Source organism: Manihot esculenta, chromosome 13 (assembly GCF_001659605.2).
Source record: "Manihot esculenta cultivar AM560-2 chromosome 13, M.esculenta_v8, whole genome shotgun sequence".
Lineage (NCBI taxonomy): Eukaryota > Viridiplantae > Streptophyta > Magnoliopsida > Malpighiales > Euphorbiaceae > Manihot > Manihot esculenta.
Genome location: NC_035173.2, coordinates 8,837,217 through 8,981,395, shown reverse-complemented (window position 1 = coordinate 8,981,395; position 144,179 = coordinate 8,837,217). Strand labels below are relative to the sequence as shown.

The 144,179-nt window shown below is 36.2% G+C and overlaps 8 protein-coding genes, 1 long non-coding RNA gene and 2 other non-coding genes across 27 annotated transcripts; 5 read left to right on the top strand and 6 right to left on the bottom strand.

Annotated features, from left to right (window-relative positions):
• Nucleotides 1-26,550: 26,550 nt before the first annotated feature.
• LOC110629040 (cellulose synthase-like protein H1) lies at nt 26,551-31,246 on the top strand. Of its 4 annotated transcripts, none has more exons than XM_043949198.1 (9): nt 26,551-26,873; nt 27,335-27,665; nt 27,761-27,889; nt 27,967-28,083; nt 28,184-28,396; nt 29,620-29,755; nt 29,880-30,058; nt 30,214-30,564; nt 30,633-31,246. In XM_043949198.1, the coding sequence occupies exons 1-9, from the start codon at nt 26,614-26,616 to the stop codon at nt 31,161-31,163; spliced, it is 2,247 nt and encodes a 748-aa protein (XP_043805133.1). In that variant the 5' UTR covers nt 26,551-26,613; the 3' UTR covers nt 31,164-31,246. The 4 variants fall into 4 exon arrangements, with proteins under 4 accessions (XP_043805133.1, XP_043805132.1, XP_043805135.1 ...); XM_043949197.1 differs by having other exon boundaries at nt 27,326-27,665; XM_043949200.1 differs by having other exon boundaries at nt 26,634-26,873; nt 27,312-27,665.
• A 1,820-nt stretch (nt 31,247-33,066) lies between these two features.
• Nucleotides 33,067-36,771, bottom strand: LOC110629910 (coiled-coil domain-containing protein 115). 5 transcript variants are annotated; one of them, XM_021777119.2, is made up of 8 exons: nt 36,634-36,771; nt 35,373-35,587; nt 35,089-35,206; nt 34,820-34,978; nt 34,584-34,624; nt 34,194-34,281; nt 33,971-34,113; nt 33,067-33,541 (listed from the first exon to the last, which is right to left on the bottom strand). In XM_021777119.2, the coding sequence occupies exons 2-7, from the start codon at nt 35,565-35,567 to the stop codon at nt 34,013-34,015; spliced, it is 702 nt and encodes a 233-aa protein (XP_021632811.2). In that variant the 5' UTR covers nt 35,568-35,587; nt 36,634-36,771; the 3' UTR covers nt 33,067-33,541; nt 33,971-34,012. The 5 variants fall into 5 exon arrangements, with proteins under 5 accessions (XP_021632811.2, XP_021632812.2, XP_021632809.2 ...); XM_021777120.2 differs by lacking the exon at nt 33,067-33,541 and adding an exon at nt 33,607-33,792; XM_021777117.2 differs by lacking the exon at nt 33,067-33,541 and having other exon boundaries at nt 33,808-34,113.
• Nucleotides 36,772-36,918: 147 nt separating this feature from the next.
• Nucleotides 36,919-43,336, top strand: LOC110629911 (uncharacterized protein At5g43822). Of its 2 annotated transcripts, none has more exons than XM_021777121.2 (8): nt 36,919-37,047; nt 40,616-40,869; nt 40,988-41,106; nt 41,174-41,353; nt 41,533-41,589; nt 41,793-41,857; nt 42,619-42,960; nt 43,060-43,336. In XM_021777121.2, the coding sequence occupies exons 2-7, from the start codon at nt 40,738-40,740 to the stop codon at nt 42,660-42,662; spliced, it is 597 nt and encodes a 198-aa protein (XP_021632813.1). In that variant the 5' UTR covers nt 36,919-37,047; nt 40,616-40,737; the 3' UTR covers nt 42,663-42,960; nt 43,060-43,336. The 2 variants fall into 2 exon arrangements, with proteins under 2 accessions (XP_021632813.1, XP_021632814.1); XM_021777122.2 differs by having other exon boundaries at nt 43,042-43,336.
• Nucleotides 43,337-49,648: 6,312 nt separating this feature from the next.
• Nucleotides 49,649-53,225, top strand: LOC110629375 (protein canopy-1). Its single transcript, XM_043949879.1, has 9 exons — nt 49,649-49,875; nt 50,107-50,133; nt 50,222-50,301; nt 50,822-50,894; nt 51,615-51,672; nt 52,102-52,153; nt 52,292-52,316; nt 52,420-52,511; nt 52,935-53,225. Exons 1-9 carry the CDS (start codon nt 49,771-49,773, stop codon nt 52,981-52,983), a joined length of 561 nt encoding a protein of 186 aa, XP_043805814.1. The 5' UTR covers nt 49,649-49,770; the 3' UTR covers nt 52,984-53,225.
• A 1,845-nt stretch (nt 53,226-55,070) lies between these two features.
• LOC110630491 (probable protein phosphatase 2C 27) lies at nt 55,071-58,181 on the bottom strand. Of its 4 annotated transcripts, none has more exons than XM_021778009.2 (5): nt 58,036-58,181; nt 57,376-57,734; nt 56,997-57,191; nt 56,569-56,774; nt 55,071-55,966 (listed from the first exon to the last, which is right to left on the bottom strand). In XM_021778009.2, exons 2-5 carry the CDS (start codon nt 57,574-57,576, stop codon nt 55,408-55,410), a joined length of 1,161 nt encoding a protein of 386 aa, XP_021633701.1. In that variant the 5' UTR covers nt 57,577-57,734; nt 58,036-58,181; the 3' UTR covers nt 55,071-55,407. The 4 variants fall into 4 exon arrangements, with proteins under 4 accessions (XP_021633701.1, XP_021633700.1, XP_021633703.1 ...); XM_021778008.2 differs by having other exon boundaries at nt 57,376-57,659; XM_021778011.2 differs by having other exon boundaries at nt 57,376-57,616.
• Nucleotides 58,182-60,912: 2,731 nt separating this feature from the next.
• On the bottom strand, nt 60,913-60,994 carry TRNAS-UGA. The gene has a single exon. It is a non-coding gene; the product is annotated as a tRNA-Ser (tRNA).
• A 6,528-nt stretch (nt 60,995-67,522) lies between these two features.
• Nucleotides 67,523-67,604, bottom strand: TRNAS-UGA. The gene has a single exon. It is a non-coding gene; the product is annotated as a tRNA-Ser (tRNA).
• A 6,641-nt stretch (nt 67,605-74,245) lies between these two features.
• Nucleotides 74,246-76,177, top strand: LOC110629486. Its single transcript, XM_043949268.1, has 2 exons — nt 74,246-74,714; nt 75,270-76,177. The coding sequence occupies exons 1-2, from the start codon at nt 74,394-74,396 to the stop codon at nt 75,657-75,659; spliced, it is 711 nt and encodes a 236-aa protein (XP_043805203.1). The 5' UTR covers nt 74,246-74,393; the 3' UTR covers nt 75,660-76,177.
• A 3,519-nt stretch (nt 76,178-79,696) lies between these two features.
• Nucleotides 79,697-84,427, top strand: LOC122721457 (CCR4-NOT transcription complex subunit 9-like). Of its 6 annotated transcripts, XM_043949212.1 has the most exons (6): nt 80,714-81,154; nt 81,249-82,870; nt 83,158-83,253; nt 83,387-83,591; nt 83,681-83,750; nt 84,160-84,427. In XM_043949212.1, exons 2-5 carry the CDS (start codon nt 82,814-82,816, stop codon nt 83,719-83,721), a joined length of 399 nt encoding a protein of 132 aa, XP_043805147.1. In that variant the 5' UTR covers nt 80,714-81,154; nt 81,249-82,813; the 3' UTR covers nt 83,722-83,750; nt 84,160-84,427. The 6 variants fall into 6 exon arrangements, 5 of the variants coding, with proteins under 5 accessions (XP_043805146.1, XP_043805144.1, XP_043805145.1 ...); XM_043949211.1 differs by lacking the exons at nt 80,714-81,154; nt 84,160-84,427 and adding an exon at nt 79,697-80,044 and having other exon boundaries at nt 81,249-81,326; nt 82,764-82,870; nt 83,387-84,003; XR_006348136.1 differs by lacking the exon at nt 84,160-84,427 and having other exon boundaries at nt 80,703-81,154; nt 81,249-82,370; nt 82,764-82,870; nt 83,387-84,003.
• Nucleotides 84,428-85,841: 1,414 nt separating this feature from the next.
• LOC122721456 (CCR4-NOT transcription complex subunit 9-like) lies at nt 85,842-89,757 on the bottom strand. The gene is made up of 6 exons (XM_043949207.1): nt 89,688-89,757; nt 88,653-88,695; nt 86,996-87,102; nt 86,611-86,706; nt 86,272-86,477; nt 85,842-86,182 (listed from the first exon to the last, which is right to left on the bottom strand). The coding sequence occupies exons 3-6, from the start codon at nt 87,050-87,052 to the stop codon at nt 86,074-86,076; spliced, it is 468 nt and encodes a 155-aa protein (XP_043805142.1). The 5' UTR covers nt 87,053-87,102; nt 88,653-88,695; nt 89,688-89,757; the 3' UTR covers nt 85,842-86,073.
• Nucleotides 89,758-97,347: 7,590 nt separating this feature from the next.
• LOC110630505 lies at nt 97,348-98,257 on the bottom strand. The gene is made up of 2 exons (XR_002490393.1): nt 98,198-98,257; nt 97,348-97,606 (listed from the first exon to the last, which is right to left on the bottom strand). It is a non-coding gene; the product is annotated as an uncharacterized LOC110630505 (long non-coding RNA).
• Between the last annotated feature and the right edge of the window lie 45,922 nt (nt 98,258-144,179).

Below are 144,179 nucleotides of genomic sequence, written 5' to 3'. Positions count from 1 at the left end.
TTATGCTAGACCCATACCTGGATTGCCTTATGGCCTTGTTATGAGAGACCCATGCCTAGATGGCCCTGTGGCCTTATTATGCGAGACTGAAGTCTGAATGGCCTTGTGGCCTTATTATGCGAGATTCATGCCCGGATGGCCTTGTGGCCTTATTATGCGGGACCCATGTCCGGATGGCCTTATGGCCTTGTTATGCAGAACCGACACCCGGATGGTTCGTGTGGCCTTATTATGCAGAACCATTGCCCAGACGCCTTGTGGCCTTGTTATGCGGGACCCATGCCCGGATGGTCTTGTGGCTTTGTTATGCGAGATTGATGCCTGGATGGCCAGGTGGATTCCTGTCTTGTGGCCTTTATTTTTACCTTCACACTTTTATCCATCCAACGTTTTTTACTTTCTTGTCAAAAAAGAAGTTTGAAGAATGCATCCTAACATTTCCATAATTCACAAACATTTTTGTAAAATAAAAGATTCGGTCGTCTGACTTTACCTATTTCAAAACTCGGAGTTTGACCCAAGAGTTGAACATTTGTGACATTCTCTTTATTGCCACCCTATTAACACTTGGTCCTCCTGCAATTGCATGAATAACCCCCCCACAGGTTCACTGTTAGGGATGATTTTGAGAATTATTACCTCAAGCTCGACCTTGAAAAGATCATAACTAGAAGCAAGATGGTGGCATTTTAACAAAGAAGAGGTGCGGAGAAGCCGACCTAAGCAGACTTGTGCGGAGAGGCAGACCTAAGCAGACCAGTGCGGAGAGGTCGACCTAAGTAGACCTGTGTGGAGAGGTCAACCTAAGTAGACATGTGTAGAGTGGTAGACCTAAGTTGACCTGTGTGGAAAGGCCAACCTAAGTAAACTTTGCGTAGAGGCCGACCCCCTCTTTTTTTTTTGTATATTATCATTTCTTATTTCTCTACTAGCTGGCACCAAATTAGTTGGCCTTTTTTTTCTATTATTCATTCTTAAATGATCCATTAACCTTTTCTACTCATTCTGATGAACTTTCAAAGGGTATTGTTCCCTATTAACCTCTCAATCTCGTCTTTCAATTGTCAACACTCTTTCATTATATGTTCTTCCCTTTAGACTGCATTTGGATTGCCTCTGTCCGAGTCCCTAAGGTATCTACGGAGACTTTCTCCCATCTCCTAGGACCCATGAGTGACGCCTCTTCCCGAATTTTGTATTGCTTGAAAATAACCTGTAACCTTCTGACGTACTGGAGTATTTGCTCAATACACAGATTGTTGAAATCTACTTCATTGACCATTGAGTTTGTCCACTACCGGGGCATAGAAGAAATGATGGCACCCTCATTGATAGCAACCTTAACAACAAATTTTGAACTACTGGCCATTTTGAAAGAGAAAGGAGAGATAGATTTCTTTCTAAAATAAAGGAATGAGAGACCAGGCTTTAATCTAAATGATGGCCATTTTGAAAGAGAGAGGAGAGATAGATTTCTTTCTAAAATAAAGGAATGAGAGACCAGACTTTAATCCAAATGAATAGAAAGAATTCAATGGATTTTCCGACAATGAAACCAAATAATGCTGCTAAAACCAAAATAATGATGTGGCCGGAATGAAGCTGTGCTGTGATTGGCTAATCCTGCAAGATAGAAAAAGTGAGGTGGTGGATGCTCACGGCAACCACTCTAACGCTCGAATGAGCATATTGGAGAAAATAGTGAATGAAGAATTTGAGAGTATTTATGCAAGAAAGTTGTATACTTTTACCTCTGTGATCATTCCCATTTATACTGTAAGAAGTCGGGATAAATATAATATTTGCTGATAATCCGAAAATGATGTGATCGGCTTGTTGGTAAGGGATATTTACAGGATAATTGGTCGAAAATTCTGTGATTGCAAGCGTAAAGGAAATATGCTAGATTGCAGCTGTTAACGGTAATTTTCTTATAGAGCCTCACTTTAAAGTTGACAGGGCGAGTTTGTCCAACCTGAGATCGACCTATACTGAGACTCTATTTTCTTTTCTTTCAGTTCTGGACACCATGGTCGTCCAGACCTTCCTTTCAATAGGTGAGATCACATATTAATTTATCATATCTTTATTATATAATCCTGTTTTATAGTTACAACTCCTAATCATATAATCTTATTTTATGTAACTGCTTTTTATTTACTTTAGACGATTGTTGTGTAACATTAGTATTTATGATTTTTTTTACTAATATCAATAAAAAAATTACTTATTGAAATGTACAAATTAAATTAGTTAGCATATGTATAACAAATTCTTTTTTCCAAACGAATACCCATTATTCAAAATGACTAATTTTAAGAGAATTTAAATTAATTTATTATTTTTTTAATTTTATGTTTAGCAAAATTAAAAATAAAAAATTAATTCTTTTCAATTTATATTATAATTGATTTTGAATTAAAAGCAAATTATATTAAAAGTATTGAAATTTTATAAAAAAAAATTTCTAGACTATTTGTATTAAAATTAATTAATTTTTGAGAATTCTATTTTTTTATCCTTTATTTTTATTATTTATTTTACCTTCAAATTTTTTTTATAATTTCACAATTAATAACAGTTTTTTATAATTTAATATAATATTAAGTATTAATATTTACTGTATTTATAATTGATATTAAAAAAATTATTTTATTATTTTGTTAATTTTTGTAAAATAGAGTCCATATTAATTTATATTTTTTGATGGTAAATAAATTATGTAAATTTTAAATTTTAAATATTGTGAAAATATTAATAAACATGTTCAAAAGTATTTTTTCAATGTGATAAAAAATTATTGTTATTTATAAAAATAAATATATAATTTAGTTCAAAATAACAAGAATAATGAAGAAAATAAATTTATTTAAAATAAAATGAATTTTGAATTATTTTAAATAATAATTTTTTTTATAAATTGAAATGAATTGCATTATATTATTAATATAATTTTTTTTTCCTTTCAAAGAATGCATCCGCAAGGGATAATATCCAATGAATGGGAGAGAAATTTTAATAAGGGGATAATATTTAATGAATGGGAGAGAAATTTTAATTTTATTTTTAAATATTGTTTTTAAAAAATTTATATAAAAGTACATAATATAAAAATATAAATATTTTAATAAATAAAATGTCTATTAATCCAAATAATTCAAATATTTTAATAATTTTAGTTAAATTATGTTTATATATCCTAAATTTTTAATTTTAAATAATTAAATTAAACTTTTAAAATTTATAATGATTTTATCCATAAGTCTAAAATAATTTTGATAAGAGTTTAAAAATATCATATCATCTAAGTTGAATATTTATCTTATCAAGATCTTAAAATTAATAATCAACTATGAGTTTTGTTTTATTAGAAGTCTAAAAGTTTACCTGAATTGGATCGAATCTTTTGTGTTAGGCTATTATTCTCTTATCCCCTAAAAGTCATGAAATAAGACATTGACTTCACAGTGAGTCTTTTTGATTACGTGATGGGCTCTTTTAAAAAAAAATTTAGCGCGTTGTAAATATTTTTGAAATAATTATGGATAAAAATAATTATAAATAAAATTAAAAATATATTAATAAATATTTAATCCAAATTAAGTCGAAACGGAGTTTTTATTAGGGGTGAGCAGTATTTGGTTCAAATCGAAAAAATTGATCGAATCAAATTGATTTGAAAATTTAGTTCGATTTTTTATACATTTCGGTTCGGTTTGATTTTTAATTTCAGAAATTTCAGTTATTTCAGTTCGATTCGGTTTTAATCAGAAAAAATCAAAAAAACCGAACCGAATCGATTAGTGATAATAATATATTTTTTCAATAATAATATTAAAATATTTTAATTAAATTTTAAAATATTAAAAATAAAGTGTAAAAAATAAAAAAATTATTAAAAATCAAAACCGATCAAACCAAACCGAATTGAATTGAATCAAACCAGTTCGATTCGATTCGGTTTTTGATCAAAATCGGTTCGGTTTAATTTTTATAAACACTAAAATTTCAATTTTCAGTTTATTCGATTCGATTCGATTTTAAATCAAACCGACCGAATGATCACCTCTAGTTCTCGTCCATATATTTGTAACTTTTATAGTGATTGACTAAGAAAAATAAAAGAAAACTCATTTCATCAATTTAGATCAAAATAAAATTTTAATTTAAATGATTTTTTAAATTGTTTTAATTAATTATATTTTTAGTTTTTTGAATAAAATAATCTAAATTTTTTTTATAATTTTATATTTATATTCTAATATTTTTATTTATTGAATAAAATAAATTAAATATTTTCCACATTCTCTGTCTCATAATTTTTATTCATAATATTTTTTACACATATTAAAAATATTATTTTTTTAAATAATTTTTTATTATATTTATTTTAAATAAATTAAATTTTATTTAATATCGAGAGAGATATTTTAAATTTCTTTTTAAAAATAAAATAAAATAAAATTATAATAATGATAATATATTATTATAATATAAAAAAATACCATTAATCAATAAAGAAAAAAGTGGACAAAAATTCACCAAAACTAATAAATAGATCAACAAACATAAAGCAATTCAAACAAAAATATAAAGCAAAATAAATAAAGGGAAATCCAACTATACAACAGATAATGGAAGATGGAAAATTCAGAAACAAATTAATATAAATATAATAAAATTCACACTTTAATTATATAATATCAATTTAATTTATTATTTTACAATTTTACCCTTCAACATCTTACAGAATGCTAATCGAATTATTACGTCTACTTTGTAACAGCCAATAGGCAGTGGAAAAATTAGTCTTCACATCAGATTGATTAGTAAACTATGTATAATTAGTTTTAAACTATTAAATAATTTAAATTAATTATTTTAAATTTCAAATTTTGAATTATATTTCTAAATAACATTATTTATCTGTAATAAAATTTCTTTTTCATAGAAAAATATTATAAATAAAACATGATTCAAAATTTTAAATATCTTTTAACTCCAAATTTTAAAACTAAAAAAATTAATTCTTAATATTTAATATGATAATTGAGCTTACTTACTCCAATAGTTATGCTCCATCATTAAGCAAAAATTTTACTATGCCAATAGGCTTATAATTTCATATAAATATGATTTATTCTATTATTCAATTGTATTTTTATGTATTATAATTTTAGTTTATATAAGTAAAATAAAAATTTATATATTTTCTTTAAATAATAATAATAATATTATTTTATTTTTTATTTACAAATTATTGAATTACATGACTTTATTGAATACAGAACTGTTTAAAATAGTAATAATAATGTGTACTGTATAAAAATTTTAACACTACTCTTTTTGAGTTATTTTTAGAATGAGTTAGATCTGATTTAAATTTAATATAGAATAAGATTTTATTGAACAAATAAGATAGAATAATAAAATCTGAATCGTTTAATATACTGTCTTTAAGAATTTATTTTATAATCTCCTAAAATTTAAAAGATTATTCTAAAATTTTAATATATTATGCTCAATATAGTTCTGAACTAATTAAATGTAACAGATGTTTCAAAATCTAATATAAATAAAATTGTGTGGCACTCCGAGATTTAGTCTGGTGGAAAATACATCTTGTAGCCTTGAGAGTCTAAGATTCGACTCCCTCAACCCCTATTTTAAAAAAAAGAAAAAAATTGTGTGAACTGGAAACAGAGTCTGCAAGTGAAATCAAATTTTAATTATTTATTTCTCCTTAAAATTTGTGTAGTTGCACGATAAAAGTTGGACTTGTTTGTCATTTCCTTTTGGCCTAACCCTTTTATTCCCATATGTGCGGTCAATTAAAGGATCCTTTTGCATTTCTTATTGGCCTATTTATTTTATATAAAAAAAAATTGGATAAATTTGTAATTTCATCTCTAAATTCTTTGTCATATAGCCACTGCGATAATTTTTTTTACATTTATTGTTAAAAAGATTTCAAAAATATAAATTATAAAAGACAAACACATATATTAATATGGTAAATTTTTCAGTAAATTATAAAAGTAATTATTTTTACTTTTACTAAATAATTTTTTACATTTAAAATTATAAAAAAATAATATTTTATTATATAAAAAGTTAAATCTAAATGGGAAATTGAATATTTAATTTGGCAAAAAAACAAATTAAACTTATCTAAAATTTAATGACAAGTTCAAGAATTGATTTGGAGTATCATGCATCCGGTTAAATTCTTTCATATAAATCCAATGAATATTTTTATATTTATTGAATTAGTTTAATAGTAAGTATATATGAATAAATTTAAGATATTTTAAATTTTATTTATTTAATTTTTAATTTTTATTTTTAAAAAATTGAAAAAAATATTTAATGAATATTTTATAAAAATTAATTAGTAAATTTTTTAAAATTAAATAATTAATTAATAAATTTTTAAATACTAAAATGTTGGAAAATATTATTAAAAATTTCTAAGAACTTCTTATTCGGACGTAACGGGAGGGTATATTTCTAATAATGGATAACAGCATATGAGAACAAAAGGCATGTTATAAAAAGAAAGTGTTTAGAAAACAATCTGCATGTCTCCATAACTTGCTGATAGGCCGTCGAGACGCATAGAGATGTATAGCTAGGGGACTATTTAATTGATTCGATTTAAAATTAAATAAATAAATTAAAAATTAAAATTTTAGTATTTATGAAAATTAAACTGAATTGATATTGTTTAAAAATCGAATCAAATTAATTTGATTCAGTTTAATTTAATTCAGTTTGATTGATTTTAATTTTTAATAATTTTTTATTTTTTATACTTTATTTTTAATATTTTAAAATTTAATTAAAATATTTTAATATAATCTAATTTTTTTATATTTTTTAAAATAATAAATTATTATCCCTAATCGATTCGGTTTAATTTTTTTATTAAAATTGAATCGAATTGAAATAATAAAAAATTTAAAAATTAAAAATCAAACTAAAATAAATAAAAAATTAAATTAAAATTTTAAATTAATTCAATTCGATAAATTTTTTTAATTTGAACCGAATGCTCTGACCCTAAGTCCCAAACCCTAAGTATAGCTATTTAGCTTCATTCAACTGATAAGCCACAGCGGCCATTTTAAAGTTAATTTCCTCAGCTATTTTACAGTGTTTAGATAATTACTATTAAAAAAAATTTTAAAAAAATTTATTTTATATTTAATAAAATTATAATTGTAATTATATTTTTTATTTATTGTAATTAAAAAAAATCAAACTATTTAAAATTTAACGATAAATTTAGGGATTGATTTGGACTATCATCCAATTAATTGTTTCTTATAAATCCCAATAAATGGAAGACAACAAGATTAGGGTTATTTTAATTGCTGGAAACGTATCTTACTTGCTTTAGTTTATTTTCAGTTCCTTTCGAACTCTCTTACGAGGGATCTTTTAGATTCTATTGGAACCAGAGGACCAAATACGGTGAGGTCATTCACATCATAAATGGATTAACTTAAAAGAAAAATTTACTATTTACTCATATAAAAATTTATTAATTTAAAAAATAATTATGTGTAATTTTTTAAAAAATAATAAATTAAGGTAAAAAAGGCCTTTTTATTATAAATATGAAAATCAATAAAAAAAAAAGGAAACTAATTGAATTACATGATTCTAAAATTTTTTTAGGGTGAATTGTCACTTTGTTGGTAAGTTTTTCTAAAATTAACATGTTTGATTCTCATTTTAAAATAATTTAATTAAAATATCTTTGTATTTTATAAAATTTAATTTTTTTATTAAAAATCTATTAATTACTTTAAATATTTATGTCATTTAATTTGTATAATTAAAATTAAAATAAGTTAAATTAATAATTTTTAAAAAAATTAAAGAGTTTGATTTTATAAATAAATATACGTTTTGATTTAATAATTTTAAATAAAAATAAATTAATTAATTTTCAAGAAACTCAGAAATTTAATATTAATTCTTTCGATTTCTTATTCCAACAAGTAATTAGTGGATTATAGAACTAAAACACATAGGAGTTGCGCAAAAGAATTCCAAAAAGGAATCATATTGAAAAAGGAAAAATTAAAGATAAATTATATTTTAATTTTTGAATTTTATTATAATTAATGGATTAATTTTTTTAAATCAAATATTTAAATTTATATATATTTAATTTATCTAAAAAAGAGTATTTCTATTTATTAATTATCATTATATAAGTTGAAATATTTTTTTATCTCATTTTTATATTTGAGATGATAATCTAATTATAATTTTTATGAAAATTTCAATAAATATAAACACTTTACTTAATATTTAAATTTCATAATATTAAACAATGTTTTAAATATATAATTTTAAAATTATAAAAATTATATATTAATTATATTAAAATTTAAATATTAAAATATAATTTACGGCTAATACTAACAAACAGAAACCTTGAATCTTGTATAGAGAGTTGCGTATTTGATTGTGGCTAGGATTTTAGGTTTCTAGAAGACGTGACTAGATATCACCGCAAAACATTCAGAAGACAATGACTGAAAGGACGTAGAAATTGTCCCTATCCAGACATAATTGCATTATATGATTCATCCGTCCCAAGCAAATCCAATATTGCAGTTTGCAGAAGATGCTTTCTGAGATTGTAAAACATCATCCCTTATGTCATCATCATTTTCCCCATTTCTCCCAATAATTATCCAAGTTTTATTATTTTATTATTCAATAAATTTCGTTTCTAGTCTTTACAATCTGTTGTTATTATAATTTCTTTTATAAAAATTATAATAAATTACTTTTATAAAAAAATTATAAATTTTTTTATTAAGTATGATAATTTTTTTAATTTTTTAATTTTTACACAAAGTACTTTAATTCCTTAAATTTTTATTCCCTCGTTTCAAAATTATTAGGGTAAACTGCAATTTAATCTCTCTGATTTAGTGAAATGTAACCTTTCGTCCTCTGTTTTAAAAAACTTTCAATTTAATCACTGTAATTTTTAAAAACTATGCCATTAGTTCCTCCCGTTAGATTTTCAATTAAATCACAATTAGTTTTAATTAAAAAGACTAAAATACTCATTCTCTCTCATTCCTCTTCTTCTTCTTCTCCTTCCCGATCTCCTCCTCCTTCTTCTTCTTCTTTTTCTTCTTCTTCTTCTTCTTTTTTTCGATCTCCTTCTCCTTCTTCTTCTCTTTTCCGATCTCCTTCTTATTCTTCTTCTTTTTCTTCCCGATCTTCTTCTTTCCGACCTCCTCCTCCTCCTCCTCCTTCTTTTGTGTTTGATTTCATGCAAGCAGCTGTGCAAATAAGCTAATGAAAGCAACAACCTCAAGAGCAGTATTAGCATCCCAGATGGCAGCATTGGGTTTCTTCATTTTGATGCAAAACAGTAGCTGTAAAATATCATGTACACCCAAAACTAAATAATTAAAACAAGCAAGCACACACCAATCCCAAGCTAAGAAAACTATCATCATCTCCTCTTCTTCCTCTTCAGGCTCTGCTTGTGGACCTTCCTTATCCTCAATTTCCTCGTCGCTCTCCTCCACGACATAGCTCTTATGCAATACCCCAAAGTACACTGGATATTGACACGTGGAGAATTAAAAACATAAGCAGAAAACAATCGATTGGAAGAAGAGAATTTCGCAATGGGGTTCGCTTGGTGGTGGACCTGAATGCCGAAGTGGCCATTTGGGAGGAAGCAGGTGAGATCATGAGTGAAGAAGCTGTTATGGATATTTTAGTCTTTTAATTAAAATTAACGGTTATTTAACTGAAAATCTAACGGGAGAGACCAATGGCATAATTTTAAAAAATCACAGTGACTAAATTGAAGATTTTTTAAAACAGATGGACGAAAGGTTGCATTTCACTAAATCAGAGGGACTAAATTGCAGTTTACCCAAATTATTATCCATATTTCTTTTTAATATTTTAATAATATATAAATTAATTATTATAATTCTATTTAATTTTATTTATTTTTAAATTTTTTAATATTTAATAAAATTTAATGTTTTTAAAATAATATAATAAAAAAATTAATAAAAAATAAAAAAATAAAAATTATAAGACAGACAAAATATAATTTATGTAATTTTTTCGCTAACAATAAAAATTGAGAACTCAAATTTGCAATTTTAAACACGATGACCATAATTTCAACAAGAGCTTATGGGTTATTTATGGAATTTCGGTGTTGAATTTTCTACACTATGGATGCGTCTAGTCTTTAAGTTTCTTATCATCATCGTGATCACAATCATTGCCATCATCAAAAATCACTATTGAATTATTCCAGAATGTTATAATCACTAATTGAATCTAATTTAAAATTTATTTAATTAAAATATAATTATATTTTGTAAAATTAAATAATTTAACATTTTTATTAAAAAATTATTAATCAATTTATTTTAATATTTATTAAAAAATTAAATAATATAACACATATAACTAAAATTATTAGAGCTAAAAATATAAATAAATTAGTTAATTTCTTAAAAACTTAAAAATTTTACTATTATTATTATTATTATTATTATTAGTTGAGGAAAGAAAAAGACCACAGAATGCGACCTTTTGTTCTCTTTTTGCTTTGCACTTACAAATTTTGGGCCAGGGAATTATGTCGGGACAAGGGACAATTGGTAGATTCAATTTTAGACCAAAGAAATTTAATTCAGATTGAAACTAAATGGAAGTAAAAAATAATTAATCGAATTTAATTAAATTAAATTTTATTAATTAATTTTATAAAAATTTAAAAATTTAATAATAATTTATATAAATAAATTTATATTTAAAATTGAATATTTATATTTTATCTCATATTAAAATCACTCTATCTAAATAGCTAAGATATTTTTTGAATATTGTCTAGAATAAAAATCGAATTTCCCAAGTTGCCTTTCTAAAAATCTTAAAAAATGCTGTGAACATCGTCAAAAAAGACCCCATCTCATTTACCTTTAATATATATATTTAAAAAAAAAAGAAAATAGAAAAGGACTAGGAGGTAACATGCAAGGATTGAGGGACTAATTAACAAAGTCCAAAAAGCAATTCTCAATTTAATTAAAAAAATTGAGGGACTAAGTACAATTTAATTAAAAAAATTTATTTATTAAAATATAATAAATAAAATTTACACTCTCAAAAATTCAGTATGGTGATAAGTACATTTATATAAATTTGGAATGTCTCAGATTTTATTTTTTTAAATTTTAATTTTTATTTAAAAAAATAAAAAATAAAATTTTATTTAAAAAAAATTATTACTACATTTTAAACGTGCAGTAATAATTAATCAAGGGCTGTAAAATTGCACTTTTAAAAGTATAGTATTTTTTTATTGGACTTTAAACGTGCAGAGTATTTTTTAATTTTTCTAAAATTAATTCTATTATTTTTATATTTTAAAATTATTTAATTTATTTTACAAATAATTATTATTTTATTATTTTATTTTAATTTTAAATATAAATATAAAATTTAATATTAATATATAATAATTATATTATTATTTGCAATGTAGTATAGATATTTTATATTTAAAATTATATTTTATTAAAATATTTTAATAATATAAAATTAAATATTAAAATAAATTTATAAATAAAATTTAAAAATATAAAATAATATAAATATTTATAAAGTGTGAAAAGTAAGAAAATAAGATAATACATTTATAAATAATAAAATTAAAATATATTATTAAAATGAGAAACTTTTTCTGGAAGTCTCTTTTTCTTTTATGCAAACATCGAGTTTTATATAATCGGTAATTACTGATTATACCATCATTTTCAGTCACAAAATTTAGTTGAGATTATGAAAACGTTAAAGTGAGAAATCATCGATTTTGAGTGTTGTAATTTAGTATACTGTGATGATAAAAAAATATTAATTAAATTATTTAAATAAATCACCATCAGATGCAATATTAAAATAGTGCTATTTTGATATATATCATACAAAATGTCCAAAAAATTATTGTACGTCTAGAGTGGGGAAATATCTATAGAATATTATCAGCGCCACTATATCAGCATATACTATACAAAATTTAATAAAATTTTGTTAAATTTTATCACATTTTTAATAAAATTTAAAAATTTATTACTATTTAAAAAATAAATTTACAATCCTAATTATATTTAATATAATTATAAATTACAAAAATTAATAATATCTTCTATTTTTTAAATAAAGATAACTAAAAAATTTATATAAAAATAAATATTTATGTTTTTAATTTATCACTATACAAATTTTTTCAACAACATATTTAAAAATTTAATTTATCTATTTATGAATTTTTATATTTTTTATCAAATTTTTAATAAAATTTAAAAATTTATTACTATTGGTAAAATTTTTACAATCCTAATTATAATTTAACATAATTATAAATAATAAAAATAAATTATAAAAATTAATAATATCTTCTATTTTTCAAATAAAGATAATAAAAAAATTCATAATATTTAATTTTTTAGTTTATCACTATGTAAATTTTTTTCACAACATATCTAAAAATTTAATTTATCTATTTGTAAATTTTTGTATTATTTATCACATTTTTAATAAAATTTAAAAATGTATTACTATTGACAAAAATTTTATAATCCAAATTATATTTGAACATAATTATAAATAATAAAATAAATTACGAAAATTAATAATATCTTCTATTTTTAAATAAAGATAAAAAAATCATATTAAAATAAATATCTAACTATTTTTTTTATTTATCACTATAAATTTTTTTCAACAATATATCTAAAAATTTAATTATATCTACTGAGTTACATACAAATTACATTTTGTATGTAAGCATAAATTTACTAACTAATTACAAATAACAAAATAATATAATATAAATTTATAATTAATTTTTAATGACAGACTTGTATGAAAGACCGTAACTTTAAACGTTCACTAACATATTTTTCTATCTATTTAAATAGATAAAAACTACAAAATAAAAATATTTATTTTTATTAATATATTTTCATTTATATCAATTTGATTAAACTTAAAATTTATAAAATTACGTAGCTTTCTTGATGAAAAATACTATTTTACTAATAGATGATTGAATTTGAAAGAAATGTAAGAGATAAAAGAAATATGAGAGTTAAAAGTTAGATGTGGAAGAAAGATAAGAGTTAGAAAGTTAAATAAGAAGAGAGTAGAAAATAAAATAGATGGAGTGGGAAGGGGAGAAAGAGGAAAGGGGGAGTGGTGTTTGCAGGGAGAAAAAAAGAAGGCAGAAAAGAGGGGACTAATGGCTCTCTAAAGACAGAACGTTTGGTCAACACGATATTTATACCACGATTTAAACGTACAGTATAAGTGTTTTAGTAGGAGACTTGCACACCTCCCGCTAAGGTGATATAATGTTTATTGCACTGAGACTTGAAAGGTCTAAGATTCGATTTCTCCAACCCCTATTTCAAAAAAAAAAAAATATTTATTGCATTTTAGAAGCATTTATGTCTCGTCATTAGAAAATAGACGGTCTCTTATTGACGTTATATAAATTTTAAAAACTCTATTAAGTACAGTAGACGTTATGTTTTGTCAGTAGAAAATAATTAGGCATTTCACGGAACATAAATTTTAGAGATTCTATTGCACCATATGTTATTAATTATTTTAAAAATATGATAATAATTAATTTTTTTTATAAACTGTCTACTGATTTAAATATTATAGAAATTGCCCACAACTAATTAACCGGTACTTTTTTTAAATTTATAAATCTAAACTCCGACCTCCATATCTTGAATAAGATCAAGGACAATATCAATTGGACAAGCTGAATTTATTTACCTTTATTTTTCTACTTCAATAAAATGAATTTAATTTAATAAATTTTAAAATTATATGCTTAATTAAAAATACATTAAAGTAAATTAAAAATATGAAAAATTGAGAGACGTTTTAAGCCAAGAATTACTATTATAAAATAAAAATTTTAATAAGTTTCAATTCAACACCAAAAAGGTAAATAATTTTTTTCAAATCAGACCTTTAAATATAAAAATCTCTTATTCACAAAAATGGTGAAAAGAAGCCATGTGCTAATTACAATATAGAGCATGAGCGGGGGAGTGTTATTTTAACCCCAAAGGTATTTTAGTCCTCTGTTTTTTTTATTATTTTTTTTAATTTTTAAATTATTGACCATGTTTTGGCTTTATTCACAAAAAGATAAGACGACCATATACTAACAATATAGAACATTGGTGTGTGCGTGTTATTTCAACCTAAAACATGTTTTAGTCTTTCTTTAGTTCTCAAGATTTTTTTTTTTCATATTATATAATTAGGGATTTGAGCTAATTTGCAAAATGTAACAGCCCGAAAACCGAACTGCTACCGGCACTAGGATCCAGATCGACTTAAGGTCGCCGGGACCCGTAGTAAACCTGCTATACTGTCTGTGTACCTGTGAAATCCCACACATGATCATACATTTTCTGTACAAAACATAAAACTTTTCTTTTCTCCAGGGCTTAACCTGTGCATGCACTATATCTCTGCTATTTTATCCCCACTCAAGGCGGATATAACTCATCATATTAAGCCTGGTTTTCTCATCAATATGAACAAGAAAAGAAACATACATAAAGTGATCATGTGTCTACAACAAGGGATTACAACACGTCTAAGTCAAGCACAAGTCGATACAGTGTACATTATCTCTTTACATATACATGTCCACACTCGCTATTACAAACTATATACTCTTCCTGTACCCTGCTGACTTCCCTCTGAACTCGGAACCTGCACAACTGGAGTTAGGGGAGAGGGATGAGCTACTATAGCCCAGTGAGTAGAACAGTCATAAAGAACAGGTGATAAAACATGCTTTCATGAAAGGTATCACATCACAAGTAATCACATCATCTCAGTATGGACGAATCAACACTCCCTCTATCTGGGTACTGCATCACCTCTGGGGTACCGAAGTACCATGTGCCTGGTCCCCTTAGGGTTGTTCCAGGTTTTTGTGCTTGGTCCCCGTAGGGCTGTTCCAGGTCTTTCCTTCGAGGGCTATTGAATCCGTACTATGTCCATACAGGCATAGAAACAATGTACAAGGAGCACTGCCAAGTACAAGGATAAATGCAATGCAGCATATTCGTGTCCACTAATGCACTCACCCTATAGCATATTCATGATGCATGAAGCATGATAAAATATTCATTTCTCATAGTCAAACATTAAGTTCCGTTCCACTCACCTCGGGTTGACTCTGAACTGACTCTGCAGGTTCTGAAACTGGACTCACTGCTGACCTCCCTGATTCCTCTGGTCCGTACCTACACAGGTGGACTCAAATGAGGGACCAAACTAACTCAAGAACCTCTCTAAGAAACTCCCCAAAAACCCTCTACAAGATCCCCAATCAATCACATAAAACATGCAAAAGAAAGCTGGACAGGGCACTTTCGGCGGCAGGTTCGGCGGCCGAAACCCCTCTCCAGAGACGAAATTCATGCATGTTCGGCGGCACCTTCGGCGGCCGAAAGTCTCGTCCAGAGACGAAACTCATCCTTCAGCGGCACTTTCGGCGGCCGAACCTTGCCTTCAGAGATGAAAGTCCCAAGTTTTGGGGGCAAGCTTTGGCAACCGAAACTGCCTCCACAAGGGGTTCGGCGGCCGAACCTTCCTTCGGCGGCCGAACCTGGTTTTGCCCGTTGGGCAGAACCCTGCTCTGTTTCATGCAAACTTTGCCCAAAAACCTACAACATGCATATATCAACTACTCCCAACTAGCACATACACATATATATGCACAAAGGGGTCTCACACTATCCTAAAACCCCAAACAAACATAGCACATAACACTTAAACATGCTTGAACACCAAAAACCACCAAAAACCTCACCTAAACCTAATCATGCATACTACCCATCACCCTTTCCTAAAACCTTGAAAAATCACCAAAGAAGGTCAGGATCCACCCTTACCTCCTTAAGAACTTGAGGATGAGTGATCCTAACGTGGAGATATGAAGAAAACCTCTTCCACAGCTCCAAACTTCCAAACTTGCTAGTTTTGCTCAAAACCTTCAAAACACACCATAACTCTTAAAACCCTTGAAAGATTTGGTGAAAAACATGAAAAACATGAAAGTCAACTTGGGAGAGGCTAGAACTCACCTCTAGCTGCAAGTGGAGGAGAAATATCCTCCTTCCACCGACCTTTGGCCCTTAAATAGGTGGCTGGCCAGACTACCTTCGGCAGCCGAACGTGAATCCGAAACCATGCAATGTTCGGCGGCCGAAAGTGACCTTCGGCGGCCGAACCTTTGCATTTCTCCCTTATTGCTTTTCTTTCCAAACTCATTTCCTTTCACACTTAAAAACAGTCAAAACTCTTGAAAACACACCGGAAAACATATGTCTTACCCTTCTCGAGGGTTCCGACACCCGAGATTCCACCAGACGACAGGAATTCCGAGGCCGAACTCGAGCCGGGTATTACATTCTTCCCCCCTTAAGAACATTCGTCCCCGAATGTTCCTCAAACAACAAAACACCTAAACCCATATACACATAGTAATGGGGAATACCTAACCTTAAAACAGATATGGATATTGCTGGAGCATGGACTCCCGTGTCTCCCAGGTGCACTCTTCTAGATTATGGTGGTTCCACAGGACTTTCACCATTGATATCTCCTTATTTCTTAACTTTCGAATCTGGGTGTCAATGATCCGCACTGGCTGTTCGACATAGGTGAGATCGCTTAAGATTTCCACCTCAGGCTCACTAAGAATCTTCTCTGGATCTGACACAAACTTTCTCAACATAGAAACATGAAATACCGGGTGAACTCGTTCCATTGAGGCAGGTAAATCCAGCTTATACGACACAGGCCCGATCTTCTGCAAGATCTCAAAGGGACCTATGTACCGTGGAGCCAATTTACCCTTCTTTCCAAAGCGAACCACTCCTTTCATCGGAGACACCTTTAGCAACACCATATCCCCCTCCTGGAACTCTATCTGCTTTCTACGGATGTCTGCATAGCTTTTCTGTCTGCTCACAGCTGTTCTAATCCTCTCTCTAATGATAGGCACTAACTTGCTGGTAATCTCAACTAACTCTGGCCCTGCAAGAGCCTTCTCTCCTACCTCTTCCCAGCAAACAGGTGTTCTGCACTTCCTCCCATACAGAGCTTCATAAGGAGCCATCCCTATGCTAGCATGATGGCTGTTGTTGTAGGCAAACTCCACCAGAGGTAGATGCTGCCTCCAAGAACCGCCAAAGTCTAACACACACATTCTCAGCATATCTTCTATGGTCTGGATGGTCCTCTCTGCCTGACCGTCTGTCTGTGGATGGAAAGTAGTGCTGAAATCCAATCTTGTACCCATAGCAGCTTGTAGACTCCGCCAAAACCTGGAGGTGAACTGCGGTCCTCTATCTGATACTATCGACACTGGAACTCCATGCAGCTTGACTATCTCTTCTACATAGACCTGCGCTAACTTGTCCACAGAATAGTTACTCCTGACTGGAATGAAGTGGGCAGATTTAGTGAGTCTATCCACAATCACCCATATGGAGTCTAGCCTGTTGGACGTCGCCGGTAACCCCACTACAAAATCCATAGCGATGTTCTCCCATTTCCACTCTGGAATCGGCAGTGGGTTCAGCATTCCAGCCGGCTTCTGATGCTCTAGTTTCACCCTTTGACATGTCTCACAGGCTAACACGAACTGTGCCACTTCTTTCTTCATTGCTGGCCACCAATATACTCTTCTCAGGTCTTGATACATCTTGGTGGCTCCAGGGTGAACGCTATGCCTCGCATTATGAGCTTCCCTCATAATGTCTTCCTTTAAACTGCTATCATCTGGTACACATAATCTCTTACCGTGACGAGGAATCCCTTCACTGTCAAATCTGAACTCTGCACTGTTGCCAGACTGAACAGTCCTGGCAATTTTCACTAACTCAGGATCTTCGTGTTGTTTCAGAGCCACTTGCTCTAGAAACACTGGTGTAACTCTCATCTGTGCAATCAAAGCACCTGTACCAGATAACTGCAACTGTAGCCCTTCCTCCATGAGTCTGTAAAAGTCCTTCACCACCGGTCTTCTCTCTACTGCAATGTGGGATAAACTGCCAAGTGATTTCCGGCTTAAGGCATCAGCTACAACATTAGCCTTACCCGGATGATACTGGATCTTACAATCGTAATCACTGAGCAATTCTACCCACCGTCTCTGCCTCAAGTTTAACTCTCTCTGACTTAAGATGTGCTGCAGGCTCTTATGATCTGTATAGATCTCACATTTTACCCCATAGAGGTAATGCCTCTACATCTTAAGTGCAAAGATAACAGCGGCCATCTCCAGATCGTGTGTCGGGTAGTTCAGCTCGTGCTTCTTCAGCTGTCTAGAAGCATAAGCTATCACTTTGTCATTCTACATTAACACACAACCTAATCCCACTCGGGATGCATCACAGAACACTGTGAACTCATCATCACTGTTCGGCAGAGCTAACACCGGTGCTGAAGTTAACCGTCTCTTCAACTCGTCAAAACTCTCATCACAATTCTCTGACCATACGAACTTCTGATTCTTCCTAGTCAGTCTGGTCATAGGAGCAGCTATCTTCGAAAAGTCCTGAACGAATCTCCGATAGTAGCCTGCCAAACCCAGAAAACTCTTGATCTCTGTCACTGTCGTGGGTGTAGGCCAATTGGCTACTGCCTCTACCTTCTTGGGATCTACTGTTATTCCTTCTTCTGACACTACATGACCCAAAAAGGCAATGCTCCTTAGCCAGAACTCGCACTTGGAGAACTTGGCATACAAGCCATGCTCTCTCAAGGTTTGCAACACTATCCTCAGATGCTGGGCATGTTCCTCGGCATTCCTGGAGTACACCAAGATATCATCTATAAAGACGATCACAAAACGATCCAAGTACTCCCTGAAAACCCTGTTCATGAGATCCATGAATGCTGCAGGGGCATTAGTCAACCCGAACGGCATCACTAGGAACTCATAATGCCCATATCTGGTTCGAAAAGCAGTCTTAGATACATCTCCTTCCCTGATCTTCAACTGGTGGTATCCGGATCTCAGATCTATCTTAGAAAAACAACCTGCTCCTGCCAGTTGGTCGAATAGATCATCGATCCTGGGTAAAGGATACTTGTTTTTGATAGTGACTTTGTTCAACTGTCTGTAGTCGACACAAAGTCTAAGAGGTCCATCCTTCTTTCTGACAAATAATACTGGAGCACCCCAAGGGGAGGTACTCGGGCGGATGAAACCTTTTGCTACCAAATCCTGTAACTGTTCTTTCAACTCTCTCAACTCTGCTGGTGCCATCCTGTAGGGAGGAATAGAGATCGGTCTGGCACTGGGCATCAACTCTATCTCGAACTCTATTTCCCTATCAGGTGGTAGTCCGGGAAGCTCTTCAGAAAACACATCTGGGAAGTTTCTAACAACTGGTACTGCGGATGGTTCCCTAACCTGACTGTCTAGCTCTCTCACATAAGCTAGGAACCCCTGACACCCCTTCCTTAACATCCTACGAGCCTGGAGGGCTGATATCAAACCCCTAGGTGTCCCTCTCCTGTCTCCTCTGAAGACACACTCTGACCCATCCTGGTCTTTGAGACTCACTACCTTGTCCCTGCAGTGCAAGGTAGCACTATAGGTAGATAACCAATCCATCCCTAGAATGACATCAAACTCTGTCAACTCTAGAACCACAAGGTCAGCTGGAAGGCATCTATCCGCAATAAACACTGGACTGAACTGACAGACTGACTCTGCCAATGATGGGTCACATCTAGGTCCACTGACCCAGAGAGGACACGCTAACTCGGATACAATCAACCCCAATCTCTCTGCGGCTTTAGAAGAAATGAAAGAGTGAGAAGCACCGGGGTCCATTAAAGCATACATCTCTGAACACCCAATGATGAGAGTACCTGACACCACTGTGTTCGAAGTGTCTGCCTCCTGTTGCGTCATGGTGAAAATCCGTGCTGGAGCTGACGGACCTGCACCTCGGGAACCCATCCCTGATGAAGAGGCTGCCCCCCTTCCTCTACCTCTGCCACTGCTTGGTGGACGGACTGAAGCTGCTGACTGTACAACACTACCTGAGGTCATCTGCTGGGATGGTGCAACCAAAGTCGCCTGAGGACATTCCCGTGCATAATGTCCCTCCTGCCCACATCTATAGCAGGCTGTAGATCCCAACATACAAGCTCCTCTGTGCGGTCTCCCACACCTATTACAAACTGGAAGATCTGTGCCAGAGCTGGAGCCGCTACTCATGCCCAGACCCGTCTTAATCCTGCTCCAGAACTTGCCTCTCTTTCCTCTGAATTTATCCCATCTCTTCTTGCTCGCACTTGCCGTACCAGAAGCCTGTGCCTTCGCTTGCTTGACTACTCCCTGACTGATGGCACTGGCCTCCATCTTTCTAGCAGCATCCACAATGGAGTGGAAACTCTCCTTCTCCGCGTGAAGAATCAAAGAGAAATACCTGGGATGAAGCCTTGTGGCATATCTCTTTGCCTTCTTCTGATCCGTATCATACGCCTGACCCACGTATGGTAACAATTCCAGGAACTTATCTGTATACTCATCAACGCTCATCTCCTCCGTCTGTCTCAACTGCTCAAACTCCACAACCTTTAGCTCCCTAGAATTGTCAGGGAAAGCCCACCCAGCAAATTCATTGGCGAACTCTTCCCATGACATCCTGTCTATTCTAGGGTCCACATAGTTCTTGAACCATTCTCTGGCTTTCTTACATTTTAAAGTGAACCCTGCCATCTCAATGGCCCTGCTCTCATCTGCTCCCAACTCACTTGTTATCATTCTCACTGCACTGAGATACTCAAAGGGATCATCTCCCGTATTGAATTTAGGAGCATCCAACTTTAAGTACTCAGTCATCTTCACCTTACTTCCCCCTGAAGAACTGGGTTGTGCTTCAACAACCGGGGCTGTTGGTTCAGATGGTGGTGGTGGAGGTACTGGTTCTCTGGCTTCAGGCTGTACTGGACTTGGATGAAAAGGTGGGGGTGGATACATGTGATATGGTGGATAAAAGGAAGGATAGGGCATATATGGCATGTAGGGTGGATATGGGGTAAAGCTGGAGTAATCCGACGTGCCCCCCATCGGATCCCCTGGGCCCTGTGGAAAGGGTGGATAGCCAAACCCCGAGGCCTGTGCGCCTCCCTGGGACTCCCCCATACCTTCTTCTGACCTTCCTATACCCATACTTACATCTCTACTCTGAGCTTCCTCCACAACAACTCTCTCTTCTTCTGATCTTCCCCCTCTGCCTATTCCTCTTCTGCTTTCGTCAGAGGACCTTCGAGGGTCTCTTGACGTTCCCTCCCTGCTTGACTTGTGAGTCCTTGCCCTTGGCAATGCAAGAGGACGAGCAGCTGTACCCTCACTTTCAGGTGGGACTCCAGTCAATCTCGCGGATCGACGAGTTCCTCGCATCTTAACTCTCTCTGAAAACAACACATAACAGAGCACATAAGCAACACATAGAGGAAAACAACACATGCAGCATGGCATTGCACATCATCAGCAAATAGACAGGACTAACATCCTATCCTAGTGGACCTAGTTTTCCTATTGTGCTTGACCCACTAAACCTCTATGAGCCCAACTCTAGCTAGCTAGGTCCGACCATGTGAACCTAGGGCTCTGATACCAATCTGTAACAGTCCGAAAACCGAACTGCTACCGGCACTAGGATCCAGATCGACTTAAAGTCGCCGGGACCCGTAGTAAGCCTGCTATACTGTCTGTGTACCTGTGAAATCCCACACATGATCATACATTTTCTGTACAAAACATAAAACTTTTCTTTTCTCCAGGGCTTAACCTGTGCATGCACTATATCTCTGCTATTTTATCCCCACTCAAGGCGGATATAATTCATCATATTAAGCCTGGTTTTCTCATCAATATGAACAAGAAAAGAAACATACATAAAGTGATCATGTGTCTACAACAAGGGATTACAACACGTCTAAGTCAAGCACAAGTCGATACAGTGTACATTATCTCTTTACATATACATGTCCACACTCGCTATTACAAACTATATACTCTTCCTGTACCCTGCTGACTTCCCTCTGAACTCGGAACCTGCACAACTGGAGTTAGAGGAGAGGGATGAGCTACTATAGCCCAGTGAGTAGAACAGTCATAAAGAACAGGTGATAAAACATGCTTTCATGAAAGGTATCACATCACAAGTAATCACATCATCTCAGTATGGACGGATCAACACTCCCTCTATCTGGGTACTGCATCTCCTCTGGGGTACCGAAGTACCATGTGCCTGGTCCCCTTAGGGTTGTTCCAGGTCTTTGTGCCTGGTCCCCGTAGGGCTGTTCCAGGTCTTTCCTTCGAGGGCTATTGAATCCGTACTATGTCCAGACATGCATAGAAACAATGTACAAGGAGCACTGCCAAGTACAAGGATAAATGCAATGCAGCATATTCGTGTCCACTAATGCACTCACCCTATAGCATATTCATGATGCATGAAGCATGATAAAATATTCATTTCTCATAGTCAAACATTAAGTTCCGTTCCACTCACCTCGGGTTGACTCTGAACTGACTCTGCAGGTTCTAAAACTGGACTCACTGCTGACCTCCCTGATTCCTCTGGTCCGTACCTACACAGGTGGACTCAAATGAGGGACCAAACTAACTCAAGAACCTCTCTAAGAAACTCCCCAAAAACCCTCTACAAGATCCCCAATCAATCACATAAAACATGCAAAAGAAAGCTGGACAGGGCACTTTCGGCGGCAGGTTCGGCGGCCGAAACCCCTCTCCAAAGACGAAATTCAGGCATGTTCGGCGGCACCTTCGGCGGCCGAAAGTCTCTTCCAGAGACGAAACTCATCCTTCGGCGGCACTTTCGGCGGCCGAACCTTGCCTCCAGAGACGAAAGTCCCAAGTTTCGGGGGCAAGCTTTGGCAGCCGAAACTGCCTCCACAAGGGGTTCGGCGGCCGAACCTGGTTTTGCCCGTTGGGCAGAACCCTGCTCTGTTTCATGCAAACTTTGCCCAAAAACCTACAACATGCATATATCAACTACTCCCAACTAGCACATACACATATATATGCACAAAGGGGTCTCACACTATCCTAAAACCCCAAACAAACATAGCACATAACACTTAAACATGCTTGAACACCAAAAACCACCAAAAACCTCACCTAAACCTAATCATGCATACTACCCATCACCCTTTCCTAAAACCTTGAAAAATCACCAAAGAAGGTCAGGATCCACCCTTACCTCCTTAAGAACTTGAGGATGAGTGATCCTAACGTGGAGATATGAAGAAAACCTCTTCCACAGCTCCAAACTTCCAAACTTGCTAGTTTTGCTCAAAACCTTCAAAACACACCATAACTCTTAAAACCCTTGAAAGATTTGGTGAAAAACATGAAAAACATGAAAGTCAACTTGGGAGAGGCTAGAACTCACCTCTGGCTGCAAGTGGAGGAGAAATATCCTCCTTCCACCGACCTTTGGCCAGATCACCTTCGGCAGCTGGCCAGATCACCTTCGGCAGCCGAACGTGAATCCGAAACCATGCAATGTTCGGCGGCCGAAAGTGACCTTTGGCGGCCGAACCTTTGCATTTCTCCCTTATTGCTTTTCTTTCCAAACTCATTTCCTTTCACACTTAAAAACAGTCAAAACTCTTGAAAACACACCGGAAAACATATGTCTTACCCTTCTCGAGGGTTCCGACACCCGAGATTCCACCAGACGACAGGAATTCTGAGGCCGAACTCGAGCCGGGTATTACACAAAAAGTCTCCAATTAGGATCTCTTTTATTATATATACTAATTTTACAGTAAATATTAGTGCAAGGTCATAATACGATTTTTTTTCTATTTTTTTTACTTTTGGGTTTTTTAATTTTTTTTTAATTATATCTATTTTAAATAGAGTATTTGTGTTTTTATCTTCGAATGTTGATTCGAGTTGAAATTTACAAGATCAATAGCATAATAGTATAAATGAGTTTATAGTTTTTATTTGAGCGAATCAATTAAAGAAAAATTTGAGGTTATATAATAATTAATAGTGTGTTGTTGGGCAGTGCATTTTAAGTAAGAAATAAAATAATTACTTTGGTTGCATTGAACATTATAGTATCAGGTGTTGGGGCAAAGAAATCGCAACTAATCAAGATGAAGAGAAGGCATGAGATTACAAATTTTCGAATATATTTCTTTGTATGGTAGGAAGGATTTTGGAGCTTTGGAAATTTTGGTTGGGTTTATATTAACGAGGATGCTTTATCTGGTGGTCTTCTAATGGCCTGGAGCCAGGGGCGGAGGGAGGGTACGGCAAGGGGGCACATGCCGTACGGGCGACCGAAAAATGTTTTGAAGGGGGATGAAGGTACCGCAGCGGCGCAGCCAGTGGTACCGCAGCAGTGCAGTTGCAGCCGGTGGTGCTCTACCAAAGGGAAGCTCCTGGCTCCGCCACTGTTTATAGCAAACTTTTTAGACTAATTTATTGTAATTATATGAATTTTGTTGGTTGTGAAGTATAATATGAAAAAATTCACTAGCTAATTGTCCTTTTATTTTTAAAATAATATTAAAATATTTTTAATATTTTAAAAAATTTACTAATTAGTCTCTTAATTAATTTTAACTGTTATTTATTGTAAAAAAATTTAAAATATTTTTGATATAGAGAAATTAATTAGTAAATTTTTAAAACATGTGAGAAATTAACTAATAAATTTTTTTAAAATTATAGAAATTAAATAATAAATAGCTAAAATTAACGAAAATGCTAAATATAAAATTTTATAAAATATCAGAGATATTTTAATATATTTTTTAAAACTGAGAGATTATTAGTGAGTTTTTTTATATTATAAAAATTAAATATTAATTTTTTAATAATATTTAAAAGATTTTCAGAGTGTTTTGGTACTATATTAAAGGGATTAGAGTTGTTTTATGAGCTAATTTATGGGTTTTCTCTTTGTGTGCCTCTGCTTTTAGAACAGGTTTAAAGGGATATTTGTTTTGGCTATTTTGTAGGGGTTATTGTTATTTTTTTTTAATAAAAATTGTTTCTCATGAAAAAAAAAAATCAGCCAAATTAGGGGTGAGTAGGATTCGGTTCAAATCAAAAAAACCGATCGAATCGAATCGATTTAAAAATTTAGTTCGATTTTTTATACATTTTGGTTCGGTTTGATTTTTAATTTCAGAAATTTTGGTTATTTCGGTTCGGTTCGGTTTTGATAAAAAAAAACTGAAAAAACCGAACCGAACCGATTAGTGATAATAATATATTTTTTCAATAGAGAAATTAAATCATATTAAGATTAAAATATTTTAATTAAAATTTAAAATATTAAAAATAAAGTGTAAAAAATAAAAAAATTATTAAAAATCGAAATTGATCAAACCGAACCGAATCGAACCGAATCAGACCGATTCGGTTCGATTCGGTTTCTGACCAAAATGGGTTCGGTTCGATTTTCATAAACACTAAAATTTTGATTTTCGGTTTATTTGGTTCGGTTCGATTTTAAACCGAACCGATCGAATGCTCACCCTAGCCCAAGTTGTGGTTGCTTTCGCTGAACTAAATTAGAATGAAAAAATATTATGGAAATTTAGAAATATAAAAGAGTAAATTTAGAGAATTTGAATTGAATTGTAATAATTTTTAAAAATTTGGATTAAATGAAAAAAAAAATAATTTTTTTTAAAAAAAATAATCAATAAGCTTTATCTACTTGCCCTAGGACTATAATAAAATAAATCATGTGGTATTGCAGCATCAGCAATATAAACTTTTATAATTGTTTTTCTTATTGAATTCTTAATTATCATGAGTAGTTATTGAACTTTTGATCAACTTCAATTTTGCATAATGGTTTTTTAAGATGAACGGTGGATAATATTTTTTATTATCAATTTGAAACTTTTAAATTTATTCTAAAAATGAATCTTTGATAGAGTTAATCCATTGTGAAACTCATGCTATTTATTTGGATATAATTAGACCAAAATTAAAAATTTAGCGATTGATTAAAAAAAATTAAAAATTTAATCCACTATTGATTAATATTCCACTGTTTTCCCTCACTTGTATAGAAGATAGCGTAAGTGACAATTAATTAATTGATTCATGCACATACACTCAGATTAATAAATAAATTAAAATTTAAAATAAATTTTACATTTAATTATATTTTATTAACTAAGCGTAATATTATTAATATTTTAAAAATAATGAATTTTATATTAATTTGAAATACGATTAATATATATTTTATAAAGATTTTAAACATATTTTTTCTTGAATTAATTTTTGATAAATAATTTTTTTTTCCATTGAGATATATCTAAATAATTGTATACCACATTCATAACACAGCCAAAAGACAACTTCTAACCAAGACATCTATAAATAACTCTTGCTCGTGAGCTAACATTGGCAGGCCAATCACACAAATCTTTGCTTGCTTCTCCTTTTTGCTTTCAATGGCCAATACAGTCTCTCCTCCTCCTCCATATGAAAGAATACCTTGTAACAACCACATATTTAGAGTTCTGGATATTGCTGTCCTCTTCCTTCTAACTTCTCTCCTTGTTTATCGTCTTCTCACTCTCAAAGATCATGGTTTTGCTTGGCTGCTTGCCCTCCTATGCGAGTCCTGGTTCACCTTCGTTTGGCTTCTCACTGTCAACTTAAAGTGGAATCCACTGGTTCACAAAACCTACCCAGAACGCCTTCCTCAAAGGTGAGAACTTTTTTTTTTTTTCCAAAAAAATTTACTTTTTAGTCCTTATAATATGAAAAAATCTATTAATTGATCCTTCAATTTTAAAAAATATATTAAAATATTTTTAAAATTTTAAAAAATTTACTAATTAATTATTTTTTATTAAAAAACTCATTTAATTATCTTTTTAATTTTATAAAAATATATACTAATTAATCTTTCATATTGAATACATTTTAAATTTTTATACAATCTTTAAGTATTAAGATTAAAGGAGAAATTAATTAGTAAATTTTTTAAAATTGATTAAGATTAACAGAAACACTGATTGATAAATTTTTTAAAATTTTAATATAATTTTTAAAATTGAGTGACCGACGAAGTTTCTCCGTATTATTATTGATATTATATAGTAAATTTATTTTTTTTTTGATATAACAGAAGCTTTTTGAACAGAAAATGATTGAAAGTGAGTGCAGGGAAGAAGAGCTTGTTCCTGCTGTGGATATGTTTGTTACAACAGCAGACCCAGTGCTGGAACCTCCAATAATCACAATGAACACAGTGTTATCTTTGTTGGCAGTTGATTATCCAGCCCATAAGCTAGCTTGCTATGTATCAGATGATGGTTGTTCTCCTCTTACCTTTTATTCTCTGGTTGAAACTTCAAAGTTTGCTAAGCTTTGGGTTCCATTTTGCAACAAGTACAATGTTCAAGTAAGAGCACCCTTTATGTATTTTTCAAGTGATGAGTCAATGTTGCTAAGTGACAAATCACCAGAGTTCCACCCAGAATTCCAAGCTATGAAGGTAACCATTTTATAACACAACTAGTATTCTATTACAGTTTTTCTTTGTCTTTTGCCTTTGTATGAATTTGTTTTTGAAATGTGTGTACCGTGTAGGATGAGTATGAGGGACTTAGCCGCAAAATCCAAGAAGCAGCCAAAAAGGGCATTCCATCATGTGATCTGATCAGTGATCTAGACGTTTTCTCAAACATAGAACGCAGAAATCACCCCACCATAATTAAGGTGGGTCATTTTTTTCCTATTTGGTTATTACGTATTCAACCTAAATTTCTTAATTAATTTTCAAAATGGTACTCTAGATTATATGGGAAAACAAGGAATGTGACTCACATGGGATGCCTCACTTGATTTACGTATCAAGAGAGAAGAGATTAAAGCATCCACATCATTACAAAGCAGGAGCTATGAACATCCTAGTAAGTAATTATTATGAAAAAGAAAATTTATTATTATTATATAAAAATGGGAATTAATTAATTAATTAATTAATTAATAATATTAAATTGTTATTTGCAGACAAGGGTGTCTGGATTGATGACGAATGCTCCCTTCATGTTAAACGTAGACTGTGACATGTTTGCCAATAATCCAAAGATTGTTGGACATGCAATGTGTTTGTTGTTGGGTTCGAGGAAGGAAGTAGAAGCTGGATTTGTTCAGAGCCCTCAGATCTTTTATGACGGATTAAAAGATGATCCTTTTGGAAACCAATTAGTGGTTATGCAAAAAGTGCGTCTCAAACCTTCCTTTCCTTTCCTTTATTTTACTTCAAAAAAATTATTAATTAATTTTTTAATTTTAAAAAATATATTAAAATTTTTTAAAATTTTAAAAATTTATTCATTAATCACTCTATTAATTTTAATAATTAAGTGTTTACTCTTTAATTCTTTCAATATAAAAAACTCATGAGTAATTTTTTATTTATAAAAAAAATTTATTAATTAATTTTTTTTTATTTTTTAAACTTAAAAAATCAACTAATAAATTTTTTATATAGTAAAACTAAATAGTAACTCTTTCTTTAATTTTTATTAAGAGTAGAATTAACATTTTAAATACTTAACTAAAATTATAATATATTCAATATTAATTTTATAAAAATCATAGTAATTAAATATAAATTAATTATATTATCAATAATTTATTAAAAAAAATTTTTGATTATACATATTACTCATTATACTCAAAACTTTATTAATTGTACTATAAATTTTTCTAAACTGATAAAATTAGACTAATCTAATTTTATCATTTTATAAAAATTTAAAATTTAATCAATAAAATTTTAAATATAATTAGTAATAAATTAAATTATTTATTTATTTATTTTTATAAATAATTAATAATATAGTTATTTTATATTTAATTATTATAAATTTTATAAATTTAAGTGTTGAATAAATTATAACGTTACTTCAAGTATTTAGTGAGCTAGTATTGTAAAGTTTTCCTAATTAATATTTAATTATTAATCTTTATAAAAACATAATCCTTAAAAAATCATAGTTTTTAAAACTCAGATACATATAAAAATACACTGCATAAAACAATTCAAAATATAAATAAGTGGACTATTTCAAAAATATATATATATATATATATATACTCTAATCTAAAATTAAAAATACTTTTTTTATTTTTTACACTTTATTTTTATTTTTAATATCCTCTAATCTTTTTATATTATTAAAAATAATATATTATTATTACTAATAAATTCGATTTAATTTTTTTGATTTTTTTCTGATAAAATTGAATTTAATTTAAATTTTTAAAATTAAAAATTAAATCAAATCAAAATAAATAAAAAAACTAAATTAAATTTCTAAATTAATTTGATTCGAATAATTTTTTCGATTTGATAATATAAAAAGATTATTGGGCTTTTTCTGCTAATTAGAGGAGTAAACGATGGAGTGATGTGTATTTTGATTTGTTGGTTGTGTTAGTATATGGGACGTGGATTCGATGGGATTCAAGGACCGCTCTACGGTGGAACAGGATGTTTTCACAGGCGCAAAGTAATTTATGGTTTATGTCCTGATGAGTTAGCAGGCCAGGCAAAAACTCTCACTTCTGTTACTGGTAACTTCAATTTTGCTTTTTTTCGTTTTATTATTATTATTATTATTATTATTCTTTTTTTAAATTGGTTTATGTCCTGATTGTTGAATATGACTAAAATTATCACGTTTTGTTTGATGAGCAGCTAATTTAGGTGATAAAGAAATGCTAAAAATATTTGGCAACTCAACTGAGTTTATCAAATCAGCTGCTCAAGCATTGCAAGGAAACACCAATGCTCCAAAAACCATTTCTAATTTGGTTGCGGCAGCTTACCAGGTTGCCGGTTGTGGTTATGAGTACGGCACCAGCTGGGGCACAGAGGTTATTGCCGGGTTCTAGTGTTTTATTTACGTATTTTTTAATATGTCTTTCAATTTCAATGCCAAAACATTTAAATTTAATGTTTTTACTCCTGTACAGTTGAGAGACAAATTTAACCATTTTGCCCGGCTAATTGTGGAGAAGTTGGATTTCAGGTGGGATGGCAATATGGATCCACAACAGAAGATGTATTAACTGGTCTAACAATCCATTCAAGAGGTTGGAAATCAGTATATTGTAACCCAGAGCCTCCACCATTTCTTGGGTGTGCACCATCAGCTGGGCTAGCCACACTCACCCAGCAAAAGAGGTGGGCCACAGGTTTACTTGAAATCTTGATCAGCAGAAAGAGCCCAATAGTTGCCACCTTTACTGCCAAGCTCCAATTTAGGCAGTGTTTAGCTTATGTGATGATTCTTGTTTGGGCGTTGCGCTCCATTCCTGAGCTCTGTTATGTCCTGTTGCCTGCTTTCTGCATTATCACCAATTCTAATTTCCTCCCAAAGGTGAGCCCAATTCTCAATTGCTTGCTCTCATATTATCTACTTAAACTTATATAATTATGTGCATGCAGGTTGATGAACCAGCTACATATGGATATGTTGGTGTTTTCTTGATTTACAACATATACACCATATTAGAATACCTTGAAACTGGATTATCACTACGTGCATGGTGGAACAGACAAAGAATGTCAATAATAACCTCAACGAGTGCATGGCTATTTGCAACGTTGAGTGTAATATTGAAGATCCTCGGCATTTCAGAAACTGTGTTCGAAATTACTCAGAAAGATGAATCTTCTTCCATAGATGATTCTGATGCTGGAAGATTCACCTTTGATGGGTCACCCATTTTTGTGCCTGGTACGACCATTGTGCTGCTGCAAATTCTTGCACTGGTTATGGCTTTGTTGTCGGCCGGTGATAGACACTGTGAATCAAGATTTGGTGAGGTTTTGTGCAGCTTCTTGGTGGTGATGTATTTCTGGCCATTTCTTAAGGGATTGTTTGGTAGAGGAAAATATGGAATTCCTTTGTCGACTATTTGCAAGTCGGCTGTTTTGAGTTTTTCTTTTGTGGAACTGTGCAAACGAGCCTATTAAAACATTTAATTAAGGCTTTTGGGTATTTGATTGTAATTTTTGTTCATAGTAATTGATAAATAACATTCTCCCTTCTTTTACAATATATATTTTTTGCTTTTTAGAAATTATTTTGTCCAAAATTATCTATAATTTTTTGTAAAATTACAGGTGTTAATTATTTTTTCAATTTATTCTTATTTTTATTAGATAATAATAATTATTTTACGGAAAAAACTTACCTGAATCAGTCCACTGCAAAATATGCGAGTCCTATGAATTTTTTTTTATAGTAAAACCCACTTATCTATATTTTGGATCCATAGTATATTTGAGCAGGTAAGAATTTTTCTAGTTATCTTATCAGCCGCTTTCTCTCTCTTATTTATTTCACTTTTTTAATGAAAAGATAATTATCAAAATTAGAGTAATTATGTGAGATAAAAATATAATTTAATCAAATTAATGAGTATTTATTTAAAATTCTGGTAATTTAATTATTTTTTAATCATTATATAAAAATTTTAAACAACCGTAAAAGTGAATAAAATTAATAACAAATACTGAAAGAAGACCGATTATAATTAGCAAATGAATGTGTTACTTAAATAAAACTCAACTTATAGAATCAGGAAAAAAAAAAAAACTAAGGCATAAACGAATCAAGCTGAGTTTTAAAGAGTTGAAATTTAATCCGTTAAAATTTTTTTGAATTTAAATTCAATTTAAATTTTATTTATTTTAAATTTGAGCTGGATATTAATAAATTCAAGTTTGACTCATTTAGCAAATGAGTTTAGACCGGTCAACCTTTTATCAATTTTAATATTAAATAGTTCATAAATCGTTTAATTTTGTTTATATATATAATGAATTTTAATTTAAAATTAATAAATTTAAAATTAAATAATTTAATTAAATAAATATATATACAAATTCGTTCACAAACTTTATAAGTTTTTAAATCTTAACGATTCGAATATCCATAAACTTTAAAAGTATAGTTAAACCATGTAGAATTAAACTTTAAAAAAATTATATTTGGCTTATGAAAATATATATAAGATTTGAGTTTGGTTCTATTATGATATTAATCACAACATACTTCATAAATCTTTTCGCGAATCTGGTCATGAATTTGAGAATAAATCAAAATTATGAGTTTTAATGAGTCGAATACTATGAAATTCAAATTTAGCTCATTTACTAAACGAGCCTAAAAGTTAAGCTTGAATTTGGCTCGTTTAGAAATCGAATCAATCTCAATTGAATTTTTATCGAACCAAATCTCGAGTAATTCACGAACAATTTGATTTATTTACATTCCTAAAAATAACCGGCATTAATCTAGAATAAACTTCCCTGAACTATATACTTCAGAGTGTCACATGAGTAACAAATGAGTTATTAATACAAATACACTATTCTGAGCTGCCTAACCATATCTTTTACCGTAGGTTAAAGTGAGCAATATTTAAATCAATTTAAAATTTTAATTTAATTATTATTTTTATTCGATTCAATTTTAATTTTTAAAAGTTTTGATTATATTAATTCAGTTCAATTTTAATAAAAAATCAGCAAAACCAAATTGAGTCGCATAGTTATTTTTAAATTATTTTGTATAAATAAATATAAAAACTATGATTTTTTTTTAAATTGTATAGTTTTCAATTTATAGTTTATTAATTTTTTTCTTTATATTATTTAATAATTAGTTTTAAAACACCTTAATTTAATTTTAAAACATTATAAATAAAATCTAAAAGAAAAAAACTCAACTGATAAAATAAAATCTAAAAATAAAACAAAACAGTTCGATTCAAATAAACTTTCTTTTAATTTGATTTTCATAAATTTTTAAAATTTAATTTTTAATTTATATTGAACCGATTGAATGTTAAACTCTATTAGAGCTGCCTTCTATTATAGCTGCCATCCCAGCAATACGTTTTTCAAAATTTGAATTCTTTTTGGAAAGTATAGCAAGGCTTTCCACTACACCAATGACACTTTTTTTTTTTTGCACGGACATAATAACGCTGTTTTTTCTTTTCTTTTTTTTTTTTTTTGGCAGAATGCCAAATTGAAAAACGTATACATATTTCTTTTATGTAACAGATTCTGGAAGACCAATCAAAGTTCAAATGGAGTATTAGAGCATCCAAGCGTGATCAAGGGTGGTGCTGCTGCTTTGTTCTTTGCGCTTACTATTGCCACCAAGAGGCAGCATTATCAGCCAAGATGCGAGGATCTACGATCAATTGAATAAATTGTGGCCATAGATGTGAGCATTACCAGGCAATAATACTTCACCTAAAAACGTTTTTTTTCCTTGCGAGACTAGTATGAACCGAAGCAATATCACCATTAATTCGCTTTATTAGACCTGGCACATCCTGTAAACCAAGTCAAAATCTTGATTTGAGATTCAGGGAGATTAGAATGGTGATTTCGATTCAATGTCAGTAAAATCATAATCTTTAATTCCAAGTTTTATCCAGCTCTAATTTAATTTCGATTTCATCAGATCTAACAGTTGATTTTTGTTTGTTAATATAAATTTGGTCTAGAACTGAATAAGATTATTATGATATAATGCAAAGTTTGTTTAAACTCGATTATTGACCGATCTTGGAAATTACTTGACCTGAAGAAAAGAACAAGGAGAAAAAATTAAGCTTTCCTTCAAAGTGTATCGTATTCCAACAAAAGGAAGCTATATGATACCAAAGACCTCTGCTCTGCCTTGACTCTTGACTACAGTAACTTATAGACAGAAATCTCTGAATGTGTAAAAGCAATTAAACTGTATAGAAGACCATTACCATTTTAGAAGAGGGAGTTAAATAAGCCTGTAGAAACAGACTCTATCTGATCTCTTTGTCGATTTCTAATTCCTTTTGGACTCCATTGAATGCAGAGAGCATTTTCGAGCGCACGTTTGCGATTTCTACGAGCGTCTCTAGAGCTGCAAAGAAAATTATAAGTTTTAGGATATATCCCATCCTGTCATTGATATTTTCGCAAACATTTGTGTTTCATATGCACCTGTCTCAAATGATAGTTGGGCAGATCGTAGCTGAGGGGAAACCAAGGTACCAAACATAGATAGGGATCTTGATCGCTCCTTCTGAACCTACACCAGAAAATTAAAATAAAACTCATGCCATTCCTAAATTATTTTACATTTCTTAGTTAGAACTACCATAAAGTTTATTGATGTTAATAGCTGTATAATCCATGTGACAACCCTGGAGCTATTCGTTCACAATTTTTCATCATAGTCTGTTTCACACTAGTATATTCTGTTTTCTTTATTTTACAGCTGAACAGACATGAATGTCCATTATTCTGTTCCTACAAGAACATTTAGCGCATCAAACGGTGAACTCAACATAAATTGCAAAATATACGAAGTGAAATGTTTGGAATCCTTACTTGGTCATCAACCTTCAGAGTAGCTTGCTTTGGAGAGGTTTCTTCATATTCAATCAAATTGACAGAGAACCCAACAGAAAGAAGAAATCAGTCACACAGCAGAAAAGAATCTAGAAATCAACATATAGTTTTCCACAATTGCAGGGTGGTGAGACTAAGATATGTCGCAAATGTATAAAAATTGAATGTTTTGAACAAAGGCACAAAATTTTCCATGAAAAAGGAGAACAAATTACCAGCAAGCTGGGGATTTCCTCTATGTCGTGGCAGTGGACTGCCAGATTTGCTCCACAATTCATCCTCTTTGGAAGTTTGATCCTCATAACTGCATTTATCATTATACAAGGAGCCCCATTTACGCAAGATAAAGTGTGGTTGCTCTTCCATGGAATCAACTATAACAGATCATATATCAAAGCAAAAGTATATAATCCCATTCAATGATGTTTCTATCAGAATCTGAAAAGATAAAGGAAGGAAAAGAAAGATAGAGAAATAGAATTACCAGTATGTCGTGCTACTTGCAATGAGGTAGAAGCAGAGTGGACTTTAAAGTCCAATAAAGCACTATTGATGCGTGAAGCCCCCATGGAATGTCGAGCACTAGCCAATTCCAGCCATCCCTGATAAAAATTAACACAAATATCGAAAAATCAAAGAGGAAAAATAAACTGAAGTGAGTTGCTATTTCAAACATGAGAAAGAAAAACCCAAAAGCAGTTGCAACAATATCACATTAAATTTACTGGAGAAGATCCTTAAGTCACCAATTCCAGTAGTGTCCATTACCTGGCGAAGCATAGAAGATAAAGAATCGAAAAGAGTCAAATAGTTGTCTACTGAATCCAGAAATTGCAAAACATGTTCATCTCCTACTTTTTTTTGTTGTTGCTGTGGTCCTTCATCTTCTTCTTCTTCGACCTTTAGCTCTAGGTTTTCCTTCCTTTTAATTTCAAAGGCAATTTCTTTCATTTCCTCTTCCATGCCGGTGGGGCCTCAGCCTACTAGAATAAAAAGATTTTGGGATCTTAATGAACTTAATAATTATTTAGTCAACAAGCTTTTTATTTTAAAAATATAAATGAGCCAATCATTAACTAGCTCGGGTTTCGGCTAACCGATTTTGGTTTAATACATATATGGTATGGGGTTATTGTTCATTCTGTTTCCTACTCTAAACAAGTTGAAATGGTCATCATCTGTACTTTTATTTTCTAATTGGTTCTTTTAAGTATTTTCGCCTTGTTGTCTGAACCCGTGCTATGCTATTTTCCTTCTCTCTCTATTTCTTTCTATCTCTCTCCCCCCAACAGATGTAACCTTATCTAGGAATGGTATCACGCATAGCTGCATTTATACTGGAACTAGCTTTAACATAGGAACAAGATAATTATTATGTTTATTTATGCAGTTTCTTCCGTGAAAACAGATAATGTTAAAAGATTTAGTTAAGAGTTTTCAGTTTAAATTGTATAAGGAAAACATATGGTTAAACCAAATATTATCGTCAATGCTTGAAAATTTGTGTTTGTTGAGAAGCAGTAGTAGCATCTTTACAACTTCCTACAAATTCATTGCCATCTAATGTTGACATATCAACAAAAATAAATATCAACACATACAAAATATACAACATATGAAAATCACAAATTCACAGCAAAACCAGATGAAAAAAAAAATCACAGATTTTATCATTATTGAAACAGCATATTCAAAAGCCACTAAAACCGCAACCACGGATCAAATCAGCAATTTCAAAGCAATAGAAACCCATTAAACTCTCAGCCACAGTCACATATTCATTTTTATAGGGCAACATTCAAAGAGCAGCCCACAAATCACCCGCAAACCACCGCACCCAAGCTGACATTTCATATTTCAACAAGAACTTCCAAGAAATCACCCGTAAACACAAATCCATGGACAACCCATAAACATAAATATCAAGTTTTCAAATCTTAGTATCTCATCCGCACAAATGAAACAAACAAACAAATCTCATCCACAGAAAATCCATCGACCTGAACCCAAATGAGACCGTGATACGAACCTGCAAGGAGTCGATGTAGGAGTCGCAGCAGCGGCGATGGAGGAGGAGGAGCAGCAGCCGAGGGGGCCAGTGAGGCAAGGCAAGTAAGTGGACCGCAAGGTGGGGGCGGGGCGTGACGCTAGGCTTGGAGATTAAATCTTTGGAGCATTTAGTACGGCATTACCTTATGGAAAAATTACTGAGAGAAACTCATTACTTAGTCGTTATTTAGTCTTTAATGAGAAGTATATTAAAATATTAATAAAAATTTAAAAATTTTATTTATTAATTTTAATTATTTAACATTAAAAAATATAAATTTATAAAATAACAAGCCCCCTCGGCTGCTGTTGTTTCGCCGCCCCTGCTGCTCCTCCTCCATCGCCGCTGCTCCTGTCTCGCCGCTGCTGCGACTCCTACATCGACTCCTCGCAGGTTTGTATCATGGTCTTATTTGGGTTCAGGTCGATGGGTTTTCTGTGGATGAGATTTGTGTGGCTTGTTTTCATTTTCTTGTTTGTTTTATTTGTGCGGATGAGATACTAAGATTCGAAACCTTGATATTTATGTTTATGTGTTATCCATGGATTTGGTTTTACGGGTGATTTCTTGGAAGTTCTTGCTGAAATATGAAATGTCAGATTGGTTGCGGTGGTTGGCGGGTGATTTGTGGGCTGCTCTTTGAATGTTGCCCTATAACAATGAATATGTGACTGTGGCTGAGAGTTGAATGGGTTTCTATTGCTTTGAAATTGCTGATTTGATCCGTGGTTGCGGTTTTATTGGCTTTTGAATATGCTGTTTCAATAATGATAAAATCTGTGATTTTCTTTTTTTTTCATCTGGTTTGCTGTAAATTTGTGATTTTTATATGTTGTATATTTTGTATGTGTTGATATTTGTTTTTGCTGATATGTCAACATTAGATGGCAATGAATTTGTAGGAAGTTGTAAACTGCTGCTTCTCAACAACCACAAATTTTGAAGCTTTTACGATAATGATTTGGTTTAACCATATGTTTTCCTTATACAATTTAAACTGAAAATTCTTAAGTAAATCTTTTAACATTATCTGTTTTCACGGAAAAAACAGCATAAAGAAACATAATAATTATCTTGTTCCTATGTTAAAGCCAGTTCCAGTTTAAATGCAGCTGTGTGTATTATAATATTATATACAAGTATATTCAAACGTTTAATATATCAACTTTAGATGCTTAACAAGAGATTAATACCCTCCATCCATCAGAACAAGATAATTCAACTGGGATTTGCATAAAATTCACGCAGCAGCTTGGAAGGAAGAAATCTAACATATGATAATAGTAACAAAGGGCTGATGTCCACATTACTATGGGTCATCTTCTCTTAGGTGAAAGCTACATAATTAAGCAAAGTATTAGTTGAAACTTTCAATAGTAGTGTTTCTGTTCCACATTAAATATTGAGAGTAATATGCATCCCATATGACATAAATCTGACATGAGCTCATGATGCCTAAATGCAATAATAGGAAAGAACTCATTCCCAAATACAATCAAGTGTCCTGAGATGAGTTGAATAGAGCACCTTTAAAACAAGAGGATATTTGCACTAGATTCTTCTGCATCAACAAACATTCCTCAAACAGATAAGAAGTTGCAGGGTTAATTAGCTCATAACAACAATACCAAACAATCATCTTGATATAACTGAATATTACCATGCTTGAAATCGATTCTGCTCAACTGGAATTAAGGAAAATATCTGCCCTTATGACACAGGTAAATATTCTGTTCTGGTATATATGATTTCTGTCACTTTGCTAAGTGGGTAAAAGAGCTGGCAACACTGACATTTTCCAAAGTAGTGCACTCTCTACTGATCATAAAAATAAATATTCTACAAGTTGCTCAACATAATTCTTCCGTAGACATTATGCTGTTGACATAACCTCTACTATACCAATAATCACTGCTTCAACACTGCTATTAAAGCTTTTCAACAGCCACACAAGAATTTAACAGATCTCGTCCACAAAGACGATGTCAAAGATAAGTTGCACTGCAGTGAAAATTTTTGACACTAGTAGTGATGGTAGAAATTAGGAAAGTTAATGATATTAGTTGAGACTGAGTAATGCTACTTAATTGATGGAAATTAAGTTAAACTATTAGCAAGGCAAGACATTAAGATTACAACATCTAATATATTATCAGAATTTTATTACAATAAATTATTAATATAAAATAAAAATTAAATAAATATTATTAATGAAAGGAAAAATTCCCACATCATGTGTGAGAAGAGAGGGAGGGGTTCTCCTTTCCTATAAAAAGAAGGTATAAGAGGGAGAGGAAATAAAGAGAGGATAGATTGCTTGGGAACCCATTATAATTAGAATGACTTTTTTAAAATAAATTAAAGTATTTTTTTTGTAATAAATTAAAGTGGAGCGATAGATCAGAATTGAGCGACCACAAATAAAATTTATCCTAAAAATATAAATAAGTTAAAACTGAGACAAACAACATTAATATAATTCCAAATGAATCATAATCCATCCAAGTTAATGAACATAATTGATTGGTGTCATTGGCCCCTTAGAACAAGTATTACATAGTGTTCGATTCAATTCTATGAACTAGAATTATGTGGAATTCAATTGAATTCTAGATAGAATTCATTTGAAATGAATTCCACTGTTCGGTTTGATATAACTTAAAATGCAGAATTCAATTAAATTTCATATAATATTTATTTGTTTTAATTACAGAATTGAAATTCATTTGCTCTCAATTCCTAAACTGCCTTTAAGTGTGTGTGTGTATATATATATATATAATTTTCAATTATAGAAAAAATCTTATAATAATTAACAAATAATAATGATGATGATGATAATAATAATAATAATAATTAACAAAATTGTAAACCCACTTAATAATATATTAATGAAATCAAAATAATTAACATGAGAGTCGATTTTAGAATTTTTTTAACTCAACAAAGAATTGATTTCAGCATCTACTATCATGTAGAAGAGTTTCTATTTCACTCATCCAATCCAAAAGAATTTGAAGGTCTAAAATAGGTGGCTGGTTCTTTAGTACTATCTATTACTTTTATTTAATATTTATAAAATAATATAAAAATTAAAAAAATAATTATTTATTAAAATATTTCTAATTATTAATATTTTTAATTATTTTTTAATGTTTAGTTATTTATTTAACTAGTGTAATAAATAATAATTAAAAGGAAAAAGTTGTACATTTTAGTCCACAAAATATTGTCATGCAAGTCTTATAGAACTCATTTCAAATTCTATCAAAACTTGAAGGAATTTTAGTTATGTCTAATTCCATGGAATTTCAATTCCTAAAATTGAATTCTAAATTTTATTTAAACCAAACATAAAATATGAAATTCAATTGAATTCTACAAAATTTTAGGAATTGGGATTGAACCAAACATAGTGCAAGAGAGACCAAAGGTGGTCCCATTTGTCATTTCATCCCTAACTTTTTTAAATCTCTACTAGTTTTTTCACAATTGATTCCATAGCTAAAGGCATCTCCAATATCCTCCTTTTGCTCTTTCTGCACTTTTCTCACTCTGAAACCCTAGTAAAGCTGCTATTAGTAGTTGCAATGACATTGTTTCTTCAAATGATAAATTTGTAAATTACTCTATTGAAATTATTGAATTTATATTAAGATCTACCAAAATTCTTAAAATACACTAAAGGATTCATGTGGTGACCTATTTAATATATAACTGACATAAAATTTATTTATCTTTTATTTGACCTCTATTTTCTTTTGATTAACAAAAAGTTTCTGTCTAATTGGATGGACCATTTGATTAATGAAGTTAAGCTTTAGGTATTAACTAATTGCTTTTTTAAAAAAATAAGAGGACCTACTAGTTAATGTTGTCAAACCTTAGAGACTAAATAATGATTTACTCATCTTAATTTTGATACTTTTATTTGATTTAAATGTAAATTTGAAAACTTCAGGGGGTAATTTGTCATTTGAAGAAACAGTGCTTCTATAACCACTGGAAGGACTAGCAGAAGGGTTTTGGAGTGTGGAAACATAGTGCAGAAGCAGCAGAAGGTTTCTGGAGACTTTTTTGGCTATGGAATCAATTGTGAAAAAATATCAGCAGAAATTCAGAAAGGTCAGTGAAGAAATGAACAGATGGGACCATGTTCAATCTCGCTTGCTTTCGCAATTCAGAAACGCTTGTTCCATTATTGAGAGGTTAACGGTATTATTTTTCTCCTAATCTCATCAATTTTCATTAGCTTTTTCTTTTTCTTGCTGGATTTTCGCCTACAAAGATAAAACAAAAGATGCAAACTTTGTTCCGCAAACTTTGTTCTCAGGTGATTCATGATTCTAAAAATTATGGGACTTTGAATAGTGTGCATGGAATAGTAAATGCAGTGTTGAGAAAGCAAATGGAGTCCTTAGAAACCATTTTGCTTTCCATGAATAAGACATTGTAAGTTTCTTGTACCCTTTTCATTCAATTATTGAGTACATGTTTTAATTTAGAATGACAAAATCAGGGAAGAGTTTCGTGGAATTGTTTTGTTTCTTGAGAAGATGCATCGAGATGGTAGGCAATTAGTTAAAGGGGGTTCTAGTCAGCTGTCAGCAAAACAGTTGCAGCAACGAATTGGTACTAAGCCATGTCTCACTGATTGCTTGGATGGGCTTATGATTCTTCATGAAATGCACCGCTCAGAGTATGACCATTTATACCTTTTCATCTGTATTTCTTGGGAGATCCAAACACAAGATTGAATTAGTTCATGAGCATTTTGCATGTGAATGAAATATATATATGTATATGTTTATGTATGCTGAATAATTTTGGAGGAATCATATTACTTCGAATTTAATGGCAATTTTAATTTTCTTTTAGGTACCTCCTTAAATCATCTGTTGTATCAGCACTTCCACTTCTTATCTTGAAACCCAGGTACACTAAACTCCATTTCTTTAATTTAAAATGGAAAAAAAAAATCATGTTTTCCTTTCTTTTTGCAATGTAAGATCATTTATCTAATTAGGAAATTTTCCAATTGTTTATGGGGTGGCTTAAGTTGAGCAATTATGATTGCCATGGTCTCTGATTTTTTTTTTTTTTACCTAAGATTTAATGTATATTGAACAACATTGCAGTTCTGGTGATCTTGCTGCACTCCAGCAACTCATGGTTGATCAACCTAATATCCCTAAAGAGGAAGGTAGATAGTAGATGATGAAGCATCAGAAGTTTATTTTAGTGTTTATAGATGCATGCTCCGTATTTGCATATATGTGCATTTTTATGTGCTTATCTATTTCAAATTTACATCTCTCTTGCCTCTTTCTTTCTTGGCTAATCAATTATCATTCTAGCTAATGCCAGCTGAATTGAATAAGATTTATGTTTGAGAAGCAAATATGGAATAGGAAATGGAACTTAGTGGACAAAATTGATATTTTGATAATTGTTCAAGGGATATTTTGTCACTGATATCTCTTAGCCCCCCGAAAAAACTTTTCTTTGACATGGAGATCGCTTTACATTATTATGCTTGCATTTTTAATGTTTTTAAGTTCCTATTCTCTTGAAATATCTTACAGTTTTGCTTGAAAAAATATTTGAAGCAAAAGATCTAAAAAAACTTATTATCTGTCGTTATTTTCAATTTATTGGGAGTCTGGAAGATTGTTTAATCAGTTCAATATAGATAATATAATATGACAAATGGTTTTGCGTTACAAAACTTGATCATGTTGGTTTTCTATTTGAAAACCCTAGATGGAACTTAGTGAGATTTTCCACTTAAATGGTTTTATTTAGTTGATTAGATGTTGTAATCTTAATGTCTTGCCTTACTAATAGTTTAAGTTAACCTCTATCATTTATTTAGTATCACTCGGTCTCAACTATTATCATTAATTTTGCTAATTTCTACCATCACTTCTTCCTCTTAACTAGTGTCAAAATTTTTCAACGCAGTGCAACTTATCTTTGACATCATCTTTGCCGATGAGATCTGTTAAATTCTTTTGTGGATGTTGACAAGCTTTAATAGCAGTGTGGAAGCAGAGATCTCATTGGTACAGTAGAGTTTATGTTAACAGCATGATGTCTTTGTGGAAGAATTATGTTGAGCACCTTGAAGAATCATTTTTTTCCCTGATCAATAGAGAGTAAACTACTTTGGAAAATGTCAGTGTTGCCAGCTCTTTTTACCCACTTAACAGAGTGACAGAAATCATATAGAACAGAATATTTACGTGTCACAAGGGCGAATAATTTTCCCTAGTTCCATTTGAGCAGAATCGAATTTCAACCATGGTAATATTCAGTTATATCAAGATGATTGTTTTGCATCGTTGTTATAAGCTAATTAACCCTGCAACTTCTTATCTGTTTAAGGAATGTTTGTTGATGCAGAAGGATTGATAGGCCTAGAGAATTCTAAAGGAATTTGTAACAAAAAGAAAAAAAAAAGTGCTGAGCGCATGTGATGACAGCTGGAAAGATGGAAAAGAATGCTATAAATTGAGGGAGAGATGAGGGGGGCATGACTTTAAATTGTATTTTCTTCTAGCTATTTTTCTAGCTTGGGATTTGTTAGTTTACTGCTGGGCTGGAGTGTGAGCCAGAGATTTGTATCTTGAATCCATTTGTGTTCTTTGAGTTTATGAATCAGAATTTTTTTTTCTTCTTATTATCATCTTTTTCTTCTCTGTTTAATTAGTTATTACTGTTTGGATTTCTTACTCCATCAATTGGTCTGATTTGCTCACAAATTCGCCAAACACTAGAATGGAATCTCGACTTGAGAAGATAAAGAGGAATCTTGCTTTACTCGATAATGGGTTCATAAACTTACTATTAGATTGTATTCAAATTCATTCCAAGCTCTTTGCCATTGAAAATCTCTTGACTGCCATCTCTCATGGGAATACCCTTATCGAAAGAGGAAGGGATAATCTGATTTCACAGGCCTTATTTTGCCCAGGGGCAGTTGAGACTATTCTATAGTATTGATCTAGGGGGTTGGATGTATTTTGCCCAGGAGCAGTTGAGACTATTCTATAGTATTGATCTAGGGGGTTGGATTATTCATATGGAGAAATATTTTGAAATTTGTGGTATCCATTATGACATAAAGCTTTAAAAGTTTTGTTCAGTTTGGAGTGACCTCTTCTTCAATGGTTGCTAGCAGTTCATCAACGGATTCCCAAAATATCTTGGGCACTGCATAAGGATGAATTGTTGACATCTTATGATAAAGATTTTTTCACCAACAGTCAAGGGCACCTAATGGCAAACCATGTATAGCATACACAGAGGTAAAATCCATTACAACGATGATTCATCATTCAACAACCATTTCACTGTTCTCAGATTTTTATACTCAAGGCTATATTTTCATCAAATTAAAAGAAGAGTTCAGATTTTTATCACTCATAGTTCCAACAGGAAGCTGGTCAATAGGAGGCATACTAGTAGAAAACAACTTTCGTGTCATTTCTCAGGTGATATAGTGAAGAAGAAGATGATGCAGAGTGATGGCTTAGGCCAAAGGTCTGGATATTTTCTAATGAGAAAGATTGTTCTTCTTGAGCTGCAAATGCCCTGTAGACATATGGGCCCACAACACACCAACCCATATCAATTGCAAAGACCACCACCAAAACCCCCACATATAAGCCACATAATATTTTTGAAACCTAATTTCCAAGCACCAGCAATATTTTCATCATCTTCCTTGACAATAATTGAGTTTTCCTCGTCCCAAAAATAAAACTCTCGACAATGATTCCTGTTAACTATTGACAGGAAGTTGGAAGTCCTGACTAAATAGCAATTAACAGAGTTCATCTATGCTTATTTCAACCAAATGCATTTGCTATCTATGCTCATTTCAACCAAATGCATTTGCCATTATTTTATATTGACAGGATTTCTCGATCAACGACAATGTTATTGAGGGAATTTTTTCCAGTGAAACTAATTATAATGATAAGAGACAACTGGGAGAGCTATAATAGTGTATATTATAATAGTGTATAGACGCTGATTGTACCTTTCAACGACTTTCGCCATTTTTCTTAAAAGATAATCACTAGAATAACACGCTTGTTAGTTGCATTTGAAACACTTCTCATGGTTTGGTTTAGCATAGGGATTGACGGCCTTTAACGTCTCTTTCTTCTTTCCTTCATTCATGGGATGCATTTCAGTAGCTTTATCGTCTTGAACATATTCTTTGGGTTTTCGGTTGTAACCATATCCTTGATTGGATCCACCATAATCATTTGTTTTAGCTTTAGCATCGATATTTGTTGTTTTGTAAGGATCAAAGCTTCTTTTTTTTTCTGCATCATCTCGGCTTTTAAGACTATATTTATAGCCTCAGATAAGGTTCTCAATATTTAAATACCAATTCTATCTCTTAAAGCTAGTTTTAATTCATTCAAGTACTTTGTAACTTGGTGCCCTTAGGATTCATGGGGTTGTTCCTATCGGCCGACCTTAGAAATTCCGTTATATAGTCATGCATCATTTGCCCTCTTTGTTGGCATCTTTGATATTGTTGAACAAGAATATACTTATAATCTGGAGGCAAGAACTCTTGTTCTAATAAATGTTTTATTTGGTACCATATTCACACCGACCCTTTTCCTTTACGTTCCCTCCTAGACTACAACCTTTCCTACCAAATAGAGACTCCACCCTTCAATCGATAAACCACGATGTTTACTTTTCTTTCTAGAGTTATTTTCATATAGTCAAAGAAACTTTCTACATCAATAACCCAGTTCATAAATTCTTCAATGTTAAAATTCCTATTGAACTTAGAATTAAAAATTTTGAGGTGAAAATATTTGTTATTCTATTCATCATTTCTACGAACACCTTCTCTTCCATATTCTCTTAGGCGTAGGTACCTGGAAAAATCATATGGTTTGAAGTTTGAAAATCATATTCTGCTTATAAACGTAGTGCCTATATGCAGGAATTCATCGGTTAATATGAGATCCATCATTGCTCAAGATGTTGCTCCAATTGTTGGAACGTGTCATCCCTTTGTTGAAGGGTTTTAACTCCCTAATCACCATCTTGGGAACAATTGTCATCGCCGCTAGTTGTCATCCTTGCTTTAATACCACTTGACGCAGTGTAGCTAATTAACACTTACGATAGAAATAATACTCTATAATTTAGGAAGACAATTCTTTTCAAAATAGGAAGAAACTAATCCTAACTAATATATGATTTAGAAAATAGCTTCCTAAATAAAATAAAAAAAAAAGACTCTTAAAACTAAAATAGAAGTAGAAAAGTTTAAATAAGAATTCCAAAAAACATAGAAATCTCAAGTAATATAATAAAAAATAACATTGTCCTATTAAAATAGGAGATAACTACTCCCCATTCTCTATATCAAAAATTTAGTATAATATTTTGATGTGAACTTTTCGAAATAATGTAATTTTATTATGAAATCATGTAATTATTAAATTATAAATTCAAAATACCTATATTTATCATAATTATTTTTGTATAATTTTTTATCGATGAAGAATCTTGTAATTTGAAATTTTGTTTTCTTTTTTCATTTATTATATGTTTTAAGATAAATTACATTTTAGTCTCTATAACGTAATTAATAAATTAATCTTTATATTTTAAGATTTGAATAATTAAATTCTTGAATTTTATCTCCGTTCAATTTGATGGTCTTTCTTTTAAAATTATCGTTAGTAAAATAAAAAAATGACCATGATAGTCTTTATTAACTTAATAAATCTTCAAAAAAATCTCTGCCGCTTTCACACGGTAAGCATGCATTACCTAATAGGAAATATAGCATCTCTTATTTCGCTTCTCCTTCTCCCCGCTCATTAAATTCACCACCATTAGAATTCTCAATGCCACCGAATTGAATCCCCACAACCTCATTCGCGAACCAACCAACTAGTAGGGTAAGATAGATTGGTTGATGCGCGGCTCCAAGAATCTATACAAAATCAGGATTGTGCGCGTTGATGCAAGCCATAGCAGAAGTATTTGAAGTAATCTATACAAAATCAGCATCTCCAAAAATCTATATTACCTTTTTTTTTGGTTGATGCGCGGCTCCAAAAATCTATGCAAAATCAGGATGAGGAACATTGTTGGTAATGGAATGAATAGTAAGGAAAAGGGGAAGAAATTTTTCAATTTATGAAATAGAACATAGTGACAACCTCCTCACCAAGGATCTTAACAAGGATAATCTTAATACTAATAAGAATACCTAGAAACATAGTATCACCTCATCTGATGATGATTTCTGAACGAAACTACATGTGAAGCAGAGTTATCAAAGGATCAGTGGAATAAATTTGTGCCTTTACCGGTAAATAAGCAGTGATACCTGTGCTATTAATTAGCAGCAAACTCCAAAAATCGTACTTAAGAAAATTCAAGTTTGGCTAAAGGGAAGTTTAAACATTATCTTACATGAGCCAAAGCTTCAACTGAGGAAGATTTAAAGATACAGAGCCTTGAAAATCTTTTATTTAATTAAAAATTGAGAATACAAGGAGTGAAATTTTAGATTTTTAAAATAGAATTTGTAGAGGGAGAACAAAGTTAACTGGGAAACTAGTCGTGAAACGTGATTTTTATACTTTCTGCTTGTCTTTGTTTAGTTGCTTGTATTTCTCTGTTTGACTGTGGTGCCTTTGCTTGTTTAGCTGCTACTGGCTCGGTTAGATTTGTCTGCTAATTTGATTTGGGGGCTTTTTGCAAAATTAGGGGTGGGAGAAAACTTATTTGTGAATTTAGGGTTGGAGATAAATTATTTATGAATTTGGGGTTGGACTGCCACGTGGCAGTCAAAAAGAAAACTTGTCGCCTGTTTAACAGGCGCCAGGCATTATTTTTTTTTGTTTTTAAGAATGGCCTAGCGCCACTTGCCATTCTTTTCTTTTTTTTATTTTTTTTATAAAATTATAAAATAATATTATTATATAATTAAAAATTACTCATATTATTTAACAATAATATTATATATTATTTAAAATATTATAATTATATTAATTAATTAATATATGAGTGTATAAATATTTAAAATTATAAAAATTAAATTTATTTTTATTAGACTGCTATTATGCAGTCGTACAGAATAATATTAATATCCTAATATTTTAGAGAATTATGAAATATACGATTTTAAGTGGCGCCAGGCCATTATTTATTTTATTTATTTTTTATTTATTAAAATATTATAATTATATTAATTAATTAATATATGAGTGTATAAATATTTAAAATTATAAAAATTAAATTTATTTTTATTGAATTGCTATTATCCAGTCGTACATAATAATATTAATGTCCTAATATTTTAGAGAGTTATGAAATATATTATTATATAATTTGATAACTGCCGGACTTTTCTCACTCTAAGGGAAATTAAACCCGAAAAAGTGAAATAGGTCTAAGGTCTCAGAAACCCACTTTATTTAGCCGGTCCAGCATATTCGGTCCTGATCCAGACACGGGACAGATCGAGTTGCCTGCGAGTCTGGATCCAGCACGAGGAGTCCAGCCTTGTGATGTGACTTGAAGAATCGCAGCTCTGCTCGCATGCGCGCTGAAGAAATTAAATAACCGTCTGACGTGAAAAGAGTCTGGACATTTCCGTACTAACGATCTAAGTAGTTTCGGTTGTAATTAAATAATATTAGATATTTTTATAATAATAAATTTTTTTATAATTTTAATATATTAATATTGAATAAATTTTATTATTAATTTTTAAATAAAAAATTACTATAATTTATAATTTCATAATTATAAAATTAATATTATACTGCGATTCGATATATAAAAACAATTCAATTATAATTAAATATATAAAAATAATTTAATAATATTATATATATTTATTTAATGATAAATTTTTTTATTATTTTAATAAATTAATACAATAATATTATTATTAAATAATATCAGTAATTTTTTAATTATATAATAATATTATTTTATAATTTTATAAAAAAATAAAAAATAAATAAAAAAATAAAGAATGGTCTGGCGCCACTCTAAGTGGCGCCAGGCCATTCTTAAAAAAAAAATAATGCCTGGCGCCATTTAAAATGGCGCCAGGCCCTGACGCCTGTTAAATAAGCGGCAGGTTTTCTTTTTGGCTGCCACCGGGCAGTCCAACCCCAAATCCGCAAATAATTTATCTTCAACCCTAAATCTACAAATAAATTTTCTCCCGCCCCTAATTTTGCAAAAAGCCCTTGATTTGGTTTTGTCCTCAATTTGGTTTAGTTTTGTCTTGATCTTGTTGGGTTTTGCTTTTTAGTCCTAAGCTGTTGATAGTTATGTGTAGTCCTCTTCTGTAATTTTGCGCATTAGACCTTTGAAAATTTGATTTCATTGCATGATAAAAAAAGTTAATAATTATTAAATAAAATATTTAATAATTTCCAATATTTATTATCAGTTTTTTAAAATATATATTATGAATAGTTTTATATAAAAATATATATTGCTAAAAAGTTTGATATAAATTTTAATATAAATATTTTTTTTAACAAGTGTGTTGAAATATTATTTGAAATTTATTAATTGATTTTTATATTTTTAAAAATATATTAAAATATTTTTGATATTTTAAAAATTATTAATCAATTTTTACATTAATTTTAATTAATAAGTATTTAAAAAAATTAAAATATTTTTAATATGAAAGAATTTAGTAATTTTTTATAAATATAATGAACTGATTAATATTTTTTTTTAAATTATAAAAATTATATATTAAAATATAAAATTAATAAAAAATTAATTAGTAAAATTTTTAAAATATTAATAATATTTTAAAATAATATAAAATTAATAAAAAATAATCAAGTAAATTTTTTAAAATATTATAGAATATTTTTAAAATTAAACTACTGATTAATTAATGAGTTTCGTACAAGATTGACACTAAATAGTAATTTTCGCCTTCCTAGATCACCCATATAACAAACTTGCAATTCCTATACGGATACGTCGTAAGGGCTTGGAGTTGGGGCTTGGGTTCGGCGGAGTCTACAGTTGAGGAGAGGCGAGAGGAAGAAGAAGAAGAAGAAGAAAAAGAAGAAAATGGCGGAGTCAGTGGCGGTGTGGCTCATCACCATATTCGCCATCTTGACCTTCACAGTTGTTTCGGCCGTGGAAGACAAGTGCGCTGCATGTTATGCGGTTGCTGTATGTCTCATCCCCATCACTTCGGTCTCACATTTTTACTTAGAATTTACATTGCACCATTTACCTGATCTCAACTTCAGATCTCTCATTTCGATGATCTCGAATTTTTAGTTAATATCAAATGGAGCATCTGCGCCAGATAATTTGATCTTAATTGCAATATTAGTGCTTGCAATTTATTATTAGTTTAGTAATAAATGTCATCTGATTGTGATGGCAAATGAATTGCAGGATGAGTTGGAGCTAGGGCTTTCAAATGTAAGGGTTTTGTTGTTCTCTCTCTTTTATTTTTTATTTTTTGGCTTTTTTTCTGGGAATTTGTGATGATTTGGCAGTTTGCATAAAGGAAAAACCTAGGAATCATCTGGATATGAGAAATCGATTGAATTCTAAAGGTCAACGGGAAGGAAAGGTAATCGATTACAGGTATTGCTTCAATATCTCCCTTTCAGCTGCTGCAGGAGGAAAAAGAAAAATGAGTAAATTAGACCAATTTTGTGAGTAGAAATGTTTATTTCCAGTGGGTATCTGGAATATTTAGTGGAGATTTCAATGCTGGAAGGGGATGAAATGCATGGTATTGGATCAGGAACTAAGCTTTTGATTTAGAATGGGAGCTTAAAAACAGGGACTGGACTCGGTAACAACAATTAGATCAGCAAATGGCTTTAGACTGGCAAATTCTGTTCATTTGACATTTTCACTTGTATCGGAAAATAGAACTAGGGTTTGTGTTGATATGAACTAAATATACTCAGGAGTATACATTTTGCTTTCAATTTTAGATATTTATATATATGTGACCTTTAAAATTACTACTGTTTATTTAAACGTTATGGATGTTCTTTATATTATCTCTTGTTAAATAAATTATTTCCTACTTTGTATAATTTCTGTGAAAATATCTAATTTTGTAATTGTGCGAATGCTTCAAATTTTCAAATAGAGTCAGTGAGCTGAGAGTTGTCGAACTCATGGATGGACTTTGTGAGAAGATGCAAGATTACACTCTTCAAAAGGTATTTTTCAGTTTGGATTTGGTTTCTCACTTCATATTTGAGGCAGGGCATGTTTCAAAAATTTTTGCTTTGCCACTGTTTCTTTTGACAATCCTGATGACCTGTTTTGTGGGGTTTCTATGAATGAAGTGTTAAGAAAAATAAACATGGGAGGGGGAATGAGCAAAAAGTATTTGTGGGATAGGAGTTCTCACTGCCAATGTGGCAGTGAGAGAGTAACAGGCTACAACAATTTTTTTTCATTTTTTATTAAAAATAATAGTTTATTGCTGGTCAAATCAACTGCAGGCTACTCGTCTGATAGAGATTCTCTGCTAAACGAAATGGGCGCCTGCTTGTGGAGCAAGATGTCATCTGGTAGAGATTCTCTGTTAGACGAGACTGCCCATCATGGTAAAGATTCTTTGCCATGACGAGACTTCTCATCTAGCAGAGGATATTTGCCAGACAAGTAACCTACCGCTGACCAGCGGCAAGCTATTTTTTTTTTAATTAAAAATGAAAAAAAAAAAGTTGTTGCCACACTTCTGAAGTGTGGAGGTCACTCTCACTGTTGACATGGCAGTGAGAACCCCTATCCTACAAATACTTTTTGTGCACCACCCCCTCACAATTGTTTTTTCTTAACACTTAATTCATAAAAACCCTGATAAAAGTAGACATATTCTGTAGAAATTTTTGTGACATTGTTATCAATATGCAACTTATTTTTTTCTGCAGATGGATTCTACTAGAAGCTTGTGGGTGAAAGTGGATAATTGGGATAATCTTACAGCGAGTATGTACTTTCTTTTTGTTTTCTTTTTGACATGCAGTATGTACTTTCTTGTAATAGATGCACTTAACCTTCTTTTGCTTTAGTTTGTATGCTTTAAGCGGTGAAAAAATTTGTGCGAGCAGTCATTTTCTTCCTCTTATTGGTGTTGATATTTACTTTGAATAAATTATACTTTTCTGTTCGTTTTTCATGTACTCCCAAAACGGTAAACTGATGATGGGCTATTCACCTAGAGAATTTATTTGTTTCCATGTTAACGAGAGGTTTAATTCTGGATGTTTATTGCAGTATTTTTATTAAAACCATTTTGTTTTTTGTCAATAGACATTTTGTCTAATTTCCATGTTAATGACATGCTGCAATATGATTCTAGATGTTTATTGCAGCGATTAATTATCTTTGTTTTTATTTATATTTTTTTGTCAATAGATAAGCAAGAGGCTCGAGCATATTCAAATGAAATAACATCTTATTGTGGAAGGTGAGCTGTCAAATGGTTTCACTAATTCTCCTCCTTTAAGTTATTGTTTGATTTTTTAAATGGCTTCTGTTCCAAGGTTGTCAAAGCCAATGAGATCATAGTTTACTAAGTTTAACCCATGTGTTTAAAATGGGACAGGTTACTGGAGGAAACTGAAGATGAGGTGATTAGTCTAAATCCTGATTAGCCATTTCTAGATTCAAAGGCCTCTTTTGTTTGTGGAGAAGCTAACAATAGAGTGATACTGATGTTGAATGATATTGCAGTTGGCAGAATTGATAAAGAAAGGATCCGTGAAAGTAGGAGGTGTGAGTAAAGTTCTTTGTCAGGACTTGACCAAGCATTGCACCCATTCAAGGTAATATTGAATCTGAATTTTGAATTCATTTTCACTTAACAAATAGTAAATTGGTTGGCCAAATGTATACTTACACACTAGTATTTTATTATTTTTACCTATCAAACACTTTAACTTTAATTGTAACATAATAAACACTTTTAGAGAAGTTTGTTTTCTCTTGCCAAAAAAATCACGTATATGTGTGTGCACCAATTAGAAGCTATGAAATTCTAATTCATCCTTTTCATTTTATATTGTTTGTTTATAGATTTTTTTTTTTCACTAAGAACAGATGTTTATAGATTGTTATTTATAACAAAATTGTGGTTCTGTCATAAGCAACCGGGTTTAATAGTCTTGTCATATAAGAGTTATGGCTTATTGATCAAAACGTAAGATGAGTTTTTATTTATTTATGTATTTATATTTTTTTGGGTGCAGAAATGAGTCAAATGGGGATGATGATGAAGTACCAGATGGAGAACTCTGAGTCTGTGGTTTTATAGAGATTATTTAAGGCCATTAACTAGTAGTGGAAAATTTTCCAGATTAAAAATGGCACTTTTGGATTTTTTGAATTTTCAAGCTTCTAATTACAGAAGACAAATTATATGAAGTCCAATCTAGCAGTAACAGTTCTCTTAAGCATAGTTTTGTCTCAGTATTTATCCAAATATTAAACCTTCTTTACATGTACGACAAGAGAGTTGCTGGAAATGTGAGCCAACTGCTCTATAGTTACTCTAATTTCCCATGATAAGGCATGTCTAGGATCCTGAAGAGTATTATACAAAATTTGTGGATTTGTTTCACATGCTATGTGTGAGAGTCCATGGGATGTTGTCAACCTGAGTCCCTCTAAGAATGCTCTCACCTCTTGAAAGGATTGATAAACACTCACCTCTCTTTTAAGGATTGACAAACACTAAATATGCTTAGTAATAGCATGAATTAGATTTTTACAAAAATTAATAATGATTAAAGTAACAGTCGTAGGTGACAATCAATTCTTTTAACGCCGCATCACAATCAATCGCAAAAGAGTCTTGAGGCTATGAATGTCTTACATCACCCAATGTTTGGGGAAGAAAGAACAGAAACACCACTTAATGGTAACAGTAAAAAATTATAAAAAATCAAAAGAAATGTAGGATGAAGCAATTAAAGGATCAGGAGATATTTTATTAAAAATATATGATTTCATTTTTATCAAATATTCTATAAAATAAGCGTTTCAAAAGTTAAAACTACATAACTATATTAATTGTGCAATGAAAGAATACGTTTTAAAGTCTTAAATTTAGACTCCCAAATCGAACACATAGAATTTTATTAATAATCTCTTCTCACCCATAATGCATGAACGAGAAAAGAAAAAATAGTTTTAATATGACTTAAAGCAACCAAACACTTTTTTATATTTCTAAATGATATATGTAAGGTAGAAAAAGATAGTTGATCAAACAACGCTCGAGTTTGAGTGTTGTGCATAATAAATTTATAACCGGAATGCATATTATAATTATTGTTTTTCATCAAATTGACGTATCTGAAACACCTAAAAATATGATTAGGATAAATAAAATAGTAATAACTCTAATCAAGAGCATTATGATCAATCAAATTAAATAGCCTATTGAGATTAATCGATATTGTAGTGTTCGATTCAAAATAATATTTTCCAATTAAAATCTTTAATTACCATATCAAATATGAGTAATTCTATCATCACTAATGCTTATATGCACTCCCTAATGCAATATGTTCTGTCTTGCTAGCATACTCTATTAAATTCATGAATTATTCAGCTTATATTCAACCTCCCAAATTGAAGTTTGAGAAAAATATATATTTTTAACACGAGCCTATAAACTGGATAAATTATCAACAAGTCTGCAGCACTATTTCCAAACAAGTCAAATCGAAGAACAGTAAGTATTTAAACCCTAAACCACCTAGACTTTGAAACAAATTTTGTTTCAATACGTGACAACTTTGGTGTTGCCAACTCTGAGCAAATATCTGTATTTTCTTTTCTAATTGCTTTTGGTCAAGCATTTCGGCTTTGTTGACTGAACCGTCCAATGCTATTTTGCTTTCTTTCTCCACGGCAGGTGTAACCTTATCTGTCCCCGTGGGCATGTGCATCCCTCTGTCTCCAGCAGGTATAACCTAAAGCCTTTATATTTAATCTGGAACAATTGGGCTACTGTTACCTATGTTGACTGATGTCAACTGGTCTGAGAATCGAGAATTTTTTTAATTTTTAATTTTTTCCTAGTAACTCATTACGAGGAAAATGGAATAGTTAATGGAGAAAATTAGAAATATGATAGAATAGATCTTTAAAATTGTAGAAGATAATTATTATTTAAAAATAAAAAATGATAAAAACTCATTAATACTTTGTAGTTTAAAAATTAAATAATAATATATCAAATAAAAGGATGAAGAAACATATTTGACATTTGGTATGTCATTTTAATGACATTTGAGTGTGTTACACAATCACTAAGCAACTGTAATCAATCACTAAGCTGAAAATGAAATGAAAATTCACACTTACGCAAACAAACATAACATAAAAACTATTATTGCTGTAATCAATTTATTTCAATGAAAGACAAATAGCAAAGAACAACCAACTAATGAGCAATGGAAGAGCATACCCTCTCAGTTTTCTTTTCTTGAAATTATGTACAAAGGATAAACGAAAAATGAGAGATTTCTCATTGAAATGGTACAACATAAATGACCTCAGATGTACAGGGTTTTGAAACTAAAAAGAATCACATTCTATGCTATGTTTATTTCCTGAAAAAGGACATCAGCCTAGGAGAGAAGAAAAATTGTACATACCAATTCTAGACCAGGAACTACATTTGTACACACGTCTCTAGATCATCCCATCGTTTCATGAGTTGCTGTTCAGCATACCCTTGAGCAAATTCAGAGCTTCTGTTGATATGCTTCTTCGAACTCGAAATTGTGGGATCTCTATTCGAGGTGGTGGGTCTGGTGTGAAACAAATCACTATAACTGTTACATTATCACATGTGTTGCGCTTTAGAGCCTCCCTGACCAACTCTCTTGAGCATCTTTCAGCGTCATTATGGAGCATTAGTTCCTTCCTTGCAATTGTCACTGCACACTGGCTGCTCATCACATCCCATAGGCCATCACAACCCAGGATCAAAAACTCATCCTCCTCAGTTAGATTTGTCTCCTGCAATTCTGGCTCTGCACTTAAAGGGCATGCAGAACCCTTGGGCCCCTTCATGTGCCAGTCTCCCAGGGCACGCGCAACAGATAATTGGCCATTAAGGTAGCCATCATATATCACTCCACCAAGTTTCTCAATTCTCAGTCTTTCAGATGTGCAATTAGGTTTGTGGTCTTTGGACATCTCAATTGCTCTTCCTCGCCTCCCCAGTACTGCTCGACAATCTCCAGCATTGGCAATTATCAAGGTCCTGTAAAACATTTCAGAGACAAGCCAATCATGCAACAATAGATATCGAGTGAAAAGCAACCAAGGATGAAATCCCAAACAGCCAAAATATCTAGTTGTTTTATATGTCTAGGAACCAGGAAAAAGGTGTACACTTGTCATATTTCTGTGATTAATGTAATTTAAGAAAGATATACTAATGTTGGTTTTCCAGAAAAAGATGGTGCAACAGAACAAAATACCAAAACAGCCTGTTTTTATCTCCATGTTGAACTGGCCCCATTCTTGATCTAAACTCAACTCGCATACATAAATGGCAGTGTCTCCTACTGATCCTAGGCTTACTCTAATATAAATATTTCAGACAGAACTTTTATCAGATGCATCACTATCTCCATGCTACCATTCATTGTAATCTTCTGGTCTCACTTTTGTTCTCATTCTTTGTTTCTTAATCCTTCTTTATTAAGGTTGTAATCATACAGCTCCACCAATGTTCATTTGCTGGATGCTTGGACACTTACGATCTACCCCGTGAAAGGAATTTGGCAACAATATTCACCAGGACAATAATAAATTTCAAGTCAAGATTTAAAATTAAAACCAACTGAGAGGCAAACTTACCTTCCAAAGAAAAGGGCAGTTAGTGCAGTGGTGCCAGAGGAGATATCAAGTTCACTATCATCTGCAAATGCATAATCAGCTTTCACAAAAGCACTCGTGATTGCCTTTTCCATGCAAATTGGAAAATGAGAATCCTCAGTAATGAACCTGAGAATGTTATTTCTAACAAAAGATGCTGCATCAGTACCTCCATGCCCATCAAATACCTGTACACATGAATCAATAAGTACCATTAGTGAATGTAGCCAGCTAAGGCAACAAAACTTTCACTTCCCCAAAGTAACAACTTCATCAAATGCTGTATGAACTGTAATTTGTCCCGATTCGATTACTTTTGATCAAAGAAACCATCCATCTATATGTTCTCGTGATTAACTACGAAGCTTAGTAAATCCAGAAGTTGGATGGTAAGAAAATGACAAACTCACCCCATAGAAGGCCCCAGGAGTTGGGAGGTTGGATATTGCACCTAAATGTTCAATAAGATCATCTATGCAGACATGTTCATCCTCCATATACTGTTTAGGCCCTCCTTCAGCACAGCTCCCTGATCGGAACACTGGTAGAAAATTTGATTTTTCATCAGAAGGTGTCTTGTCGACAACAACACCCACATCCATTGCCTGAAGAATATCGAGGTAAATAGTTAATCAAAGGAATTGTCTCAAGATTAACTTTCTAAATATATGATCAGTAAAACATTCAGCATTTAAATCAAACGTTGAGGACTCGGACACAGACCCACTACTACAGTTCCACTTCCCAAGGAAAAAGAGCAGAAAAAGAGCAAAAACAAAACAAACATACCAGATCAGCGGCATCCATCATCCTCATAGTACTCATACTATGCTGCATAACGGAGAGGTTCAATGGAGGTTTCCCATTAGCAGTTTGCTTCAGATTATCTAAATTCTCGGAGTTCGGATTTCCCATAGATGATACATTGTCCTTACTATAACTCCCTTCTAATACAGTAAACGGAGATGAAAAATCCATACCAGCTGCCATATCCACTTCCAAGTCATAAATCAAGTGTTTCTGCGAATCCCTTTAAAGCAAACAACTTCAACTTTACACTCAAATCCTCTGACCTATTAAAATATGCTAAAACATAAGCTTCACAAGTGAGCCAAATGGCGAATTACGCACTTCAAGCTACGAATTCCCTAAGATATCAGACAACAATGCAAAGGATAATCAGGAAACAAACTCAAAGACCCAATTCGCAAATCTTCAACTAGTTGTAGATCACAGAATCATGCTCAATTCTTCAAAATTTCCAAGAAAATTTACTAAATTAAAATTCAGTGACACAACGCGATATCCATCGATTAACCCGAGATAGAATTTCGGAAATGCTACAAGAAATTAGCAAAAACACATGGAAAGAAACAAGGGGGCACAATATGCAAAGATTTGGAAAAACAAAGGAGCGTATAAACAAAGAAAAGCAAAGAGAATTCTCACAGAGGGAGATGATGTTGATTCCTTATTCCTCTTTCTATGTCAGATCATCGGAAAACCCTAAAGAGAGACCACTGAGAGAGGAGAGAGAGAGTCAAAAGTAGTTCAAAAGAAAGGAGAAAAATGGCAACTTGTTCGCTTCGGGTTGGCTACCGGCGATTCCAGGTAATCCGGTGGATCTTTTAGCTGTCGCGCTTAAGAGAGCCTACCGACACGTGGTATGATATGGTTGGTGGATGGTGCGGTTGACCGGATGGTACCCCAGTGAGTCCCAGCCGTTGGATTTCTTAACAGCTGCTGAAAGGACGGTGCAAGTGGCTTTCCTTTTATGGGAGGTTAGGTTCGGTTAACGGCCGTTGAAGCTTCGAAGGGAGAACACCCTTGGATTCACGCAGTACACGTGTCGTCGTTCTGTTGGTGGGAACTTGAAAATTCGGCTAAATGGTTATTGTTACAGGTTTAATAAGGAAATAATGCAATTTTTTACCATGCAAAAACCTTTTTAAATCTGTAAATTAACTAAATATTAACTTAAGCCCTTATCAATTTTTTATTTATTTATATTTTTTAAAATTTAAAAATGATAAAAATAAATTAAATAATTATTAAATATAGATCAAATTAGTATAAAATTAATCACGTGTATATCACATGATCAATAGAAGTTAAATTGATGCTTGTTTCTGTTAATATAAATGTGCTCAAAATCTTCAATCAGTACTCTAATGGTATTCGATGGTCTTTGACTGGTTGTTGTTATTTTTTTTTCTTCAATTATTTAATTGTTTCAATTAATTTTTTTAAATTTTGTATGGTAAAGCAACCAAATGATTGTTTAGAGTTTTTAATTTATTTATTTATTAGTTGTTGAATTTAAAATTATTATCAAAATTTATTGTACAATGAAGAATACTTCTTCATTTTTTGCCTAATTGAATATTTTTTGAAATATTTGTTTTTTAATTATAAAATGGATATTATTAAATTTGAATGGTTTAGATGAACATAAAATTTGGGACGAATTTTGCTTGTAGAAATTGTTCCGTATCAAGTTGAGGTTGGTTTAAGGAAAGAGAAAATGTATTTGTTTGTTTCATCCATTAATATATATTAATGAGTTAAGTCGTGGTTGAACTCGAGAAAAATTTAATTGGTTTTTACTCAATTTTTCAATGAGTTAAATTTAAAATTAATTTTTAAATTTTTTTAATAAATGAGTTAAATTTATTCGAATTCATGAACAAACTCGTGGACATACTTGTAAATAGACTCGTAAATATATTTATAAATAAATTTGTCTACAGTCTCGTTAAGCAAGTTTATATTAATATTATAAAGAAAATATATTTTCTAAAATTTAGTTTTACATAGTTTAGTTACACTCTTAAAACTTGTAAATATTCATATTATTAAGACTTAAGGGTTCGTGATCTAATTTGTATATATATTTATTTAACTAAAGTTATTTAATTTTAAACTAAAAAATATTATACATATAAATAAATTGAACTTTTGTAAACTATTTGAAACTAAACTTTATAAAAATTTGATTCATCTAAATTTGATAAAAGTTTAATTCATCTAAATTTATTTGCTAAATGAGTCCGTTTGAACTTATTAATACTCGACTCGAGTTCGAAATAAGTAAAATTTAAATTCAACTCAAGTTTTAAAAAATTTTAATAAACTAAATTTAAATTCTTCAAAACTCAGTTCGAGTCGATCTATTTACGTGTAGATCTAGAGTTTTCCTTTTAGATTGGACTTAGCAGTGACCTTAAGATTATGATAATTGTGCTTTTTTCTTTTTCTTTTCCTGGACTTAGATGAGCCTTTGTTTATGTAATCTTGTACCAATTTGTTGGATTGAGCTTGAAATGCAATTAAATTGGGTTGGAAAAAAAATTAACAAATTTGGTTTCAAGAACATAAAATAAATCATCAATTAATTAATCAAAATTTATAATTTACTTATAATATTTTATGAATTTATTATGACAACAACTAGCCCTCATTTTTAAACTAGCTGAATGGCTATATGAATCTTTTGGATGCCATATTTAAAGTTTATAAATTTTAATATTATTTTTTACATTATCTTAAATACCAAAATATTATTCATTTGAAGAAATTTGAAACCAAAAAGAAAAAAATTGAAGTGAAGAGATTTTGAAAAGAAATTGAGACAGGTAGCCCACAATTTTATTTCTTTTTCAAAGAATAACTAATAAGACTCATAATTTATTCCCTAAATTTTTAATGAAAAATTAATAATTTAGTCTTTAAAATTTTATTTTATTAACTAAATAATATTCTATTAAACTATAATAATTTAGTATTTTAAATTTTAAGTTTCATAATAGTTTATTTTTTAATTTAAATATTTATAATAATTCATTTTTTATAATTTTAATATTTATAATAATTTTAATTCTTTACTTAGAATTGATTTATTTTATTTATAGCTAACAAATGATAAGTAATAGAAAAACTATTTTACTTAAAAAATAAATAAATTTTCTCAAGAAAATTTAAAAGATAAAAAATAGCATTTAAAAATTTCACAATTGAGCATCCATGCATGTTTAAGAGAAGGTTAATTTTTAAAAACTTTCTTGAAAATAATGTTCTATTCTGAAATTTTTTATAGAAAAAAAATTCCATGGAAACAAGTTTTTTTTTTTTAAAATGTTTCTTTGGAAAAAGTATTTTGTTTGAAATTTGTCTTAAAATAAAGAAGGAAAAGAAATGATGACAATGTAAAAAATTTTGTTGTTTATATTAATAAAACCGTTACACATCACTATGAAAGCTTGGCTGAATGAACATGGAAGAACTTCCAATCCAATTTGGGACAAAACATTGAATAAAATAAAACTTCGTCGACAGCAGGGTTCGAACCTGCGCGGGCGAAGCCCAACAGATTTCAAGTCTGTCTCCTTAACCACTCGGACATATCGACCAAGCACCTTCTCTTCTATTAGAGATCCACAATAACGAATATTTACATGTCCATGAATGATAAAAACAACATTTTTTTTAACATTATAATTAAATAATAAAAAAATAAGTTATTTTCTTTAAATATTTTAAACATACAAATTATTTTTTAAGTAAATAAAGGCTTAGTTATAGGGAGTAGGGATGTAAACGGGTAGGGTACCCGCGAAATTGAGAGTATCCAAATTCGAACCCGATTATATATACAATTCCCGAACCCGTCCCAAACCCGTTTAATATTTTAATTTTACTATCCGAACCCGTCCCAAACCCGTTTAACAATACCCGAACCCGATACAAACCAGCAACTCAGCAAATAATTTTTTTAATTCCATTCAATGATAAAACCAAATAAACTATCTAACAGTTGCACAATCCAGTAGGAGGAGAAATGTTCAATGACAAGAACCAGCAACTCAGCAACCCAACAAATAATGATTTATAATCAAATAATTAGATTAATTGTCCATAAATTTTAAAAATCAACAGTATTACATTAATCAAATAGCAAATAATTAGATTTTTTAATATATCCAAATAATCAGATTAATAGTTTATAAATTATAAAATTCTTTAAGAACATACACATAAAAGATCTTGAAACCTGAAGAGAGTTCTAGTCAAAGCAGATGTCGCCGATTGAGGAGAGAAGGGTTGTCTCTAGCGTCAGTGAAGTGCGGGGAGAGAAGCGTAAATTGAAAAGAGTAGATTTCACCCGACTGGGGAGAGAGAAGGAGATATCGCCGACGCCGACCGGGCAGAGGGAAGAGTTGTCTTCAACTGGCAAGTCGGAGATGTCGCCGTTGGAGAGAGAGAAGGAGATATTGCTGACGGAGTAGAGAGAAGATTTATCGTCGACTGGGGAGAGAAAGGAGACGTCGCCGGTGACGACTGGGCTGCCGGCAGTCGTCAGTGAAGTGGGGGAGAGGCGTGACTAAGAACTATGGGAAGGGAAGCGAGGGAGAGAGAGATGTAGATGAAGAGAGGAAAGAGTAAAATGAAAAAATAAATTAGGGATTAGGGTTAGTTTTGTTAGTATAGTTAATCGGGTTCAGGTAACGGGTATCCGATTACCTAATTCCGAACCCTACCCGAATCCGAGACGGGTAAAATTTTTCAAACCCGAATCCGCCCAAATCCGTTTTGTAAAAACCCAAATTCGTCCTAATAGGGTTTGGGCGGATCGGGTACCCGTGAAAACCCGCCCGCCTGCCATCCCTAATAGGGAGTAATTCTTAATTTTATTTCTAAAACTTATTATTTAGCTATTATAGTTTGGTAAAATTAAGTAATGATATAATACAATAATTACTCAAAATAGGTGAGTTGGCACTCAAAGTTAGGACCATATGACAATAGGTGAGTTGGCACTCAAAGTTAGGGCCATGTGACAAGAGTCTAATCAGATGAAATCCGGTCCCATTGGGGAAAGAAGCCCCGAACACTGTAGATCTCAGTTTTTCGTTAAAACTCGCCCTTTCAACTATAGGGCGAGATTCCATGGGAAGTTACTGTTAAAAAATGCAATCCAACAGATCTCCATTACACTTATAATCGCGAGATCCTATATCCATTAGCCGGTGCTAGTTGGATTTCCGGGATATGTGATAACCAACTCTATATTCTTACAATATAAAGGTAAATGAATGTAGATATCAAGGGACACATTCTTACACAACTACTCTTGAGTTCAAAGTATCTCATTACACTCGCCTTTTTCTTCAGTTTACTCACTTAAGCGTCGGAGTGGCTATCATAGGTGCCAATCACTGTGCTTTCTTTTTCTTGCAAATTGACCAATCGCAGCACAGCTCTGTTTCAGGCACATCATTTGGTTTCATTGCCGAAACATTCTATTAGATTTTCTCTGTTCAATTGGAGTGGAAACCGGTCTTTTATTCAATTTTCTCTTAAAAAAGAAACTTTTTTCTTTTCTATTCTCTAAAATGGCTGACAATTTATGAGTTGCTATTTAGACTGCTGCTTACAAGAGTGTAATTATTTCCTCCACTCCTAGTAGTGGATAAAACACACCATCAATGGTCAATGAAACTGATCTGAGCAATATAAATAATAAGCAAATGCTCTAGTACATACAAAGGTTACAGACCACTCTCGAGCAGTATAAAATTCAGAATGAGGCCTCATTCATGGCTCCTAGGATAAGGGAGGAAGCTTCCATCGACACCCTAAGGACTAAGACAGAGGCAATCCAAACACAGTTCAAGGGGAAGGCCAAGCTGGAGGAAGAGGAGTCGTCAGACAAAGCTCCGAAGGACGTCAACTGAAAGCTGATACGGGCCATGTAAACTTACCAGAAGCAGCAAGAGGGAGACTATGGGATGGACAATAACTCGCCCCTGTTAGAAGAGATCTTAGCGGAGACTTTTCCTGCTAAGTTCAAACTCCTAAGTTTGGAAAAATACGACGGAAAAGCAGATCTCAAGAGTCACCTAGCGATCTTTAAGAGAATAATGCAGATTCAAGATGTCAATGATTTTGTGTTGTGCATAGTATTTTTGTCAATACTCAAAGGTTTGGCTCAGAAATGGTACCAATATCTGAGTTCAGATTCAATTTAGTGCTTTATAATTTACTATATTATTTAAATCCAGGTTTATTACTTGTATGCCCCATAAAAAGCTCTCCTTTAACTTGCAAAAGATCCACCAAGGAGAAGGCGAGTTTTTAAGGAGTTTTATCTCACAGTTTAATGCAGAAACAATACAGGTGAAAGAATTAAATTATGAGATAGCATGTAATGCGTTGAAGAAAGGAACATGCAATATCAAATTCATGGATTTCTTAATCAAGGATCCAGTTGCGACGTACCAACAACTAATGGACAAATCTCACAAGTACATCAAGTTGGATGATGAAGTCTAAGTATTGAAAGAGGACAAAAGGACGAGTTAAAAGCAAAATCAGAAAGCAGAGAGGTAAGGATATGAAAGAGACCGCAGAAATTACCCAGTCTTTCGAAGAAGGAATGACCAAGATAAGTATAAGAATTATACTCTATTGGATGACTCACGAATACATATTTTAATCTGGATCACAAAAAATAACAAAGATGTCAAATGGCCCGCTAAGCTTAATCCGGACAAATCAGGCATGTGAAACAGAACAAAGTATTATCGGTTTCATGAGGATCATGGACATACTACAGAAGAATGTCGGTAGCTAAAAGATGAAATTGAGAAACTGATAAAAGACTGCACACTCCGAAAGTTTGCTATAAAAGACAGAGAAAAAAAGAAGTCAGGCTCTCAAGTAAGAACTCCAGTCAGTCCTGATGAAAATAAATTTGTGGAGATTATTCATGTAATTGTCGGAGAATCGAGTGACAATAAGGGCCTATAGAAGTAGACTGTCTCAGATATTCAGTTTCTGAGTTAAATTTCGAGTTTTGAAATTAGTTAAATTAAATGACCGAGTCTTTTAATTATTCTTAAAAGAATTATTATAATTTATAAAAATATTATAAATTAAACTATGATGTATTTTTCAAATTAGTTTTGATGTAAAAAGGTTGGATAAATGAGAGTGCAGAGATAATAATAACGCCACTAGGGAAATAACCGTAAGGCTGAATGAACATGAAAAGTTTAATTTTAGCATGGACCGCCAGGCCGAATGAACATGGAAGAACTTTCAATCCAATTTGGGACAAAACATTACAGCAGGGTTCGAACCTGCGCGGGCGAAGCCCAACAGATTTCAAGTCTGTCTCCTTAACCACTCGGACATATCGACCCAACGTGGTGTACATTACAGCTCAGCCTGGATTCTTATTGTTTTTAATATTATAATTAAATAATTAAAAAATTATTTCCTTTAAATATTTTGAACATATTCGTGAAGTAAATAAAGGCTTAGTTATAGGGAGTAATTCTTAATTTTATTTCTAAAATTTATTATTTAGCTATTATAGTTTAGTAAAATTAGTATTTAGTTTATTTAATTTAAAAAATGTATTAAATAATGATATAATACAACAATTACTTAAAATAGGCCATGAGCTGACACTCAAAATTAGAGTCATGTGACAAGAGTCTAATAAGATGAAATTCGATTTCATTAGCAGAAAGAAGATCCGAACACACTAGATCTCAGCTCTTTGTTAAGACTCGCCCTTTCAACTATAGGGCGAGATTCCATGAGAATTTACCGTTAGAAAACGCAATACAGCAAATCCCCATTACACCTATAATCGCAAGATCCTATATCCACTAGTCAGTGCTAGTTGGATTTTCAGGAGATATGATAATCAACTCCATATTCTTACAGTATAAAGGCAGATAAATACAAAGATGAAGGAACATATACTTACACAACTACTCTTGAGTTCAAAGTATCTTTTTACACTCGCTTTTTTCTTCGGTTTACTAACTTAAGCTTCAGAGTAGCTACCATAGGCGCCAATTACTTCGCTTTCTTTTTCCTGCAGATTGACCAATCATAGCACAGTTTTGTTTCAACCATATCATTTGGTTCCATTGCCGAGACATTCCATTAGATTTTCTCTGTTCAATTGGAGTAGAAACCGGTCTTTTATTCATTTTTCTCTTAAAAAAGAAACTTTTTTCTTTTATATTCTCTAAAATGGTTGACAATTTATGAGCTGCTGCTAAGGCTACAGCCCACAAGGGTGTAATTATTTCCTCCACTCCTAGTAGTGGACAAAACACACCATCAATGGTCAATCTAAATAATAAGCAAATGCTCTAGTACATACAAAGATTATAGGCCACTCTCGAGCAGTATAAAATTCGGAAGGATGCCTCATTCATGGCTCTCAGGATAAGGGAGGAAGCTTCTATCGACACCCTAAGGACTCAAACAGATACAATCCAAACATAGTTCAAGTGGAAGGCTAAGCTGGAGGAAGAGGAGTCGTTGGACGAAGCTCCGAACGATGTCAACTGGAAGCTGATATGGGCCATGTAAAGGTACCAGAAGGAGCAAGATGAAGACTATGGGCTAGACAATGCCTCGCCTGTAACGACCCGGAAACCGGACCGCTACCGGCGCTAGGATCCAGATCGACTTAAGGTCGCCGGGACCCGTAGCAAGCCTAACATGCAACATCATGTTCATGGATTCCCTAATCAAGAATCCAATTGCGACGTACCAACAACTAATGGACAAAACTTACAAGTACATCAGGTTGGATGATGAAGTTCAAGCGTTGAAAGAGGATAAAATGATGAGTTAAAAGCAAAATCAAAAGGCAGAGAGGTGAGGATATAAAGGAGGCTGCAGAAGTTATCCAGTCTTCCAAAGAAAGAATGACCAAGGTAAATATAAGAATTATACTCAATTGGATGACTCATGAACGCATATTTTAATCTGGATAAGGAAAAACAACAAAGATGTAAAATGGCCACCAAGTTTAGCTCGGATAAATTAGGCATGCGAGACGGAACAAAGTATTATCGATTTCATGAGAATCATGTGCACACTATAGAACAATGTTAGCAGCTAAAAGATGAAATTGAGAAACTGATAAAAGACGATACGCTTTGCTATACAAGATAGAGAAGAAAAGAAGTCAGACTCTCAAATAAGAACTCCATTAAGTCGTGATGAAAATGAACCCTTGGAGATTATTCACGTAATTGCCGAAGAACCGAGTAGCAATAAGGGCCTATATAAGTAGAATGTCTTAGATATTCAGCTTCTGAATCAAATTCCGAGTTTTGAAATTGGTTCAATTAGATGATTGAGTTTTTTAATTATTCTTAAAAGAATTATTATAATTTATGAAAATATTATAAATTAAATTATGATATATTTTTTAAACTATTTTTAATATAAAAAAAGTTGGATAAATAAAAGTGTGGATATAAGAACAACGGCACTAGCAAATAACCTTAAGGCTGAATGAACATGAAAAGTTTAATTTTAGCATGGACCCGCCAGGCCGAATGAACATGGAAGAACTTTCAATTAGGGCTGTGCAATCAGTCGGTTCGGTTTCGAATCGAACCGAACCAAAAAAATCAAAAACTGAATTGTAAAAATATTAAAAATTGAAAAAATCGATTATAAAAATATAACTGAACCGATAAAAATCAGTTCTGTTCGGTTCGGTTGGATTCAAACCGAAATCTATAATTTTTTTTGAATTTTCTGCTTTTAATTTCAGTAGAATAATTTAATAAATATTTTACATAAATTTACCAATAAATATTGTTTGAATATATAATGATAGTATTTAAAAATTCATAAAAATCTATGTAAAATTTAAAAATACATATAAAATTAATAAAAGTATATATAAAATCGGTTTTTCGATTATTTAACACGTTTAAACCGAACCGAACAAAAAATCGAATAAATTGAAAAATATTAACTGAACCGAACCGAAAATTTTGATTAACCAAACCATTGAATCAAAATTAATCGGTTCGGTTCAATTTATGCGCTCCCCTACTTTCAATCCAATTTGGGACAAAACATTGTAAATAAAATGAAACAACAAAATCGTCGACAGCAGGGTTCGAACCTGCGCGGGCGAAGCCCAACAGATTTCAAGTCTGTCTCCTTAACCACTCGGACATATCGACCAAGCGTGGGGTAAATTAAAGCTTAGTTATAGGCTTAATTTGTAATGTTTTAATATTATAATTAAATAATAAAAAAAATTATTTCCTTTAAATATTTTAAACATATTGGTGCAGTAAATAAAGGCTTAGTTATAGGGAGTAATTCTTAATTTTATTTCTAAAATTTATTATTTAGCTATTATAGTTTAGTAAAATTAGTATTTAATTTCTCGGATTTAAAAAATATATTAAATAATAATATAGTATAATAATTATTCAAAATACGTCATGAGTTGACATTCAAAGTTAGAGTCAATTGATAAGAGTCTAATAAGATTAAATTCGATTTCACTGATGGAAAGAAGACCCGAACACTCTAGATTTTAGGTTTTCGTTAAGACTCGCTCTTTCAACTATACGGTGAGGTTCCATAAAAAGTTATCGTTAGAAAACGCAATACAGTAAATCTTCATTACACTTATAATCGCGAGATCTTATATTTATTAGTCGATATTAGTTGAATTTTTTAATTTTATCGCGAGATTCTATATTTACTAGTCGGTGGTAGTTGAATTTCCTTTAAATATTTTAAACATATTCGTGAAGTAAATAAAGGCTCAGTTATAGGTAATAATTCTTAATTTTGTTGCTAAAATTTATTATTTAGCTATTATAGTTGAGTAAATTTAGCTATTTAGTTTCTCTAAAATACTTCTATTTTTAATTAGTATTAAACATAACTATTTAGTTTGTATAATTAAACATAACTATTTATGTTTTGAATTTGATTATTTAACTTTTTTTCTTAAAACTCTTTATATTAATTGTATATTACTAAAATCCTCTCCCTCTAAGTGTAAATTTCTTTTTATACTTTCAGTTTAATTATTGATATATTTTAATTCTGTATAAGCAGTATTAAATTTTTGTACTAATTAATTTATGAATTTTTCACTTTTAGTACCCTTCTCTTTTTTATAAATTAAAATTAAAATTAACAAAATAAATATAAAGTGTAATTAAACGGGAATAACTCATATTCTTTTGAAATATTTATAAACATTATTAATTTTAATTCAACATTATTGAGATTATAAGGCACTATTACAAAGAATAATTAAAATTCTCTAATTAAATATTAATTAATATTGATTTTCAAAAATAAAATATTATATAACAAAAATAATGCAATAAATTTTAATAAGTACAAGCTTCTTTTCTTTTTTCTATTCATTCAAATCTATCATTTTCATAAGAGTGAGAATGAAATTAAATGCGAAGTAGTTAGTTAGAAGAAGTTCCAATAAATAAATTGAATTTAATTATCAAACTAGATACACTGAATATATACTTTGATGCAAAATTATCCATAAAAAACTAATTATTATTATTATTATAAAAAACTCCTACTTCCCTTCTATAACAAAATTTATTAGTTAATTTTTTAATTTTGAAAATATATTAAAATATTTCTGACATTTTAAAAAATCTACTAATTAATCACTCTGTTATTTTTGTAATTAAGTATTTTACCATTTAATCCTTATAATTTAAAAAAAAATTATTAGTTAGTCTCTTAGATTTTTAAAATTTTATTAATTAGTCCTTCTGTATTTAAGACATTTTACACTTTTTTACAATATTTAACGGCTAAAATTAATAAAAAAACTAATTAGTAGATCTTTTAAAATATTAAGAACGTTTTAATATATTTTTTAAAATTGATGGATCAACTAATGAGTTTATCCATACTAATGAGATTAAATAATAATTTTTTTCTTATTATTATAATTTTTGTTGTTCTAATTATGTAATTTTTTTAATAAAATTATTATTTAGTCTTTATAGTTTAATGAAACTAATTAATTAATCTCTTTATAATTTTTTAAAAATACACTAAATAATCTATCTTTTCAACCAATTAACTATTTAGTTTCTCCTATTAGTTACAAAAACTAAATACTTCCTTAATTTCATAAGTTTATTTACCTTTTCTTTTTCTTTTTGTCTCAAAATTATTGACTTTTCTATTTTACATTATAGTAACGTATAACTATCTTAACTCTATTTAATTTCATTCTATTTTTAAAATAACATCTCATTAAGTATTAATTTTACTAATAATATCTCATTAAGTGTTAATTTCTCAGTGAATATTCAAAATATTTTTTAGTATTTAATAAAATTTAATATCTTTAAGATGAATATAATTAAAAAATTAATAATTTTTTTAATATATATGAGAAAAAATGGACAAAAATTATGAAATAGAGAAAATTATTATTATTTTGATCAAATTAAACGGACTAAATAATTATGCTTTAAAATTATTGATACTAATTAAAAATGATGGTATTTTAATCATACAAGTACTAATAATTTAAAATAGACAGAATGACTAAACAATTAACCATTTAAAAATATAATAACTATTTAATCTATTTTATTAAAATAGATTAATTAAATAGTTAATTTTATTAAATTATAAAAATTAAATAATATTAATAAAAGAAAAAGAAAGAAATTCTAAAACAAACTTCAAAGACACTATTTGATATTACACAACAATCGTCTAAAGTAGGCAGTGAGCTGTCACCATGAGATAGACTTATATGACAAAGATATGATAAATCAATATGCAGTCTTACTATAGAAAGAAAGAGCCGGACGACCATGATGTCCAGAACCAAGAGAAAGAAGACTTGGGTGCTTCAGGTTGGCCTCGGGTCAAGTCAACCTTAGGTCGGTTCAGTTCGTCAAGGCTTACCTCTCAGCTACTAGATGAGACTCTATAAGGAAGTTACCATTAACAACTACAATCTAACAAGTTCCCTTTACACCTGTAATCACGGGATCCCCAAACCAATTAATTGGCGAGATCTCTTCTTAGTGAGGCACATTATTGTCGGACTTTCAGGAAATACTATAATTAACCCCGCATTCTTACAGTATAAAAGCTATGGATCAAAGGTATGCTATTCTCTCACATTACTCAAGTTCTAAGCAATTTATTATATTCGCCTTATTCTCCAGTATACTGACTTGAATATCAGAGTGGCTGTCGTGGGCACCTACCACCTCACGTTCTCTTTCCTATAGGTCTAACTAATCACAACACAACTTTATTTTCTAGCCATATCATTTGGCTCCGTTGTCGAAAAGTCCATTGAATCCTCTCTATTCATTTAGAATAAAATCGATCTCTTATCCCCTTTCTCCTAAAAAAAACTCTCTTTTTCCTCTTTTTCAAAATGGCCAGCTATTCACGAGCTGCTACCAAGATTGCTGCTAATGAGGACGCTATCATTTTTTTCATCCTAGCAATAGACAAAACACACCCTCTATGGTCAACAAAGCAGATCTCAACAATATGAGCATTGAGCAAATGCTCCAATATGTTAGAAGGTTGTAGGTTACTTGCAAGCAATGCAAAGCTCGGAGGCATCACTCATGGCTTTCAAGAGAAGGGGAAAAGCCTCTATTGGTACCTTAAGGACTCGGACAGGGGCCGTTCAGATGCGGTCCAAAGGGAAGGATAAGTTCGAGAAAGAGGATCCCTCAGATGATGCTCCAAAGGACGTCAATTGGAAGATGGTTCGGGCTGCTCAAAGGTACCGAAAAGGACAAGAAGAGGATAAAGGGATGAGCCAAAAGCAAGACCAAAAGTCGAAGAGGCAAGAATATGAGAGAGAACACAAAAGTTATCTAGTCTCTCGAGAAATAAACGATCGAGGTAAGTATAAGAATTACACTCCACTTAATGAATCACAAACACATATTTTAGTGTGAATCAGAAAAAATAACAAGAAAATTAATGGCCTCCTAAACTTAATTCTAAGAAAGCTGGAAAGCGAGATAAAACCAAGTACTACCATTTTCATGAAGATCACGGATATACAACAGGGGAGTGCAAGCTAAAAAACGAGATCGAAAGGTTAATAAAAAACGTCACACTTTGAAAGTTCACTAGAAAGAGTAAAAAAGATAGGAGATCCGAACTCGAGGTAAGAATTCAACCACCCCTGATAATGAACCTGTGGAGGGTTATTCATGTAATTACAGAAGGACCGAGTATTAATAGGAGGCGGCAGTAAGGAGAGTGTCATCAAACTCTGAGTTTTGAAATTGGTCAAGTCAAACGACCGAATTTTTTATTTTATCCTTAGAAAAATATTTGTGATGTATGAAAATATTATAAAACTAAAATACATTCTTCAACCTTCTTTTTTTATAGAAAAATCAGAAATGTTGGATGGATGAAAGCGTGAAGATAAGAACAAAGCGCACAAAGCGAGTTCTGCTAGGTCACCGGGTGTTAGTCGCATTAAAAGGCCACAAGGCCATCCGGACATTAGTATCACATAACAAGACATCACAAGTAAAGCCACAAGACAACTTCAGCCAAACCATAATCCGGAGCGTTGGACCGTGAAAACAAAAATAAATTCATAAAAGACCATAATGTCATCCGGGTGTTAGTCCCGCATAACAAGACATCTCATATCAAACCATAAGACAACTTCAGTTAGACCATAATTCGGGCATTGGAATGTGAAAAGAAAAACAAACTCATAAAAGGCCATAAACCAATTGCCAAGCCATTTATTATAATTTTATTACTGTAATTTTGGATTTTCATGTCAACATTTACTAATCCACATTCACTCTCTAATTTGCGCTTATATTCACATTACATGCTGACTATATATTTAAGATCATATTAACTCTAATTTTACAAAGTTGAAGTATATAATGAGTTGTTTTAAAAATTAAGAGTGCTATAAGATTTTTTTTGCAAAGTTTTGATGTGTAATTATGTATTTGGCTTAAAATAAATAAATTGTTATTATTATATTATCATTGAATTTTAGTATTTTACTATTTCAAATATTTTCGTAGAATCGTTGACTTCATAAATAATATAAATTAAAAGTTATTTAAAATATTGTTATTATTATAAAACAATGATAAGATATATAAGATCAAACAATAAAATTGTGTTTGGTATGATATGATTAAAGATGTAATATAATTGACTTGGTCTTTGTTCTTCTTTCTTCTCTTTTTCTTTAAGAGCTTAGGCTCTCCATTTACTATCGGCCGTTAGTCCTCACTGTCCCATTCGGGTAGGAGAGACCTCTTTCCCGACTATCCCATTCTAGCATATTTTTCTTTTTTTGTTTCTTTGTTCTTAATTTTCTTTGTTTCTTTTATTCTAAGATTTTCAGATTTGGTGCTTTAAAGCTTTCTTTTTTTAGATATGTGCTTCCTATGGATTATTTCCTCTTTTTTGATGGTTTTATGTTTTTGCATGCCGGTAGTTGTACCTTCTCGATCCATATCCTTCTCTCCTCCTGCTTGCCTTAGTGGTTGAAATCCTAGATCAACGTTTCTTCCCTCTTCTACTAGCCTAACATTGGTCAACAATGATGGCTTGTTAAGCAGAGATTCAGAAGGCGCGATTTGGGTCATCTAAGAGCACGCTTTCGTCATCTTCGTTAGCGCTTTTGTTGATCTGTGGATGACTCTTGACTCGATACTTAGTATGACGCTCATCTTTCTTCCTAATGGCTATGGGTATCAGTTGATTCAATGATTGTTAGAGTAATTTTTTGAAGCTGTATCTGTTGGTTTTATGGACTTTCTAAAAGTTTTTCATGTTTTCTCCTCTTTGTGCTTAGTATGTAAATATATGGCTTTTGCTTATTATTAATGGAGTTTTTCGATCACTCTACTAAAGACGACAATTCTAAGAAAGTGGCTCCTCTGGTTCTTGCTATTATCACTGCCACCGGGTCAAATTTGAGTCAAGTTTTTAAGTTTTCAGAATTTGAGACTTATATTGCTCGTAATATTTTTCTAGACCCTAGAAACTGTTCTGTATAATTCTCTTAAGTCTTGGACTTTTTAATGGAATTGATATCGGTCTCTTAAAAAAAAAAATAGTTGGGTTGTGATTACATTACAAATTTGATTACTTTGTTTATAATAAAAAAAGTTATTTGATATATTAATAATTATATATATAATGTAATTACCTATACTTTATGTTATTGTTATTACATATACAAATGAGTATAATTATAGTTTACTTATTTTAATTTATTTAATTTATTGTTAACCAGCGTTACTACTTCTATGTGACTATTATATTATTATTACTATTACCACTGTTACCATTATTCCGAGCACCATCACTAATACCTTCGGCATTACTATTTCCGCCGCCACCATCAAAATCGTGGCTACCAATCCTACCACCATTGCCATTCTCCTTCTGGCCACTACCATCGTATAATTATATTATATATATTGTAATAAAATTGAATTATATTATATATATATATATATATATAGACGCGAACATGAAATTGTAATGATTATTATATTATATTTCACATAATAAATCAAACAAAGCCTACATATTTTACTGAGATGTAGAAAAGATATTATCAAATAACCAATTTCAATTCTAATAATTACCTATTTGAAATAATTTAATCTCAAAAATTGTAATCTCATTTCGCTATTGTTTAAAGGCTTGACTAATAGATTATGCTATAAAAATAGGATGTGTTGAAAAATTAATATATGGACGTTTTTAATTTATTTTCAAAATGTGGGGACCTCGTACTTAATTAAGACAAACCATAGGGATGACTTTGTAATTCACCATTGATAATTTGTGTGACACCATAATGCTAGAAACGGGTGCCGTTTTAATTGAGCGCAAATCTGGCCCTGACTGCGGATCTAAAAAGAGAGCGGAACTCCGAGCTCCGGTTGATCTCTGGTTCTGGGAAACAAGCAATGGCGTTCGAGTTACCATACAATCAAATAAGGGAGCTTCAGATCTCGCTTCGCAAGGAAGCCGCCCTCGCATCCTACGAGCCGGACGACCCTCAACTTTCCGATTTTCCCTCGCTACAAATCGCAATTTCCGACCTCGACCCCTCTCCTCCATACCTTCGGTGCGAGCACTGCAAAGGCAGGCTTCTCAGAGGCATTAATTCCGTGATTTGCGTCTTCTGTGGCAGACAGCAGAAGAAGGATGTATTTCCTGAGCCAATCAAGTTTACTTCTACCTTTGGTTACCGTTGGTTTCTTCAGTTTCTCGACTTAGATGGATCGGTAAGATCAGAATCAGATTGCCTTGCATTTGATGCTTGCTGTCAAAATGATTTTTGATTTTTTTTAATTGCTGAAAAATTAGACTTTTTGTGGGGGTATTTTGCTAGTTTTGCAGGAATATGGTAGGGTAATGATGAGCATAATCTGTTTGCTTGCTTGATTGTTGCTGAAATTAGAAAAAGATCACTATGGAGACACTTGGGTGCTGGTTTAGAAGCAGTCTATTGGGCTAGATTTTATGCCTGAAGTTTAGCTTCCAAGTGCTATTTTGTTGATGCCTTGATCAATTAGATTTATAGACTCTCCAGTGGCTGGTTATTTAGCTATAGTATCCTAGAGCGATGATAGTTTTAACTTTCGTTTGGTGGTCGGCATATTGCTCTTGGTATTTTCTTGGCCTTCCATTGTTAGTGTGATGTTCCTTTTCTTTTTATATTGTTTTTGTTAGATCAGACATTTGCATTTTCATTGTATAATTCAAGTTTTGTACATATTCAATAGGTAGGATTCCCATTATGAGATACATTTTGGTTAATGTAGGGCATTGTGTTGTAGGAGCTTGTGGCCCCATCAATTAACGCAAATGAATCTAACAGAGGTCAAAATGCACCAAAAACTGAATTTCCCTTATCCGATCTTCTAGATTTAGAAATAAGATGGCCTTCTGAGCCTAAGGAATTTGAGAGTACTGTTTCTGAAAACAAACCAGCTCAGCCGGTGAGTACTCTGAGTTCAGCAGGAGTTGATCTGGATAACTTTTTTACTGAAGCTAAAGTAGACTCTGTTTCTACATCTACTGATGAACGGCTTGCATTGGAAAAACATGAGAATGCCAATGGAAGTAATCAGGGAAATCTTAGCTTGTTTGAGAATGTCGAACATTCAGAGGAAGTTCCTGCAAGGTCTAAGGAAGATGAAAGTGGTGACTCATTTTCTGGTTGTTAGGCTGATTCTGCTGGTTCTGGAACTCATCAACTGGAATCCAAATTATCTGATCCTTTTGTCAGATATGTATCTGCTGATAATGGAACTCAACAACAGGGATCCCAAAAACTTGTCCTTTTGTGAGATTTTCTTCAGTTGAGCTTTCTTCCCACATGAACTTTTCCTGAAATGTAAAATTCTATGGAGTAGATCCACTATTGGGGTAGCTGTTCAGCATGATCATTCCTTAAATAATAAGGATCACAGAACATCAGGGAGCACAGATAATTTTCTTCCATGCATATTGATTGGATTCAGCACAAGAACAGCTGCGGTAACATGACAGCTGATACTAGAACTGTCGTTGATGATGATTCAATTGATGCTTGGCATGATTTTACAAGCTCAACTAGTGTAATTCTTTGAAACAAGATGTCAATTGAACTATGTCCTTCTATAACTCTTAATGCTGTTGATTTTGGTAGCTTTTCCCATCAGGATTATACTCCACAACTTTTAATGATCTACATTGTTCTGCAGAAACTTCTGTTTCAGATAGGTACGTAAAACTCGGGCTGCTATGTTTAGTCTGAATCAAATCTTGATAAGTCATGCTAACCAAGTTGAATTGCACGTTTTACAATGCGCATCTGCTATCCCCTCAAAGTATATTTGTCAAGTTCATTTGAATGATCACCTGCAAGAATTATTTAATACCTTTCTAGTTTCTTTTATTGTCAAGTTCATTTTAATGCTTCTCCCAAACTAAAATTCCAGAAAGTTCTACATATATTTAGAAATTTTGAATAATTTTTTAAATAATTCACTAGAAGTTTAAATAAATTAGGCTGCTGCTTTTTCATTTTTCTTTCCCCAATAGGCCTTTTCCTTTCCAGGTTTTCCAATTTTATATCATCCCAGTTTTGAATGCTTTCTCTCCTGATAGCTGGGTATTCCCTGTTATAAATGGTTTCTCTCCTGTTCTGTTCTGTTCTGTAGTGAATCTGTTTCTCCAGTAACTACTTGGGATTCTGAAGCGTCTACTACTAACTTTTTCTTCCACAAGCATCACACTAACTTAAATGCTTAACTTGGAAATTCTTGTTTTGAAAAAAAAAAGTTTTAACTTATATTTTCATTTCATGTTTCAGGATGAGCAGCACAAATGGAAGCACTGAAGAAATTGAAAATTTTTCTAATGAAAACTCGTCAGAGTCAAAAGATGATGTAGAGATGTTGGAATATGCATGAGCAACTTGAAGTGACTTATCACAGCTCTAAAATTTCTTCTTTCAATATCCCATTTTTTAAAGAAAGTGGTGCCTTCACTTCAATCCGAAATTTCTATTTAAATTTCATATAAATCCATTTCAACTCCTTTATTTTCGTCTATTCTATAGGTAAATTTGTTTTATGTATGATGCAAATTTAGATCCCCATTTTTTTCCTTTCCTTGGCCACATATGCTTGCAATTTTCTGTAGTACTCTTCCCACGTGGTGTCCCATTCTGGCCGCCGAAGTGTTCGTGTCAGTGAAGGATAATCCACATCGTGCAATAACTTCTGTAGGCACTGCATGATTGGTACATCATCCTGTCAAGGACAATCCACAGGTATCAATTCCAGTTTAACACAGAATTGCTTGAGTTCTCATTTTGAGCAATTTCTTACACACACAGTAAAAAGTAATAAAGCCTTTGAAACTTACCTTAAGGACCTCAGTGAAAGATGAATCTCTCAACCTCCTGGGAAGCCAATTTCTCAGTTCAACACATGCCCTGCCATGCAATTTCACAAACTACACATAAAATACTACAATGGAAAATACAATAAAGTATATAAAGTGCAACAGAATTAGTATTCAGCAAAACCTTGGATTTTCTGATAACCTATAATAACACAAAATAATTAGTTTTAGCAGCTGCTTGCTGACATCTTCTGCAAGTCTTCCCTCTTCAGCAAGCTGTTCAATCATGCATCCTAACCTACTCGCAGAATAATACAACAAAGCTTCTTCATTTAATAGGATTCTGTGAATTATAAACGTGGCCAACTGTAGTCAAGTACACAAATTGATGGAATTTCCAATAAGCTTTACAATAATTTGTAAGATAAACAATCGCAGAAACTGTGCGAAAATGTGGTTGAATATTACAAGTCGAAGTACTCACTGCTTTTGACAATATTGTATAGCCAATATCCATGCAGAGTATGAAAGAACAAACTATATCGTAATTGAAGAGAAAACGGATAACTTGTGCATCATCAACCTGGAAAAAGGGACTCAAAATGTAATTCTAGCAAGAGCTTCAATGAGAATGTAAGTTCATCTATATCAAATTTTAACTGAAAAGAAGCAAAGTAGAAAGTGAAAAAAAAAAATGAAGTGTGGATGAACTTTAAAGTTTAAAGGTAGTACAGAGAGTACCTTTACTAGTTGTCCAGTAACCCCTAAGCTGGTAAGTCTTAAATACTCATGAGGCATTTCTTTCCTTGGGTTTTCAATAAAGGGTGTCATATACGAGGGTATCGTAGCTGAAAAGGATAATATTCAATTACAAGTGTCTCTACTTGTCCAAAATAGCAACAAATATAAGCATTCAAATTGTAAATAAATGCTAGAGATCAAATAATTCAAATAATCCAAGTAAGTCATAGAGACCCATAGATTAAAAAAAGCAAAGGAAAAATTAGTAATTTGAACATCCAAAAAATTGCCACAGATTAGAAAAAGAAAATACCATTCACAAAAAGCCACTTTCCCTGGGGATGTGCTGCTATGCCCTGGGCAAAAAAAATTAAAAAGAAAAAGTTACAAATTTGAAGGAACATTATATTCTTACACCTAAAAAAAATGCAGTGTCAGCCATAAAGAAAATGAGAAAACTTTAAATAATTATCAAATGTTAACAAATACCACTCAAAATATTTAAGAATGATGCACGGTGAATTTAATAAACCCATTATTAATTTCTCAAGTAGTCACAATAATTGAATCAATTCCAGAATGCCAATCCAATTCTTTTCTTGTCTTAAAAAGAAAATGAAAGAGAAAAGAAAACTCATTGGTATCGATACTTCCTATGACCGCTGGATTTCACCGCTCCGTTACGAGGCCAGGCCCATAACGACCGTCCTTATCTGAGGGTTTCTAAGCTTCTTAAATGGGCCGATCCAGTCCATTCGGTCTTAAGATCAGACTCCCCTGGGCCTCAACCTCCTTCTCTCAGTCCGGCCCCAAGGGGAAAAGACAATCAGCCCATTCGTTTAGTAGGTCCATCCGCATGCGTGCCAGAGGGAATTAAATTGTCATTTAGCATGGAAGACCTCTGACATCATATCACATACAAATCCGTATAGCAAAGACAGGTGGTCCAATAATAGCAAGGACGTTAGGCGTCACTAGCAGATCGGAGAAAAGGATAAAAGAAGGAGGGCACCCTCTTCTCGAGGAGAGAGTTTTTTTTGAGCCAACTATTGAAAAATTATATTTTCTGGATCTCAGACTATCACTTTTAATTTTCTCTGTTCCCTTGACTTAGAAATTAGTAACCAAATTAAATTTTATCACTGACCAAAAAGAAAAAAGAAGACATGGAGGAAGTGCGATTAAAGGATTTACAAGATTTGAATATTGATGCAGCCTTCGTGTGTAATAGAGCTGAATGGCAAAAAGGATCCATATAGATGATTCCCAACAAATTTGAAATTAAGAAAAGAATTTCTAACATCTGTTCCTACAATCTGTTTATTCCACAGAATCACTTTGTCACTTGTAATTAGAACATTTAGCACACACGGTTGAATATCATAATCATTTATAGTAAAACAAATATATTTGAAATATCCTTGTTCGGTACAATTTCTTCTACAATATAGAATATAATGTATTGTAATTTTATCAATGCAATTCTTTTCATTTTATATAATATGAGATAAAAATAAATATGATATTTTTCTAATAATTCAGCGATAATGTGATAATTTATTTAGTGCAGAACATAAAAGTTCTATGATACCTAATAAAAATATAATGAATTGTACTTGACAATAGTAATTTGGTATTGAGTCAGTTATATATAAAATAACTAAAGTCTCTTATTTTAAATTAATATTTATAATTCTCCCAAACTTCTTATTCCCGCTTTCGCCTTCCTTTCTTTCTTTTTCCCTTCCCACTTCTCGCTCTCACATTCACCAAGACGACGAAAGAAACATTGTTTGCGAACTGAAAAGATTAAACTTCTCTTCTTTGTTTCTTTTGGTTCGTTTCTTTTCAAGTGTATCTGAGTCTTACGACAATGGCCGAGAATCCGGATTCAGCAGAAATGCTTATGGTGATTCAGCAGATTCAAGCATTACACTGTAAAGAAACACGGGAGGCTGCTCTTCAATCACTAGTCCAGGTTTTTTACGTTTTTTTTTTTCTATTTTTTTTTCTTCGATTAACTTTTATTCGTGTAATTTATATAATTTGTGTATTGCTTTCTTTCCCTTTTGGGTTTAGTACTCAAAGACCTTTTGTCTATAAAGAAGGGATTTTGTTATATTTTATAGGTGTTTTCTTTTTCTTTTTCTTCACCCCCTCCACCCAAGTTTTGAGTAACATTTGAGAATAATCTGATATTGAAATTATACGGGTAGCAAGTATTTTTCTGTTTTATTTGAGATTATGATTTTCTTTCCTTCTGATTAGCAGAAAGGAAAGATAGCACTGCACGCCTTGCCAAATATGAATCTTCCTATTTATTGAACTTTTTAAAGAAAGAAGAATGGTGTATAAGCTCGAACTCATAGAAGAATGGCTTAATTATTGTTAGATGAAATATTTGTATCAAGATTTGTGCACCCAATTGATAAAAATATGCATTAATGAATGCACAAATTTATATGTAAATATTTAATCTATTAGTTATTCAGCAGATCTTCATATGAGCTTGAGCTTTCCATAATTGCACCTTAAGGAGAAAAGGACTTTGTGGTATGAAAAAAAAAATCGATATGAGGTTTTTGGTGGTTGAGAAATTATCTAGCATAACGGGTATGTATATGCATCTTCTCTTATATGTATGTGGAATCAATAATTAAGCATGCCATTGTTGATGATCCTGAGATGACAAGGTTTTCCTAGTCATAATTAAACATGGTTGAAACCACCTTCTTAATGTCTAGACAAAGGCAATAGTAATCCAATTCTTTGGAACATATGTATGTTCAAAAGAAACACGAATATTCGGCACCATTGTTGATCGCAAATTTAAATTTTATTTTTTAGTGGGAGTTGTCACCATTGTCTCTGTTGATTGCTTTCAGCAGTGCAAGTGGCGTCGTTCAAATTTTAATTTATGTTGTAAGGACCTTTAGGATTTTATGATCTCATTTTGGAGACATAGAGAACTTCAGATTAATGTTTCTTGTAACTTTTTTTTTCCATACTCCACGATGATTCAATTCGTGAAAGTAGTCTACCTTTATTATTATGGCATTCTTTTGGTGCTGTATCTATACTGATACAGGTACAACATATTTCTTTGTAAATATTGAATTTTTTCTAACATAGTAACATATACACATTCCTTTAATTTTCTACCCTTCTACTGATTATTTCAGGAAATAATGTCAATAAACCGTTCAGTGTCTTCTCCATACCTTAGCAATAGAGTTCGCTGGGCACTTGCTTTATTTCAGGTTATATTTTTGTGATCTCAACTTTCTTTTGACTTTTGTTTTGTTTTGTCTTGTAGATTGAAAGCTTGCTTAAATGATTTCAACTTTTATGAATTCAATTACATGTACTATTTAAGGCTTTGTTTGGAGTGAATTATCTGCAAGAAAAGAAATAAAGTGAATTCTCACACAATCATACTGCTTTTATTTCTTTTAAAATTAATTCTTTTAAGTAAAAAATTGAACTCTTTCACTTATTATAGTTCCAATCACGATAATTAACAAAAAAAATTCTATTCGATTCTTGCAAATTTATAGTGTTTAAACGAACTGTAAGTGTTTACTTTTCAAGAATAATGGGAAATAATCTGTCACTATTTGTCTTCTAAGAAAAAAAAAGTGTGCATATGTTGTTGAAGTTGAATAATTCACTGTTATACTATAGATAAGCTTTTCCTTTTTCAAATTGAAGATTGCTAAATAAACAGGTTATGGAAACAGATATTAGAAAATCTTAATTTATCATTTTTGAACTTCAGAACAACAAAGGCTTAACCCAAACTAGTTGGAATCGTCTATAAGGATCCTTTTTGCCATTCAGCTCTATTAGGCACCAAGTCAGCAGCAATATCCTAAGCTTGTAAATCTTTTGATAACACTTCTTCCATGTCAATTTTTTTTTGTCAGTGGAAATATTAGTTTGGTTACTGGTTTCCAAATTAAGGGAACAGATAAAATTAATAGCAATGGATAATGGATTGCCATGATGGACATTTCCACACGTTAGAGCTGCAAGGATGAAATTCAGATGCTTGTAAAGTGTGATTCAATAGTGTTTCTATTTAAGAAATTAATAATGGGTTTATTAGGTTTACTGTGCATCATGGTTGAAGTTTCCAAGTGGTACTCATTAGCATTTGATACTAATTTACAAGTTTCCTCATTTTCTTTATGGCTGGTATTGCATTTTTTTAGAATATATTGTTCCCTCAAATTTGTAACTTTTTAATTTCTTTCTACAGGGCATAGCATCCCATCCCCGGGCAAAGTTGATTCTCATTTATGGTATTTTTTTCCTGTCTGTGACATTTTTGTGGATGTTTAAATTGCTAACTTTTTCTCCTATATTATCTTAATTTATCGTAGGGAAATCAATTCATAGAATCACATGGGTCTATGAGTTACTTGGATTATTTGAAATTATGAGAAAGTAATTTCTGAAGTAGTTTCCTCACTTCAATGATTTGTTAGGCTTTTGGAGTCAATATTTTAACAAACTCTCTATTAGGTTTGATGGATTATTACTTTGTTAGCTTTGTCTCTTGCACTGAATTTGATTTTTTCCTAATGAAGACTTTTATGGTCCTGGTCTCTAGCATTTATTTACAATTTGAATGCTTCATTTGTTGATATTTTGGACAAGTAGAGATACTTGTAATTAAATCTTATCTTTTTCAGCTGAGATACCCAAGCATCTGAAACCCTTTCTTGACATCCGGAACGAAGAAATGCATCATGAATCTTTAAGACATAGCAGCTTAGTGGTTCTTGAAGCACTAGTAAAGGTACTCTCTGTATTGCCTGCCTTTAAACTTTAAGGTTTATCTACATTTTGTGGTACATGGCTCCATTATTTTTTGCCTTCTACTTGCTACTCTCACAGTTAAATAATATAGAATAAACCTATATTCTAGTTCAAACTTAACAATTTGTAACAGCCAATTGAAGCTCTTAGAAATGATTGTATTATGCACATAAACCAGGGGAGTTCTAGTTAGTAGCCTTTTAGGGATCATTACTTTTGAGTCCCTTTTTGAAAGTTAGAATTACATTTTGAGTCTCTTTTTTCCAGGTTGATGATGCAAAAGTTATAGGCTTTTTTCTTAAATATGATATGATTACTTCTTTCTTAAACTGCATGGAGTTTGGCGGTGCATTGTCAAGAACAGTGAGTACTTTGACTTGTAATATTCAATTACACTTTTGCACAGTTCCCACGTTGCATACTTATGTCCTGTTTATCTTACAATTATCATAATGCTTATTGAAAATTCCATCAATTTCTGTATTTGACTCTACAGACAGCCACGTTTATAGTTCACAGAATCCTATTAAATAAAGACGTTTTTTCGCATTGTGATCAAGCGGGCCGATTTCTGGACATATTGAGAAGGTTAGAGCTCATGATTAACGAGCTGGCTAAAGGTGGCAGTTTTGCAGAAGATACCAGAAAGCAGCTGCTTCAACAAATTATTTTGTGTTATCATAGGTTATTAGAAAATCCAGGTTTGCTGAATGCTAATACCGTTGCACTTCATATATTTATTTGCAATTTTATTTTTTGTATTTATATGTTGTGTGAAATTGAATGGCAGTGCATATGCTAAACTTAGAAACCAGCTTCCCAAGGAGTTGAGAGATTCATCTTTCACTAACATCTTGCAGGTTAGTTTGAAAGGCTTTACCTTTACTGTGCGTGTGTAGGAAATTGCTTGTTGAATCCACATCAGTTTGGGATAGGTAATGTGCCTTGTAAACTTCTTAAGCACTCCTCCCTTGAGCTTTTGGGATGAGTTAGGCGCGGTCCATATTTAACATGGTATCAGAGCCTACTACCGATATTGTATCTCCTTAAATATTTCTCACTCTAGTAAAGTTTTAGGTGTGAGAGATATATTGAATCTCACATCATTTTGGATAAGGTAACTTCCCCTTACAAAGGATTTAGGCACTTCTCCCTTAAGTTAACTTTTGGCATGAGTTAGACCTGATTTAAATTTAACATTGATCAAAATGAGATCTCAAGTAATTTTGTGTTAAACTGGAATTGATACCTGCAGATTATTCTTTACAGGATGATGCAGAAACCATGCGGTGGCTACAGAAGTTAATGTGGGATGTGGATTTTCCTGTACTACCACAAAAAGTTCGGCAACCAGTACAGCAGTAATGCGGCCAGTTCAACAAAGGCTATCTAGCTCAAAGAAGATACTTTTTACAATCCAATTACATGAAGGGTATCGATAATAGGCTTTTGTTCTAGTGTTTAGGAATTAGTGTACATTTGACAGAAGGGTGGAGCTAGAAAAATCTTTTAGGGGGTCAAAATATGATAGGGATTAGAAAAAAAATGTGAGATATAAATTTTGCATTCAATTACAATAAATAAATTACCCATAGAATAGAAGAAAACAAAGGAGGAGAAATGGATTTATACGAATTTAAATAGAAATTTTGGATTGAAGTGCAATTTTGAATGTACTATTTCTTGTTGAGGGGAATTTTTTTTTCTGTAATTATTAAAGATGGAAAAAAAATTTAAATGATGTTATAATTTGTAATGATATACTGCAAGAATCATTGGTAGAGCAATGATTAAGTCAATTCATATGGCTTCTTTTGAAAGAGAGTGCAACTTGGATTGAAAGATTCATCAAAACTTGATTCAGACTGAGCATAGCAGCCTAAGTTTATCTACCTTTCTGAAGCAAAACTTTAAACAGAACAATGTTGATTATTAAAACTTGCTGAGTAATAATTTTGCCATGAAAAGCTGCCAAAATCCACCTTTCAAAGAATTGCTAGAGGTAACATGTTGAGCCTGCAAAAACATGCCAAGCATCAAATGAGTCATATTTATTGACAGTTGTATTATCAGCTGCGAAGTCATTGCTGCTGGTATTGCACTGAATCCGATCAATTTTCTTGGAAGAAAATTATATGTGCTCCTTGATCTTCTGTGATCCTTGTTATTTAAGGAATGATAATATTAAAAGCGGCTAATTTTCATTCAAAATCACTTAATTTTTAATGTATTTTCGATTTCAATTTTATCACTCAACTTTAATTTTTTTTTAAAACTACTCAAATTTTAATTACTTTTATTTTTCATCAGTGATCTACGCACCCTAGGCTATAGGAAAATGAGAGGCTGAAGTCTGCCCATCCCCTTCTGGTGCTCTTATTGACTGGTCTATAGAAAACTCTATTTAAATGTTTTCTTTGATTCAAAGAGTTTCGTTTTTAGTTTTGCTTTGTTTCATACCTTTTTCCCATTGGTAGCAGTGCGTTCGGTGACTCCTCAGACGGCGAGTTGTTTCTGTGGCATGAGTATTGTGTTCCTAGTTTGGCTAGACTGGGGGTTTGGTTTGATCAAGTGGTTGAGCTTTCTTTGTTTCGGTTTGATTTCTTTGGGTGGGTTAAATGGGATGATATGAGCTTCCTAGACTTGTTTACCCCTTTGTACATCTATTTGATGGGCCATGTTAATGCATCTCACTATGCATGTTCAAAAAAAAGATAATAAAATAAACGAAAACATTTCTGGTCTAATATGAATGACAGTTTAACACATCCAGTTTAACACAAGATAATAAAAATCCAGGTTTCTGCATCATCCTGTAAAGAATAATCTGCAGGTATCAATTCCAGTTTAACACAAAATTGCTTGAGATCTCATTTTGATCGATGTTAAATTTAAATCAGGTCTAACTCATGCCAAAAGTTAACTTAAGGGAAAAGTGCCTAAATCCTTTGTAAGGGGCAAGTTACCTTATCCAAAATGATGTGGGATTCAATATATCTCTTACATTTAAAACTTTACTAGAGCGAGAAATATTTAAGGAGATACAATATTGGTAGTAGGCTCTGATACCATGTTAACTTTGAACCGCGCCTAATTCATCCCAAAAGCTAAGGGAGGAGTGCTTAAGAAGTTTACAAGGCACATTACCTATCCCAAACTGATGTGGATTCAACAAGCAATTTCTTACACACGCACAGTAAAGGTAAAGCCTTTAAAATTAACATGCAAGATGTCAGTGAAAGATGAATCTCTCAACTCCTTGGGAAGCCGGTTTCTGAGTTTAGCATATGCACTGCCATTCAATTTCACACAACATATAAATACAAAAAATAAAATTGCAAATAAATATATGAAGTGCAACGGTATTAGCATTCAGCAAACCTTGGATTTTCTGATAACCTATGATAACACAAAATAATTTGTTTAAGCAGCTGCTTTCTGGTATCTTCTGCAAGACTGCCATCTTTAGCCAGCTTGTTAATCATGAGCTCTAACCTTCTCAATATGTCAAGAAATCGGCCCGCTTGATCACAATGCGAAAGCACGTCTTTATTTAATAGGATTCTGTGAACTATAAACGTGGCTGTCTGTAGAGTCAAATACAGAAATTGATGGAATTTTCACTAAGCATTATGATAATTGTAAGATAAACAGGACATAAGTATGCAACGTGGGAACTGTGCAAAAGTGTAATTGAATATTACAAGTCAAAGTGCTCACTGTTCTTGACAATGCACCGCCAAACTCCATGCAGTTTAGGAAAGAAGTAATCATATCATATTTAAGAAAAAAGCCTATAACTTTTGCATCATCAACCTGGAAAAAAGAGACTCAAAATGTAATTCTAATTTCCAAAAAGGAACTCAAAAGTAATGATCCCTAAAAGGCTACTAACTAGAACTCCCCTGGTTTATGTGCATAATACAATCATTTCTAAGAGCTTCAATTGGCTGTTACAAATTGTTAAGTTTGAACTAGAATATAGGTTTATTCTATATTATCTTTAACTGTGAGAGTAGCAAGTAGAAGGCAAAAAATAATGGAGCCTTGTACCACAAAATGTAGATAAACCTTAAAGTTTAAAGGCAGGCAATAAAGAGAGTACCTTTACTAGTGCTTCAAGAACCACTAGGCTGCTACGTCTTAAAGACTCATGATGCATTTCTTCGTTCCGGATGTCAAGAAAGGGTTTCAGATGCTTGGGTATCTGAGCTGAAAAAGATAAGATTTAATTACAAGTATCTCTACTTGTCCAAAATATCAACAAATGAAGCATTCAAATTGTAAATAAATGCTAGAGACCAGGACCATAAAAGTCTTCATTAGGAAAAAATCAAATTCAGTGCAAGAGACAAAGCTAACAAAGTAATAATCCATCAAACCTAATAGAGAGTTTGTTACAATATTGACTCCAAAAGCCTAACAAATCATTGAAGTGAGGAAACTACTTCAGAAATTACTTTCTCATAATTTCAAATAATCCAAGTAACTCATAGACCCATGTGATTCTATTTAGGGATGTAAACGGGTAGGGTACCCGCAAAATTGAGAGTACCCAAATCCGAACCCGATTATATATCCAATTCCCGAACCCGTCCCAAATCCGTTTAGTATTTTAATCCTAAAACCCGTATCCGTTCCATATCCGTTTATCAATACCCGAAGGATACCCGAACCCGATTTTTTTAATTCAATTCAATGATAAAAACTATCAAATAATCTATCAAAAATTGTAAATCAAAGATTGTGCAGAATACATCCCAGCAAACCCAGCAAAAATTGTAAATCAAGGATTGTGCAGAATACAACCCAGCAAACCCAGCAAAAATTGTAAATCAAAGATTTTGCAGAATACAACCCAGCAAACCCAGCAAAAATTGTAAATCAAAGATTTTGCAGAATACATCTCAGCAAAAATTGTAAATCAAAGATTGTGCAGAATACAACCCAGCAAACCCAGCAAAAATTGTAAATCAAAGATTTTGCAGAATACAACCCAGCAAACCCAGCAGTCAATGAAGTAGGGGAGAGAATATGTCACCGACTGGGGAGAGAGAAGGAGATGTCGCCGATGCCGACCGAGGAGAGGGAAGAGTTGTCTCCGACTGGAAAGTGGGAGATGTCGCCGCTCGAGAGAGAAGGAGAAATCACTGACCGGGGAGAGAGAAGATTTATCGTCGACTGGGGAGAGAAAGGAGACGTCGCCGGACTGCCGGCACTCGTCAGTGAAGGAAGTGGGAGATGTCACCGACTGGAGAGAGGAGGAGACATCGCTGACTGGGGAGAGAGAAGATTTGTCGTCTCTAGGGAGAGAAAGGAGACGTCGCCGGTGCCGATTAGGTCGCCGGCAGTCGTCAGTGAAGGGGAGAGAGGCTGGGAATTATGGGAAGGTACGCGAGGGAGAGAGGCGGCGACGGAGAGAGGGAAACACGAGTAAAATGTTAAAAATGAATAGGGATTAGGGTTAGCTATGTTTATATAGCGAATCGGGTTCGGGTAACGGGTATCCGATCACTTAATCCCGAACCCTACCCGAATTCGAAACGGGTATAATTTTTCAAACCCGAATCCGCCCAAATCCGTTTTAGAAAAACCCAAATCCGTCCTAATAGGATTTGGGCGGATCGGGTACCCGTAAAAACCCGCCCGCCTGACATCCCTAATTCTATTAATTGATTTCCCTACGATAAATTAAGATGATATAGGAGAAAAAGATAGCAATTTAAACATCCACAAAAATGTCACAGACAGGGAAAAAATACCATAAATGAGAATCAACTTTGCCCGGGGATGGGATGCTATGCGCTGTAGAAAGAAATTAAAAAGTTACAAATTTGAAGGAACAATATATTCTAAAAAAATGCAATACCAGCCATAAAGAAAATGAGGAAACTTGTAAATTAGTATCAAATGCTAATGAGTACCACTTGGAAACTTCAACCATGACGCACAGTAAACCTAATAAACCCATTATTAATTTCTTAAATAGTCACACTATTGAATCACACTTTACAAGCATCCTGGCAGCTCTAACATGTGGAAATGTCCATCATGGCAATCCATTATCCATTGGTATTAATTTTGTCTGTTCCCTTAATTTGGAAACCAGTAACCAAACTAATATTACCACTGACAAAAAAAAAATTGACGTGGAAGAAGTGATATCAAAAGATTTACCAGCTTAGGATATTGCTGCTGACTTGGTGCCTAATAGAGCGGAATGGCAAAAAGGATCCTTATAGACTATTCCAACTAGTTTGGGTTAAGCCTTTGTTATTCTGAAGTTCAAAAATGATAAATTAAAATTTTCTAATATCTGTTTCTATAACCTGTTTATTTAGCAATCTTCAATTTGAAAAAGGAAAAGCTTATCTATAGTATAACAATGAATTATTCAACTTCAACAGCATATGCACACTTTTTTTTTCTTAGAAGACAAATAGTGACAGATTATTTCCCATTATTCTTGAAAAGTAAACACTTACAGTCTGTTTAAACACTATAAATTTGCAAGAATTGAATAGATTTCTTTTTGTTAATTATCGTGATTGGAACTATAATAAGTGAAAGAGTTCAATTTTTTAACTTAAAAGAATTAATTTTAAAAGAAATAAAAGCAGTATGATTGTGTGAGAATTCACTTTATTTCTTTTCTTGCAGATAATTCACTCCAAACAAAGCCTTAAATAGTCCATGTAATTGAATTCATAAAAGTTGAAATCATTTAAGCAAGCTTTCAATCTACAAGACAAAACAAAACAAAAGTCAAAAGAAAGTTGAGATCACAAAAATATAACCTGAAATAAAGCAAGTGCCCAGCGAACTCTATTGCTAAGGTATGGAGAAGACACTGAACGGTTTACTGACATTATTAATCAGTAGAAGGGTAGAAAATTAAAGGAATGCGTATATGTTACTATGTTAGAAAAAAATTCAATATTTACAAAGAAATATGTTGTACCTGTATCAGTATAGATACAGCACCAAAAGAATGCCATAATAATAAAGGTAGACTATTTTCACGAATTGAATCATCCTGGAGTATGAAAAAAAAAGTTACAAGAAACATTAATCTGAAGTTCTCTATGTCTCCAAAATGAGATCATAAAATCCTAAAGGTCCTTACAACATAAATTAAAATTTGAACGACGCCACTTGGACTGCTGAAAGCAATCAACAGAGACAATGGTGACAACTCCCACTAAAAAATAAAATTTAAATTTGCGATCAACAATGGTGCCGAATATTCACGTTTCTTTTGAACATACATATGTTCCAAAGAATTGGATTACTATTGCCTTTGTCTAGACATTAAGAAGGTGATTTCAACCATGTTTAATTATGAACAGGAAAACCTTGTCATCTCAGGATCATCAACAATGGCATGCTTAATTATTGATTCCACATACATATAAGAGAAGATGCATATACATACCCGTTATGCTGGATAATTTCTCAAGATTTTTTTTCAGACCACAAAAGTCCTTTTCTCTTTAAGGTGAAATTATGGAAAGTTCAAGCTCATATGAAGATCTGCTGAATAACTATTAGATTAAATATTTACATATAAATTTGTGCATTCATTAATGCATATTTTTATCAATTGGGTATACAAATCTTGATATAAATATTTCATCTAACAATAATTAAGCCATTCTTCTACGAGTTCCAGCTTATACACCATTCTTCTTTCTTTAAATAGTTCAATAAATAGGAAGATTCATGTTTGGCAAGGCGTGCAGTGCTATCTTTCCTTTCTCCTAATCAGAAGGAAAGAAATTCATAATCTCAGAATAAAACAGAAAACTACTTGCTACCCGTATAATTTCAATATCAGATTATTCTCAAATGTTACTCAAAACTTGGGGGGAGGGGGTGAAGAAAAAGAAAAAGAAAAAGAAAAAGAAAAAGAAAAAGAAAAAGAAAACACCTATAAAATATAACAAAATCCCTTCTTTAAATACAAAAGATCTTTGAGTACTAAACCCAAAAGGTAAAAGAAAGCAATACACAAATTATACAAATTACACAAATAAAAGTTAATCGAAGAAAAAAAAATGGAAAAAGAAAAACGTAAAAAACCTGGACTAGTGATTGAAGAGCAGCCTCCCGTGTTTCTTTACAGTGTAATGCTTGAATCTGCTGAATCACCATAAGCATTTCTGCTGAATCCGGATTCTCAGCCATTGTCGTCAGACTCAGATACACTTGAAAAGAAACGAACCAAAAGAAACAAAGAAGAGAAGTTTAATCTTTTCAGTTCGCAAACAATGTTTCTTTCGTCGTCTTGGTGAATGTGAGAGCGATGGAGATGGAACAGTTGGAAATAGAATCCAAGACTTGAGAGTATTAAAGATAAAGACTAACTATAACAGTTTTATCTATTTGTAACTTGAGTTATAACTGTATACTTATCTTGTATTTAGTTAGTGATAAGGGTTAGAGTTGTGATAAGGTTTAGAGTCATGATAAGGTTAGAGTTGTGATAAGATTTAGAGTTATGATAAGATTTATAGTTGGTTGAGATAATATTTGTTATTCATATAATCTGTATCAAACTCAACCACTGGTATATATTATATAAATGTATTCTATACAGAAATACAAATACACAGAATTCTCAATATCATAAATCTTCTATATGGTATCAGAGCCGCAATCTGCTCTCACGAGTTTTCTGATCCAATTTTCTTTTAATTAATGGCTTCGTCATCCAATACCGTCATTCAATTAAATGCTCCAACGCATTTTCCAATTAAACTTACTCCGGAGAATTTTCCTGTTTGGAGAAAACAGATCCAATCAACCTTAATTGGTCTTGATTTACTTGATTTTATTGATGGTTCACGGGTTGCACCATCACAATTTCTTTCTGAAAAAGACAAAACAGCCAACCCAGCTTTCGCCTTATGGTTTCGACAAGATCAAATTTTGATCAGTGCTCTTTTAGGAAGTTGTTCCGATACTATTCAACCCTTGATTTCTTCAGCCAATACTGCCAAAGAAGCATGGGATCGGCTTCACCAGAGTTTTGCTAATGTTTCTCGTTCTAGAATTCTGTCCTTAAAAACTAAATTAGCACAGAACTCTAAGGGAACCAAACCGATTGCTATTTTTCTCAATGAGATGAGGGCTATTGCAGATGAGCTTGCTCTTACCCAGAATCCGGTGAGTGATGATGACTTAATTGTTTATATTATCACGCGATTGGGAGATGATTACAGTCCCATAGTTGCTGCGTTAAAAGTTCGTGAAACCCCAATAACCTTTTCTGATCTCTTTGAAAAACTTACTGATCATGAATGATCCCTACAAGAAAAAGATTCCACAACTGTTTCAGCTACGTCACAAGTGATTGCTACTGTCAATTACACTCAACGTTCTGGAGGGCGTTCACACAATCAGAATGGCAATTATAATCGATCTCCACAAAACTCCAATTATTCTGGAAATCGACGTGGTGGTCGTGGTTCTTACTCTGGTGGTCGAGGTCGAGGTTCTTATCGACCTGATGTGGTATGTCAATTTTGTGAATATACTGGGCATACTACTGCTGAATGTCGCAAATTGGCTCGCTTTCTTAAGGAGAATAATATGTCTTTGAAGACTGATACCTCGCATTCTTCAGCACCGATACCTGCAGTTAATGTTACTTCTTCTATGGCTGCTTCTTCTCCACAACAATGGTTGTTTGATAGCGGAGCTTCTCATCATGTTGTGTCGAATCCAGCTTCTTTGCAAAGCTATTCTGACTATGGAGGTCCTGAGGAAGTACAACTTGGTGATGGTAAAACGCTTGCTGTATCACATACTGGTTTTGTGCAAATTCCTACTTACTCTAAGAATTTATCATTGCCTAATGTGTTATGCGTGCCTAATCTGCGCAAGAATTTGGTCTCAATTGCTAAGTTGTGTCGCACTAATCATGTTTCTGTGGAATTTTTTCCATCTTATTTTGTTGTGAAGGATCTGTACACGGGGGCGTCTCTCCTACGGGGAGAGAACATTGATGATATCTACTGTGCAAGTTTTTCCAGAGTTAATTCTCAACGTTCTCAGCTGAATGTTACTACTCGGTGTCTGTCTTTGCTTTCTGAATGGCATCACAAGCTTGGTCATCCCAACAATAAAGTCCTTTTGTTAGTACTTCGAAATATTGGTCTTCAGTCTATGTCTAAATATGTTTCTAGTTTTCATTGTACTTCCTGCTCTATGAGCAAGAGTCATAAATTACCGTTTTCTGAGAATTCTCTTGTTAGTAATAAGCCTTTGCAACTTGTTTATTCCGATGTTTGGGGTCCTACACAAAAATCTATTGATGGCTATGCATATTACGTTACATTTATTGATCATTATTCTAAGTATGTTTGGCTATATCCCATGAAGCAGAAATCTGATACTCATGATTTGTTTATCCACTTTCAGAAATTGGTTGAAAATTATTTTCACACTAGAATTGTTTCTGTGTTCACTGATAATGGTGGGGAGTATCAAAAGCTTAAGAATCATTTTTTGTCTTGTGGTATTTCACATTATACAACACCTCCACATACGCCAGAGCATAATGGTACTGCTGAACGTCGTCATCGCTCAATAGTTGAAACAGGTCTTGCTATGTTACAATTTTCGTCTTTACCTTCTAATTATTGGTCTCATGCTTTTCAGGCTGCTGTTTATTTGCTCAATCGGTTGCCTTCGTCCGCTATTTCGTTTCAAACACCTTTCTCTAGATTGTTTGGTATGCCTCATAGTTTTAAGAGATTGAAATCTTTTGGTTGCCTTTGTTTTCCATGGCTAAGGCCATATAATAATTCTAAACTTCAGTGTCGTTCATTGCCTTGTATTTTTCTTGGATATTCTCCAACTCAATCTGCATACAAATGTTACGATCCAAAGGCTAATCGTTTGTATTTGTCTCGTCATGTTCAATTTGTTGAGCATATTTTTCCATCTGAAACTTGCACTAGTTCTCATCAATTTACAGATTATTTTCGAGATGCTTCTTGTACAGGTTCGGCACAACAACCAAATCCATCACCTGTTGCACCAACTGCAGTTGCTTCGGTTCCATTGGCAATTTCTATTCCAAGTGATTCTGATTTGTTGGTTTCAAGTACTGGTTCCGAATCTATTACAGCATTATCAGCAGAATCTGATCAATCTACCATGCCATTAATTAGTACTGAGACTCAACAAGTTGACCCTTTGATGACTGAATCTTCTACTACTGCTTTAGATTTGCCGCTACCGATTGTTTCACAAGACTCAGTTGCAGCTCCTGTACAACGGCAGCAGCGACAAAGGAAGCCTAACTCAAAGTATTTTAATTCTTTTTTTGTTAATCTTACAACTAAATATCCTTTACCGGATACACTCGAGCCAAGAACAGTGAAACAAGCTCTGGCCAGTTCACTTTGGCGGCAGGCGATGGATTCAGAGTACAATGCTCTTTTGAAAAATAAAACCTGGGAGCTGGTTCCGAGAGACAAACATCATCTTATTAGTTGCAAATGGGTGTTTCGGATTAAGCGTAAACCGGATGGTACTATTGATAAGTACAAGGCACGTTTGGTTGCCAAAGGATTTCTTCAGGAACCTGGGCGTGATTATTTTGAGACATTTAGTCCGGTCACAAAACCGGTTACAATTCGGGTAGTTCTTACTCTTGCAATTTCTAAAGGATGGCAGTTAAGGCAATTGGATGTAAATAATGCCTTTTTACATGGCACACTTTATGAAGATGTCTACATGCAGCAACCTCCAGGATATGTGCAACCTGAGTTTCCTGATTATGTTTGCAAACTGAAGAAGTCTCTTTATGGTTTGAAACAGGCTCCACGAGCTTGGTATCTTGAACTTACTTCTTTTTTGCTCAAACTTGGTTTTCGCAAATCAAATGCTGATGCGTCCTTGTTTATTTTTTCCTCCAATGGGATTATTGCATATTTTCTAGTATATGTTGACGATATTGTACTTACAGGTAATAACAATCATTTTCTGCATACCTGTGTACAGAAGCTATCTGCTCAGTTCTCTGTCAAAGATTTGGGAATATTAAATCATTTTTTGGGGGTTGAAGTGATTTCTACAGCTGCAGGATTATTTCTTTCGCAACATCGACATATTGCTGATTTGTTAGACCGATTTGATATGGCTGGAGCTAAAGAGGTGAATACTCCTATGTCTACAGGAGACAAGCTCATCTTAAATGATGGTTCTAGTTCGACTGATTCCACCGTATATCGCCAAATTGTTGGATCTCTTCAATATTTGGCAATTACGCGTCCTGATATTTCTTTTGCAGTGAATCGGCTGTCACAATTTATGCATGCACCGACGCAAACTCATCTTCAAGCACTGAAACGTGTTTTGCGATATCTTAAAGGAACCATACATTATGGCTTATTTCTCAATCGAAATTCCACTCATACTCTGTCTGCCTTCTCTGATTCTGATTGGGGTGGTGTCCTTGATAATGGGCGGTCTACAACAGCTTATGTTCTATATCTTGGTTCTAATATTATATCCAGGAAATCTAGTCGCCAAAAGACTGTCTCCCGATCTTCTACAGAGGCTGAGTACAAAGCCTTAGCCAATGCTGCAGCAGAGGTATTTTGGGTTCAAAGTTTATTACAAGATTTGGGAGTACCAATATCACAACCACCAGTCCTTCATTGTGATAATCTTGGTGCGACTTACTTCTGCGCCAATCCAATCTATCATACTAGGATGAAGCATCTTGCACTGGATTACCATTTTGTTCGCGAGAAAATTAATGCTGGACAGTTAAGGGTTCTTCACATAAGTTCAAAAGATCAAGTTGCTGATGTGCTTACAAAGGCTTTGGGAAGAACTCAGTTTTGTTACTTTAGAACCAAGATTGGAGTCTCCGATGGCGCCTCAATCTTGCGGGGGCGTATTAAAGATAAAGACTAACTATAACAGTTTTATCTATTTGTAACTTGAGTTATAACTGTATACTTATCTTGTATTTAGTTAGTGATAAGGGTTAGAGTTGTGATAAGGTTTAGAGTCATGATAAGGTTAGAGTTGTGATAAGATTTAGAGTTATGATAAGATTTATAGTTGGTTGAGATAATATTTGTTATTCATATAATCTGTATCAAACTCAACCACTGGTATATACTATATAAATGTATTCTATACAGAAATACAAATACACAGAATTCTCAATATCATAAATCTTCTATAGAGAGTACTCCATTTTATGTCTTGTCATTTAAATAAATAGAAGCGAAGAGTTAACAGCAAAAACGCAGGACAGAGGATATACTCCAATGAGAAAATTTAAATTAAATATTAATATAGAACTAAAGTATTGTTTAAATGATTTTTTTTTCATTAATAGATAATTTAATTTAGTGTAAATTAAAGAGTTCTCGAATTTTATTCTTTTAATTTTTAATTTTTTTTAAAAAAAGTAATTTTAAATCACAATTTCAATAATTTATTGTAAAAGTTTAGATAATTTATATATAATATGATGCGAATAATAATTCATATTGCGAAAGTGTATTTGTTATTGTCTATTTGTTAAGCATTTTAACTTGCATGAAGTAAAATGAAAAATTATTATTTAATCTCTTAATCATTAAAAAATTTATTTATTAATTTTTAAGACTAATTAAAATATTCTTGATTTTTGATAAATAATACAATTTCATCCTTTTGGTAAATTAATTTAACAGAAACCGTTAGTTAATATTAAAAAGTCAAAAATATCCCTTAAAAAATTATCCGCTTTTTAAATACGATGTTCAACTAAGAAACCTTAACCCTAATAAAGCATTACTCTCAAAAATTCCACTGACCGATAGTTAACGCATCGAAGACCTTATGGTGGTCATCAACTAAGGTCAGTAGCAGTGAGGAAGAAGATAGGGAAAGGTTATCTGATTGAAGGTGTAGTCTAACCTGGTGCTTTCATCACACCACCACTATTGAGGGAACTTGCAAAGCAAGACCAGACAAGCAAGGATTTGCTTGCCAGCAGGAATCTCGATGAGACAGAAGCAGGAAACAAGTTAAACAAGAGATGATGAGGTGAATGGCAGGGCATGTGTTGAACTGAGAAATTGGCTTCCCAGGAGGCTGAGAGATTCATCTTTCACTGACGTCCTTAAGGTAAGTTTCAAAGGCTTTATTTACTTTTTACTGTGTGTGCAAGAAATTGCTCAAAATGAGAACTCAAGCAATTCTGTGTTAAACTGGAATTGATACCTGTGGATTGTCCTTGACAGGATGATGTACCAATCATGCAGTGCCTACAGAAGTTATTGCACGATGTGGATTATCCTTCACTGACACGAACACTTCGGCTGCCAGAATGGGACACCACGTGGGAAGAGTACTACAGAAAATTGCAAGCATATGTGGCCAAGGAAAGGAAAAAAATGGGAATCTAAATTTGCATCATACATAAAACAAATTTACCTATAGAATAGACGAAAATAAAGGAGTTGAAATGGATTTATATGAAATTTAAATAGAAATTTCGGATTGAAGTGGAAGTTTGAAGGTACCACTTTCTTTAAAAAATGGGATATTGAAAGAAGAAATTTTAGAGCTATGATAAGTCACTTCAAGTTGCTCATGCATATGTGGAATCAACATCTCTGCATCATCTTTTGACTCTGACGAGTTTTCATTAGAAAATTTTTCAATTTCTTCAGTGCTTCCATTTGTGCTACTCATCCTGAAACATGAAATGAAAGTATAAGTTAAAACTTTTTTTTCCAAAACAAGAATTTCCAAGTTAAGCATTTAAGTTAGTGTGATGCTTGTGGAAGAAAAATTTAGTAGTAGACGCTTTAGAATCCCAAGTAGTTACTGAGAAACAGATTCACTACAGAACAGAACAGAACAGGAGAGAAATCATTTAGAACAGGGAATGCCCAGCTATCAGGAGAGAAAGCATCCAAAACTGGGATGATATAAAATTGGAAAACCTGGAAAGGAAAAGGCCTATTGGGGAAAGAAAAAAGAAAAAGAAGCAGCCTAATTTATTTAAAATTCTAGTGAATTATTTAAAAAATAATTCAAAATTTATCAATATATGTAGAACTTTCTGGAATTTTAGTTTGGGAGAAGCATTAAAATGAACTTAGACAATAAAAGAAACTAGAAAGGTATTAAATAATTCTTGCAGGTGATCATTCAAATGAACTTGACCAATATACTTTGAGGGGATAGCAGACGAGCATTGTAAAACTTGCAAGTCAACTAGGATAGCATGACTTATCAAGATTTGATTCAGACTAAGCATAGCAGCCTGAGTTTTACGTACCTATCTGAAACAGAAGTTTCTGCAGAACAATGTTGATCATTAAAAGTTGTGGAGTATAATTGTAACAACCCGGAAACCGAACTGCTACCGGCACTAGGATCCAGATCGACTTAAGGTCGCCGGGACCCGTAGTAAGCCTGCTATACTGTCTGCGTACCTGTGAAATCCCATACATGATCATACATTTTCTATCAAACCATTAAAAACTTTTCTTTCCTCCAAGGCTTAACCTGTGCATGCACTAGTTCTGATCTATCAACTCATAGTGTTAAGCCTGGTTTTCTCATATTCATAACAATAAAAGAAAACATACATAAACTGATCATGTAGCTACAACAAGGGATTACAACTCTTATAAGTCAAGCACAACACTATACACTATACATTATCTCTTTACATGTACATGTCCACACTAGCTATTACATAACTCTTCTTCTTGCAAACCCTGCTGGACTCCCTCTGGACTCTGAACCTGCAAACCTGGGGGATAGGGGAGAGGGATGAGCTATACAAGCCCAATGAGCAGAACTAGAAACCATAATGTGAAAACATGATCTCATGGAATGCACTACATCACATCATCTCAGGGATCAGACATGACAACCAACAATCCCACTCAAAGGATGCCTGGCCTAGCCAGGTCTTACAACCTCAATCTGCCTGGCCCGGCCAGGTCTTACCACTCTGTCTGCCTGGCCCAGCCAGGTCTTACTATCTCTGCTGCCTGCTCTAGTCAGGTCTTACCTACAGATGGCTGCCTGGCTCGGCCAGGTCTTATAACAGAGTTTGGGCTATTGGAGTCGCCTTGGTCTATCCACAGCCTCATACGCATCGTATTATGCAATGCATCATATTCGTGAAACTAATGCAATCATCCTACTAGACTCATTATGGTGCATGATATATGCTCAAAGCAGGTTAGGTCTAAAAAGAGAAGTTCCACTCACCTCTGGCTGACTCGGCAGGTTCTAAAACAGTGCTCACTGCTGCTCTCTGGGGTTCCTCTGGTCCGTACCTACACAGGTGGACTCAAATGAGGGACCAAACTAACTCAAGAACATCTCTAAGAAACTCCCCAAAAACCCTCTACAAGATCCCCAAACAATCACATAATCCATGCAAAAGAAAGCTGGACAGGGCACTTTCGGCGGCAGGTTCGACGGCCGAAACCCCTCTCCAGAGACGAAACTCATGCATGTTCGGCGGAACCTTCGGCGGCCGAAGGTTTCGTCCAGTGACGAAACTCACACACTTTCGGCGGCCGAACTCCCTCTTTCGGCGGCCGAAAGTCCCTTTCTAATCCGAAAGCCTAGCTTTCGGGGGCAAACTTTGGCAGCCGAAACTGCCTCCACAAGGGGTTCGGCGGCCAAACCTTCCTTCGGCGGCCGAACCTGGTTTTGCCCGATGGGCAGAACCCTGCTCTGTTTCATGCAAACCTTTCCCCCAAACTTATCCAACATGCACAACAACTACACCTAACTAGCACATACCATAAAACATGCCTAAAAGGGTCTAAAACTCACTTCTCACCCCAAGAAACATACAAACAACACTTAAACATGCTTCAACACAAAATCATGCAAAACCTCAACCAAAACCCTATTCATGCATACTATCCCTACAACTCCCATAAAACCTTCAAAAATCAGTAAAAGAGGTTCTGGATCTTGACTTACCTCTTCCAAACAAGAGATCAAGCGATCCTAACGTGGAGATATGAAGAAAACCTCTTCCAAAGCTCCAAACTTCCAAACTTGCTATTTTTGCTCAAAACCTTCAAAACACACCAAAACTCTTAAAACCCTTGAAAGATTTGGTGAAAAATATGAAAAACATGAAAGTCAACTTGGGAGAGGCTGGAACTCACCTCTGGCTGCAAGTGGAGGAGAAATATCCTCCTTCCACCGACCTTTGGCCCTTTTATAGGTGGCTGGCCAGACCACCTTCGGCAGCCGAACGTGAATCCGAAACCATGCAATGTTCGGCGGCCGAAAGTGACCTTCGGCGGCCGAACCTTTGCATTTCTCCCTTACTGCTTTTCTTTCAAAACTCAGTTCCTTTAACACTTGAAAACATTCAAAACTCTTAAAACACACATGAAAACATATGTCTTACCCTTCTCGAGGGTTCCGACACCCGAGATTCCACCAGACGACAGGAATTTCGAGGTCGGACTCGAGCCGGGTATTACATTCTTCCCCCCTTAAGAACATTCGTCCCCGAATGTTCCTCAAACAACGAAACACATAAACACATATACACATAGCAATGGGGAAAAACTAACCTTAAAACAGATATGGATATTGCTGGAGCATCGACTCTCGTGTCTCCCAGGTGCACTCTTCTAGATTATGGTGGTTCCACAGGACTTTCACCATTGGTATCTCCTTGTTTCTCAGCTTTCGAATCTGGGTGTCAATGATCCGCACTGGCTGCTCGACATAGGTGAGATCGCTTAAGATTTCCACCTCAGGCTCACTAAGAACCTTCTCTGGATCTGACACAAACTTTCTCAACATAGAAACATGAAATACCGGGTGAACTCGTTCCATCGATGCAGGTAAATCCAGCTTATACGACACAGGCCCGATCTTCTGCAAGATCTCAAAGGGACCTATGTACCGTGGAGCCAATTTACCCTTCTTCCCAAAGCGAACCACTCCTTTCATTGGAGACACTTTCAGCAATACCATATCCCCCTCCTGGAACTCTATCTGCTTCCTACGGATGTCTGCATAGCTTTTCTGCCTGCTTACAGCTGTTCTGATCCTCTCTCTGATCACAGGCACTAACTTGCTGGTAATCTCAACTAACTCTAGCCCTGCAAGAGCCTTCTCTCCTACCTCTTCCCAGCAAACAGGTGTTCTGCACTTCCTCCCATACAGAGCTTCATAAGGAGCCATCCCTATGCTAGCATGATGGCTGTTGTTGTAGGCAAACTCTACCAGAGGTAGATGCTGCCTCCAAGAACCGCCAAAGTCTAACACACACATTCTCAGCATATCTTCTATGGTCTGGATGGTCCTTTCTGACTGACCGTCTGTCTATGGATGGAAAGCAGTGCTGAAATCCAATATTGTACCTATAGCAGCTTGCAGACTCCGCCAAAACCTGGAGGTGAACTGCGGTCCTCTATCTGATACTATTGACACTGGAACTCCATGCAGCTTGACTATCTCTTCTACATAGACCTGCGCTAACTTGTCCACAGAATAGTTGCTCCTGACTGGAATGAAGTGAGCAGATTTCGTCAGTCTGTCCACAATCACCCATATGGAGTCTAGCCTGTTGGACGTCGCCGGTAACCCCACTACAAAATCCATAGCGATGTTCTCCCATTTCCACTCTGGAATCGGCAGTGGGTTAAGCATTCCAGCCGGCTTCTGGTGTTCTAGCTTCACCCTTTGACATGTCTCGCAGGCTGACACAAACTGTGCCACTTCCCTCTTCATCGCTGGCCACCAATACACCCTTATCAGGTCTTGATACATCTTGGTGGCTCCAGGGTGAACGCTATACCTCGCACTATGAGCTTCCCTCATAATGTCTTCCTTCAAACTGCTATCATCTGGTACACATAATCTCTTCCCGTGATGAAGAATCCCCTCACTGTCAAATCTGAACTCTGCACTGTTGCCAGATTGAACAGTCCTGGCAATCTTCACTAACTCAGGATCTTCGTGCTGTTTCAGCCCCACTTGCTCTAGAAACACTGGTGTAACTCTCATCTGTGCAATCAAAGCACCTGTACCAGATAACTGCAACTGTAGCCCTTCATCCATAAGTCTGTAAAAGTCCTTCACCACCGGTCTTCTCTCTACTGCAATGTGGGATAAACTGCCAAGTGACTTCCGGCTTAAGGCATCAGCTACAACATTAGCCTTACCCGGATGATACTAGATCTTACAATCGTAATCACTGAGCAATTCTACCCACCGTCTCTGCCTCAAGTTTAACTCTCTCTGACTTAAGATGTGCTGCAGGCTCTTATGATCCGTATAGATCTCACACTTTACCCCATAGAGGTAATGCCTCCACATCTTAAGTGCAAAGATAACAGCTGCCATCTCAAGATCATGTGTCGGATAGTTCAGCTCATGCTTCTTCAGCTGTCTAGAAGCATAAGCTATCACTCTGTCATTCTGCATTAACACACAACCTAATCCCACTCGAGATGCATCACAGAACACTGTGAAATCATCCTCACTGATCGGCAGAGCTAACACCGGTGCTGAAGTCAACCGTCTCTTCAACTCTTCAAAACTCTCATCACAATCCTCTGCCCACACGAACTTCTGATTCTTCCTAGTCAGTCTGGTCATAGGAGCAGCTATCTTCGAAAAGTCCTGAACGAACCTCCGATAGTAGCCTGCCAAACCCAGAAAACTCTTGATCTCTGTCACTGTTGTGGGTGTAGGACAATTGGCTACTGCCTCTACCTTCTTGGGATCTACTGTTATTCCTTCCTCTGATACGACATGTCCCAAAAAGGCAATGCTCCATAGCCAGAACTCGCACTTGGAGAACTTGGCATACAAGCCATGCTCTCTCAAGGTTTGCAAAACTACCCTCAGATGCTGGGCATGCTCCTCCGCATTCCTGGAGTACACTAAGATATCATCGATAAAGACGATCACAAAACGATCCAAGTACTCCCTGAAAACCCTGTTCATGAGATCCATGAATGCTGCAGGGGCATTAGTCAACCCGAACGGCATCACTAGGAACTCATAATGCCCATATCTGGTTCGGAAAGCAGTCTTGGATACATCTCCTTCCCTAATCTTCAACTGGTGGTATCCGGATCTCAGATCTATCTTAGAAAAACAACCTGCTCCTGTCAGTTGGTCAAATAGATCATCAATCCTGGGTAAAGGATACTTGTTTTTGATCGTGACTTTGTTTAACTGTCTGTAGTCGACACAAAGTCTAAGTGGTCCATCCTTCTTTCTGACAAATAATACTGGAGCACCCCAAGGGCAGGTACTCGGGCGGATGAAACCTTTTGCTCCCAAATCCTGTAACTGTTCTTTCAACTCTCTCAACTCTGTTGGCGCCATCCTGTAGGGAGGAATAGAGATCGGTCTGGCACCGGACATCAACTCTATCTCGAACTCTATTTCCCTATCAGGTGGTAGTCCTGGAAGCTCTTCAGGAAACACATTTGGAACTTCTCTAACAACTGGTACTGAGGATGGTTCCCTAACCCGACTGTCTAGCTCTCTCACATAAGCTAGGAACCCCTGACACCCCTTCCTCAACATCCTACGAGCCTAAAGGGCTGATATCAAACCCCTAGGTGTCCCTCTCTTGTCTCCTCTGAAAACACACTCTGACCCATCCTGGTCTCTGAGACTCACTACCTTGTCCCTGCAGTGCAAGGTAGCACTATAGGTAGATAACCAATCCATCCCTAGAATGACATCAAAATCTGTCAACTCTAGAACCACAAGGTCAGCTGGAAGGCATCTATCCTCGATAAACACTGGACTGAACTGACAGACTGACTCTGCCAATGATGGGTCACATCTAGGTCCACTGACCCAGAGAGGACACTCTAACTCGGATACAATCAACCCCAATCTCTCTGCAGCTCTAGAAGAAATGAAAGAGTGAGAAGCATCGGGGTCCATCAAAGCATACACCTCTGAACACCCAATGATGAGAGTACCTAACACCACTGTGTTCGACGTGTCTGCCTCCTGTTGCGTCATGGTGAAAATCCGTGCTGGAGCTGACGGACCTGCACCTCGGGAACCCATCCCTGATGAAGAGGCTGACCCTCTTCCTCTACCTCTGCCACTGCTTGGTGGACGGGTTGAAGCTGCTGACTGGACGACACTACCTGCGGTCATCTGCTGGGATGGTGCAACCAAAGTCGCCTGAGGACATTCCCGTGCATAATGTCCCTCCTGCCCACATATGTAATACCCGGCTAGACTCCGGTATCGGAATTCCAACCGTCCGATGGAATCTCCGATGTCGGAAGCCTCTAGTAGGGTAGAAACATGTTTTCATAAAATGTTTTAAGGTATTTCATGATTTTAAGTATAAAATTTAAATGAGTTTTGCATGAAAAGTCTTTGGAGGAAAACCCAGGTTCGGCCGCCGAAAGTCAAGTTCGGCCGCCGAACATGCATGCGTTTTGGAGGCATGTTAGGCCCCCGAAAGCATGAGTTAGGGAAGTCCAGGTTCGGCCGCCGAAAGTCAAGTTCGGCCGCCGAACATTGCATGGATGCGGAGGCACATTCGGCCCCCGAACGTGGCCTGGCCAGCCACCTATAAAAGGGGCACTTAGCCGAAATGGGCGAGCTTTCTCCCATTTTCGACCACAGCAAGCTTCCGACCTTCCCTTTGCAAATCTTGTGTTCTTCCTCCAAATCTCTTCCATTTTCCTTGAGTTTTAAACTCACATTGCAAGTTTTGAGCATTTAAACCAAGTTTTGGAGCTTTGGGAACTCAGGAACTCATTTTCGTGGATCTCCAAGTTTAGGTCGTCTTCCTCTCGATCTTCAAGAGGTAAGGGCCGATCTTAAGCTCCTTATGTATTTTAAGTAAGTTTTAAGTTGTTTTATGGGTAGAAATGCATGTTAGGCTTTAAGTGGAGTTTATGGGTTTTGATGATGATTTGAACAATGTATGTTGATTTTTGTGTGTTTGAAGTGTTGTAGTTGGGGTATTTGATAGTTTGAGACCCCTAGGTGTGATGTATGGTGTTTATGCATGTTTTAGAACAGGTTTATGCATGATTGGTGAGTTTGAAGGCAAAAATGCTTAAGGGAGCCAAGTTTCTGCCCTTTGGCAGAAACCAGGTTCGGCAGCCGAAGGGAGTTTCGGCCGCCGAACATGGCTTGAGAGGCAGCTTTAGGCTGCCGAAGCTTGCCCCCGAAAGTTGGAGTTTCGGCTCTGTCCGAGACTTTCGGCCGCCGAAGGTGCCGCCGAACATGCATGAGTTTCGCCTCTGTCTGGGAGTTTCGGCCGCCGAAGGTGCCGCCGAACCTGCCTGACTTTCGGCTCTGGAGGGACTTCCGGCCGCCGAAGGTGCCGCCGAAAGTGCCCTGTCCAGCCTTTTCTTGCATGCTTCCTAGGAGTGTTTTGAGGTGTTTTTAGGAGGTTTTTGGGGGTATGTTTAGAGTTATGTTCTTGTTGTTTGGTGCCTCATTTGAGTCCACCTGTGTAGGTTCGGACCCGAGGAACCGAGACCCCCGGTTGTGAGATAGTCGTTCAGAGTTCGTTGTTAAAAGCTTCAGTCACCAGGTGAGTGGAACAACCCCTTAAGTTTTAAAGTAAGGTAAATGAATAAATGAATGAATCATAAAGCATTGCCCATGCATCATTATGCCATGCAATATTTCAGGATGTTTGCATTAGAATTCACGAATATGCTGCATTGCATAAATTGATGTTGATGTGGATGGTTGTTGGGTGATCCATAGTCCTCTGATGTTATGCTATGATGATATGTTATGGAAGACCAGCGAGGCCCATTCTATGCCCCTGGCACTATGTAAGAGAAAGACCAGCGAGGCCCATTCTACGCCCCTGGCACTTTAGAATGTTATGTTATGTAAGAGAAAGACCAGTGAGGCCCATTCTACGCCCCTAGCATTTGGAGATGTTGAGGACTAATGGTGACAATACCATCCTTTATGTGATTAGCTGTGATGTGTTGCATTTCATGAAAGCATGAATAAGAAAAAGTTAAATAATATGATAAAATTAATAATAATAATAATAATAAAACAAATAATAATACACCTAAAAATGGAGGAATTAACGCAAATGTTTTTAGTTTCTGCTCATTGGGCTTTATAGCTCACCCCCTCTCCCCTAACCCCAGTCTTGCAGGTGCAGAGTAGATAGAGAAGTCAGCAGAGTAAGAGAAGTTTATGTAATAGCTTAGCTGTGGACATGGTTTGTTGGTAATGTAAAAGTATGAGATGTAATGTAATGTAAGTTTGATAGTGTGCTTGACTAGAGTCTGTTGTATTCCCTGTACACATGGTCTTGTATGAGATATAATGTTTTCATGATGCCTATGTAATCCAAGCCTATGTTACGTTATGTTACCCCATTGGAGTAATTGATGAGGACTCCAATGAGAGGTTTATGTTATGTTTGTGCATGCACAGGCTAGGCTTGGCAAAGAAATGTTTGAATGAAAGAAAAGTTTTTAATTTTTATGTCTGTTGTTGACCATGTATGGGATTAAACAGGTTCACAGGATGTATGTTTGGCTTGCTACGGGCTCTGGCGGCCTTAAGCCGACCTGAATCCTAGCGCCGGTAGCGGTCCGGTTTCCGGGTCGTTACAGAGTGGTATCAGAGCCAGGTTCATATGGTCGGACCTAGAGTGTCGGGCTCATAGATGTGATAGAAAGTCAAGCACAATGGGAAATCATGTCCACTAGGATAGGATGTAGAGTCCTGTCTAGAATGAAAGTATGATATGCCATGAGATATGCTATGTATATGATGTGGGTTCATGTGTTTCCACATGAACCATTGGATGCTAATGTTTTGTTATCTGTGCTGTTTTTCAGTAAACAGAATGCGAGGAACTCGTCGATCAGCTAGATTGACTAGAGTACCACCGGAGGATGAGGGCACGAGCACCCGTCCTCCAGCATTGCCAAGGGCAATGTCAAGTAGGTCCAACAGGGACAGAGCAGTGGGAGACCCTAGAAGATCTCTGGATCTGGGTAGAAACAGATCAGTAAGAGGAACGGTTCAAGGAGGCAGGTCAGTGGATGTGGGAGAAGAGATGGATGTGGACCAAAGGAGGGATGGTAGTCTTGGTGTGAGCATGCCAGAAGAGGGCATGGGTGAGTCTCAGGGAGGCACTCAGGCCTCGGGGTTTGTTCCACCACCCCAGTACCCACCTTTTTCACCATACCCCGGGTATTCGATGGGAGGTACATCGGATTACCCCAGCTTTAATCCTTACCCTTCTCACATGCCATACCCACCTTTCTACCCACAGTATCCACAGTATCCTATGTACCCACCTCCATCCTTCCATCCAGGCACAGCAAACCCTATCCCAGGGGATGCCGCACCTCCACCACCAGCAGAAACCGCAGTTACAGAAACCCAAAGACCTCAACCTACCTCATCTGGAGGGAGCAAGGCCAAGATGACCGACTATATGAAGTTGGGTGCTCCCCAGTTTGATACCGGTGATGATCCGTTTGTGTACCTGGAGAAGGTCAAAACAATTACAGATGAGATAGGGGCTGATGACAGTAGAGCCATTCAGATGGCTGGTTTCACTCTGAAATGCAAGAAGGCACGAGAGTGGTTCAAGAACTATGTGAAACCAAGGGTGGACAGTCTGTCATGGGAGGAGTTTGCGAATGAGTTCGCAGGATGGGCTTTCCCTGACAGTTCCAGGGAGCTGAAGGTGATTGAGTTTGAACAGCTGAAGCAGACAGATGAGATGGGTGTCGATGAGTACACCGATAGATTCTTAGAGTTGTTGCCGTTTGCTGGGCAACATCTGGACACAGATCCGAAGAAGTCGAGGAGGTATATCATGAGGCTCAATTCCAGGTATTCCTCTTTGATTCAGTCAGCTGATAGAGAAAGTTTCCATGCCATTATAGACATGGCCAGGAGAATGGAGGCTAGTGCTGTAATAGAGGGAAAAGTCAAGCAGTCAGTGGCACAGCCTTCTGGTTCTAAGACCCCAGGTGGGGGAAGGATAGACCCTTCATCCTTGAGTTCAGCTAGTAAGAAGTGGAGCAGTACCACTAAGAAACCAAAGAAGAATAAGTTCTGGAGCAAGATCAAATCAGGTCTGGGATTAGGAGGTGGCTCAAGCTCTGGTGCTGATAATGCAGTGTGTGCAAGGTGTGGTAAGCTACACAGGGGGGTATGCCGGTTTGGGACGACAGCCTGCTACAGGTGTGGGCAAGAGGGACACATGTCTTGGGAATGTCCGAGAGCAGTTCCTACGGCACAGCCCCAGCAGACAACTTCGGGTAGCGTAGCACAGCCAGCAGCTTCAGCCGCAACACAGGCTAGTGGCAGAGGCCGAGGGAGAGGGTCAGCCTCTTCTTCATCAGTTTACAGAGGGGAAGGTCCGTCAGCTCCAGCACGGATCTTCACAATGACGCAGCAGGAGGCAAACGCATCCAACACCGTGGTGTCAGGTAATATCATCATTGGTTGTTCAGATGTTTATGCCTTAATGGACCCGGGTGCATCCCATTCTTTTGTTTCTCCGCGAGCGGTCGAGAGGTTGGGTTTGATGGTCTCTGGGTTAGAGTGTCCCCTATGGGTCAGCGGACCCAAATGTGACCCGTCAGTGGCAGAGTCAGTCTGCCAGTACAATCCAGTTTTCATAGAGGGAAGATGCCTATCCGCCGACCTAGTGGTTCTAGACTTGACAGATTTTGACGTCATTCTAGGGATGGATTGGCTATCTACCCATGGTGCTACCTTGGATTGCAGAGACAAGGTAGTTAAGTTCAGATGTCAGGATGGGTCAGAGGTTGTCTTTAGAGGAGACAGGGGGAGTACACCTAGAGGTTTGATATCAGCCCTACAGGCTCGTAGGCTGCTCAGGAGGGGTTGTCAGGGTTATCTAGCTCATGTGAGAGAGCTAGACAGAGATGTCAGAGAGCCCGCCTCGGTGCCTGTGGTTAGAGAGTTCTTAGATGTTTTCCCAGACGAGCTGCCAGGTTTACCGCCTCCTAGGGAGATAGAGTTCGAAATAGAATTGATGCCAGGAACCAGACCGATCTCTATCCCTCCCTACAGGATGGCGCCAGCAGAGCTACAAGAGCTTAAAGAACAGTTGCAAGAGCTGGTAGACAAGGGTTTCATCCGACCGAGTGCCTCACCTTGGGGTGCTCCAGTGTTGCTCGTGAAAAAGAAGGATGGATCCCTCAGACTTTGTATCGACTATAGACAGTTGAACAAGGTTACTACCAAGAACAAGTACCCGTTGCCTAGGATCGATGATCTATTCGACCAGCTAGCAGGAGCAGGTTGTTTCTCCAAAATAGATCTGAGATCTGGGTATCATCAGCTGAGGATCAGAGATGAAGATGTGCCAAAGACAGCATTCAGGACCAGATATGGGCATTTTGAGTTCCTAGTGATGCCGTTCGGGTTAACAAACGCCCCTGCAGCATTCATGGATCTCATGAACAGAGTATTTAGCCAATACCTGGATCACTTCGTTATTGTCTTCATAGATGATATCTTAGTGTATTCCAGGAATGCAGAAGAGCATGCCCATCATCTGCGGTTGGTCTTGCAGACTTTGAGGGAACATGGCTTGTATGCCAAGTTCTCTAAATGTGAATTCGGGCTGAGGAGCATTTCGTTCTTGGGGCATGTAGTGTCAGAGAATGGTATTGAGGTGGACCCCAAGAAGACAGAAACTGTGTCTAACTGGCCTAGACCCACTTCAGTGACAGAGATTAGAAGTTTCTTGGGTTTGGCAGGTTACTACAGGAGGTTCGTTCAGGACTTCTCAAAGATAGCAGCTCCTCTGACCAGGTTAACCAGGAAGAATCAGAAGTTTCTGTGGACCGACCAGTGCGAAGAGAGTTTTGAAGAGCTTAAGAAGAGGTTGACTTCAGCACCAGTTTTAGCTCTGCCATCTAGTGATAAGGACTTTACAGTCTTTTGTGATGCGTCCCGTGTGGGACTGGGTTGTGTACTGATGCAGAATGAGAGGGTGATTGCTTATGCTTCTAGGCAGCTGAAGAAGCATGAGTTGAATTACCCCACACACGACTTGGAGATGGCAGCAGTAATCTTTGCACTCAAGATGTGGAGGCACTACCTCTATGGGGTAAAATGTGAGATCTTTACAGATCATAAGAGCCTGCAGTACATCCTGAGTCAAAGAGATTTGAATTTGAGACAGAGAAGATGGGTAGAACTGCTCAGTGACTACGATTGCAAAATCCAGTATCATCCGGGTAAGGCTAATGTTGTAGCTGATGCCTTAAGCCGGAAATCACTCGGCAGTCTATCCCACATCACAGCAGAACGAAGACCAGTAGTAAAGGAGTTCTACAAGCTCATCGAAGAAGGGCTACAGTTAGAGTTGTCGGGTACAGGTGCCTTGTTGGCTCAGATGAAAGTGACACCCGTGTTCCTTGAGCAAGTCGCTCAGAAACAGCATGAGGACCCCGAGTTAGTGAAGATTGCCAGGACTGTTCAGTCAGGCAAGAATGATGAGTTTAGATTTGACAACAAGGGGATCCTCCGCTATGGGAGTCAATTATGTGTACCAGATGACATAGGGCTAAAAGGAGACATTATGAGAGAGGCTCATAATGCAAGATACAGCATTCACCCCGGAGCCACCAAGATGTATCAAGATTTGAAGAAAGTTTATTGGTGGCCAGCGATGAAGAAAGAAGTGGCACAGTTCGTGTCAGCCTGCGAAGTGTGTCAGAGGGTGAAGCTGGAACATCAGAAGCCAGCTGGAATGCTTATCCCGCTACCGATTCCAGAATGGAAATGGGAAAACATAGCTATGGACTTCGTAGTAGGGTTACCGGCCACGTCCAACAGAGTGGACTCCATATGGGTGATTGTGGACAAACTCACCAAATCTGCTCACTTCATCCCTGTCAGGAGTGGCTACTCTGTGGACAAGTTGGCGCAGGTGTATGTGGATGAGATTGTCAGGCTGCACGGGGTTCCAGTGTCTATAGTGTCTGATAGAGGGCCCCAGTTCACTTCCAGGTTTTGGCGGAGTCTACAGAGTGCTATGGGTACCAGGTTAGACTTCAGTACTGCCTTCCATCCCCAGACCGATTGACAGTCAGAGAGGACCATCCAGACAATAGAAGATATGCTCAGAATGTGTGTGCTAGATTTTGGCGGTTCTTGGAGGCAACATCTACCCTTAGTGGAGTTCGCCTACAACAACAGCCATCATGCTAGCATCGGGATGGCTCCATATGAAGCTTTGTACGGAAGGAAGTGCAGATCACCTGTTTGCTGGGAAGAAGTTGGAGAAAAGGCCTTGGCAGGGCCTGAGCTAGTAGAGATCACCAGCAGGGTGGTACCATTAATCAGAGAAAGAATCAAGACTGCTGCAAGCAGACAGAAGAGTTATGCAGACATCCGCAGAAGACTAGTAGAGTTTCAGGAGGGGGATCTGGTATTGCTTAAGGTGTCTCCAATGAAAGGAGTGGTTAGGTTCGGGAAGAAAGGTAAGCTAGCCCCACGATACATCGGACCCTTTGAAATCTTGCAAAAGATTGGGAATGTGTCGTACAAGCTGGATTTACCTACTTCTATGGAGAGAATCCATCCGGTTTTCCATGTTTCCATGTTGAGGAAGTTTGTGTCAGATCCGAGCAAGGTTCTTAATGAGCCTGATGTGGAGGTCCAAGAGGATCTCACCTATGTTGAACAGCCAGTGCGGATCATAGACACCCAGATCAGAAAGTTAAGAAACAAGGAAATCCCGATGGTGAAAGTCCTGTGGAACCACCACAACTTGGAAGAATGCACTTGGGAGACACGAGAGTCTATGCTCCAGCAGTACCCTCATCTCTTTTAAGGTTAGATCCCTATGTGTTGATGTGCTATATATGTATGTTATATGTTTGCCATGTTATGAGTTGTTTGGTGAACATTCGGGGACGAATGTTCTTAAGGGGGGGAGAATGTAATACCCGGCTAGACTCCGGTATCGGAATTCCAACCGTCCGATGGAATCTCCGATGTCGGAAGCCTCTAGTAGGGTAGAAACATGTTTTCATAAAATGTTTTAAGGTATTTCATGATTTTAAGTATAAAATTTAAATGAGTTTTGCATGAAAAGTCTTTGGAGGAAAACCCAGGTTCGGCCGCCGAAAGTCAAGTTCGGCCGCCGAACATGCATGCGTTTTGGAGGCACGTTAGGCCCCCGAAAGCTTGAGTTAGGGAAGTCCAGGTTCGGCCGCCGAAAGTCAAGTTCGGCCACCGAACATTGCATGGATGCGGAGGCACATTCGGCCCCCGAACGTGGCCTGGCCAGCCACCTATAAAAGGGGCACTTAGCCGAAATGGGCGAGCTTTCTCCCATTTTCGACCACAGCAAGCTTCCGACCTTCCCTTTGCAAATCTTGTGTTCTTCCTCCAAATCTCTTCCATTTTCCTTGAGTTTTAAACTCACATTGCAAGTTTTGAGCATTTAAACCAAGTTTTGGAGCTTTGGGAACTCAGGAACTCATTTTCGTGGATCTCCAAGTTTAGGTCGTCTTCCTCTCGATCTTCAAGAGGTAAGGGCCGATCTTAAGCTCCTTATGTATTTTAAGTAAGTTTTAAGTTGTTTTATGGGTAGAAATGCATGTTAGGCTTTAAGTGGAGTTTATGGGTTTTGATGATGATTTGAACAATGTATGTTGATTTTTGTGTGTTTGAAGTGTTGTAGTTGGGGTATTTGATAGTTTGAGACCCCTAGGTGTGATGTATGGTGTTTATGCATGTTTTAGAACAGGTTTATGCATGATTGGTGAGTTTGAAGGCAAAAATGCTTAAGGGAGCCAAGTTTCTGCCCTTTGGCAGAAACCAGGTTCGGCAGCCGAAGGGAGTTTCGGCCGCCGAACATGGCTTGAGAGGCAGCTTTAGGCTGCCGAAGCTTGCCCCCGAAAGTTGGAGTTTCGGCTCTGTCCGAGACTTTCGGCCGCCGAAGGTGCCGCCGAACATGCATGAGTTTCGCCTCTGTCTGGGAGTTTCGGCCGCCGAAGGTGCCGCCGAACCTGCCTGACTTTCGGCTCTGGAGGGACTTCCGGCCGCCGAAGGTGCCGCCGAAAGTGCCCTGTCCAGCCTTTTCTTGCATGCTTCCTAGGAGTGTTTTGAGGTGTTTTTAGGAGGTTTTTGGGGGTATGTTTAGAGTTATGTTCTTGTTGTTTGGTGCCTCATTTGAGTCCACCTGTGTAGGTTCGGACCCGAGGAACCGAGACCCCCGGTTGTGAGATAGTTGTTCAGAGTTCGTTGTTAAAAGCTTCAGTCACCAGGTGAGTGGAACAACCCCTTAAGTTTTAAAGTAAGGTAAATGAATAAATGAATGAATCATAAAGCATTGCCCATGCATCATTATGCCATGCAATATTTCAGGATGTTTGCATTAGAATTCACGAATATGCTGCATTGCATAAATTGATGTTGATGTGGATGGTTGTTGGGTGATCCATAGTCCTCTGATGTTATGCTATGATGATATGTTGTGGAAGACCAGCGAGGCCCATTCTATGCCCCTGGCACTATGTAAGAGAAAGACCAGCGAGGCCCATTCTACGCCCCTGGCACTTTAGAATGTTATGTTATGTAAGAGAAAGACCAGTGAGGCCCATTCTACGCCCCTGGCATTTGGAGATGTTGAGGACTAATGGTGACAATACCATCCTTTATGTGATTAGCTGTGATGTGTTGCATTTCATGAAAGCATGAATAAGAAAAAGTTAAATAATATGATAAAATTAATAATAATAATAATAATAATAAAACGAATAATAATACACCTAAAAATGGAGGAATTAAAGTAAATGTTTTTAGTTTCTGCTCATTGGGCTTTATAGCTCACCCCCTCTCCCCTAACCCCAGTCTTGCAGGTGCAGAGTAGATAGAGAAGTCAGCAGAGTAAGAGAAGTTTATGTAATAGCTTAGCTGTGGACATGGTTTGTTGGTAATGTAAAAGTATGAGATGTAATGTAATGTAAGTTTGATAGTGTGCTTGACTAGAGTCTGTTGTATTCCCTGTACACATGGTCTTGTATGAGATATAATGTTTTCATGATGCCTATGTAATCCAAGCCTATGTTACGTTATGTTACCCCATTGGAGTAATTGATGAGGACTCCAATGAGAGGTTTATGTTATGTTTGTGCATGCACAGGCTAGGCTTGGCAAAGAAATGTTTGAATGAAAGAAAAGTTTTTAATTTTTATGTCTGTTGTTGACCATGTATGGGATTAAACAGGTTCACAGGATGTATGTTTGGCTTGCTACGGGCTCTGGCGGCCTTAAACCGACCTGAATCCTAGCGCCGGTAGCGGTCCGGTTTCCGGGTCGTTACACCATCCCTGATGAAGAGGCTGACCCTCTTCCTCTACCTCTGCCACTGCTTGGTGGACGGGTTGAAGCTGCTGACTGGACGACACTACCTGCGGTCATCTGCTGGGATGGTGCAACCAAAGTCGCCTGAGGACATTCCCGTGCATAATGTCCCTCCTGCCCACATCTATAGCAGGCTGTAGATCCCAACAAACAAGCTCCTCTGTGCGGTCTCCCACACCTATTGCAAACTGGAAGATCTGTGCCAGAGCTGGAGCCGCTACTCATTCCTAGACCCGTCTTAATCCTGTTCCAGAACTTGCCTCTCTTTCCTCTGAATTTCTCCCATCTCTTTTTGCTCGCACTTGCCGTACTCTGTGAGGAGGAACCTGGTTTAGCACCAGAAGACTGTGCTTTTAATTGCTTGACTACACCCTGACTTATGGCACTGGCCTCCATCTTTCTAGCAGCATCCACAATGGAGTGGAAACTCTCCTTCTCCGCCTGGAGAATCAAGGAGAAATACCTGGGATGAAGCCTCGTGGCATATCTCTTTGCCTTCTTCTGATCCGTATCATACGCCTGACCCATGTATGGTAACAATTCCAAGAACTTATCTATATACTCATCAACGCTCATCTCCTCCGTCTGTCTCAACTGCTCAAACTCCACAGCCTTTAACTCCCTAGAACTGTCAGGGAAAGCCCACCCAGCAAATTCGTTGGCGAACTCTTCCCATGTCATACTGTCTATTCTGGGGTCCACATAGTTCTTGAACCATTCTCTGGCTTTCTTACATTTTAATGTGAACCCTGCCATCTCAATGGCCCTGCTCTCATCTGCTCCCAACTCACTTGTTATCATTCTGACTGCACTAAGATACTCAAAGGGATCATCTCCCGTATTGAATTTAGGAGCATCCAACTTTAAGTACTCCGTCATCTTCACCTTAGTTCCCCCTGACGAACTGGGTTGTGCTTCAACAACAGGGGCTACTGGTTCAGGTGGTGGTGGTGGAGGTACTGTTTCTCTGGCTTCAGGCGATGCTGAACTTGGATAAAAAGGTGGGGGTGGATACATGTGATATGGTGGATAAAAGGAAGGATAGGGCATATATGGCATGTAGGGTGGATATGGGGCAAAGCTGGAGTAATCCGACGTGCCTCCCATCGGATCCCCTGGGCCCTGTGGAAAGGGTGGATAGCCAAACCCCGAGGCCTGTACGCCTCCCTGGGACTCCCCCATACCTTCTTCTGACCTTCCTATACCCATACTTACATCTCTACTCTGAGCCTCCTCCATAGCAACTCTCTCTTCTTCTGATCTTCCTCCTCTGCCTATTCCTCTTCTGCTCTCGTCAAAAGACCTTCTCGGGTCTCTTGACGTTCCCTCCCTGCTTGACCTGTGAGTCCTTGCCCTTGGCAATGCAGGAAGACGAGCAGCTGTACCCTCACTTTTAGGTGGGACTCCAGTCAATCTCGCGGATCGACGAGTTCCTCGCATCGTAATTCTCTCTGGGAACAACACATAACAGAGCACATAAGCAACACATAGAGGAAAACAACACATGCATCATGGCATTGCACATCAGCAGCAGATAGACAGGACTAACATCCTATCCTAGTGGACATGTTTGCCTACTGTGCCTGACCCACTAATCCTCTATGAGCCCAACTCTATCTATCTAGGTCCGACCATGTGAACCTAGGGCTCTGATACCAATCTGTAACAGCCCGGAAATCGAACTGCTACCGGCACTAGGATCCAGATCGACTTAAGGTCGTCGGGACCCGTAGTAAGCCTGCTATACTGTCTGCGTACCTGTGAAATCCCATACATGATCATACATTTTCTATCAAACCATTAAAAACTTTTCTTTCCTCCAAGGCTTAACCTGTGCATGCACTAGTTCTGATCTATCAACTCATAGTGTTAAGCCTGGTTTTCTCATATTCATAACAATAAAAGAAAACATACATAAACTGATCATGTAGCTACAACAAGGGATTACAACTCTTATAAGTCAAGCACAACACTATACACTATACATTATCTCTTTACATGTACATGTCCACACTAGCTATTACATAACTCTTCTTCTTGCAAACCCTGCTGGACTCCCTCTGGACTCTGAACCTGCAAACCTGGGGGATAGGGGAGAGGGATGAGCTATACAAGCCCAATGAGCAGAACTAGAAACCATAATGTGAAAACATGATCTCATGGAATGCACTACATCACATCATCTCAGGGATCAGACATGACAACCAACAATCCCACTCAAAGGATGCCTGGCCTAGCCAGGTCTTACAACCTCAATCTGCCTGGCCCGGCCAGGTCTTACCACTCTGTCTGCCTGGCCCAGCTAGGTCTTACTATCTCTGTTGCCTGCTCTAGGCAGGTCTTACCTACAGATGGCTGCCTGGCCCGGCCAGGTCTTATAACAGAGTTTGGGCTATTGGAGTCGCCTTGGTCTATCCACAGCCTCATACGCATCGTATTATGCAATGCATCATATTCGTGAAACTAATGCAATCATCCTACTAGACTCATTATGGTGCATGATATATGCTCAAAGCAGGTTAGGTCTAAAAAGAGAAGTTCCACTCACCTCTGGCTGACTCGGCAGGTTCTGAAACAGTGCTCACTGCTGCTCTCTGGGGTTCCTCTGGTCCGTACCTACACAGGTGGACTCAAATGAGGGACCAAACTAACTCAAGAACATCTCTAAGAAACTCCCCAAAAACCCTCTACAAGATCCCCAAACAATCACATAATCCATGCAAAAAAAAGCTGGACAGGGCACTTTCGGCGGCAGGTTCGGCGGTCGAAACCCCTCTCCAGAGACGAAACTCATGCATGTTCGGCGGAACCTTCAGCGGCCAAAGGTTTCGTCCAGAGACGAAACTCACACACTTTCGGCGGCCGAAAGTCCCTTTCTAATCCGAAAGCCTAGCTTTCGGGGGCAAACTTTGGCAGCCGAAACTGCCTCCACAAGGGGTTCGGCGGCCGAACCTTCCTTCGGCGGCCGAACCTGGTTTTTCCCGATGGGCAGAACCCTGCTCTGTTTCATGCAAACCTTTCCCCCAAACTTATCCAACATGCACAACAACTACACCCAACTAGCACATACCATAAAACATGCCTAAAAGGGTCTAAAACTCACTTCTCACCCCAAGAAACATACAAACAACACTTAAACATGCTTCAACACAAAATCATGCAAAACCTCAACCAAAACCCTATTCATGCATACTATCCCTACAACTCCCATAAAACCTTCAAAAATCAGTAAAAGAGGTTCTGGATCTTGACTTACCTCTTCCAAACAAGAGATCAAGCGATCCTAACGTGGAGATATGAAGAAAACCTCTTCCAAAGCTCCAAACTTCCAAACTTGCTATTTTTGCTCAAAACCTTCAAAACACACCAAAACTCTTAAAACCCTTGAAAGATTTGGTGAAAAACATGAAAAACATGAAAGTCAACTTGGGAGAGGCTGGAACTCACCTCTGGCTGCAAGTGGAGGAGAAATATCCTCCTTCCACCGACCTTTGGCCCTTTTATAGGTGGCTGGCCAGACCACCTTCGGCAACCGAACGTGAATCCGAAACCATGCAATGTTCGGAGGCCGAAAGTGACCTTCGGTGGCCGAACCTTTGCATTTCTCCCTTACTGCTTTTCTTTCAAAACTCAGTTCCTTTAACACTTGAAAACATTCAAAACTCTTAAAACACACATGAAAACATATGTCTTACCCTTCTCGAGGGTTCCGACACCCGAGATTCCACCAGACGACAGGAATTCCGAGGCCGGACTCGAGCCGGGTATTACAATAATCCTGATGGGAAAAGCTACCGAAATCAACAACATTAAGAGTTATAGAAGGACATAGTTCAATTGACATCTTGTTTCAAAGAATTACACTAGTTGAGCTTGTAAAATCATGCCAAGCATCAATTGAATCATCATCAACGACAGTTCTATTATCAGCTGTCATGTTACCGCAGCTGTTCTTGTGCTGAATCCAATCAATATGCATGGAAGAAAATTATCTGTGCTCCCTGATGTTCTGTGATCCTTATTATTTAAGGAATGATCATGCTGAACAGCTACCCCAATAATGGATCTACTCCATAGAATTTTACATTTCAGGAAATGTTCATGTGGGAAGAAAGCTCAACTGAAGAAAATCTCACAAAAGGACAAGTTTTTGGGATCCCTGTTGTTGAGTTCCATTATCAGCAGATACATATCTGACAAAAGGATCAGAAAATTTGGATTCCTGTTGATGCGTTCCAGAACCAGCAGAATCAGCCTAACAACGAGAAAATGAGTCACCACTTTCATCTTCCTTAGAGAACTTCCTCTGAATGTTTGACATTCTCAAACAAGCTAAGATTTCCCTGATTACTTCCATTGGCATTCTCATGTTTTTCCAATGCAAGCTGTTCCTCAGTAGATGTAGAAACAGAGTCTACCTTAGCTTCAGTAAAAAAGTTATCCAGATCAACTCCTGCTGAACTCAGAGTACTCACCGGCTGAGCTGGTTTGTTTTCAGAAACAGTACTCTCAAATTCCTTAGGCTCAGAAGGCCATCTTATTTCTAAATCTAGAAGATCGGATAAGGGAAATTCAGTTTTTGGTGTACTTTGACCTCTGTTAGATTCATTTGCTTTAATCACAAAAAATCTTATTTTTCATTCTTTAATTTTAATTGGCATTTGTAAAATTCTTAAAATGTAGAAAATAATATTTTCTTTAAAAAAAGTGAGTTATTCTTTTAAAAATAACTATTTTTTTTGCTTCGATTAAGAAAATACAATATATTGAGCATTTTCGTGAAACAAAAAAGCTTAAATATAAAATTAAAAATAATTTTACTTATTACTAATTATTTTAAAACGTATTAATTGTGAACTAAATTGTATAGACAATGAATTGTTAAAAATTTAGAGTATAATTAAGAAAATTTAAAATATAACTAAATAATAACATAAAAACATTAATAATTATTGATATTATATAATACCCATCCTAAAAATGCCGGGAGCTGTCACCACAAGGCAAGAGCCATAAAGCCGTAGTCTTGCTATAGAAGAAGGAGATCCGAACACTTTAACACTTTGATACGTAACTCTTCAAGATTGGCTCCTTGCTATTTTCATTGCTTTGTCTATGGGACCTTTTGGTGGCTGCTACACGGTTTGTCGTGCTGTATTTAAGGCATGCTGTCGAAACCACTTTTATAAGAGTCCATGTCTTCTTCAAACATTACCTTTTTTGCGTTTTTCTGCAACTTATTTTTTCAGGGGAATTCATTTTGCGACTCCATTTCAGTTGAAGCCCTTTCCTAATTTACAGTAATATGGTGTTGTCCTTTTGATATAGATAGGAATATCTCTTCCTACCCTAGCAGGGTTTTCACCTCTTCCTCGGATAATCCCATTCGAATATCAGCACTATTGTTCCCTTGAGGGAGACCTCCAAGAATGAGGGTGGCTCCTTTAGTGATATCTCATCCATCCTCTCAAATAGCGACGTGGATCGTTTGTATGATACCTATCACATTTCTCGAGATTCTTTTCGAATCTTTGCTCCTTCTCCCCGTGTCCATGCTAATGATCTTATTCCTACTGGTGACACCATCATGGTTTTTGAGTAGTTGAAGGTGGGTCTTCCTTTTCCTTTAGACCCCTTTTTCATGGAGGTTATTGGGTTTCACAAGTTTTCTGTTGCTTAGTTTCATCCTAACAACTAGAGAATCATGGTAGCCTTTCAGTTCATGTGTTTTAATAATCATATTGAACTTAGTATAACACTTTTCTCTCAGCTATACAAACTGGGTACTCATAAGAACGGGGAGTTTTGGTATTTCAGTAGTCGGAAGTACTTGAATATTTTTGATCGGATGCCTTCTTCTTTGAAACAGTGGAAAAACAAGTTTTTTGTCCTTCGTCATCGCACTCCGGAGGATTTTGGGCGTCTTCAGACTAGCTGGCATTACTGGGTAGAGCTGAAGAAAGATAAGGTGCGACCGAGAGGAGAGGAAGGCGAGGGTTTGGCTTCCCTTATGGTGATGGCTAAAGCCTTGAGGAAGATTGATATTACTCAGGTGGTGAGGAACGTTGCCTTGTCCTAGCAGAGTCACCTACCGGCAAGTCAGGCCCATGCTCCTCACCCGCCCTACCTTTTTAGAAGCCTTTCTCAGGATCAGGGTACTTTCCTTTTCAACTTTTTATTTTCTAAACTGACTATCTTACTCACTTTTTCTCTTGTTTGCAGATATGGCCGGGTCAAGGAGGTTCGTTGAGGCGGTACGTGCTACTCGAAAGGGCAAAGCTGTTGCTACTGAGGGTACCAACCCCCCTACTAAATGCGCTCGCCCTTCAGGGGACGTGATTGTACTTCCCACTGATGCCCCATCCCAGGCGCCTCTATTTCTACCTCAGCCCTTGTGCTTCCCACTGATGCCCTGTCTTCTTTCGCTCTTGTGGATATTGGGGTCGATTCCTCTTGGCTTGTGGGCATTCAGCGTCTAGCCTTGGCACTAAATAGGGCACCTTCTCTCCTTGATGACCCTTCTCTAGGTCTTCTGCTAATCAAGAGTGCTTTGAGGCCCATGGATCGTCATCACTTAAATGAGATTGAGACGGATGAGCTATTTATAAATGATATTCATTCCGTGCTTGAGGGGGCTTTTTGCGCCTATGTGTTCAAAGAGCGTTTTAAGACCTTGTGGCGGAAATTTGGTGCAAATGAGACGATAGGGAGCTTTTAGCAGAAAAGAATGTTTGACCTTGAAGACCCGGGTGGTTAAGGTTAAGGGTACAATGAAGGATACCTTAGAATCTGTGGACAAGCTTCAGGCTGACCTTGACGCGACCCTTGCCTTTAAGTTGGGCATCGAGAATCGGGCTAAATCTGCCGAAGATTAGGTGGCTTTATTACAACGCTAGATTTTAGAGTTGTAGGCTCAAGATGAGGGGGCCCGGGACAAGGTAACCGAGCTAAAAGTGGAAACTCTAGGAGATAGTGGCCCAGGGCAGGGAGATGTTTGTTCAGGGTCAAGATTCTGTGAAGAAGGAGATGAAGTGTTACCCTTATGAGGATTTCTCTTGGATATACGATATCCTCCCCGAGGAAGAAGGTGAGGGTAGTGGGGAGCATGTTGAAGATACTCCCTTTGAGCGTGATGAAGTTGTACCCTCTGACCGTGTTTCTCCTATAATAAATGTTGAGAATTTTAATGTAATGGAGACTTAGGCGAATGAGGCTTATGACTATGCCCTTTTATAATCTTTTTATAGTTAATAAGAATATTTCCTTTGTTTGTTGTTCATATTTCCTGCATATAATTTTTCTATGGAAAAAAGGTTTGCTCATGTGGCTAGCATTTGTTTATGACGTTTATGTTAGTGTATATGCCCTAAGCCATTATCTTGGACCTTTTTGTATGTCGTTTTGGTTATTAATAAAAGAGTTTTTTATCATTATTATTTGTTTGCATATTACATAATAATGATTATCATCCCTAGTTACTTATTATTATGTTAATAATAATAAAATATAGCTAGTATGATTATTGATTGATAATCATGAGATGATTATGTATATGTTGATATAATTCAATAATCATAGATACTTGTTAGAGAACAAAGTATTGGATGGACCCGCATTGAGATCACTACATGGGTCATTGTTATAAGTAAATCTCAAAGTAGTTATGTCTTAATCATTTAACTTGAGATTGTCATAGTTTCCAACATAAGGACTATTATGTTTTGACATAACCAAACGTTGTCTTTAATTGGACAATCATAAAGGTTATGATTGAGTATGATAGAAATTATATAGAGGATAATGAACAATCAAGATAGGATTTGTCCCTCTCTTTGAGAGAGATATCTTCTGGACCCCTCGATAAGTGAGACTGAGAAATGCATGGCCATGCTCAAATAAATTGATAGTGTGATCAATATCATTTGAATTTATCAGTCTACTTAGAGATCAAGAAATCATAAGTTTGAACATTATAAGTTTGATATTGACCATGACTTATGTTCAAACTAGATATCGTGTGACAAAAAGATTAATTCATGTTCTATTTATTAGGTTTTATCGGATTATTAATCCTCATATTAGTTGGGTAGTCATAATGTCTTGCTAGAGGCCACTTATAACTTATGGACCTTGTGGGACTGAGCCTATTGCCAATTAATGTGAGCCTATTGGGTCACACACAAAAGAACGGTGTTGATGTGCTATGTCATATTAATGGGCTAAAAGCCCAAAACCCATTAATATAATTAGTAATAATAAAGTGTTATTATTATTAATCATGAATATAATTAATAATAATAAAGTGTTATTATTATTAATTATTAATATAATTAATAATAATAAAGTGTTATTATTATTAATCATTAATATAATTAATAATAATAAAGTGTTATTATTATTAATCATTAATCATTAATATAATTAATAATAATAAAGTGTTATTATTATTAATCACTTATTATTATGAGATAATAATATTTAAAAGATCTGCAGTATATTTATAACTATTACAGATAAAAGATTCTATCACATAAGATATTTGAGTATCTGCGAGATTGTGATAGTGGGTTATGAACACAACTCCTTTTAGGAAAAGGAGTTGTGGGAAAAACAAAAGACTGAAACATATAAATATCCCTTCTACGAATTGTGGATGAGATATATTTTTGAGAAAACTCAGTCTAAATAGCTGCAGATTGTGGAGCACATAATCTATTTATCTTTGAGAGAGCTAGTACTCTAGAAGGATAGAAGACGTTCGTGTGGATACCATAGAGGGTGTGGGTTTGAAAAGGCAGCACCATCAGTCCAACATTGTATCTTCTCGACGAGATTAACATGTTAGTCTCATATCCTTCTTGTGAATTAAACGAAACACTCAGATTTTGGAAAAAGGAAATCCGAGAAATTTTATTTTTCCGCTGTGCCTTTGGGTTGCAATAATCTCGGAATTTTCCAACAGTGGTATCAGAACCAACATGTGCTTTTCGTTTAAATTAATTATGCCATGATTAATATGATATATGTGATATATGTTTATTAGAATGGTATGATAATTATGAATGAATGATTAGATCATTTAGATAATTTTAATTTTTGTTAGAAAAATTAAATAAAAAAATTGAATTAAAAAAAAAAAAGGATTCACGATGAACAGTCATCGTGAACCCAGAAAACGCTGAGGACCAGACCATCACATGTGAAGGCCACAGGCGAGCACGCGATGGGAGGTGGTCATGTGTGTTGGCATGACCCACCGCTGATGCATGCCCGAAGCAACGATGGGAAGTGGCCACTTCTGTGGCTGCTGAGCTCATCGTCGGACATGGCGAAGATTGCATGGGCTACTGCTTGGTGAAGAAACGGCAACTAGGGCTTCTTCCTGAGGAAGAAGACAATGCCCTAATTACAAATCTGCCCTTGGAAATAAAAAAAAACTAAATAAGAAAATAAAATTTAAAATTATTTTCTTTTAGTCTTTAAATTAGATTTAAATGGCTATATTTTATTATTTTGTCATGTATTAGTATGAGATACTATGCATTATTGTCTATATATATATATTTATGCATATAGGATGCTATAATATATATATGCAAGACAAATAATTAAAATTAAAAGTTGAACCCTCACTTTAAAATTTTAAATTTTAATGCCACCCATATATTAAATACCTATCAAGACTAAGATCACCAAAATGTAGGTTTTGCCAAATTAAAGTGCTTAGGTTATCCTAGTAAGATAGAATGAGTAATAGTTACTCATTTATTTAATTTTGGTTGAGCTTAATTAGGCTATCAAAACGGTTTTGGGCCTAAGGCATTAGATGGGGTATAACATGCAATTTGACATACAATGTCAACACCTCATAATCTAAGAGTTACATTAGATGTAATTGGTAAGGAGTTACCTACCTAAATAACTTAATTCTAAGCGTCATGCCAAAGCTGACTTAGAATTAGGTGAAATATGGATCTTATCAGATCTGCGTGGGACTTGTCAAGAAGAAAACTGACATGGATGGAAATGTGCATACCTACAAAGCAAGGCTTGTTGCAAAAGGTTTCAAACAGATTCATAGTATAGACTATGATGAGACCTTTTCGCCAGTAACAATGCTTAAGTCGGTTAGAATTCTCATTGCCATTGCTGCGTACTATGATTACGAGATATGGCAAATGGATGTCAAAACAGCTTTCCTTAATGGAAACTTGCTCGAGGATGTGTACATGACACAACCTGAGGGTTTTGTAATTCCTGAGAATTCTGGAAAGATTTGCAAGCTTCAAAGATCCATTTATGGATTGAAGCAAGTTTCTCGGAGCTGGAATCTTCGTTTTGATGAAACAATCAATGACTTTGGATTCATCAAGAATGAAGATGAATGTAACGACTCGAAAATCGGACCGCTACCGGCGCTAGGATCCATATCGGCGTAAGGCCGTCGGGACCCGTAGCAAGCCTAACATACATCCTGTAAACCTGTTTAATCCCATACATGATCAACAACATACATAAAAATTTGAACTTTTCTTTACATTCATTCATTCTGTCAATCATTCACCAAACTCAACCTGTGCATGCACTATACGTAACATGATCATAAACATTAACTCCTCTTTGGAGTCTCAACAGTGCCCCAATGGGGTGACATCACATATATTGAGTTTGGTTACATAAGCATCATTAAAATCATGTACTCAAAGGGATTAACAACATACTAGGAATTAACAACATACTAGGGTCAAGCACAACTATGAACCTCAATAGATCTCATTACATTACATTTCCATACTAAACTTATACATAACTGTACTCAACATAACATATCAATATTTATCATGTCCACACTAACTATTACATGACCATGACTCCATTACTCTTGCTGACCTCCTGGTCTACCCTGTACCTACAAACCTGGGAGATTAGGGAAAGGGGTGAGCTACTAGAGCCCAGTGAGCAGAATAATAAAACATTTAAATCATATATTAAAGTCTCATGCTTTCATGTAATGCAACACATCACAACAAATCACATCAAGGATGATATTGTCACCAATAGTCCTCTACATTCCAAGGTGCCGGGACGTAGAATGGGTCAACCGGTCTTTCTCTTAACATAACATATCATAACATTCCAATGTGCCGGGACGTAGAATGGGTCAATCGGTCTTTCTCTTACATAGTGCCGGGACGTAGAATGGGTCAACCGGACTTCCATACCATAACATACCGTATCATATCACATCGCATCATATCGAGGACTAAGGATCATCAAATAGCCATCCACATCAACATAGAATTATGCAATGCAACATATTCGTGAATTATAATGCAAAGCAACCTAGGCTATCACATGGCATTCATGATGCATGAACATGCTCAAAACTTTATAATTTATTCGCCTTAAAACGTAAAGGTTTATTCTACTCACCTCAGCTAGCTCTGACAATGACTGAAGCAGCTGACTCACTGCTGGGGTCCTCGGTTCCTCGGGTCCGAACCTACACAGGTGGACTCAAATGAGGGACCAAACATACTAGAACATGACTCTAAAAACATCCCCCAAAAACCCCCTAAAACACCTCAAAATAATCATGCAAAACATGCAAAGGAAGGCTGAATAGGGCACTTTCGGCGGCAGGTTCGGCGGCCGAAAGTCCCTCCAGAGCCGAAAGTCAGGCAGGTTCGGCGGCACCTTCGGCGGCCGAAAGTGCCCTCTAGAGACGAAAGTCCATTTTCGGGGGCAGGCTTCGGCAGCCGAAAGGCTTGCCTCCCAGGCAGGTTCGGCGGCCGAAAGTCCTTTCGGCTGCCGAACCTGAGTTTCTCCAAAGTGGCAGAAACTCGGCTCCTAAGCACATTTGCCTCCCAAAACCTTCAATCATGCATACCACTCAACCAAAACAAGCATAAACACATACATAAGCTCATAGGGGCTTCAAACTATCCTAAACCCCAACTACAACACATCAAAAGCAACTCAGCAACCTACATTGTCCATAAACTCACTAAAAACCCTATCAACATGCATAAGCTCTAACACATGCATCCTTCCCCAAGAATCAACTTAAAACTTACTTAAAACATAAAAAGAGTTCAAGATCGACCCTTACCTCTTGAAGATCGAGAGGGGAGGCGACCTAAACTTGGAGAACGGAGGGAGAGAGCTCCTGAGTCTTCCAAGCTTCAAAACTTGCTTTATGCTCAAAAATCTTCAAAACAAAGTTGCAAACTCATAAAAATCATGAAGAATGGAAGGAAGAAACTCAAAATCGGCGAGGGATGGCGGAGAGCTCACCTTGGCCGAAAATGGGGAGAAAAGCTCACCCGTTTCGGCTAAGGGACCCCTTTATAGGTGGCTGGCCAGGCCACATTCGGGGGCCGAACGTGCCTCTGCATGCATGCCATGTTCGGCGGCCGAACATAAGGTTCGGCGGCCGAACCTGGACTTCCCTCACTTATGCTTTCGGGGGCCTAAGGCGCTCCCGAAGGCATGCATGTTCGGTGGCCGAACTTGAGGTTCGGCGGCCAAACCTGAGTTTTCCTCCAAGGTTGTTTTCATGTAGAAACTCTTTTTCTTTCTTGCTTAAAAACATAAAACACCTTAAAACATTTTATAAAAGCATGGTTTTACCCTCCTAGAGGTCTCCGACACCCGATATTCCACCCGACGGTAGGAATTCCGATACCGGAGTCTAGCCGGGTATTACATTCTCCCCCCCTTAAGAACATTCGTCCCCGAATGTTCCTCAACTAGCACATGCAAGACATAGTACATATCATACACATAGAACACATGAAACACACAAGAAACTAACCTTAGAAAAGATAAGGGTATTGCTGGAGCATGGACTCCCGTGTCTCCCAGGTGCATTCTTCCATATTGTGGTGGTTCCAAAGGACTTTCACCATCGGGATTTCCTTGTTTCGCAGCTTCCTGATCTGGGTGTCAAGAATCCGCACTGGCTGTTCAACATAGGTGAGATCCTCTTGGATCTCCACATCAGGCTCACTAAGAACCTTGCCCGGATCTGACACGAACTTCCTCAACATGGAAACATGGAAAACCGGATGGATTCTTTCCATTGAAGCAGGTAAATCCAGCTTGTACGACACATTCCCTATCTTTTGCAAGATTTCAAAGGGTCCGATGTATCGTGGGGCTAGTTTACCTTTCTTCCCGAAGCGAACCACTCCTGTAATACCCGGCTCGAGTCCGGCCTCGGAATTCCTATAGTCTGGGGGAATCTCGGGTGTCGAAACCCTCGAGAAGGGTAATACATATGTTTTCTTAGGTATTGTGACTTGTTGTAGACACATGATCAGTTTATGTATGTTTCTTTTATTGTTAATGTTTATGAGAAAACCAGACTTAACATTATGAGTTGCTAGAACAAAAATAGTGCATGCCCAGGTTAAGCCCTGGAGTAAAGAAAAGTTTTAATGGTTTGACAGAAAATGTATGATCATGTATGGGATTTCACAGGTACACAGACAGTATAGCAGGCTTACTACGGGTCCCGGCGACCTTAAGTCGATCTGGATCCTAGTGCCGGTAGCAGTTCGGTTTCCGGGCTGTTACAACTCCTTTCATAGGAGACACCTTGAGTAATACCAGATCTCCCTCCTGAAACTCTACCTGTCTCCTGAGGATGCCTGCATAGCTTTTCTGTCTGCTCGCAGCAGTTCTGATCCTCTCTCTGATAATGGGCACCACCCTGCTGGTGATCTCAACAAGCTTAGGGCCTGCCAAGGCCTTTTCTCCCACTTCTTCCCAACAAACAGGTGACCTGCACTTCCTCCCGTATAAAGCTTCATATGGAGCCATCCCTATGCTAGCATGATAACTGTTATTGTAGGCAAACTCCACCAAGGGTAGATGCTGCCTCAAAAAACCGCCAAAATCTAGCACACACATTCTGAGTGTAACAGCCCGGAAACCGGTACCCCTCTGTAGCGGCTCCGACCTGCTCGGCGCTAGGATTCAGATCGGCTTAAGGCCGCCGGAACCCGTAGCAAGCCTCTAAACATCCTGAAACTCTAGGTATAATCCCATACATGATCAACATTTTCATAAAACTTAAGCTTTGGTCTCATAAAAACCTTTAAACTTGTTTTCTTTACCTCAGCTTGACCTATGCATGAAAACATAGAACCTCATACCAGATGGGTCATCAAGCTTGCTTTAAAACATATCCGCTTTGGGTCAAGGGATTGGAACCCTTTCTTCCCTCACGGGCCATTCAAAACTCATAACATTTAAAACATTTTCTCAAGATCATGCATAACAAAAAGGGATTTACCAACACTCTAGGCAAAGCACAATTCTATACATCTCATGCTACAACACATGACATATCTATACTTTCTTAACTTGGCTCTATCTCTTTATAACATTACTCTTTACTCTTTCCATTCATCATATTCTTATTATACATAAGGACCATACATCAAGTCCATCTATCATGTCCATATATCATCATGCTCATGTCCACCACTAAACTATACAAGCAAAATAAACATACATAGCATTACATAACATATCATTTCTTTACAACTTACATTACATACTATCTCCATAAACATATACAATAAGCATCTCTCCTTTCTACGAACACATAAACATAACTAAGCTATTACAACCAAACATGGCAACCCATGCTTGAACCTCTTCTATCCCATAGCTTACTCTGACTGAACTCAGGCTACTTACTCTGGCTTGACATACTCTGGCTTACTTACTCTGGCCCTGCAAAACTGGGGGTAAGGGAATGGGGTGAGCTACAAGAGCCCAGTGAGTAGAAACAGAGAAAAACATTTGATTTAGTTCCTCCATTTTTAGGTATATTATTATGCCTTTTATTGTTCCACCCTTTTTATGTATTTTATTATAAAGACATTTTATTCAATTCAATTATTCTTCTTATTCATGCATTCATGAAATGCGTCATATCACAATTATATCACAACAAACATCTCACCCCCGCTTGAGTTCATGCTAGCAAATCTCTTCCTCTTGCGGGTGATTTTTGAGGGTTCACGTAACGTCCTTCCCCTCAGGGTTAGACATGACCCCAACGTTCCCTCTGTCAAAACTTGGCCCCGAAGGAGCTCTCATGGGGCTTTCCTACATGTACTCGCCCGATTGACAAAGACTCATTGACAGACTTGCGGGCTATTGAGGTCGCCTTGGTCCACCCATCACATCATATACATAGCACATTATACAATGCGTCACCTTCGTGAAACTAGTGCAATCATCCTATAACATATAAACATGGTGCATGGGCATGATGAACTAGTGCAAACATCCTATTACATAACATGATGTATGAGTATGCTTTATACATTAAAATTTCTTAAAGTAAAACATTAAGTTTAGTTCTACTCACCTGAAGCCTCTGCTCAACAAACTCAGGGTCAACTAGCACTGAGGCTAGACACCTCTCCTCGGGTCCAATCCTACACAGATGGACTCACATGAGGTACTAAACACATGCTAACAACTCATAAGAAACTCCCCAAAAACCCCTCTAAACATCATAGAAATACGCATAGGAAAACAGCCATGAAAAGGCTGGACAGGCACTTTCGGCGGCACCTTCGGCGGCCGAAAGTCTCCTCCAGAGACGAAACTCGGGTAGGTTCGGCGGCACCTTCGGCGGCCGAACCCTCACTCCAGAGACGAAAGTCAGGCACTTTCGGCGGCCGAACATTACCTTCGGCGGCCGAAAGTCTGCTTTCAAGCCACAACTCCACTTTCGGGGGCAAGGTTAGGCGGCCAAACCTATGCATCCTCAGGCACGTTCGGCGGCCGAAACCACCTTCGGCGGCCGAACCTGAGTTCATCAGAACTCCGCCTTCGTGCATACCAGCCTCCTAAACCTCACAAAACAACCCCAAACCTCACATACTCTCTCCCAAGCATGCATACACACTCCCACAAGCAAAGAGAGCAAAGAAACTAGCTTAAACTCCTCAACACATCATCACATAACATACATTGGGCATCAAACCTATAAAAGTCTAAACATGCATATCTACCCATACTCAACCATATAACCTCCATAAAACTTACTTAAAACTTCTTAAAAACTCAAGGAAACAAAGATCTACACTTACCTCTTGAAGATCGAGGGTTGGTGCGATCCCTAACTCGGAGGTGTGGAGAATCCAAGCTCCAAAAGCTCCAAGCTCCCAAAACTTCTACTTTAGCTTCAAAACTTCAAACCAAGGGTAGATCTTATGAAAACTTGAAGGATTTTGAAGAGAAGACACACAAGCAACCAAGGGAGGGCAGAAACTCACCTGAGTTCGAGAATGGGGAGAAAACTCGCCCATTTCCGATCTGAGGGCCTCTTTATAGGTGGCCTGGTCATCAACCTTCGGCAGCCTAACGTGCCCCCTAAACTCATGCATGTTCGGCGGCCGAACCTCACTTTCGGCGGCCGAACCTTGGCTTGCTCCCACAAGACTTTCGGAGGCCAAAGGCGCTCCCGAAGCCTTCACATGTTCGGCGGCCGAACTTCACTTTCGGCGGCCGAACCTGGCAAATGCCTCCTTGGTCTTTTCTCTTCAAAAACTCAACTCTTTTCTATTTAAAACCATAAAACACGTAAAAACATTTTAGAAAACCTTTTCCTTTACCCTTGCTCTACCCCCCAAAGAGGATCCGACACCCGAAATTCCACCGGACGGTAGGAATTCCGATGTCTGAACGAGCGGGGTCTTACATTCTTCCCCCCTTACAGAACATTCGTCCCCGAATGTTCAAACAAAAACACAAACAAACAATCAAAACCTCAAACTTGCGCTTGAACGCCACAAGCTTCTGCTGCGCTACTCTGATCCTTCTCTCTTCTTTCTTCACTGATCTTACTTTTCTCTTCTGCTTTCTATTCTACTCTTACTCTTCTCTGCTATACTCTTACTCTCTGCAGGTACCATCCCGGAAACCTCTGAACACTCGCTCTATCTATGGCACTAGGGCTGGTTCCTAGACCTGCCTACTCAGCTCACAAACCCGAGCTAGAACTCTCTACTAACCATTCCCATACACTCTACGAGCCTGACAGCTGACATCAAACTTCTAGGCAACCTACTTGGTCCCCTCTGAAGTCTACCTCAGACCCATCCTGCATTTCGATCCTGACCACCTTGCGCTGCAGACGCAAGTATCACCAGCTCCACAAGTAGAAAACCAATCCATCCCCCGGCTGATATCCAGACACTCAAGTCTTGGACCTCATGCTCGGGTGGAAGGCATCTACCCTCATCGGACACTGGCCTGAATCTCAGTCACAGATGGATCCTATCCGGTCTACAAACCCAAAGAGAACACTCTACACCCAGAAGCTATCAACTCAACCTCTCAAAGGCTCCTAGAGCAACAACAGAAAAGGGAAACACACTAGAGCACAAACACACACATCAGAACATGAACAAGTGAGCGTACCTGGCATCACTGCGTTCGATGTGTCTGCTCCCCTTCCTGGAACACTGGCTTGAGCCACATCACCTGCAGCTCGCTGCTGGGACCACACTCTCCTGGGCGCAGTAGGACAATCACGTGCGAAGTGCCCTTCCTGTCCGCACCTGAAGCATGCCGTTGTCCCAACTCGACAAGGCCCTCTGTGCAACCTTCCGCACCTCAAACATCTTGTAGGACCTCGGCCAAAACTCGAGCCATCTTCAGCATCAAGCCTAAACCTCTTCCACAGCCTACCCTTCCTAGTCTTGCCCCATTGCTTAGGGGCTCTGGCTCTTCCCCACTTTCTACCTCTCTTGGTAGCTGTACTCAGCATGGAGGGATCAACTTCTCCTGAACTTGAACTCTTAGAATCCTTAGACTTTTCCATACTTTCCTCATCCATGTTCACTTGCAAACTAACATCCCTCCTCTGCACCATAACTTCTCTGCAGACTTCTACAGACCTTTCAGGGTCTCTTGCTCTGTCTTCTCCACCTGACCTTGCAAGGGGAAAAGGCTCACTTTCCCACTCAGATGGATCTGACTCCATAGAGCTCCTAGCACCTTGCATCTCAGCTTGTCTGAAACACAACAGGCACACAAGCACACATAAGCATCACATCATATCATGTGGTCCATGACAAACACATGAACTCACAACACATAGCATAGCATCATATCATATAGTCCATGTGATAAACACATGACCCCTCAAGCAACATATATCATGGATGAACCTGTCACCTACAGTCTACAACATAGCAGAACATGCCATGACCAACTGTGCCAAGGGCCACACCTGGTCGCTCAGCCCATCTCATATCAGTACATATCATGCTATCTCACAGCTAAGGGACTATCAACATCCATAATACAACATAAATGCACATGCATCACACATGGCATTACACATCATCATACAAGACAGGACTCGACATCCTATCCTAGTGGACATGATCTTACTCTTAATCTTTCTTAATGTGCTTGCCCTCCTAACATCTAGCACAACCTCTTTCCGATGTCTGAGCACCTTCGCATCAAACACCGTACTATTGAGGCCCTATGCTCTGATACCAACTGTAACAGCCCGGAAACCGGTACCCCTCTGTAGCGGCTCCGACCTGCTCGGCGCTAGGATTCAGATCGGCTTAAGGCCGCCGGAACCCGTAGCAAGCCTCTAAACATCCTGAAACTCTAGGTATAATCCCATACATGATCAACATTTTCATAAAACTTAAGCTTTGGTCTCATAAAAACCTTTAAACTTGTTTTCTTTACCTCAGCTTGACCTATGCATGAAAACATAGAACCTCATACCAGATGGGTCATCAAGCTTGCTTTAAAACATATCCGCTTTGGGTCAAGGGATTGGAACCCTTTCTTCCCTCACGGGCCATTCAAAACTCATAACATTTAAAACATTTTCTCAAGATCATGCATAACAAAAAGGGATTTACCAACACTCTAGGCAAAGCACAATTCTATACATCTCATGCTACAACACATGACATATCTATACTTTCTTAACTTGGCTCTATCTCTTTATAACATTACTCTTTACTCTTTCCATTCATCATATTCTTATTATACATAAGGACCATACATCAAGTCCATCTATCATGTCCATATATCATCATGCTCATGTCCACCACTAAACTATACAAGCAAAATAAACATACATAGCATTACATAACATATCATTTCTTTACAACTTACATTACATACTATCTCCATAAACATATACAATAAGCATCTCTCCTTTCTACGAACACATAAACATAACTAAGCTATTACAACCAAACATGGCAACCCATGCTTGAACCTCTTCTATCCCATAGCTTACTCTGACTGAACTCAGGCTACTTACTCTGGCTTGACATACTCTGGCTTACTTACTCTGGCCCTGCAAAACTGGGGGTAAGGGAATGGGGTGAGCTACAAGAGCCCAGTGAGTAGAAACAGAGAAAAACATTTGATTTAGTTCCTCCATTTTTAGGTATATTATTATGCCTTTTATTGTTCCACCCTTTTTATGTATTTTATTATAAAGACATTTTATTCAATTCAATTATTCTTCTTATTCATGCATTCATGAAATGCGTCATATCACAATTATATCACAACAAACATCTCACCCCCGCTTGAGTTCATGCTAGCAAATCTCTTCCTCTTGCGGGTGATTTTTGAGGGTTCACGTAACGTCCTTCCCCTCAGGGTTAGACATGACCCCAACGTTCCCTCTGTCAAAACTTGGCCCCGAAGGAGCTCTCATGGGGCTTTCCTACATGTACTCGCCCGATTGACAAAGACTCATTGACAGACTTGCGGGCTATTGAGGTCGCCTTGGTCCACCCATCACATCATATACATAGCACATTATACAATGCGTCACCTTCGTGAAACTAGTGCAATCATCCTATAACATATAAACATGGTGCATGGGCATGATGAACTAGTGCAAACATCCTATTACATAACATGATGTATGAGTATGCTTTATACATTAAAATTTCTTAAAGTAAAACATTAAGTTTAGTTCTACTCACCTGAAGCCTCTGCTCAACAAACTCAGGGTCAACTAGCACTGAGGCTAGACACCTCTCCTCGGGTCCAATCCTACACAGATGGACTCACATGAGGTACTAAACACATGCTAACAACTCATAAGAAACTCCCCAAAAACCCCTCTAAACATCATAGAAATACGCATAGGAAAACAGCCATGAAAAGGCTGGACAGGCACTTTCGGCGGCACCTTCGGCGGCCGAAAGTCTCCTCCAGAGACGAAACTCGGGTAGGTTCGGCGGCACCTTCGGCGGCCGAACCCTCACTCCAGAGACGAAAGTCAGGCACTTTCGGCGGCCGAACATTACCTTCGGCGGCCGAAAGTCTGCTTTCAAGCCACAACTCCACTTTCGGGGGCAAGGTTAGGCGGCCAAACCTATGCATCCTCAGGCACGTTCGGCGGCCGAAACCACCTTCGGCGGCCGAACCTGAGTTCATCAGAACTCCGCCTTCGTGCATACCAGCCTCCTAAACCTCACAAAACAACCCCAAACCTCACATACTCTCTCCCAAGCATGCATACACACTCCCACAAGCAAAGAGAGCAAAGAAACTAGCTTAAACTCCTCAACACATCATCACATAACATACATTGGGCATCAAACCTATAAAAGTCTAAACATGCATATCTACCCATACTCAACCATATAACCTCCATAAAACTTACTTAAAACTTCTTAAAAACTCAAGGAAACAAAGATCTACACTTACCTCTTGAAGATCGAGGGTTGGTGCGATCCCTAACTCGGAGGTGTGGAGAATCCAAGCTCCAAAAGCTCCAAGCTCCCAAAACTTCTACTTTAGCTTCAAAACTTCAAACCAAGGGTAGATCTTATGAAAACTTGAAGGATTTTGAAGAGAAGACACACAAGCAACCAAGGGAGGGCAGAAACTCACCTGAGTTCGAGAATGGGGAGAAAACTCGCCCATTTCCGATCTGAGGGCCTCTTTATAGGTGGCCTGGTCATCAACCTTCGGCAGCCTAACGTGCCCCCTAAACTCATGCATGTTCGGCGGCCGAACCTCACTTTCGGCGGCCGAACCTTGGCTTGCTCCCACAAGACTTTCGGAGGCCAAAGGCGCTCCCGAAGCCTTCACATGTTCGGCGGCCGAACTTCACTTTCGGCGGCCGAACCTGGCAAATGCCTCCTTGGTCTTTTCTCTTCAAAAACTCAACTCTTTTCTATTTAAAACCATAAAACACGTAAAAACATTTTAGAAAACCTTTTCCTTTACCCTTGCTCTACCCCCCAAAGAGGATCCGACACCCGAAATTCCACCGGACGGTAGGAATTCCGATGTCTGAACGAGCGGGGTCTTACACTGAGCATATCTTCTATGGTCTGGATGGTCCTCTCTGACTGTCCGTCAGTCTGGGGATGGAAGGCAGTACTGAAGTCCAACCGGGTACCCATAGCATTCTGCAGACTCCGCCAAAACCTAGAGGTGAACTGGGGCCCTCTATCAGACACTATAGAAACAGGAACCCCATGTAGCCTTACCACTTCATCCACATACACCTGCGCTAACTTATCCACAGAGTAGTTGCTCCTGACAGGGAGGAAGTGAGCAGATTTGGTCAGTCTGTCCACAATCACCCATATGGAGTCTAGTCTGTTGGATGTTGCCGGTAACCCCACCACGAAGTCCATAGCTATGTTTTCCCATTTCCACTCTGGAATAGGTAGTGGGTTAAGCATTCCAGCCGGCTTCTGATGTTCCAGCTTCACCCTCTGACATACCTCGCAGGTTGACACAAACTGTGCCACTTCCCTCTTCATAGCTGGCCACCAATAAACTCTTTTCAGATCTTGATACATCTTGGTGGCTCCTGGGTGAACACTGTACCTGGCATTATGAGCTTCCCTCATAATGTCTCCCTTTAGACTGATGTCATGTGGTACACATAATCTGCTCCCATAGCGGAGGATCCCCTTGCTGTCAAATCTGAATTCACTATCTTTGCATGACTGAACAGTCCTGGCAATCTTCACTAACTCTAGGTCCTCGTGCTGTTTCTGAGCTACCTGCTCCAGAAACACAGGTGTCACTCTCAACTGGGCTATCAAAGCACCTGTACCAGACAACTCTAGTTGTAAAACTCCTTCACCACTGGTCTCCTCTCTGCCGATATATGGGACAAACTGCCGAGTGATTTCCGGCTTAAGGCGTCTGCCACAACATTCGCCTTACCCGGATGGTACTGAATCTTGCAATCATAATCACTCAGCAGCTCTACCCATCTTCTCTGTCTCAAATTCAAATCTCTTTGACTCAGGGTGTACTGTAGGTTCTTATGATCTGTGAAGATCTCACATTTTACCCCATAAAGGTAATGCCTCCACATCTTGAGTGCAAAGATTACAGCTGCCATTTCCAGGTCATGTGTAGGGTAATTCAACTCATGCTTCTTCAGCTGCCTAGAAGCATAAGCAATCGCTCTTTCATTCTGCATTAACACACAACCCAATCCCACTCGGGACGCATCACAGAACACTGTGAAATCCTCCTGACTGTTAGGCAAAGCTAACACCGGTGCTGACGTTAACCTCTTCTTAAGCTCTTCAAAACTCTCTTCACACTGGTCGGTCCACACAAACTTCTGATTCTTCCTGGTTAACCTGGTCAGAGGAGCTGCAATCTTGGAGAAATCCTGGACAAATCTCCTGTAGTAACCTGCCAAACCCAAGAAACTCCTGATCTCTGTCACTGAAGTGGGTCTAGGCCAGTTAGCCACAGCTTCTACCTTCTTGGGGTCCACCTCTATTCCATTTTCCGATACAACATGCCCCAAGAATGAGATGCTCCTCAGCCAGAACTCACACTTGGAGAACTTGGCATACAAGCCACGTTCCCTCAAGGTCTGCAGAACCAACCTCAGATGATGGGCATGCTCCTCTGCATTCCTGGAATACACTAAGATATCATCTATGAAGACAATAACAAAGTGATCCAGGTACTGGCTAAACACTCTGTTCATGAGATCCATGAATGCTGCAGGGGCATTGGTTAACCCGAACGGCATAACAAGGAACTCAAAATGCCCATATCTGGTCCTGAAAGCTGTCTTTGGCACATCCTCTTCTCTTATCCTCAGCTGATGGTACCCAGATCTCAGATCTATTTTGGAGAAACAACCCGCTCCTGCTAGCTGGTCAAATAGATCATCGATCCTTGGCAATGGGTACTTATTTTTGGTAGTGACCTTGTTCAACTGCCTATAGTCGATACAAAGTCTAAGGGATCCATCCTTCTTTCTCACAAACAATACTGGAGCACCCCAAGGTGAGGTACTCGGTCGGATGAAGCCCTTGTCTACCAGCTCTTGCAACTGCTCCTTAAGCTCCTTCAATTCTGCTGGTGCCATCCTATAGGGAGGGATAGAGATCGGTCTGGTTCCAGGCATTAATTCTATCTCGAACTCTATCTCCCTAGCAGGTGGTAAACCTGGCAGCTCGTCTGGGAAGACATCTAAGAACTCTTTGACCACTGGCACCGAGGCGGGCTCTCTAATCTGACTGCTAAGCTCTCTCACGTGAGCCAAATACCCCTGACATCCCTTCCTAAGCAACCTACGAGCCTGAAGGGCTGATATCAGACCTCTAGGTGTACCCCTCCTGTCTCCCCTGAAGACAACCTCTGACCCATCCTGACCTCTGAACCTGACTACCTTGTCCCTGCAGTCCAAGGTAGCACCATGGGTAGATAACCAGTCCATCCCTAGAATGACGTCAAAATCTGTCAAGTCTAGAACCACAAGGTCGGCGGAAAGGCATCTCCCCTCAACAAAAACTGGACTGCACTGGCAGACTGACTCTGCCACTGATGGATCACACTTGGGTCCACTGACCCAGAGAGGACACTCTAACCCAGAGATCATCAGACCCAACCTCTCGACGGCTCTCGGAGCAATAAAAGAATGAGATGCACCAGGGTCCATCAAGGCATACACATATGAATAACCAATGACGAGATTACCTGCCACCACGGTGTTAGATGCATCTGCTTCCTGCTGAGTCATCGTGAAGATCCGCGCTGGAGTTGATGGACCTTCACCTCTGAAACCCGCTGAAGAAGAGGCTGCTCCTCTCCCTCTGCCTCTGCCACTGGCCTGCGTCGTGGCTGGAGCTGCTGGCTGTGCTACACTACCTGAAGCCGTCTGCTGGGACTGTGCGATAGATACTGCTCTAGGACACTCCCGAGCCATGTGTCCCTCTTGCCCACATCTGAAGCAGGCTGCCGTCCTAGCCCGACAGACTCCCTTGTGTGGCTTACCACACCTTGCACAAACTGCATTATCCGCACCAGAGCTTGAGCCACTTCCTATTCCCAGACCTGATTTGATCTTGTTCCAGAACTTGTTCTTCTTCGGCTTCCTAGTGGTGTTACCCCACCTTTTGCTACCTGAAGCTGCTGCACTCAAGGATGAGGGATCTAGCCTTCCCCCACCCGGGGTCTTAGAACCAGAAGACTGTGCCACTGACTGCTTAACTGTCCCCTGAATGATGGCACTGGCCTCCATTTTCCGGGCCATATCCACTATGGCATGGAAGCTCTCCCTATCTGCTGACTGGATCAAGGAGGAATACCTGGAATGGAGTTTCATGATATACCTCCTTGACTTCTTCTGGTCTGAGTCAAGATTTTGCCCTGCAAATGGCAACAGCTCCAGGAATCTGTCTGTGAACTCATCCACACTCATATCATCAGTCTGCCTCAACTGTTCAAACTCGATCATCTTCAGCTCCCTTGAACTATCAGGAAAAGCCCATCCTGTAAACTCGTTTTGCAAACTCTTCCCATGTGACATGCTGTCCACCCTCGGGTTCATATAATTTTTAAACCACTCACGGGCCTTTTTGCATTTGAGTGTGAACCCAGCCATATGAATGGCTCTGCTGTCATCAGCTCCTATCTCATCAGTAATCACCTTGACCCTCTCAAGATACACAAACAAGTCATCCCTTTTTTCATACTGAGGGGCACCAAGCTTCATGTAGTCGGTCATCTTGACCTTGCTCCCTCCAGATGAGTTAGGTTTAGGTACTGGGGTTTCTGGAACTGTGGGTTCTGTGGCTGGAGGAGGTGCAGCATCCCCTGGGGTAGGGTTTGTTGTACCTGGATAGTAAGGTGGAGGTGGGTACATGGGGTACTGTGGGTATGGTGGGTAGTAAGATGGGTATGGCATGTGAGAAGAGTAAGGATTAAAGCTGGGGTAATCCAATGTACCTCCCATCGAATACCCGGGATTTTGAGAAAAGGATGGGTAGTGAGGTGGCTGAACAAATCCCGAGGCCTGGATGCCTCCTTGGGACTCTCCCATTCCCTCTTCCGACATGCTCACTCCTAAACTGCCATCCCTCCTCTGGTCCACATCCATCTCATCCCCCATATCAACTGACATTCCTTCCTGAACTGTTCCCCTCACTGATCTGCTTCTACCCAGATCCAAAGACCTTCTAGGGTCTCTTACTGCTCTTTCTCTGCTGGACCTATTTGACATTGCCCTAGGCAATGCTGGAGGACGGGCATCAGTGCCCTCGTCCTGGGGTGGTACTCCAGTCAATCGTGCAGATTGACGAGTTCCTCTCATCCTGTTTTCTGAAAAACAGTACACAACACATAAACATTAGCATCATATGGTTCATGTGAGAACACATGAACCCGCATCACATACATATCATTCATATCATGGCATTTCACATCATTATACAAGACATGACTCCACATCCTATTCTAGTGGACATGATCTTTCCTATTGTGCTTGACCTTCTATAACATCTATGAGCCCGACACTCTAGGTCTGACCATATGAACCTAGGGCTCTGATACCACTCTGTAACGACCCGAAAATCGGACCGCTACCGGCACTAGGATCTAGATCGGCGTAAGGCCGCCGGGACCCGTAGCAAGCCTAACATACATCCTGTAAACCTGTTTAATCCCATACATGATCAACAACATACATAAAAATTTGAACTTTTCTTTACATTCATTAATTCTGTCAATCATTCACCAAACTCAACCTGTGCATGCACTATACGTAACATGATCATAAACATTAACTCCTCTTTGGAGTCTCAACAGTGCCCCAATGGGGTGACATCACATATATTGAGTTTGGTTACATAAGCATCATTAAAATAATGTACTCAAAGGGATTAACAACATACTAGGAATTAACAACATACTAGGGTCAAGCACAACTATGAACCTCAATAGATCTCATTACATTACATTTTCATACTAAACTTATACATAACTGTACTCAACATAACATATCAACATTTATCATGTCCACACTAACTATTACATGACCATGACTCCATTACTCTTGCTGACCTCCTGGTCTACCCTGTACCTGCAAACCTGGGGGATTAGGGAAAGGGGTGAGCTACTAGAGCCCAGTGAGCAGAATAATAAAATATTTAAATCATATATTAAAGTCTCATGCTTTCATGTAATGCAACACATCACAACAAATCACATCAAGGATGGTATTGTCACCAATAGTCCTCTACATTCCAAGGTGCCGGGACGTAGAATGGGTCAACCGGTCTTTCTCTTAACATAACATATCATAACATTTCAATGTGCCGGAACGTAGAATGGGTCAACCGGTCTTTCTCTTACATAGTGCCGGGACATAGAATGGGTCAACCGGACTTCCATACCATAACATACCGTATCATATCACATCGCATCATATCGAGGACTAAGGATCATCCAATAGCCATCCACATCAACATAGAATTATGCAATGCAACATATTCGTGAATTATAATGCAAAGCAACCTAGGCTATCACATGGCATTCATGATGCATGAACATACTCAAAACTTTATAATTTATCCGCCTTAAAACGTAAAGGTTTATTCTACTCACCTCAGCTAGCTCTGACAATGACTGAAGCAGCTGACTCACTGCTGGGGTCCTCGGTTCCTCGGGTCTGAACCTACACAGGTGGAATCAAATGAGGGACCAAACATACTAGAACATGACTCTAAAAACATCCCCCAAAAACCCCCTAAAACACCTCAAAACAATCATGCAAAACATGCAAAGGAAGGCTGAACAGGGCACTTTCGGCGGCAGGTTCGGCGGCCGAAAGTCCCTCCAGAGCCGAAAGTCAGGCAGGTTCGGTGGCCGAAAGTGCCCTCCAGAGACGAAAGTCCATTTTTGGGGGCAGGCTTCGGCAGCCGAAAGGCTTGCCTCCCAGGCAAGTTCGGCGGCCGAAAGTCCTTTCGGCTGCCGAACCTGAGTTTCTCCAAAGTGGCAGAAACTCGGCTCCTAAGCACATTTGCCTCCCAAAACCTTCAATCATGCATACCACTCAACCAAAACAAGCATAAACACATACATAAGCTCCTAGGGGCTTCAAACTATCCTAAACCCCAACTACAACACATCAAAAGCAACTCAGCAACCTACATTATCCATAAACTCACCAAAAACCCTATCAACATGCATAAGCTCTAACACATGCATCCTTCCCCAAGAATCAACTTAAAACTTACTTAAAACATAAAAAGAGTTCAAGATCGACCCTTACCTCTTGAAGATCGAGAGGGGAGGCGACCTAAACTTGGAGAACAGAGGGAGAGAGCTCTTGAGTCTTCCAAGCTTCAAAACTTGCTTTATGCTCAAAAATCTTCAAAACAAAGTTGCAAACTCATAAAAATCATGAAGAATGGAAGGAAGAAACTCAAAATCGGCGAGGGACGGCAGAGAGCTCACCTTGGCCGAAAATGGGGAGAAAAGCTCACCCGTTTCGGCTAAGGGACCCCTTTATAGGTGGCTGGCCAGGCCACATTCGGGGGCCGAACGTGCCTCCGCATGCATGCCATGTTCGGCGGCCGAACATAAGGTTTGACGGCTGAACCTGTACTTCCCTCACTTATGCTTTCGGGGGCCTAAGGCGCTCCCGAAGGCATGCATGTTCGACGGCCGAACTTGAGGTTCGGCGGCCGAACCTGAGTTTTCCTCCAAGGTTGTTTTCATGTAGAAACTCTTTTTCTTTCTTGCTTAAAAACATAAAACACCTTAAAACATTTTATAAAAGCATGGTTTTACCCTCTTAGAGGTCTCCGACACCCAAGATTCCACCGGACGGTAGGAATTCTGATACCGGAGTCTAGCCGGGTATTACAATGAACCTTGTGTTTACAAGATGGTTAGTGGGAGTGCAGTTGTATTTCTAGTCCTATATGTGGATGACATATTACTCATTGGAAATGATATCCCTACCTTGCAAAAGGTTAAGACTTGGTTAGGGAATTCTTTTTCAATGAAGGACTTAGGTGAGGCTGCTTATATCCTTGGTGTTAAGATCTATAGGGATAGATCCAAGAGGATAATCGGTCTGAGTCAAAGTACTTATATTGACAAGGTACTGAAGAGGTTCAGCATGCAAGATTCCAAAAGAGGATTCTTGCCCATGTCTCATGGTATTCATCTCAGCAAGAATCAATGTCCTATGACATCTGATGAGCGAGAATGGATGAATAAGATCTCTTATGCTTCTGCTATTGGATCTATCATGTATGCCATGTTATGTACTAGACCAGACGTCTCATATGCCTTGAGCACAATGAGCAGATATAGGCAAATCCCGATGAAAGTCACTGGACAGCTGTTAAGAATATCTTAAAGTACCTTAGAAGGACTAAGGATGCATTCCTAGTTTATGGAGGTTTGGAAGACGAGCTAGTTGTAAGTGGTTACATAGATGCTAGTTTCCAAATCGACATAGATGACTTCAAATAGCAGTCAGGATTCGTATTAACTTTAAATGGTGGAGCTGTTAGCTGGAAAAGTTTCAAGCAGAGCACTGTAGTAGATTCTACAACGGAAGCTGAGTATATAGCAGCATCAGATGCAGCTAAAGAGGCAGTTTGGTTGAAGAAATTCATCACAGAGTTGGGAGTGGTTCCCAGCGTTGCAAATCCTATGGACCTTTATTGTGATAACAATGGTGCCATAGCACAGGCAAAGGAGCCCAGATCTCATTAGAGATCTAAACATATACTCAGGCGATATCACCTTATTCGAGAGATCATTAATAGAGGAGATATCAAAATATGCAAAGTAGACACAAATGACAACATTGCAGATCCACTGACCAAGCCTCTTTCACAGGTCAAGCATGATCAGCACATTAGGTCTATGGGTATTAGATACTTGTATGATTAGGCCTAGTGCAGTGGGAGATTGTTAGTGTATATGCCCTAGGCCATTATTTTGGACCTTTTTGTATGTCATTTTGGTTATTAATAAAAGAGTTTTTTTTATCATTATTGTTTATTTGCATGTTACATAATAATGATTATCATCCCTAGTTACTTATTATTATGTTGATAATAATAAAATATAGCTAGTATGATTATTGATTGATAATCATGAGATGATTACGTATATGTTGATATAATTCAATAATCATAAAGGTTATGATTGAGCATGATAGAAATTATGTAGAGGATATTGAACAATCAAGATAGGATTTGTCCCTCTCTTTGAGAGAGATATCTTCTGGTCCCCTCGATAAGTGAAACTGAGAAATGCATGGCCGTGCTCAAATGAATTGATAGTGTGATCAATATCATTTGAATTTATCAGTCTACTTAGAGATCGAGAAATCATAAGTTTGAACATTATAAGTTTGACATTGACCATGACTTATGTTCAAACTAGATATCGTGTGACAAAGGGATTAATTCATGTTCTATTTATTAGGCTTTATCGGACTATTGATCTTCATATTAGTTGAGTAGTCATAATGTCTTGCTAGAGGCTATTTATGACTTATGAGCCTTATGGGACTGGGCCTATTGCCAATTAATGTGAGCCTATTGGGTCACACACAAAAGAAC

Coding starts and splice junctions, on each gene's coding strand:
- LOC110629375 (XM_043949879.1), top strand. CDS start 49,771: ATGGCGGAGTCAGTGGCGGTGTGGCTCATCACCATATTCGCCATCTTG. Junction 50,134..50,221: donor TGGAGCTAGGGCTTTCAAAT/GTAAGGGTTTTG, acceptor GTTTGCATAAAG/GAAAAACCTAGGAATCATCT. Junction 50,302..50,821: donor GGAAAGGTAATCGATTACAG/GTATTGCTTCAA, acceptor ATTTTCAAATAG/AGTCAGTGAGCTGAGAGTTG.
- LOC122721457 (XM_043949211.1), top strand. CDS start 82,814: ATGCATCATGAATCTTTAAGACATAGCAGCTTAGTGGTTCTTGAAGCA. Junction 82,871..83,157: donor TTCTTGAAGCACTAGTAAAG/GTACTCTCTGTA, acceptor TCTTTTTTCCAG/GTTGATGATGCAAAAGTTAT. Junction 83,254..83,386: donor GCGGTGCATTGTCAAGAACA/GTGAGTACTTTG, acceptor TTGACTCTACAG/ACAGCCACGTTTATAGTTCA.
- LOC110630491 (XM_021778009.2), bottom strand. CDS start 57,576: ATGGCAGCTGGTATGGATTTTTCATCTCCGTTTACTGTATTAGAAGGG. Junction 56,775..56,996: donor CTCCTGGGGCCTTCTATGGG/GTGAGTTTGTCA, acceptor TCATGTGTACAG/GTATTTGATGGGCATGGAGG. Junction 55,967..56,568: donor ACTGCCCTTTTCTTTGGAAG/GTAAGTTTGCCT, acceptor AATGTTTTACAG/GACCTTGATAATTGCCAATG.
- LOC110629486 (XM_043949268.1), top strand. CDS start 74,394: ATGGCGTTCGAGTTACCATACAATCAAATAAGGGAGCTTCAGATCTCG. Junction 74,715..75,269: donor TTCTCGACTTAGATGGATCG/GTAAGATCAGAA, acceptor ATTGTGTTGTAG/GAGCTTGTGGCCCCATCAAT.
- LOC122721456 (XM_043949207.1), bottom strand. CDS start 87,052: ATGCATCATGAGTCTTTAAGACGTAGCAGCCTAGTGGTTCTTGAAGCA. Junction 86,707..86,995: donor TTCTTGAAGCACTAGTAAAG/GTACTCTCTTTA, acceptor TCTTTTTTCCAG/GTTGATGATGCAAAAGTTAT. Junction 86,183..86,271: donor AGGTTATCAGAAAATCCAAG/GTTTGCTGAATG, acceptor ATTGAATGGCAG/TGCATATGCTAAACTCAGAA.
- LOC110629910 (XM_021777119.2), bottom strand. CDS start 35,567: ATGGAAGAGGAAATGAAAGAAATTGCCTTTGAAATTAAAAGGAAGGAA. Junction 34,625..34,819: donor AGGAAATCCCCAGCTTGCTG/GTAATTTGTTCT, acceptor TTGAATATGAAG/AAACCTCTCCAAAGCAAGCT. Junction 34,114..34,193: donor CCAACTATCATTTGAGACAG/GTGCATATGAAA, acceptor TTTTCTTTGCAG/CTCTAGAGACGCTCGTAGAA.
- LOC110629040 (XM_043949197.1), top strand. CDS start 26,614: ATGGCCAATACAGTCTCTCCTCCTCCTCCATATGAAAGAATACCTTGT. Junction 27,890..27,966: donor ATCACCCCACCATAATTAAG/GTGGGTCATTTT, acceptor ATGGTACTCTAG/ATTATATGGGAAAACAAGGA. Junction 30,059..30,213: donor GCACCAGCTGGGGCACAGAG/GTTATTGCCGGG, acceptor GTTGGATTTCAG/GTGGGATGGCAATATGGATC.
- LOC110629911 (XM_021777121.2), top strand. CDS start 40,738: ATGGAATCAATTGTGAAAAAATATCAGCAGAAATTCAGAAAGGTCAGT. Junction 41,354..41,532: donor CATGAAATGCACCGCTCAGA/GTATGACCATTT, acceptor ATTTTCTTTTAG/GTACCTCCTTAAATCATCTG. Junction 41,590..41,792: donor CTTCTTATCTTGAAACCCAG/GTACACTAAACT, acceptor ACAACATTGCAG/TTCTGGTGATCTTGCTGCAC.